Genomic DNA, 144,179 nt, shown 5'->3' with positions numbered 1-144,179 from the left:
TGCTGAGGCTGGCCACGAACCTGTGATCCTCCTGTCTCAGCCTCCCAAGTATTGGGATTATAAGCATGTGCCACCACCCCCAGCTTTTATTTTTTATTTTGAAACAGGGTCTAAGTTGTTGAGGGTCTTGCTAAGTTGTTGAGGCTAGCCTCAAACCTGTGATCTTCTCATCTCAACCTCCCAAGTATGAGGATTACAGGCATGAACCTGTGCACCAGGCACTAATTACAAGAAAATTGAGAACACTACAGTTCTCACCCCAAGAGGGGGAGACTTGTCAAACAAAAACAAAACCCTTGAACTGCTCTACCAAAATCCACTAAAAGCTTCCTCCAAGGCATCTTCCCTGTATCTGCCAGCATTCTTACGGCTATAATCAAAAAGAGTGACCATGTAACTTAGAGGAAAGAATATTTATTTTCTTACAGTTTTGGATTCACTCTATGTGAGGCTGGGGACCACTAATCTCAGGACATGGGGGTAGAAGGCGGGGGGTGGGGGAGAAAACATTGGCTGTTCTCTTCACATCATGGAGGCCCAGAGCAATCCATTACAATGGACTCGTCCACTGCTGAGACTACAACCCTCATGACTCGGTGACACCAATTCTAAACACTAACTTGGGAGCTCTTCAAGAGGCCATTCTATTTCCAACTATAACATAACTCCTTACCTTTGGCGACACACGTCATCTTCAGCCTGGTGGGCTGGTGACAGCAGTGTGGTATCTGAGTGACAAAGCTTTGAATTCTCACTCTGTGACCTTATGCCCATATGGAAGGAGCCTGGGTTCCCTCATCTGTAAAGGGGTATGAGTATTTCTCTTAGAAATAAACATTATAGGAGCCAGAAGTGGTGGCACATGCTTGTAATTCCAGCATTTGGGAGGTGGAGACAGGAGGATCACGGTTCAAGGACAGCCTCAACTACTTAGGCCCTTTGCAACTCAGTGAGACCCTGTTTCAAAACAACAGGAAGCATAAATGGAGGGAAATAAGCTTTATTTAGGGAAGTGGGGACACAGTAATAAAAGAAGACCATGACAAAAGGGTTACATTCCAGAGAAGGGGTTAGGTTCTGAGAGAGAGAGAGAGAGAGAGAGAGAGAGAGAGAGAGAGAGAGAGAGAGAGAGAGAGAGATTGAAAAGAGCCTCCACATCCCCAGGGCGAGAAGCCATAGAGAGTGAAGTTACCTCCAGGGTAGGGTCGGTCGAAGCGCCCATCCTGGGAGTGGGAAGCGGCTTCCACGTGGTTCCCCTGGGCCTGGAGGCCTCCCCCTAACGCAGTGATGTGGGGCGCTCAGTACCTCTGTTCCCCCCGCAGCCCAGTGGGTCTGTCTGCGCTGTCTTCTTCCTCTTGGAGATGGTCTCGCGGGATCCCGAGGCCCTGCAGGGGTTCGCCCTTCTCAAAGCCCTGCTGTTTTCTAACTGCAGCTCTTTGCGTTTAAAAAGTCCTGTTGAACCTTTTCCCAGGTGCTCCGGGTGGGTCCCAATCCAGCCCAGCTGCTCTGTCAACCCTCTAACTCGGGGGCCCTCCAGCTCCCCGCTTTAATAGATTTTTTAAAAATGGGTTTAAAAATGTAAAAACCAGCCGGGCATAGTGACGCACGCTTGTAATCCCAGCATTTGGGAGGCTGAGACCGGAGGATCGTGGTTCATGGACAGCCTCAACTACTTAGTGAGGCCCTTTGCAACTCAGTGAGACCCTGTTTCAAAATAAAGACTATAAAATAGGGCTGAGGGTGTAGCTCAGAGGTAGAATGCCCCTGGGTCCCATCCCCAGTAACACACACACACACACACACACACACACAAGTAAGTTCATCTTGTCCATCTTGTCTGGGGAGGCAGGACATCAGAATTCTGGTCCTGGCTGGTCAGTCTTGTGAAGGTTTCCCCCTTCTCGCTGCTCAAACCATGCTGGGCCCGCAGCCTCGGCATGTCCTGGGAACTGGCTGGAATCCAAGCTTTCCAGGCACAACCCCGGTCTGTTGAGCTGGAGCCTAAACTCAACAAGATCTCCAGGTGATTGTGTATTTGAGATGTGAGAAGCGTTGGCGTCACACCTTTGAGCCTTTATCTCCTAAATCAGGAGCCAGAGCGGCTTTTTTTTTTTTTTTTTGCTTTTATTGGTACATTATAGTCTCACATCATAATGTAAACCATGTTGGCAATGACACGTGCACATGCTCTTGAAGTGCCCCCGCCTCCCCATTTCCCTCCCTCCCAATACCAAGTGCCCAGGTTAACAATATTATATTCACATGTATAGGCATAAACTCGTGGCATTTCCATTAATGAGCCTCAGCCTTCTTCCTCCACTCCCCTTCCTCCCTGACTCCACTGAAGATCTCCTCCATATCTAGAATCTCTCTGGTATCCCAAATAATCCCTAGCTCAAGCATATTAGAATAAAAAAATATGACCCTTCACTTTCTCTGCTTGGCTACTCTCACACAATGATCTCCAGGTCCGTCTTCTTGCAAATGATGTAATTTTGTTCTTCTTTATTGCTCAGTAGAATTCCATTGTGTGTATTTCCCATAATTTTGTAATCCATTCATCTGTTAATGGACACTTAGGTTGGTTTCATAATTTGGCTATTGTGAATTGTGCAGCTATGAACATGGGTATGCATATAGTACTATAGTTCTCTGGTTTCAACCCCTTTGGGAAAATACGCTGTAGTGGGATAATGGGTGAATAAGACTTAGAACAAAATCCTTCTTTCTGTCTCTAAGCTATCAGCCAAAAGCTACAGCCAGGGTTGACCTGGTCAGCTAAGAACTGGCTGTTAGCCCAGCTGAATAACTGTTAAAACCCCCAAACCTGCACTTAAAAAGTTTAAGCTGATGTGATCAGTATAGACCAAACCACTTGTGCCAGACCAACCTTGCTCAGATGTAGCTAGCTCCTCCACCCCTACCCTAACCACCATAAAAGCTTCGTCTCTACTGCTGAAGGGACTCTCGGTATGGATCTGCTGTGTCGGCAAAGTCTGAGTCTGAGCTTAAGCCGGACTAAAGTCTCTTTGTTTTTGCATATGGTGTTGGTCTCCTGGTGGTCTTTGGGGACTCTTCCAACTGGGTGTAACAATGGGATCACATAGTGGACCCAAACTTAAAAGACGTTACACTAGAAAAACAAATAACCCAATTAAGAAATGGGCAACTGAATAGAAGAGACACTTCACAAAAGAAGAGATACAAATGGCCAATAAATACATGAAAGAAATGTTCAACATCATTAGCCATCAGGGAGATGCAAATCAAAACTATGCTGAGATTCCATCTAACTCTGATCAGAATGGCAAGCATAAGTCAAATAGCAACAGATGTTGATGAAGATGTGAGAAAATAGGAACACTTCTCCACTGTTGGTGGGAGTGTTGGTAGGATGCAAACTAGTTCAGCCACTATGAAGATCAGTGTGGAGATTCCAAGTGGCTTAAAGGGGAGGGGGGATACTAGAGTTTAAAGCAAAGAGTTTTCTTTTTTCTTTTTTCTTTTCTTTTTGGTGGTACTGAGGATGGAATCCAGGGGCCTTCTACTTCTAGGCTATACTCTCAGACCTATTTTATATTTTATTTGGAAACAGGATCTCTTAAGCCAACTGAGGCTGGCTTTGAACCTGTGTGATCTTTCTGTCTCAGTCTCCCAATCTTTTCTTTTTTTGTGTGTTACTAGGGATGGAACTCAGGGAATTCTACCTCCGAGCTATAGCCCCAACCCTATTTTTTTGTTGTTGTTCTTTATTTTGAAACAGGGTCTCACTGAGTTGCAAAGGGCTTCACTAAGTAGCTGAAGTTGTTCGTGAACCTGGATCCTCCTGTTTCAGCCTCCCAAATGCTGGGATTATAAGTGTGCAACTATGAACAAGAGTTTTCTATCTCTGAACTATTTTATTTTATTTTTGGTACTGGGGATTGAACTCAATGGCATTCTACCTCTGAACTATACCTTCAGCCCCTCCCTTCTTTATTTTTTATGTTGAAACAGTCTCCCTAAATTGCTGAGGCTGACCTCAAACCTGCATCCTCCTGCCTCAACCTTCCGAGTTCTGGGATTGCAGGCATGTACTACCACAACCAGCTTCTGAGCCCTTTATAAAATTAAAAAAATATTTTTTTTGAAATGAAGTGTCATTAAATTTATTAAGGGTCTCACTAAATTGCTGAGGCTGGCCTTGAACCTGCAATCCTGTCTCAGCTTTCCAAATATTGAGATTACAGGTATGTGTCATCACTCCCAGCTTTAAAGTGTTCTTTTTTTTTTTTTTTTTTGGTGGTACTGGGGTTCCTGGAAGCCCTTCTTCCTCCGGGCTACACTCCCAGACCTATTTTATATTTTTGAAACAGGGTCTCTTACGCCAGCGCGGCTGGCTTCGAACCTGCGCAATCCTCCTGTCTCCACCTCCCAAGCGCGGGGATTAGAAGCGTGCGCCACTACAGCCGGCCTAAAGTGGCTTTTTAAAAAAATTGAATATATTTAAACCAGATGCAATGGTACCTAAAACCCCAGTATTTGGGAGGCTGAGATCGGAAGATCCAGGTTTGTGGCCAGTCTCAGCTACTTAGGCTCCCTGCAACTTAGTGAGACCCTGTTTCAAAATAAAAAGAATAAAAAGTAGGGCAGGGGGTAAAATGGGGCAGCGGGTGTAGCTTGGAGGTTGAATGCCCCTGAGTTTCATCCCCAGACCCACAAAGAAAAAAAAAGAATTAAAAAGTCAGCTTGGGGGTGTAGCTCAGAGGTAGAAGACCCCTGGGTTCAATCCCCAGTATATCACACACACACACACACACACACACACACACACACACACATCAGATGTGGTGATATATGACTGTAATCCTAGTACTTGAGAGGCTGAGACAGGAGGATCCCAGGTTTGAGGCCACTTTCAGCAATTTATATGTGTATATTATATGTATATGTGTATATATATATATATGTGTGTGTGTGTGTTATACGTGTATTATTTATATGTGTATTATTATATGTATATGTGTGTGTGTGTGTGTGTGCATTATTCTTTTTTTTTTTTGTGGTACTGGGGTTCCTGGAAGCCCTTCTACCTCCGGGCTACACTCCCAGACCTATTTTTTACATTTTCATTTTGGAAACAGGGTCTCCTAAGCCAGCGCACGCGGCTGGCTTCGAACCTGCGCGATCCTCCTGTCTCCGCCTCCCAAGCGCGGGGATTACAAGCGTGCGCCACCACGCCCGGCCAGTGTGTGTATTATTCTGAGATGAGTCAATCTGAGAAAGTCAATGGCCCTATGCATTTTCTCATATGTGAGAAGCTGGAGAGTACATGAGCAACAGGAGGGCCTTAGATGAGGGACTTTAGATGTGGAGAGAGAAAGTAGGAAGGGATTGGGGAGGGAGGCGAGGAAGGGAAAAGGAGGTTGAAGAAGGGAACAGTTCAAACCTGCCCCGTCCACATCTGAAGGTGTCACCACTGATCTCAGTAACGTGCACAGGGATCCGGAGGACACGTGTGCGGTGGGGGTGCGCACGCGTTCTCTCGCTTTGAACCTCGCCATGAGGTGTAATTACAAGGCACCAATAAGGGCATAAACATAAACAAGGGCACTCCATACCCGTTCCCAAACCATCTCCTAGGAGCCACTTTTTGAGAACGTATCAAGAGCCCTGGTGAACTGGTCGGACTGGTTTCTCTTGATAAAACTGAACGGTAACTCTCACTTCAAAATACTTCAGAGTTTTTGTTTCCATGAACACAACAAAGCCTCATTTGAAGACCAATCTAGCGCTCCATTCTGTGAAAAGTTAATGCGGATATCGCAGGATCACTCACTGCAAGAGTAATACAAAGATCACTTCTAGGATTAATGTGACTCTGAACTCTGTTCTATAATGCATGAAGAGATTAAACCCAAAGAATATGTCCGAAGAAGACGGAATGGGTGAAAGAGAATCCTAAGCAAGTGCAAAGGAGAAAAAAAAAATTGTGTGTGTGTGTGTGTGTGTGTGTGTGTGTGTGTGTGTATTGGAAATTGAACTCAGGGGCCCTATTTTACTTTAGTTACTTTATCTATTTTTATTAAAAATGTTATGTGGTACTGGAGGTTGAATCCAGAGGCATTCTATCTTGAGCTATCCCCAACAGCCTTTTTTATTTTTTATTTTTTGGTTTGAAACAGGGTCTTCTTAAGGTTTCTGAGAGTCTCACTAAGTTACCAAGGCCGAACAAAAACTTGCAATCCATCATACCTGGCTTACCTTTTATTTTGTAACAGGGTCTCACTAAATTGTGGAGGGCCTCACTAAGTTGCTGAGGTTGGTAGCAAACCTACAATCTTCCTATCTCAGCTTCCCATGGACTGGCCTGCCACACTCAGCCTGTTATTTTTAGTAGTTAAGTAAACCAGCCCTCCACAAATTTCTAGTACATATCCATGCCTATTTGAATTTACTTTGTCATATTATGTGTTTCATACCATTTATATAATTTACATGTTAATGGAGTTACTGAACAAAGATGTACCTTTAAACACTGATTGTATATTATGATTATATATTCCAAATATGAATTATAAACATAAAAAAGAAAACCAAATATACCCTCAAGACCTTGGGTGTTTCTCATGGTTTTTTTGTTTTGTTGAATCAAGACACAGGGGAGTCTTATGCTATTTAGTTATATAACTTATACTTAAAATGCAAAATTAGAGTGATCAGAGAAGAACAATTATTAGATGTTATTTTGGTCTCTAAAACAAATTTCATACTGGGCATGGTGGCACATGCTTGTAGTCTCAGTATTTGGGAGGCTGAGACAGGAGGACTGCAGGTTTCAGAACCGTCTCAGCAAGTAGTGAGACTCTCATCAACTTAGCGAGACCCTGTTTCCAAATAAAAATAAAATAAGGCTGGGAGGGGGTGTAGCTCAGTGGTAGAATGTCCCTGGGTTCAATCCCCAGTGCTACAAAATAAAAATTAAAAAATTCCATGATGTCGTTGGAGACATTCTGGCCTCAAATTCAGGAAACCTTGGGGTCACGTCTGGCCATTGCTGTTTCTAGGCTGTGATCATCGGCCTGGGTCTATAAAATACCGAGTTTATAAATGGAGATAACAGGTGCTGGTGATTACAAAATGATACGAGAAGTGTGAGAGCAGTTCATAGACTTTGACTCTTGGTGCAAGAAAAAGTCTTGCACATGAAGGAGGAGCTTGTAGCCGAAAGGAGACAATTCGGCAAGAGGCCGGCAGGTGCAGCGGGTAGCAAGGTGTGAAATGCTGCCCTCTCTGGCAAAGCAACAGGAGAGACCTCTGCCCAGGTATGAGGTTTTTGCTCCTGGCATTGCCTGGACCTTGCCAATTGTATGTTGAGATTTTTGGGGGGTTTTGTTTGTTTGTTTGTTTGTTTTGGTACTGAAACGGTCTCACTAGGTTGCTGAGAGTGTCACTACTTGCTGAGGCTGTCCTCGAACCTGTGATCCTCTTGCCTCAGTTTCTCAAATACTGGGATTACAGGTGTGCACCAACGTGCCTGGCTTACATTCAGTATCTTAATCTACTGCCCTGAACTTTTGTGTGGTTTCCACTTCAGTTTATCTTATTAAAGTATTCAGGGAAAAAAAGAATGATTTTTTGTTTGTTTGTTTGTTTTCCTTTACTTTGTGCATCTGTTGGGATGCTTGAACAAGCAAGTAAAGAAAGCCCATCTCAAAATGGCTTAACTATCCAGGGTGTGGTGGCCTGTGTCTGTGATCCCAGCTACTTGGGAGGTTGAGGCAGGAGGGTTTCGAGTTTGAGGTCAACCTAGGCAACTTAGTAAGATCCCTATCTCAGAGAAAGAGTTACCTTAACCCATGTTGAGGTGTGTTATCTCTCACAGATGAAATCCACAGAGAGGGAGAGTTTATATTTGTTAATTATTGGTTCTACCATCCTTGACTTATTTTATTTAGTTTAGTTCCCATTATGTCTATAAGAGGGCTGCTATAGAGCATCAGGGGAAGAAGCCAGTCATATATATATATATATATATATATATATATATATATATATATATATATATAATATTTTTTTGTACTGGGAAATTAATCCTGGGGGCATTCTACCTTCAAGCTACACTCTCATCTCTTTTCTAGTTTGGAACAGGGTCTTCCTAAGTTGCTAAGGGTCTCATTAAGTTGCTGAGGCTGGCCTCAAACCTGCAATCTTCCTATAACAGCCTCTCAAGTCTTGAGATTACAGCTATGTGCTTCACAGCCTGGCTTGCTTGTGCTTGTGCTATAGGGGTGACCTCAGAGAAGACCACTCAGATTTAGGCTGAATAGAAAGTCTATATTAGCCGGGCGTGGTGGCGCACGCTTGTAATCCCAGCACTTGGGAGGCTGAGACAGGAGGATCGCACAGGTTCGAAGCCAGCCTCAGCTACTTAGTGAGGCTCTCAGCAACTTAGTGAGACCCTGTTTCCAAATAAAACATAAAATAGGTCTGGGAGTATAGCCTGGGGGTAGAAAAGACCCTGGGTTCTATCTCCAGTACCACTAAAAAAAAAAAAAAAAATGTCTATACTAGCTGGCCAGCAACTACACTACAGTGTTTAGTCTTGAGTGTACCCTGAGCTTTATACATCAGAACCACAGAGTCAGGAGTAAAGGGTTTAGGTCCCACAGAATGGACAATCAACCGTTTCTTTCAGTGGGTGTGCAAGTCAAGCGGAAAGTACAGAAACCAGGAGCAGCATGTGCAGAAGCTCAACAACCCATATCGGTCCCTTTTACTGTCCACCTTTTAATCGGTTTAAGGATAGAAAGTTCCCAACGGCCTTTGTTTCCCTGCAGGTGCGAGCTAAGCAGGCGGTGCAGGAGCCAAGCAGGCAGCTCTGCGTGACTAGCACGGTACCTGTGATAGACGAACCTTGCCTTGGGTCACCTAGGGTAAACACCACATTCCCCACTGGCTCTATGGGCGTGTGTCAACTCGTGGGCTCACTGCGCGAGAGGAGATTGTACTGACCCCTTAGCTTGACAGAATTAATTTCTAGAGTACCTATCTCATGAGGCAGTTGGTTAGGCAGGGTTCTGCTGTTATAACTAGAAGCAGAAGATTAAGTGAGCCTGCAAAGGGTTCTGATTAAAGTAGTTGACCATGGGGACCAGGAGAACAGAGACTGATACCAATGGGCGGAAGCCAGCCTGGCTTTTTTCTCTCTCTTTTAGATTGTTTTTAACCAAGTCCAAACTCTATTCCCAACTGGTTGACAAAGAAATAGTAAGTTTTTCCTAGGGCCATACATAAGCCCCCATTTTATAAATAGGAGATACGGGCCTCTCTGGCTCTGGAGTACGGCCTCTGCCAAGGAATCTAGTTGCATGTATAGTCTACAGATGGACATTTCTAAGTGTCCGAGGTCAATGTCAATTTGAGCACTGAGTTTCTGGAAGTTTGTGTTTTCTATTATTCAGCTGAGATTACAATAGCCACTGACTCAGCTATTTCAGCACTAAGATTGGGATGGCCCCAGCTCCACCCCCCCCCTTTTTTTTTTTTTGCCTGTCTTGGATCCAGGTTGAGATGGATCCATTCTTTTTTTTTTTTTTTTTTTTTTTTGGTGGTACTGGGGTTCCTGGAAGCCCTTCTTCCTCCGGGCTACACTCCCAGACCTATTTTATATTTTTGAAACAGGGTCTCTTATGCCAGCACGGCTGGCTTCGAACCTGCGCGATCCTCCTGTCTCCGCCTCCCAAGCGCGGGGATTACAAGCGTGCGCCACCACGCCCGGCAAGATGGATCCATTCTTTACCCCCATTACATACATATACCTGGGTTGTGATACAGACCAGGATGCACAGGGTACCATCTGGCCCTTGTTCTATCATGTCAGAAGTTATACATTTGGTCAAGCCATTTGCACAAGCCAACCAGGTTGTTTTTGGAGCCTAAAAGTAAACTATCTTCATTATATACTACTGTTACAGTTACTGTAAATTAGTTTTTTTTAATCCCCCATCTTTCTTAATTTCCAAAACCATGTTGGAGGGCGGTGGGAGAATCCCTGTTCTTCCTGGAAGAGAAGCATCCCAGAGAAAATGAGGAGGAGGACAGGGTACCCAGCGCAGTCTTATCTTTAGCAGGTTTGGGGTATGGGAGACAATCTATTGTTTACTGTCTTTCTTGTGAGTGATGTATCCAGGAGGTGATGCTGGCTACCTTTACTGTTGTTGGGAGAGGTGAGGATTACAGGGTATGGACCTTTCCAAGTAGGCTCCAGTGTCTGCACAGGAATCCTCTTAATCCACACCAGGTCCCCAGGCTGAAAATGGTGGACTGATTCAGAGAAGCGTGGGGAGGTGTTCAGCTTAACTTGCTGAGTCTGATGTAGAGTTTGTAGAAACTTGATGAGAATGTGATTAGTTATCTCAGCTGCCGAGTGTCCCTAATCTTGGGAAGGAGCAGTGGAGGTCTCCCAAACATTATTTCATAAGCAGTGAACTCTTTCCGATATGGGGTGTACCTTGTCCAGGGGAGGGCAAAGAGAAAAGATTGACCCAACTCTTGCCAATTTTGATGACTAATTTAGTCAAGGCTTTTTTAAGAGTCCTATTTATTTGCTCTACCTGTTTTGAACTTTGGGGCCTGTAAGCACAATGTAATTTTTAACCAATAATGCCTTTGCCAAATTTGGACAGATGGTAGCCGTGAAGATGGGACCATTGTTGGAACCCAAAGTGAGGGCAACCCAGACCTAGGAATTTTCTCCTGAACTACCTTTTTGGTAACAATGGCAGTGGTATACCAGTAAAGTCCATTTCCCAATGTTAATCAGGTGCTTTTTCCAGGCACAGACTCCATCAGGCACATTTCCATAGGCCTAATGCCCCCCCTCTTTGGATCACATGCACGAGTGGGACATCTGGAGACCAGGTCTTTTACCAACAAGTCCAGGTTAAGGATATAGTACCTGGGTCTGAGAAGTTCACTGGTGTTTGTTGCCCCTTGGTAAGATGTCTGGTGGAGGCGGGCTATTAGCTCTCTTCCCAAGGCAGCAGGGAGGACGGGTCTTCCATCAGGGAGGATCCATCCCTCCTCTCTGTTTCTGGTTGCCCCTTCCTGCTGTGCCCATGCGCCTTCCTCAGGGGCATACACAGGGTTTAAGGGCAGGCTTGATATCAGAACCAAGGACCCCACTGGTTCTAGGGCACCTCGAGAACTGCTTGGTTAGCTGCCTGGCTGTCTCTTGCCTCTGGGGTGATGGCTTTTGCAATGCACAATGGCTACCTCCCAGGGGAGCCAAACTGCCTCTAAAGGAGCCAGAATTTTACCTTTTTAAAAAAATTTTTTTTCCCCTGGAGATGTGAGGAATCCTCTCTCCTGGTATAGAGCCCCATATACATGGGCCACTGCAAAGGCATACTGGCGGTCGGTGCAGGCAGTGATAGCCTTTCCTTTCCCCAGTGGAGCGCCTCTGAGTTCAGCTTTCTGTGTGGATGTTCCCTGGCTGAGGGACTGGGCTCAGATGGTTTTCTTTCCAGTAACCATACCTGCCCCCGCATACCTGGTTCCTGGACAAAGCTGCTTCCGCCCGTGTACCATACCTCATCTGCATCAGCCAAGGGGACATCAGTTAGGTCCGATGCGAGGGACTGGATCAAATCGTTGCCTCTGTGCAGAGTTTCCCGTGGCTCCCTGGATCTGCCTCTGCTGCTGGGTGACGGGTCCAAAAGGTTTCTTGAGCCCCAAGACAGCTGCTCTTGTGTCAGTCAGGAAATGAACAGCCCCCAACATTTACTTCTACCATGTGCTTCTGGGAGATTAAGGGGATGGAGCCCCACCCCCATCACTCCTTTTTGAAATTGAGGGCAGCACATTTGTCCTCCTTTTTGTGCCTCTGAGGGCATTTCAGTGGCTGGCTGGTGAATACTTTTCCGATCTTTCTGATGGTGGCTGCCACTGTCCTAACCAATCTCTTTCTCTGTTGAATTCCTATTATTTAATGCCTTTAGGGCTATCTCAACAACTGGGACCTGTTTATAGCCTCAAACCCTTCTAACTTTTGTAATTTATTTCCTAATGTCTGGAGCTGAGTTACAAAGGCAATATTAATAGCTCGCTGGTTTTCTGGAGCATCTGGGTCTATATCAGAGTGAAAACACAATAAGACTCCCAGAGGCGCTCCAGGAACCCAGCGGGAGCCTCCTGGGGATCGTGTGTGTGTGTGTGTGTGTGTGTGTGTGTGTGTGTGTGTGTGTGTGTGTGTTACTGGGGATGGAACCCAGGGGCATTCTACCTCTGAGCTACACCCCTAGACTGATTTTTTATTCTTTATTTTGAAACAAGGGTCTCACTGAGTTGCAAAAGGCCTCACTAAGTAGTTAAGGCTGTCCTCGAACTGTGATCCTCCTGTCTCAGCCTCCCAAATGCTGGGATTACAAGTGTGTGCCACCATGCCCTGCTATTATTTATTTTGAAACAGGGTCTCACAAAGTTTCAGGGGGCTTCACTAAATTACAGAGGCTACCCTTGAATCTGAGATCCTCCTGTCTTAGCCTTGCATGTACTGGGATTACAAGCGTGCACAATACCTGGAATCGTGGTTCGCGGACAGCCTCAGCTACTTAGTGAGGCCCTCTGCAACTCTATGAGACCCGGTTTCAAAATAAAGAATAAAAAATAGGGCAGGGGCTGTAGCTCGGAGATCGAATGCCCCTGGGTTCCATCCCCAGACCTGAAAAAAAAAAAAAAAAAAAAAAAAAACAAACCTGGCTCCCCTGCCCAGGCCTTTTTAAAAAGAAATTTGTCTTGAAACAGGGTCTTGCTAGATTGCTGAGTCTCGATAAGTTGCTAGTCTTGAACCTTTGATCCTCCTGTCTCAGCCTACCAAGGAGTGGAATTACAGGTGTGTACCACCACACTCAATATATTGCATCTAAATCGATATATCTATATCTATCTATCTATATAATCTATATCTATATATAATCTATATATATAATCTATATATAATCTATATATATTAAAATATATATATATGGTACTCGGGTTCGTGGAAGCCCTTCTACCTCCAGGCTACATTCCCAGACCTATTTTATATTTTTTTGGTGGTACTGGGGGTGGAACCCAGAGGATTTCTACCTCCGGGCTATACTCCCAGACCTTTTTTTAATTTGGAAACAGGGTCTCACTAAGTTGCTGAGAGCCTCACTAAGTAGCTGAGGATGGCTTCGAACCCGTGCGATCCTCCTGTCTCAGCCTCCCAAACGCAGGGATTACAAGCGTGCACCACCACACCCGGCTTAAATCAATATATTTTTAACCAATGTATTTCTTTATAAATAGAAAGGAATCACAACCATACTATTACCTGCTAAACCTCCTTCAGAGGCCTCTTATCTCTGTCAGTAAGAAATTGCCTTTGAGCCGGGCGTGGTGGTGCATGCTTGTAATCCCAGCATTTGGGAGGCTGAGCTAAGAGGATCACCGTTTGCAACAGCCTCAGCTCCTTAATGAGGCCCTTTGTAGTTCAGTGAGACCCCGTTTCAAAATAATGAATAAAAAAGAGTGTAGCTTGGAGGTAGAATGCCCCTGGGTTCAATACCCAGTACTGGAAAGAAGAGAGAAGAAAGAAAGAAAGAAAGAAAGAAAGAAAGAAAGAAAGAAAGAAAGAAAGAAAGAAAGAAAGAAAGGAATTGCTTTTGGTCACACATAATAGAAATCTACTTATACTTGTTTCAAAATTAATAAGAAAAAATAGGGCTGGGGGTATAGGAGGTGGAATGCCCCGGGTTCAATCCCTAGTACCACAAACAAAATAAAACAAAACAGGGTCTCAATAAATTGCAGAGGACCTCACTAAGTTGCTGAGGCTGGCTGAGAACCTGTGATCCTCCTTTCTCAGCCTTCCCAGGGCTGGGATTCCAGGCGTGTGCCACCACGCCTGACTGAAGCAGGGTCTTTTTAAAAATCTCTTTGGTGCTGAGGATTGAACCCAAGGCCTCTCTCAGGCTGAGCATATATTCTACCATGGAACCTCACACCAGCCGGTGAGGGCGTCTTGCGACAGGAAGGATATGATTACAGAATACAGTAGCATCTCCCCAGAACCCTTATTGTAGTTTTGCTTCCCACGGTTCTAGTTAAGTTACACTTAATCAACTGTGGTCCAAAAATACTAAAGGGAAAATAAACAACCCACAAGTATGGAATTGTAGATTCTGGGTGGTCTGAGGAAATCTCCTGCTGTCTTGCCTGGGGCATGAATCATAGCTTTAACTGGCACACGCCTGCATCTCTGTGCCATTAGTCACTCTGTAACCGTGGCTGTCAACAAATTGACTCTCAAGACATCATAGCACTTGAGTTTAATTTCACCTGCCCCCCGGGTGCAAAAGCATCCATGCTGGTAATCTGGATGTGCCAAAGAGAAGCCTTCAAATGCTTTTACTAAGTCAAAAGGTGAAAGTACAACCGCAGGTGTGATGGCGCACCTGTAACCCTAGCACTTGGGAGGCTGAGACAGGAGGATCACAGGTCCAAGGCCAGCTTCAGCAACTTAGTGAGACCCCTGTTTCAAAAGAAAAAAAAAAAAAAAGCCAGGCGTGGTGGCCCACGCTTGTAATCCCCGCGCTTGGGAGGCGGAGACAGGAGGATTCCGCAGGTTCGAAGCCAGCCGTGCTGGCTTAAGAGACCCTGTTTCCAAATATAAAAAAGTAAAAAATAGGTCTGGGAGTGTGTCCCGGAGGCAGAAGGGCTTCCAGGAACACCAGTACCACAAAAAAAAAAAAAAAAAAAAGAAAGAAAAGAAAAGAAAAAAGAAAAAAAATGGGCAGGGAGTGGAGCTCAGAGGCAGAATGCCCATGTGTTCAATTCTCAGTAACACACACACACACACACACACACACACACGCACACAAGTACAATAAGATATTTTGAGAGAAAGCTTGCAGTCACTTAACTACCATTAGAGTATATTGTAATTATTCTATTTTATTATTAGTCAATGTTGTTAATCTCTCCTCGTGCCTAATTTAGAAATTCAACTTTATCATAAATATGTATAGGAAAAAAGTTTATATAGAGCTTGGACTATCCACAGTTTCAGACGTCCACTTGGAGTCCTGGAACGTACCCAAGTGTATAAGGGGGGGGTCTACTATACTTAGGTGAAAAATATGTGACTCAATCCACCTTCAGGACACTTAATGATCCTTCCAAAAAATACGTTATTATATCCTTTGCCTCAACTTAATATTAATTTTCACAGGATATGCAATCCTCCAGTGACGAGTCATTTCACACAACAGCACCCGCGAGCCTCACCGCCCATGAGGCCTGTAAGCCTTCATTTCTCCTTTTCTCTGTTGCTGCCCTCGTATCTGCTCTTCTCGTGGACAGCGCTGCGATTAACACACGAGCACAGCTCTCTCTCCAAGGCGCTGATTTCCTTTCCCGAGTATAGACCCAGCAGTGGGATTGTTGGGTGGAACGATGATTGTACTGAGGAACCTCTGCACTATTTGCAGTAATAGCTGCATGGATTTAGGTCTGCAAGGCCTCCCACTTCCCAGAGCCTTGCAAACACTTGTTACCTCTTAGCTTTCCAAGACTAGCCAGCCTAACGCCTGTGAGATAATATTGTGATTTTTTTAATTTATTTTTTGCGGGTCTGGGGATGGAACTCAGGGGCATCCTACCTCTGAGCTACGCCGCCAGCCCTATTTTTTTTATTCTTTATGTTGAAACGGGGTCTCATTGAGTTGCAGAGGGCCTCCCTAAGTAGCTGAGGCTGTCTGCGAACCGTGATCCTCCTGTCTCAGCCTCCCGGATGCTGGGACTACAAGTGTGCGCCACAGCGCCCGGCTCTCATTGTGATTTTTTTTTAAAATTTTATTTTATTGGTGCACTGTATTCATACATCATAGTGGGATACAAACTTTTGTAGACATACATGCACACATCGCCCAGTCAGCCCCCACCCGATCCCCACCCCATTCTCTCCCCATCCCTCCCTCCCATGCTTGGCTTAGTGGTTGACATCTAGTATTATAGCAATTTATCCAAAATTAAAAATGATAATCTCACATAACAGTTTCATTTGTCTGATACCAAGCTTTTGATGACTTAAAGATAACATTTCAATATTTCTTTTTGCTTTCTTTCTTACTAGAGCATATTTTTTTCTTTTTTTTAGGTGAAACTATCATATATTTATTTTTCAGAAAAAAATCTATCCTGATATGGAATATGGACTCTAGATACCCAAAACAATCTCAAAGCAAAAACAAAGCTAGAAGATGTATATTTTCTGATTTCAAACCATATAAAGCTACAATAATTGAAACAGTGTAGTACTGTTCTAAAGGCAGATATATAGACCATTGGAGTTAAATACAAGCCTAGAGCTAACTTCTTCCCTATATTGTCAAGTTATTTTTGACAAGGTTTCCACGAAGATTTGGTGGTGGAAATAATAATCTTTTAACTAAATATTGTTGAAAAATAATAATTACATGGAAAAGAATAAAATTGGACCCTTACCTAATCCCACATACAAGTATTAACTCAAACTAGATAAAAGACCTAAATATAAATCTTAAGACTATAAACTTTTAGGAGAAAATCTGGGTCATAAAACCTCACAACATTGAAATTGGCAGTGATTTCTTGGATATGATTTCAATGGCACAGGCAACAGAAGAATATACAAACTCCCTAAAAAATAAAAGAAAATATTGTATATCCAAAGACAATGTAAACAGAGTTAAGTTACTAATAGAATTGGATAAAATATTTCCAAATGCTATATCTGAAGGTATATTAATATTCCAACTAGAAATCCTAAAAATTAACAACAATAAAGGCAAACAATACAATTTAGAGATAGGTAAAAGACTAACATAAATAATGAATCTCCACAGATAACCAATCTTAGTTGTCTGTTGGATGGAAACTCTTGTTTCTCTGGTTCTGGTGAGTGTTACCTATTTCTTCTTTGTAGTTAATCTCTTTGAGTATTTTCTCTAGCGCTGGTTTTGAAGACATAAATTCCTTCAGTTTCTGTTTGTCATGGAAGTTTCTTATTTCTCCATCTAATTTGATAGAAAGTTTTGCTGGATAGGAAATTTTTGGCTGGAAGTTGTTTTCTTTCAGAGTTTGGAATATGTTACTCCAAGCCCTTCTGGCTCTCATGACTTGGTTTGGGAAGTCTGGAGCGCCAAGCAGAGAATCTTAAAGGCAACAAAAACAAAGGGCCAAGTGACATTCAGAGGCAAACCAATTAGAATCACTCCAGACTTCTCATTGTGATTTTGATGTGGGTTTCCAGGATGGTTCTTGACGCTGAGCAAGTAAATTGTGTGTTAGCGAGCCTCCCAGCTGGATTCTTATGTATTCTAAAGTCTGAATCACTCCTCTGATGAGACTTTAAACCACGCACACTTAGGTAAAGTCACTGGCAAGTCCAAGTGTTATCTGGCTCCTACCCACTGGGTATGGTACAGGATCTTAAAGAAAACCCCATCCCGTCAGGGGGCAGAAGCCGCGCTCTCTTTGCAAATCCCTTTAACAGGCCTGTTAAGTTTAAGAGAGAGAGCCCAGATTTAGGAGCCACCCTGAGACTCAGACCCGCATCCAAGTGGGCTCTTCCAGCGTGGCCCTCTGGGTCCTAAAGTAAGCCTTTATCCCTAAACCTGCTTTTCTCGGTAAATGGCACCTCCAGACCCCCAGTCCTTACGCCAGAAACTTGGGAGGTGCCTGGCCTTCCCTCTTCCTCGCCCTGTGCATCTGGGGAATTGCTGGAGTTGAGGCTGTATTTCCACTCTCTCTCCCTCTTCTTCTAGTTACGGCCTTGAACTGGAGGCCCCTTGATCCAGAGCCTCCCACAGCGCCTCTGCCCTGCCGCCATTATATCCAGCCTTTCCCCGTCCCCCCACTCGCCCCTGGAGTGGCCGCTCTTACAGGTGACCACGATCGCGCGCTCCCTGCAAAATGCCCTTGGTGGCTTCTCACCAAGTAATAAATTGCTTTCACATGTGATAGAAATCCAGTTGTCTTTGTTTAACCAAATAAAGGCTTGCGTTTATTTATTTATTTATTTATTTATTTATTTATTTATTTAGTGGTGCTGGAGATTGAACCCAGTGGCATTTTACCTCTGAGCTACACCCCCAGACCCATTTCTTTCTTTCTTCTTTTTTTTTTTTTTTTTTTTTTTTTGGTGGTACTGGGTTTCCTGGAAGCCCTTCTACCTCCGGGCTACACTCCCAGACCTATTTTTACATTTTCATTTGGAAACAGGGTCTCCTAAGCCAGCGCGCTCGGCTGGCTTTGAACCTGCGCGATCCTCCTGTCTCCGCCTCCCAAGCGCGGGGATGACAAGCGTGCGCCGCCGCGCCCGGCCGATTTCTTAATTTATTTATTTTTGTGGTACTGGGGTGGAACCCAGGGGCATTCTACCTTGAGCTACACCCCCAGCCCTATTTTTTACTCTTTATTTTGAAACAGGGTCTCGCTGAGTTGCGGAGGGCCTAAGTACCTGAGGCTGCCCATCAACCCTGACCCTCCTGTCCCAGCCTCCCAAATGCTGGGATAAAAGCGTGTTCCACCATGCTCGGCTCCTCCCAGACCCATTTATATTGAAACAGGGTCTTGCTAGGTTGCTGAGAGTCGTCTCATTACTTGCTGAGGCTGTCCTCGAACCTGGGATCCTCCTGTCTCAGCCTCTCAAGTACTGGGATTATTGGCGTGTGCCATCATGCCCAGCTTTTATTTTTTTATGTGTTGAAAAGTACCAACATTAGCAGCCTACTTCCATTGACAACTATTGGTAATTTCTTATGTGTCTTGTTGCAGTATGCTGTACATTTTTTTTTTTTTTGGGACAGTTGCTAAAGATTTAAAGAAGTTTATTAGAAAGATAGAAATACAGAAAATAGAAATACAGCTCCATACCGGACTGGCATGGAGGGGTGACTCGAAATGAATACACCCTACACTGTACATTTATAATATAAATATAGATAAGCTTTGATGATAATGATTTAGTACTGGGGATTGAATCCAGGATCATTCTATCTCCAAGTTACACTACAAACCCTTTTAATTTTTTGCTTTGAAACTAGATCTCACTAGGTTGCTGATAGTCTTGTTATCCCTGGGGCTGGCCTCAAACCTGTGATCCTCCCGTCTCAACCTCCCAAGTACTGAGATTGCAGGCATGCACGATGACACCCGGCCAATTTTAAGATTTTAATATAGTGGGGCCTAGCTGGGCATGGTGGCTCATGCATGTACTTGGGAGGTGAGACAGGAGGATTGCAGGTTTGAGACCAGCCTCAGCAGCTCAGTGAAACCCTCAACAATTTAGTGAGATCTTGCTTAAAAATATAAACTAAAAAGGCCTGGGGTGTAGCTGGAAGGTAGAATGCCTATGAGTTCAATGCCCACTACTAAACACCAAACCAAACAAAAACCTCAAAAAACATAGTATATTGGGTCCTATATTCAGTGATTTTTTTTTAAGCTCCCCAGGTGACTTTTTTTTGTGTGTGTGTGTGTGGTACTGGGGCATTCTACCTTCAAGTTATACTCCCATCCCTTTTTATTTTTTGTTTGGAAACGGTATCTCACTAGGTTGCTAAGATTGGCCTTGAACCTGCAATCCTCCTGTCTTAGCTTCCCATGTACTGGGATTATTGGTATGTGCCAACTTGCCAGCTTCTTCAAGTGATTTTTTTTTGTGTGTGTGTGTGGTACTGAGGATGGAACCCAGGGGCATTCTACCTCTGAGCTATACCCCCAGCACTATTTTTTATCCTTTATTTTAAAACAGGTTCTCACTGAGTTGCAAAGGGCCTAAGTAGCTGAGGCTGTCCGTGAATTGCGATCCTCCTGTCTCAGCCTCCCAAATGTTGGGATTACAAGCGTGCACTACCAAGTGATTCTAATATGCAAACAGGGCTGACAAGCACTGCACCTCACCAAGAGGCCTTTGCTTTACAGCTGAGGGCTAGAGACAATGATCCAAGATGATACAGTGGGCTCCAGGTGGCTTAGACACCACATACATCATTGCCAAGATACTTAGATATGCAGTTAACTCTCAGTTGCAAACTTCTAATCCTTGCCCCTGCTTACTAACAACCTAAATTAATTTTTATATATTTTTTCAACTTTCAGAAATGCCTCTGATTCCCTAGTATAATCTTATTTAATTCTTTTTGTTATTTACTTACATTAAATGTAGGCAGGTGGGACTAGCTAATGCTTTTTTTTTGTGTGTTTTTTTTTTTGGTGCTGGGGTTGAACTCAAGGGCATTCCACCTCCAAGCTGCAGTCCCAGCCCTATTTTGTTTTTTAGTTTGAAACAGGATCTTACTAGGTTGCTGAGAATCTCGCTATATTATTGAAGCTGGCACTGAACTGACAATCCTCCTGTCTCAGCCTCCCAAGTACTGGGATTACAATCGTGGGCCACCGTGCCCGGTTTAATATGACTTTTAAATCTTTCTAATATTATCCCTAGTTACTAGTGTATTTGTTTCTTTTGTTTGTTTGTTTTTGGTAATGGTGGTTGAACCCAGAGGCATTCTATCTCTGAGCTACACTCCCAGCCCCATTTTATATTTTATTTTGAAACAGGGTCTTGTTAAGTTGATAAAGCTGGGTTTGAACCTGTGATCCTCCTGCCTCTGCCTCCCAAGTGCTGATATTACAAGTATACCACATCATGCCTAGCATTGTATTTGTTTCTTAGCATTAAAAAATGACTCTTTGAGCTGGGCTTGGTGGCGCACGCTTGTAATCCCCGCGCTTGGGAGGCTGAGACAGGAGGATCGCGCAGGTTCGAAGCCAGCCTCAGCTACTTAGTGAGGTTCTCAGCAACTTAGTGAGACCCTGTTTCCAAATAAAGTAAAAATAGGTCTGGGAGCGTAGACTGGAGGTAGAAAGCCTCTGGGTTCCATTCCCAATACTACAAAAAAAAAAATCTTATACAAAAATTCTCATATCAAATGAGATTATCAATGTTAATATTGGATAAATTGCTATAACACTAGATGTCAACCATTAAGCCAAGCATGGGAAGAAGGGATGGGGAGGGAACGGGGTGGGGATTGGGTAGGGGTTAACTGGGTGATGTGTGCATGTATGTCTACAAAAGTATTATTTTTATCCCATTATGATGTATGAATATAGTGCACCAATAAAGAACTTAAAAAAAATTCTCATATCAAAACCACATTTTGAGAGGACCCTAAGAGCAAAGGCCCGGGTGACAGTCCCTGTGTGATGTGTGAAACGCAGATTTCCAGAAGATTACATATTTACTGAGAATGATGAAGATATAAAAGGGAATCGCTTTGAGTGATAAACAGAAGAAAAAAGAAGTTAGGGAAAGAGACAGATGAGATAGAGATAAAGGGAAATAGAGGGTGGACTCCTCAGAAAGAATCTGGAGAGAAACGGAAATGCAAGGCAGAATTTCTGGTCTACCTTCTCGTTCACCTCCTAACCACAGAGATTCCCAAGCACAGAGCTTCCTTCTCAGGACTGCAGGAGCACAGGGCAAAAACTGCTTAGGCATCCACACACGCAGCCATCGGAGCTGGGCACCTGTCCCTCCCCCTCTTCCCTACTCAGTGGTCTCTGGATTGCAAGGGTCACATCCTGCCAGATTCAAGCCACATTCTGGGGTCAGGAAGACCCCAGGCTACTTAGGATTCTGTTGACCTCCAGACGTGATGACTCTGTGCCAGTTCTGGGAAATGGCTTCCAAATGTATTTGAAAATAGCTTTGGTATTAATGTGCCGGTATTGGAAAATGACTTTGGTATTAATGTATTGGAACATGAATTTGGAAAATGAATTTGGTATTAATGTATCAAAAATTGGTTTCAAAATGTAAAAAGCAGTCAGGGCCTGGTTACTGCCAGGCACACAGGCAGCTGTTATAATGCAGAGTTCCCTCACCAAAAGTATTTAGCAAGTAGACAGAAGAGTTGGGACCTTCATATTCTAAAAACAGGTTTATGTAATAAATAACGCCTAGCAGATAGGCTAGAATTTCCCAAGAATGTGGGAGGAGGCTACAGGCCTCTGTCCAGAGGGGCAGATACCACGTGACCCCTTTGTTAATCATTCTGCCCTTACAAAAAAACCTAGGCCTGCACCTGCATGGAGGCAGGAAGGCTTTTGGGTCGAGCAAAATCCCCATAATCATAATCCCCATAATCATACAAAAGGGTCTGCACGGAGCTAATGGGTGGGCTCATACCTAGGTCAGAAGATGATTGGTTGCGCAAGAGGAAGGATAAGGTATCTTTATAAAAACTGTTCTGTATCCCAAACTCCAGTAATTTATTTTCAAGTTATTCCTCTGCATTTATTCCTTTAATGCAGTGCTTTAACTCTGTCCTATCTTTCTAATAATAAAATTGCTTAAGCTTGTAGCGAAAGAGAGTTGTGGCTATTTTTTTTTTTTTTTTTTTTTTTGGTGGTCCTGGGGTTCCTGGAAGCCCTTCTACCTCCGGGCTACACTCCCAGACCTATTTTTACATTTTCATTTTTGGAAACAGGGTCTCCTAAGCCAGCGCGCGCGCGGCTGGCTTCGAACCTGCGCGATCCTCCTGTCTCCGCCTCCCAAGCGCGCGGGGATTACAAGCGTGCGCCACCACGCCCGGCACGGCTGTTCTTTTTCTAAAATCGCTCAGAACAAGAACCCACGGCTACATCTCACACTGTTACAGTCTCGGGGCCCATCAGGGGCGCCATAACAGTTTTTCGCCATGACACTCTCCAGATAAACTGGCCTGGAGTGCGCTTTTCAAATTTACATGTCTGAGTCCTCCAGGCATACCCCACTTTGAAATGCATGGACTCTGTAAGTAGATTATGAAACTGGAGCACCCTGAAACTATGGGATCACGGAATCATCAAGGCTTGAATGAATAGGCTTGCCCGAACATTTGCAGGGCTGAGATGAAAAACAGTGGTCTGCAGAGGATATGGTTAAGTATTTAGAGGTCATCAATCAAAATAACAGCTAAATAACATATATCCTTAAGAAATATACTTACCTGGGCATATGGCGTATGATTGTAATTCTGGTATTACAGAGGATGAGGCAGGCGGATTGCAGGTTGGAGGCCAGCCTCAGTAAATTAGTGAGGCTCTCAGCAACTTAGTGAGACTCTATTTAAAATATAAAAAATAAGCCGGGGGTGGTGACACATGCTTGTAATCCCAGTATTCGGGAGGCTGAGACAGGAGGACTGTGGTTCAAGGACAGACTCAGCTACTTAATGAGGTGCTTTGCAACCCAGTGAGAGACCCTGTTTCAAAAATAAAGAATAAAAAATAGGTCAAGGGAGCCGGGCGTGGTGGGGCACGCTTGTAATCCCAGCATTCGGGAGGCTGAGACCTGGAGGATCGCGGTTCGCGGACAGCCTCAGCTACTTAGTGAGGCCCTCTGCAACTCAGTGAGACCTGGTTTCAAAATAGAATGAAAAATAGGGCAGGGGGTATAGCACGGAGGTCAAATGCCCCTGGGTTCCATCCCCAGTACCGCAAAAAAAAAAAAAAAAAAAAAATAGGGCAAGGGGTGTAGCTCGGAGGTAGAATGCCCCTGGGTTCCATCTCCAGTACTGAAAAAAAAAAAAAGGAGAAAAAAATATATAAAATAAAAAGTGCTTGGCTGTAGCTCAGAGGTAGAATGCCCCTGGTTCAATCGCCAGAACAATAACAACAACAAAATATGCCTTTATAAGAACCTGTAAGGCAGGTTCAAATTTGGAATTGTTGGACTTTGTGCTCTGTGTAGAGAGGTGTCCGTGGAGATCCTGCCTCGGGCCTTTCTTCCTTTTCTGTCCCGGGCTTCTAGTTGCATCAGGAGGGGCCTTGGTCAAGCCTAGTTGTGTACTCATGGTGGCATATCTCTCTTTGGCCTGTTCAGGCTCTAGAAACAAAATCAAGGCTATTTGGAGAGAGAATTCCAGGCTCTTGGGTACACGATGAGTGTTCTAGAACAGGGGCTGCCAACTAGGTTTGACTTGGCAAAGTCTGGAGAAATTCTGGGCTGTCACGGCCGGGGTGGGAAGAGGATGTGCTAATGGTGTCTCTTGAGTCGAAACCAGGGCGGCTGCTAAGCGTTCTACAAGGCACGGGAGCTTGTGTAAGAAGGAAGTATGGGCCTAAAATGTCAACAGTGTCCAGGTTAGATAACCCGCCATAGGAGGACATGGATACTGTTAAATATCACAGAGCTACAGTTCCTTAACCCTGTTGTAAGGGAGAGGAGGATCGGGGGTAAGGGCACCTTCTTGGCTTCTCAGATTCTTGGGGAGCTGTTGTATGAGGAGAGAGAGCAGAGGTGTGAGCCTGGGCCAGAGACCCCATCGCCCAGGTGTCAGGATTCTAGGAACCTCGGAATTTCTCCCCGCCTGAAGAATACAAAGCCCTTCCGTGGATCTACACAAGGGGCTGCCCAGGCTTCATCTGAATATCTCCGGAGCGTCGTCTCTCTCATGCCAAAGCGGCTCTGTGTATCCCTGGACTGTTTTCTTGGCAAGTTTCCAATGAACTGAAATCTGCCCCTCACTTCCTGGAACCCAAAGAAACTCTGGCCTTGGGCAAAGGCCCTTTGGCCGGCGTTTGCATTTATGTAATTACTTAGCATATGCAAGTTCTCCTGAGAACACCAGTCAGTACAATAAGCAAAATCACAAGTATTTACACTTACCAGAGGATGTCACACTTGTGAACAGAGCATCTCTGGAGGGGATGCATCAGAGTCCAAGGGTATAAACAAACATATAAACAAATACAAGCGTATTCCAGATGTGGCCAGAACAGCTTCTGTTCTTGTCTCCTGCTGGGTTTGGACTAGACGTCTGTATTCTGCCATCCTCCAAACCACACCTTGTTTGCTGAGCTTTAGGGAGTAAATGCAAATCGTGTGAATGAGTTTTTGGTGAATGAGGATTCAGACCCTACAGAGCAAATCCCAAGTGGGCACAGCAAATGTCTCTCGGGACATTCCTTCTTGCACATCTGGGTCTCCTTGTCTCCTTATTTTTCCTTTTAGGACGCCAACACCAACACCATCATCATATCCTCCTCTTGCTCCTCCTTCTCCTTTCCTTCTTCATTTTATTTTTTTGCACTGGGGATTGAATCCAGGGGCATTCTACCTCCAACCTACACCCCTAGCCCCACATTTATTTATTTATTATTTATTTTGCAACAGGTTCTCACTGAGTTGCTGAGGCTGGCCTTGCACCTGCGATCCTCCTGTCTCAGCCTCCCAAGTACTGGATTACAGGTGTGCACCCATAATCCACGTTCTCTTTTGAGTCCCATAGTTGCGACTTTTGTCCTGCACCTTCATTAGGCATGAGAGATACCAGCAGGTAGAAGTGCTCACCAGTGAGTAAGTCCATAAATGCAAAATTCTGGGTTGCCACCCCAGACCCTCTGAGTCACAAACGCAGCCATCTGAGGTCTAACACACCCTTCTTGGGGTGAACCAGTGTGGTTTCCAGGGTAAGGGAACCTCAACTTTCTCCCACCTCTGTTGTCATTAGGAGGACCACATGGAGGATGGGCACTCTTTATCTTTCTATGTGTTAACAAACTCCTCTCCCAACAAAAGTACTTGTTGAGGTGGGAAGATGGAGAAAATTCTTATTCTAAGAAAACTTGAGCAATAGTATTACAGACAGATTCAGATTCACTGAAAAACTTTTTTTTATAGTGGTACTGAAGATTAAACTCTGGGGCATTCTACTTTGGAGCTACAAACCAGTTCTTTGAGTTTTTTTTTTTTTTTTTTAAAGGGTCTAAGTTGCTGTGAGCCTATCTAAATTACTAAAGCTGGCCTCAAATCTGTGCTCCTCCTGTCTTAGCCTTCTAAGAACTGGGATTATAGGCATGTATTACTGTGCCAAGCACTGTAAAAACAATTGTAGGAGAACATCAATAAAAGTTTATCTCACACTCCTGAGAGGTACCCACAGTCTCATATATCTTTCTAGACATTTCTGAGTACACAAACGCATGTTGGTCCTTAAAAACAAAAAACAAGCCCAAACAAAACAAAACAAAAAAATCCCACAAAAGCGGGATTCAATAATGTTTTTGAAATATTTTTTCCTTGGAAGATTAAGTAATATTTTTCTTTACTGTTGTATGGAGGTTTCATAAATCGTTTACTCATTCTAACCTCCTTTGAGCGTGAGGCCTTGGAGGGTAGAGAAAAACACAGATCAACAGAAGCCAATCAGTTGCCATTTTATCTGTAGGACTGTGACTTTGTCAAACACACAAAAATATGGCAAGAATACAGAATTCTATTAACCCAACAAGTAACACTGTAGGCCAAGAACTAAGAAACTGCAGAGAAATAAAGACAAGGCCAGGGATTGAGGTGTATCGGCCTTATACACGATCAGAAAACCGAATGCACAGCCGATACAAATGAAAACTACAAAAGGCATCCATCTTGGTGCGTCCCAGTTTCTAAACAGCAAATGAGACACTCGGATCAAAATCGGTCACAACTAAAGGCATTTGTAGACAATGTGGCTCCCCATCTCCTCGGCGGATCCCGTGGATCTCTTTTTCTCAATTTCCGACCAGCGATCCACGGATCCCGCCCTCGGGAGGAGCAGGGCGGCTTTCCCCCGGGGCTCGGGTTTCTGTTCTTTTCACAGCCGGGGGAGGACAGACGCGGCGCCGGGGGCGGGTTCCCACGCGTCCCTCGCCCCGCCCCCGGGCCTTCCCGGCCACTCACGACTCGAGGCCGCCGGAGGGGGCGGGCCGAGCCGGCGGGAAGCGATTGGTTCCGGGCCACGGTGGGCGTGGCCAGGAGATCCGCTCTATAAAGCAGCGGAGGCGCCGCGGCCTCGGTTTGCGCCGGCGTCTTCTGGCGGCCTGGGTCGCGTCCGTGCGTTGCAGTCCGCAGAGCCCGGCCGGCGTGCGTCCTCCCGCGAATCATGGCGACGAAGGCCGTGTGCGTGCTGAAGGGCGACGGCCCGGTGCAGGGCGTCATCAACTTCGAGCAGAAGGCAAGGCCCGGGGCGGAGGCCCGCGCCATCCCGCGCACCTGCGCGGGGAGCGGGCCGGGCGGGGCTGCCCTCGCCGCCGCCCGGGGCCTTGGCGCCCGCACCGGCTCCCGCGTGCGCCCCCTAAGTGCTGAGTCACGGCGCGGGCGGCCTGGGCGGCGCGGGCCGGGAGAGGGAGGCGGGCGCCTTCGAAGCGGCGATGGGCCTCGTTTGCGCGGTGTCCTTCGTGCTCGCGAGGATCCCGTCGACCCTTGAGTGGCGCGGTCCGATTTCCCGGGGGCGGCAGGGCGGGTCTGGAGCACGGGCGCGTCCGTTATCCCTTTGGGGCTGCTTTTCCGACGTCGGCGCCCTAGGGTGGGGAGTCCGCGAATTAAGTTTAGCTCTCGACCTAAGAATGGTTTCGGTATCTTTTAATAGTTGCGAAGAACAGGGATTCGCCATCATGTTAATGGTACTTCACAGAAAGCGCTGAGCCCCCTTTTCTAGGCCATGGTCAGGCCGCAAGGGCAAAGAAGATGGCCTTGGACAGTGATCCTTCCCCTCCTTGAAGGCGCGTGAAGCCGGAGATCTGACACTGGGGATTTTCTCAGTGTTCCGATGATCCAAGTCTGGGTGCACAATAAACTCATTTGGGAGAGCTTTGGGAAAATAGAGACTGCAGGGCCCAAACCCCTCCCAGTTATATCCAAATTTGCAGCCTGTTCTGGTGCATTGCTGTTTTTTTAAAATGTAACTTTCCAGAGTGCTCTTAATGCGCACCTAGGCTTGAGAACTTTTGTTTCAGGGCAGTGGGTGGGGTTTGAGATGAGGGCATTAGGCGATCTGGAGTTTCCATTGCATTGGACTGTTCTTGGACATTCCTTCCAACCAAATTGTCTTGTCAAGTAGCCTTAAAATTGCTCAGCAGGCAGGTAGGTAAAACGGCAAAGACAAAAATTTTGGAAAGGTGCTGGGGATCGAATCCAGGGCCTGGTGCATGTCCTCTACCACTAAGCTATATTACCCCCAGTCCTCAAAGATAACTTTATTAACATATCTTGTGGAATAAAATATACAGAAATATTTTCAGTAGTTATTATCAATAATGTTGCAAAACATGTGTTGAAAAGAAGGCACTTGTGATAAGACTGTTGCCAGAACCTTTGGTTACCAACTGGAGGAAAATTTTGTTGTGCTGGGCTTAATCTTGGAGGAATATTTAATACATGAATGAGATGTAGGCCTTATTACAGTCGTTTACAGACATGGGAGAGGATAGGAATAGTGTATGCAAGTGTCTATGATTTAAGTGGGGCAGAACTAATTTTTTGGGGGGTTTTTTGGTGCTGGAGAATGAATCCAGGGGCATTTAAGTTACAAGCTACATACTCAGCCCTTTTTATTATTTTTATTTTGAAACAGGATTTCTCATAAATTGCTGAGGCTGGCCTTAAGCCTGTGATCCTACTGTTTCAGCCTTTCATGTACTGGAATTACAGGTGTGTGCCACCACACCAGGCTCAAGTTTTTGTTTTGTGTTTTTCTTTAATTGGTCTCCCATGTTTTCTGGAAAAGATTGACATTTGACTACTTTTACTCTGTTTCATTTCTCAGACTTCCCCCTCCATTTCTTTTTCCTCCCCACATAATCCACTACTGCTAGAGAATCCTAGGAATCTCTGAAGGATTCCTTTTCCCCAGGCTGCAAAGAAATGTGAAGACAGTCCTGAATCCATATTCATACCTGGTTCTTGCCCATTTCCCACCTACCCTGAGCAGCTTGCACAGTTCTTGAATTAAGCTCCTAACTTTATGTTGGTGAAGGCCCTTTGTACCTGATAAGAGGCCATTGGGTAAATTGGGCATTACAGTTCCACAGATTCACAGAGGTAGTAAAATTTAACCTATTTAGTGTTTGAAAGTTTGGACTAGTAGCCAACTTGTAAAAATCAGAACTTTTCTCCAGCTTCCCAATGGATTTTGAAAAATAATGGATATATATGTACTTGCACTGATCCTTCATTAATCTAAGACAACACTGTGCTGGGCAGTTTATATTCATTTTGCACCCGAGGCAAGCTCCTCAAAAACTAAGCTAAAAACAAAGATTCTAGAATGTTTCTCACTGTGTGGTACGGTTGCTATATATATTTGATCAGAATTCTTCTGATTATAAGTTTGTGATTTCTTGTCTTTTTGTGGTACTGGGGGTTGAACCCAGGGGAATTCTACCTCCAGGCTACACTCCCAGTCCTTTTTGTTTTAAAACAGGGCCTTGCAAGGTTGCTGACAGTCTTGCTACAATGCTGAGGCTGTCCTTGAACCTGTGAACCCTCTGTCTCAGCCTCCCAAGTACTTGGATTACACATATGGGCCACCATGGCCTGCTCAGTTTTGTGATTTCTAGAGGCCGCCATGTAGTGCCATTACCTGTTGCTGCCTGAATGGCCTGTCAGACAGCTTTGGTTTTTTCATATGCTTTACTGTTGTTCTTGTCCCTTTTTTGGAGGTTCTCTAGATTTTAGTTTCTCAAAAATCAGTGCCTTTGCCGGGCGTGGTGGCGCACACTTGTAATCCCAGCATTCGGGAGGCTGAGACCTGGAGGATCGTGGTTCGCGGACAGCCTCAGCTACTTAGTGAGGCCCTCTGCAACTCAGTGAGACCCGGTTTCAAAATAAAGAATAAAAAAACAAAAATAGGGCAGGGGGTGTAGCTCGGAGGTCAAATGCCCCTGGGTTCCATCCCCAGACCCGCAAAAAAAAAAAAAAAAAACAAACCAGTGCCTTTGATTAGACCAGAGTCAATTTCTTCAGGGCCAATGGGCTAAAATATTTTCTAGCTACTAAGTAAAAATATCTATGGTGGAAACTGATAAATGCCCACTGAGTGGAGAGTAGAGAACAAGAGTCCTAGGGTAGAGAGTTAGAGAGTTGGGCATTTCTAGATGCCTTTCTCTCTTTCTCTTTTCCTTTTTGTAAAAAGGCAAGATTGTGTTTGCTCCACGGAAGAGTGTCTGCATGATGAAAGCTGAAAGAGCAAAGGGCTAATGCCAGGTACTCTGTGTTAAAAAGTTTGATAAGGGCTGGGGTAGTTCTTTTTGTACAGTGTATGTATCTGACATTTAGGTGGTCACTATGGGCTTGCTGCTTTATTAGGTGCTTTTTATTTAATATTTATTCCAGGAGACCTGGGCAGCAAGTGTTAGAAAAAGGTCACCACCTCCCTGTTGATGGGGACTTTAAAGGCCACTTGCCTGGGGGGTCACTGGTTGGAAAGTAGCGGGTCTGGAATTTGAACACATTTTTTTCAACTCCTAAATCTGCTTTTTTTTACTTTACTGTGAGTGATAAAGGTAAGTCCATTGTTTTCTTTGTTCAGAAGCAACTCTGCACTCAAACTTACTGCACTTTTCTTTGAATAAAGGCAAATGGGCCAGTTCTTGTATCGGGACGCATTACAGGATTGGCTGAAGGCCAGCATGGATTCCACGTCCATCAGTTTGGAGATAATACACAAGGTGGGTATTGTATTGGTCTAATGATTGTCCATACCAGTTTAACCTAGTAAGAATAGGACTGAATTAAGGACCCCCTAACCATTAAAAATCCCTCAACCTTTTTTGTAAAGGTCAACCTTAAGGAAATTACTCACAAACCTTTTTTTGTGTGTGTGGTACTAGGGATGAAACCCAGTGTCATTCTACCTCCGAGCTATACCCCTCAGCCTTATTTTTATTCTTTACTTTGAAACAGGGTCTAAGTTGCCAAGGGCCTTACTAATTCCTTAAGTTTGGGAAAGAGATGGAAGGGAGTCAATGATTTTTATTGTGATTATTTCTAGTGTTTTTTTAAGAATACAAGAGAAAAGTAGAAACAAACAAAAAAAAAATTACTTTGGGTAATGATCCAAAGTTTTTGTGAGCTGGTTGGATGCTTGCAACTCTGACTTGTTTGTTACATTATGCTCCACACCCAACACGAGACTCGAGCCCCCTCACACAAAAGTGTGATACAAGTGAGAACTAGTGTTAGACTGTGTTTTGCAGCAAGTTCCATTTCTTATTTTGGGATTAGAAGCAAATTAGTGAAAGATTGTGGGTTAAATTGCATTTAGTAATCTCTTGCCATATTTGAGTAATAGTCTGCAATTTGCACTAATAGATTTAGGATGAGAACTTGATTCCTTTTGCTAGAACATGTACCATGGTTCTGCTCCAAATTGTTTAGTGACCAGATTTAATTCATTTCAGTTTTTCCCCCAAATGCAGCAAGTTGCTTCTGCCTCTGGTTTGGGAGATTGCTCTGTAGTTTCGATTTGCTAAACTGCTTTCTATGGCCTGTCTCTCTCCCTATTTGTGATGTCCTGGGGGCTGGGTAGAAGATATAAACACTGGAAACTTCACTGAGGTGCTGCATGAAGACTGCCCAGCTTAGAAAGTGCCTCCTGCACTGCCTTGCTGGCACTGAATGAATGACGTCCCCGGAACACATGGATGCCACCCTGGGAGTGGCACAAGGCAGCAGCCTCTGCCCTTGGCAATAAGGTTCTGTTTAATATTTTGCCTGCACCAAGTAAAGGCCAGACAGGAGAGCTGCTTGGTGGCTTGTGCCTGAGATGAGTGTTTTTGTAGTTAGGACATGCTACTTTAAGTTTTTTGTAGTTACCACATGCTACCGTCTTAAAAACTAGGACCATAATTGTGGGATCTTAACTCTACAAAGAGCCTCTGAAGATGAAGTCTGCCTCTGTTTTACAGTGAAGAAGCCAAAGCCCAGAGAAGGATAACTTGACTAGTGTCAGACAGTCGTTAGAACCTACCTCTACACCCAGCCCATTAAGTTTATACCAAAGTGTGGCTTCCTGTTCTTCTTATCCCAGAAATCATGATACAGATCATTGCTTTCTCAGTGGGAAGCCACTTTCTTTTTAGAATTTATTTTGAATTTTTGATTCATAATGTTAACTGCTGTTTTTGCTTATAAATAGGCTGTACCAGCGCAGGTCCTCACTTTAATCCTCACTCTAAAAAACATGGTGGGCCATCAGATCAAGAGAGGTGAGCGGCAAGATGCTTAACTCTTACACAATAGTGGTGATGGTTTTGTGGGGATGATAAAGGTGTAGAAATTATTGTGCTTGCAAAACCAAGCACAGTAATTTTTTGAGTGTTATCTCGCACATAACTTCCCTGTTCCCAAGGGGAATGGCTTAGTGCCTGGGCCAAAGAGTTGACAAATGGGAACACTTAAAACAATTTGGTTTTGTAGCATTTATTGAATATAGAATACAAGTGCCAAAGGGAACTAATACAGGAAATGTCATGAATAACAGTACTGCCAGCCACTAGCAAAATAAATCATCATTGTAAAATGTAGGAAGTTTCTGTAGACAAAAATATGATACTCAAAATGAGTTGAGACTCCATTTGTATGCATATGTTTTCTGAAAGCCTTTCAGGAGAATATTAAATTTAAGGACAAGATTAATTTTTTAACAAGAGACCTAGGGGGATAACTTTCTTTATTCCAGTAAATAACAGGAATAACTCAGTAGCTTAGAGTTTACCCTGTGGTTACTTTACCTCTGAAATTAGAGGAGTGCCCCCATCCCAAGACTCTTCTCAGAGCATTACTTTGTAGACTGAAGGGAGATGTCTTCAGTATCTAGCTACTTGTTCTTAGGTGTATATTACCAAAATTTTGTCAGTCTGGAAAAGTTAAGTCTTATTTGGTATATGCTATGTATATAACAGCCTGTCTTGTATTAGTCTCAGTCACATTTTATTTAGCTCATGAAATCTCATGTTAGGTGAAAATCAGTCCTAACTCATCTGATGCTTTTTTCATGTTAGGCATGTTGGAGACCTGGGCAATGTGACTGCTGGCAAAGACGGTGTGGCCAATGTGTCCATTGAAGATTCTCTGATCTCACTTTCAGGAGAGCATTCCATCATTGGCCGCACAATGGTGGTAAGTTTTCATAAGATTTCTTTTAACACACATTCATGTATCATCTCACAACTTCACAGTGGTTAGTCCTGGTTTCTAACATCTATATAAACTGTAATTTTAGTTCAGATTAGGAAAAGTAGTTATTTTGTTGGGTAATTATAGCAGATGATTTAATTTATTTAGGTTAGTTAATAACACTTCTGCCAAGATGTAGTAAAAAGTGGGTTACAACTGATTGTATTGGATCCGAATTGGGGAAACTTAGTCTTTAATTTTAAAATGGCCAAGTATTCTAGGCATGATTGTTTCCCCTTTGTAGTTAAACAGAACATTCTGTTGAATCTGAAATCTGGGATGGACTTTGTTATTAATATTCATTCAAGTCTGTAGTTTACCATGTAGAATGATCCTCCCAGTTTACCCTGGGGAGCTGCACCTGGTTCATGCAAAACACCAAGCAGTAAGGCTCTCCTGACCTCTCAGGGCAGTTACCATTCAGTAGGCACTTCCTTTCAGTTGACCCTTTATCCTTAGAATTTTCTTCAGCCCTATTGGTGAAGCAGAAAAATCATTTTTAAATGTTTGATGAACAAAAGTTAAAATACTATTGCTAAGTGTTAAGATATTTTTAGGGTTGCTTATTTTATAGGCTTATAGTTCATTAGGTATGACATTTTGATAGTTTACTCTAGGACTAAGGTTACTCTTATTTTTCATGGGAAGACTAAGACTACCAGCATGTAGAGGTTGAGTGTTTAGTATTTTAGATAGCAACACTTAGCTAGTGTTTAAAGGTAACATGTCTTTTTGCACCAGTAAGGAAGCTTTGAGTAGTAGCTTCCATTTTTAAACTACCAGCATATTTGGTAATTACTTGATAGCTCTAAGTTTAAGGTTCTGACTTTTTTTTTTAAAGGTCCATGAAAAACCAGATGACTTGGGCAAAGGTGGAAATGAAGAAAGTACAAAGACGGGAAATGCTGGAAGTCGTTTGGCATGTGGTGTAATTGGGATTGCCCAGTAACATTCCTTTCAGTGTGGTCTGAGTCTCAGTAACTCATCTGTTATCCTGCTAGCTGTAGAAACTTAACTTGATAAACATTAAACACTGTAATCTTAAAAAGTGTAATTGCGTGACTTTTTTTCAAATTGCTTTGTGTACTTGTAATGAGAACTGATTTATCATTTGGAAGATTGTATAGTTTTATAAAACTCATTCAATTAAAATGTTTCAGTGATCTCTGTATTTTTCCAGACTTATTCACATTTGGATATTAAAACTTAACTGTATTAATTTCTTCAATTCTCATTCAAGCTTGTGAATAAACATCCTGTGTATGGTTGGCACTTGACCCTATTTAAGTGCCCAAATCAAAATTATGATTTCATTTATACATACAGCATGAGTGGTGGAACAGATATAGTAATACTATTTCATAGCACTCTTTACTTCTGAGATGTTTTGAGGCCATCAGAATGTGTAAATTTTTAGCAGCTGTTCTTTTTAGCTATGACACCCAAACAGGTCCGGGGCAAATAGGCTACCCGTTGTCAGCTTGAGTTGTTTACCTTAGTCACAGCAGTTTGAGTCCCAAGTTTATTTTTAAAAATACATTTTCTGGTTGAAGAAAGCCCTTTAATAACTTTAAGTGAACTTACCAACACACACACACACACACACACACACACACACACACACACACACACACACACACACACACACACAGCAAGCAGTAGCCTCAATAACTACTTTCCAAAATGGCAGGTACTCAACTTTTCAAAGTGGAAATTGGCACAATCTGATTTCAGATTGGCTCTCTAAAGAAATACACTGTAGCATTGGAAGGTTAACCCAAGGAAAGGTATGGATGTAGGTTCTGGCTGTTTATAAGGATTTATATACCCAGTTAGAAAAATCACATTTTTTTGATACTGGAGCTTGAACCCGGAGGCATTCTACCTCTGAGCTATACCCCCAGTCCTATTTTGAGAACAGGGTCTCATTGTGGAGGCTCTTGCTAAGTTGCTAAGGCTGACCTAGAACCTGTGACCCTCCTGTCTCAGCTTCCTAAGAACTGGGATTACAAGTGTATGCCACCACACACACCCGGCTCTCAATATGTATGTGCCTGTTAAGAAATGTTTACAAATCAGGTTTGAGACTCTGGATCACAGTTGTTTAAATATTGTGTATTCTGATGGAGAAACCAGGAATATGCCACGATTCTGTTCATAAGTACCGTCAAGTCATTTAGGAGAAAAATTGGAAAGACAAGTTGTACTCCCAGTCTTAAATTTGTGATGATTATTGGAGAACATTCTCATGGTAAGTAGTTAAAAAGGCCACTCAGAATCTTAAGACAAAAATGATACTTCATTAATGTACAAATTGTGTATTAATTGTTTCAAATATATGGACTAATTTTTGAATCCTCACATGTAATTACATGTAATAGCTATTTTTTCTCACAAGTGCAAATAGGGTGGCTCAATACTTTCAATTGGAAATACAAGCTAGAAGTCTTAACACTCTGCACATTGGATAATTAAATGTTTCCAGAAACAGTTAAGTCCACAAGGTTCTTCACAGCAAAGCTCTTGCTGCAGAATATCAAAACCAAAGTAATAAAGTGGCTTCACCTGGGATGAGGGCAAAGAAACTGCTCAGCACACCAAAACTAGGACACTTTAACAATGTAATTTAAGGAAGGAAGCTTCAACAAGGGCACTTGGATGGCGTTACAGTAGGTCTGCACCGGGTAAAGCAGTTTATGTGACTGCTCTTCTGTGCCATTTCATAGAAAGGCTTTGGATGTTTTCACATACTTGCTGGATAACCTAAAACTATTTCTAGTTAATCGAACAATTTTAAGCAAGAGATGAGTACTTCATATGCTCAGTCAACCTCTGCTCAGTGGGGAAATTTGAAAAAATGGTAAAGAAAGGCAACAGGAAAGGTTTACAGGAAACAATAGGCTGCATTTAAGTCCTACTTAAAATAAAACCAAAAAGCTTTCAGGTTGCAAATGTTAACCTTGATTTCATTTTGCCCTTCTGAGAAACTTAATGGGATGGTTAAAAAACAAAAAACACTCTAAGCAATACCGAGGCAACCAGATAATCTATAGTACAAGGTACAATGTCAGGAATCCAATATCCCCTCAGTAAAATCTCTTTACAAATTTTTTAGGACATTACTACAAAGCCAATGAAGGTGGGACTTTAACTGAACTGTAAACAACTTTTAAATTAACATTAGATAACCTTTACCCTAAAGTTGAAGTTCTAAAAGTCAAAATAATGACAATGACAGTGTTTGAGTATTTGTGAAATAAGTCTAATTTAGACTCCAGTACATTAACAGCTCAAACTTTGATGGTGAACAATCCTTTTCTACCTTAATGCAGTGTAGGAAGAATAGCACACGTTAAAGTTTGTTACGAAAATAGAGTTTATTAAAAACATCCCTATTGTTTTGAGGAGCTTTCACCGTTACCTTGTCTTAAATTAAAAAAAAAATAGAGAGCACTTCTAATTACGATTTTGTAAACTTTTTAAAGTCAAAACTTTTAAAAAGTTACAGCAAAAAGGGTTTTATTCATATTTTCAGTATTTTTGTTATTTTGTAGCTATTTTTAAATAGAAGGGAAGCAATCAAATTGCTTACAACTCCCCACCAACTACTGCGGGGCTGTGAGATAGCAGGAGCAAATATAATACAGCATCTGTACACCTCAAGCTCTACACTCCACAAGCGTCACTGTCACATTTGACAAATTCCAGTCTCTAGCGAGGAGCCTCTGCTGCTGAGCCAGAATCCTTCTCAGGGTCAACGGATGAGGTAGACTCAGCAGGCAACTCTTCAGAAGGTTTTACCACTGCGGCCTCGGCCTCCCCCTTAGCAAGTTCTGAAACAGCTTCTACGTTTCCCACTTGGCTACTGGGAGGTTCCATGGTTTTGTTACCACCTGACCTGTCAGTCACCTCAGGCTTTTCCTTTCCTCGGCTTTCTTCCTTCTCTCTACGAGACTCTCTATCTCTAGAATCTCTTTCTCTGTCTCGATGCCCACTAGAGCGTCTATTTCTCTCTTCCAAGTCTCTGTGCCTGTCCCGGTCAGGGCTCCTTCTTCCCCACTCTCTCCTTTCACGATTACTACTATCTCTATCATCATTACGGCTCCCATACCGTTCCCGGTCATTTTCCACCCTATTTCCAAAAGATCTTCTTCCAAACCTTTCTTGGTCTCTACCTGAATTGAACTGCTGCCTGTTATCATTTCTAAACTGCTGCTGCTGCTGTTGAGCTGGCGGCTGCTGCTGTGATGGTGGTTGCTGCTGCTGCTGCTGCTGCTGTTGCTGCTGTGGTGGCGGTGGCTGCTGCTGCTGCTGCTGCTGTTGTTGCTGCGGCTGCGATTGTTGCTGCCTTGCGTCTCTGTCTTCAGGGCCCCCAGGGCCTGGCCCTGGGCCCCCAAGCCCTGGCATCCCTCCGGGCCTAACAAAGGGGCCGTGCGGTGGGAAGGGCCCTTTCATTCCATGCGGTGGAGGCATTGGGAAGCCCCCTGGTCCTGGTGGCGGCCCTCTGTGCATCATGTGTGGTGGCATGGGGCGGGGGGGCATCAGAGGGAATCGCTGTAGGTGAGGCGGAGGCATTCCTGGTGGGCGCTGGAGAGGGATGAGGCCAGGTCGGGCACCAAGAAGACCAGTAGATGGTGCCTGGAGACCAATGACAGGACCAGGTGCAACACCCTGAGTGCCTGAAAGACAGCAAAAACAAACATGTCAATAACAGAAGAGACCACTCTATTTTCAGGTGTATCCTGTGAGGTTTATTGAAAAATAAAATTCAATCCACAATCTTAAATTTCATGCCAGGTGCCAGTCTGTCCAGAGTGAGGGCCCATTAGAATGGAAAGTTATCAATCTTAAGACTCAGCTTTTAAGCATTCAGTATAGGTAGAGGCCAAAATATGCTGGAAAAGATAACTGTAATATGCATTTCAGAAGAGTATTTTATCATATTCTGTAGTCTTCATTAGAAACTCGTTTACCACTCCTACTACTTAAAACTTGAGAAAGTGTGCTAAGAAATAAAGAAAAGCATTCACTATAATTAGTGAACCAATTGGAAAAATTTCAGGTGTACCTTTTTTTGGTACTGCGGATTGAACCCAGAAACGTTTTACCTCCAAGCTACATACAACCAAGAACTTTTAATTTTGAACAGGGTCTAAGTCGCTGAGGCTGGCCTCAAGCATCTTATTTCACCTACACTTATACCACCATGCCTGGCTTAGGTGTAAAAATTTGCAAACTGTGCCAAGTCACTGATCTAGAAAATCCAGTAAGAAAGAACCGATTTCATGTCAATTTATTTATTTATTTTTTGGTGGTACTGGGGTTCCTGGAAGCCCTTCTACCTCCGGGCTACACTCCCAGACCTATATTTACATTTTTATTTGGAAACAGGGTCTCCTAAGCCAGCGCGTGCGGCTGGCTTCGAACCTGTGTGATCCTCCTGTCTCTGCCTCCCAAGCGTGGGGATTACAAGCGTGCGCCACCATGCCTGGCTTCATGTCAATTTAGTATTGCTAATATGCCTCCCGCAGTAGCCACGCCACATACATTTTTTTCTTGTGGTACTGGGGGCTAAACCCTGAGGCATTCTCCCTCCAAGGCACAACCCCAATTGATTTTACTTATTTGGAAAGGGTCTTGCTAGGTTGATGAGTCTCACTATTCACTGATGCTGTCCTGGAATCTGCAATCCTCTTTCAGCTTCCCAAGTACACGGATTATAGACGTGGGCCTGGCTCACACGCACCATCTAAGCACTAAAGTTTATAAAAGAAAGATCCATATACAAGTGTATAAAGTTCACTTTTACAGTTTCTTCTTAAAGTGTGTAGCTTGCTAGACATGATAGTGAAAAATGCTGAATGTTCAGCTACTCTCTGCTCATTCTTCCGAAGATAGTGCTGTTTGAAGTAAGGACCTACTAGTCTTATTTAACCATTTTATGCGAGGGGCTTGCTCATTGCAGTGTAAGAATCTTACAAACTCAACAGCCCATCATTTTTAATCATATGGGACATAAGGATTTGTTTGGGGTCTCCACTTACATAACAAAAAGGGATCAGGTGTCTTTCTTTGCAAATATAAGTATCATAAGGCAAATATTATGATCCAAAGGAGTCACATGGACTATGGGAAATGATCCAGATATTATCAAAATATACTACTTATCCATGTAACGCAGAAAGGTCTTTGAGCAAGTTATGGGTTTTGATCACCACTTGGCAATGGTAACAGAAATGCCTGTGACACTTACAGAAAAACCCAGTACTTTACTATGAAGTAATTTCATCTCTTTCCCAACATGTTATTTTAGGTTTATAACTTGATTCAACTAGTCCTGCATGTCTCTACATTTTCCACATAAATAATACTAATTTAAGAATTTCTATAAAGTCTTTGCCATTGTAAACCAATATTGTCAGACGGGACACCGAGGTGGATCTGAAAACTATGTGTATATTTTAGAGTTATTTCACATCTCTTTTAATGTGAGTTCTCACCAGTTTTGTATTAAACAAAATCCTTCTAAATGCTGAGAGATGTTTTGGTGAAATATAATCTGACCCATGATTGACCTGACACATGCCTCAGTATTTGGTTTATAAAATGGGCAGTAATAATATCTGCCACTTGCTGAGATCAAATAAAATAAAATAGAGTGGGTTCACCGACTGCTTGTCAACTGCTGAAAGTTATTGTTCCACACATACATCTATTTAGAAAGCTTTGAGAAGAACCCTAACACTAAATATTTGATTTTGAAAACCCCACAAAAACATTTTTCATTTCTGATAACTAGAAACTGCTCATTCTTCTGAAGCTGGTGCTGTTTAAAGTAAGGACTTACTAGTTTTATTTAACCATTTATGTGAGGGCTTGCTCATTCTGGTATAAGAATCTTACAAACTCATCAGCCCATCATTCATAACCAATAACTTATGTCTGGATATGGTGGTGCATGGCTGGTCCAAGGACAGCCTCAGCAAAACTCTCAGTAACCTAGTGAAAAACTGTTTCAAAACAAAAGATGAAAGAGTTGTAGAATGCTGCTGATTTCAAACTCTAATAACTACTACCTTCCACCCCCCCCAAAAAAAAAGATAATTAGGATCTTAATTCCTCCTGTTCTCTTAACATCCATCACATTTTGAAATCAACCTAAATATAACTAGCTTACAGTTTTCAGGCCTAAAGTTGAGAAATACTAATTATAAAGGCAAAAACCCAGATACTTTTTGAAACAGATAAGACGATTCCAGTTCCTCAGACTCTTCGGACTGTTCTTAGGACAGTTCCAGACAATGCACACACACACAGGATGACGACGTAGACCATATTTTAGAACCAAAGGAAACCCAGCAGCAATCTAAAACACTCTTCACAGCACTTTGATATTGTCAGTTAGATTTTAATTCTAAAAATCTAGCAGCAGCGATAAAGGGCTAAATAAAGAATGGTTAGCATGGAGTATATACTTTAAAACAAAAGCACTTAAGACACTTTTTTTTTTTTTTTTTTTTTTTTGCGGTACTGTGGATGGAACCCAGGGGAATTCTACCTTTGAGCTACATCCCCAGCCCTATGTATTTATTCTTTATTTTGAAACAGGGTCTCACTGAGTTGCAAAGAGCCTCACTAACGGAGGCTGCACTCAAACCACCTTGTCTCAGACTCCCAAATGCTAGGATTACAAGCATGCACCACCATGCCCGTTTTCATTTTTTTTTTTTAAAGGAGTCTCATTATCTGTCAACTTAACTTAGAACAAAGAATATAAAGTATACAATAACCAGGTTCAGTCTCAATTTAAGAGAAGTCTCATTATATAAAAGTATATAAAAAAACTTCAAGTCAACCAAACTACTTTTCTATCAGCTTTTAATGGACAAGATTTGTTTTCAGACTAAAAGGACCAATGTTCATTGCTGGGGGGTGGGGTCAGTGTGACACATTCCAATGCCTATCTACAAATGGCCGAAGGAGCCAAAGCCAAATTTCTAAATGCTAAAAAAACAGGAGTGGGTTGCAAAAAGTCTATTAAAGAGGATCAGACTTCCTCAATACCAATCTGACAGTGGCCAAAGAATACAAATCCACCTCAACCTTGCTCAGAAAACAGGCAACTTTTTTTTTTTTGTGTGTGTGTGTTGTGTTACTGGGGATTGAACCCAGGGGCATTCTATCTCCAAGCTACACCATGAGTCTGATTTTTACTTTGTAAGCAGGGTCTCCTAGGTTGCCAAGTCTGACTATTTGCTGAAGCTGTCCTTGAACCTGCAACCCTCTGGGTCTCAGCCTCCTAAGTACTGAGATTACAGGTGTATACCACTGCATTGGGCTGCAACACTTGTTTATGAAATAGTTTACTAATTCTTAAAATAGACTCATCGGTGGTTCCTTGTCATTTGCAGAGATTATGCCTTACTTTATATTACGTGTAAACCAGTAGAAATGTATGTGCGTAAACCAGTAGAATGTATAGTATATTTTCAAGGTCAAAAGGGCACATAAAGCAATAACTAATTTTATCTGGAAGTAGCCTGTGCTCTATCCCTGGCAAGTCCTTAAGAGTTACAAAGCTTAAATTTATTTACACATATTAAACATCTGAGCTTCACACCAACTCATATAATAGGCTAGGAACGAGTGAAATCTTCCTTTCCTTCAAAGGGAGCAAAGTCTAGCAGAAACAAATTTCAATAGCTACAGGGGGCACAAGCTAGTACAAAGCACGGTGAAACTGGGGGCCAGCTGGGATCCGGGTGGTCACAGGGACATCTGGCACGGATCTCAGAGCAAGGCCAGAATCTGTAAGGTCAGTGTGAAAAAGGGCACAGCTAGTCAAAAAAGGAACAGTGTTTCAAGGGCCTGGCAGCTGGTGCACTGGAATGTAGTGGAACGTAATGCAACATAACTTTTGATAAAAGCAAAGCAAAAAAAAAAAAAAAGCACAGAAGTTGAGGCCTCTAAGGCCGATCAGGTGGGCCAAGAAAATCCGGAGGCCTCATATATCACAAGAAATCTGGACATATTACCTAAGTGATGGAGGGAAGCAGAAGAGAAATTATGAGCAGGGAGGAACGATCCTTCTGGCAAGTAGCATAAAGGAATGTAGAAGGGGAAGACATGGCACTTAAGTGTTCATTCTAAGAACACAACAGCAGAGATGAAGGGCTAAATGGACAGAAGTGTTGGGGCTGAGACAAGACAGTTAGTGGGAGGACCGAGAATGAGAGATGGACCACAGCTTTTTGCTGTGAATGACTGAGTGGATGGAGGCGTTAATGTGAGATAGGGTCTCTAGGAAGAGAAACAACGTTTAGATACGAGTGACAAATTTCCTACGGTAACACCAATACAATGGAAATGGACAACTTCAATGGAAATGTCCTTAGGAAGCTGAGTATGTGTACCCCTAGAAGTGAGAAAGGTGCGGATAAAGGCAAAACATCACATTACATAAATTGTGGTTTCTAATATAGCAAGATTTTATGGCAGACCAAAAAAAATCCCTAAATGTCTGAATTCAGTTTTGGCAAGAAATATATTGAAATTTAACTCAAAATAGCCAAACTCTGGACATTTCCTATGATGATCCCCCAAGTGGCTCTCACAGCTAAAAAATGAGGGAAAGACACCATTGCTATCATGTGAAATGAAGAACAAGTTCATTACAGGGGAGGTGGGAGACTGCATGGTTGGAGACCAATGCAGACCATCTCAGGACAGCGTAGAGATGCAAAAGCACATACAAGAACAGGGTGACTTCCTGCCAAGAACTGCACTGTATACCATTAAGAGACACAAACATTTAATAAAGAATTGACACTGTGGGAAATGTGAAATTTAAGTGCAATATTAAGCAGCAGAGACCCGGGTGGAAAGGTGAGGTGGTGGCTATGGGTGGGTGGAGTGAGCAAGCTGGGGAGCTGTCCTCTCCACATCCTTTGTCCAGCAATTGCAACTCCCATCTGCCACTGCCACCTCTCCCAGAAAGCAGTGCATTTCACTTCAGCATCAGCAACCTCAGTGTCCCCCAATTCTCTTTCCAGGCATCCCACTCTCTGCTCTCTAGGTCACTTTCTGGGAGCCCCTTCCCGGCCTTCCATCAAACCAGGCTCTAGACCCCAGGATCCTTTTCCCCATTGCTCTTACCTGCCTCCAGCGCACACCTGCCTGGTGAAACCCTAACAATGACTTTAATTCCAACTCTTCTACCTAATCTGCACTTAAATATGGTCAAACTTTGGCATGCTGACTGGTCTCATTTACAAGTTTTTATTCTACAACCTCAAGTGCACCCTTAACTCTGCCCAATAATCCCAACATTTTTTTAGGTCAATTCATGTTCATGTCCCTGTCCTATTTTACACATTTAATCTTTCCTCTACTTAGTTTTTAAAAAGTTGTCCTACAACTTCACCCAAGATAAAATTCAGACTACAACTTACACACAAAAGTACACAATTCAAAGGTTTTTTGGTATGCTCATAGTATCAGGCAACCACCAAAAGCAACCTTAGGACATTTTCATTATCCTCAAATGAAACCCTGCATCCTTAATCATCACTCATTTTTTCCTTTACCCCTGAGCACCAGGCAACTAACTACATTATCCTATTTCTCTATGAACTTGCCTAGTCTCATACACATGGAATCATAGAATATGTGGTCTTTCGTGGCTGGCTTCTTTCACCCGACACCTTTCCAAAGCCATTCACGTTGTGAAGCATGTGTAGCACTTCATTTTTTTAAATTACCAAGTAATATCCCATTATATGGACATAACAATTTTTTAACTTTATCCTGGCTGGTTTATTGGTTTTTTAAAGGCCTTTTGCAAAAGACCTTTTCTTCCACCTGCCATCAGAATTCACATTACTCCTGGCTGTGACCATCTGTGTTCCAAAGATCTTGGTCCTCACCCATCTATCAATCTAGCACGTAGCTCTTATTTATCAGACCAAAGATTTCACCTCCACTGAGTTTCCCAATAATTAGAATGCTATAGTTTTGTCAATTTTTAGAAAAACAACTCACCTTGCATCTTCTTTCAGCTACTACCCATCTTACTGTTCCCCTATACAGTCAATCTCAGGATGTTCAGTCACAATTACATTCATTTCTTCATCTTTTTTTTTTAAAACCCTGACCTTACATATTGGGTTTTCAAACACATTATTTCAACGAAACCACTTTTCTCAATGTCGTTGGGAGCCTTCATTTTGTTAAATCCAGTTCGGCAAGCTGCCAACACTTTATCAGTGTCACCGGGCAGTTTGTCTTTCCCTCCTTCCTAAGAACTCTCCACAAGGGCCTCCAGAATATCACCCTCTATTTACACTTCTTAGCTTACCAGCAGCACCTTCTCAGTGTCCTCTGCCAGACAAAACAGCACAGGGTCCGAGCAAGGCTCCTGGAGTTCTGGCTCACCCACCACTTGTAGCTGCATTCTTGGAGGGTCACTTCATCGCAAGGAGCTCGGCATGCCCATTACAGTGAGGCTTGCCTCAGACCCGCAGGGCTTCGAGCTAAGCGGAATGATGTATGCCTCCAACTCTCAAGTGTTGTATTCTCAAAAGTTAAATGTTGAAGACTTCTTCAGCTCTGCCCTCTGGATACCTCTATATATCTTCTCCTTAAATTATCTTATAGGCTCCTTTGGCTTTAAATATTACCATTACCTGATATCACCTGAATTTACATTTCTAGATTTTATCTAGTTGATTTGACACTTGCACCTGGGTATCAAAGTTAAAACATTCAACATGTAAATTTGATACTGCCTATTCCAAGCCACTCCTCTGACATCTGTGCATCTTAGAAATGACAGTCACACTTGTGAGCAGCTCTCGATGAAAATCTTTATTCTCGAGTCTTCATATTCCATATTTAAGTAATGAGGCAATTCTAAAGGTTCTCTATTAAAAATAAATCCATACTGAAAACACACTGCACCAGTACAATGGCTCCCATGTCTCTCCTCTGCTAACTCCTACGTCTATTTCCTATTGGTCAGCCACAGCAATCCCTTAAACAAGTAAAGGTACACTCACTGCACTTGTACCTACCCTGGCCACCTTCTCTTGCTGCTCCTCCCGCATCGCTCACTCTGCTCCACTTGTACTGGCAACACCCCACCCTGCTGTGGTTTCTCAAAACACCAGGTTCCCTCTTAATTCAGACATATATCTTTCATTCCTTTTACCTGGTTTGATTTTCCTCTGCATGTATATAACTTACTCTCTCTTCTATTTGGGTTTCTTTCCATGCTTCCTCATCCTATTAAAAATGGCATGTCCCTGTGATTCCTTCAAATACCCATAGAAATATATCCATATGAAACGTCATTACCCAAGCTCCCACTAGGCTATGAACTTGTAAGTTTCCTTTAGCTCATCTCATCCTGGTGTGTTCAGCACCTAGAAGGGCGCCCGGCACACAGCGGGCCTTGAGGAGACGTGCAGTACTGCAGGAGAACGGTGAGGATGTGTGGGGGCCCCAGAGGCGATGCCCGGCCTCCTCAAGAAAATACCTCTTGGGACAAGAACAGAGGCTACAGGGTCCAGGTCTCTCCACTGGTGAAAATTTTTTTTCAGCACAAACCTAGGAAGACCTAAACTTTGAAAAAGAATGCACTTTTCTTTGAGCATTCCTTTCTGTTTCTAGTTGCAGTTTTTTTAAATTCAGCCCCAACAAGAAACTGTCACTGTAGCATTTTGCATAAAGTTAAAATGGAATTTCCCTTACATAAGGAAAAGAGTGATCAACCACTCACCTCTTATAAATGCCTGAAGATGTCTAGGCACATGCGCGCACACACATGTGCATTACACACACTTTTCAGCAAAAGGTGTTTTCTTGTATTTATTTCAAACTTTCAGTAAACTGAAAAAACAGTACCTTAATACATGTATTTTCTTACCTAGATTCACCAATTGATAACACCAAGGTATATTTGTTTTCAAAACACTCCCAGGTATCCAAGTAAAATATAAAAAATCAGGCTGGGGGTGACTCTGAGGTAGAATGGCCCTGGGTTCAATATCCAGTGCTCCCTCGCTCTCACTCACTCTCACACACACAACACCAGCACCAGCAACAAAGGAAAAAGAACCACTGCTATTATGTAATACTAGTGGAATAGCATAATGCAACATTCAGAGTACAAAAGCTTTCAAAGAACACTTTCATTGGATAGTCATTAGGCTTCTTGGCACCAAATCAAACATTTGGATATTCTTTTTGTTTATAATTTAATGTAATATTATACTAAAGTTCAAATAAAAATGTTAACATAACTAAAAAATTGTGTCCATTCTTAAAAACTAATTTCTATAATCTCCAGTTTTTCTTTCAATGCCAACGACTAATAAACTACTAGTACACTTCAAATGTTAAAAATTACTAGCTGTGTATGTTAAAAACAAAAACAAAAACCACCCATAATATTCTAGACAGAGACCAGGAAAAAAAACTCAAAATTAAGTGAATCACCGTAAGTCAAATATGGAAATTGCTGATAAATTCTTCACATTCCAGGTAAGTTTAACTATTGCATAAAAGCAAGCATACCTGTTTAAATATAGTTAACTCACAAACCAATTGTCTCCACTATTTTTTTGACATGTCCAAGTTTAGCATCATCAATTCAATGTCCACTGAAATTATTCAGAAACCGAAGTATGTATCACAATACTGTCTAGCAACTGAACTTGATAGGCCCAAAACATGTGACTCTTTAATACTCAATCCTTATTTATAAATTTTGCCATCATCTGAAGTAGTGTTAACAAAAATTGAGGAGAATCTCTCTTCATATTAATTATTAGTGAATAAATGTATTTGGTCAAGAGGTCTTAAGTTTTCACAATAGAAATAAATTCAATATAGAGTAGTTTTTGACTGAAAACATATCTTGGATATCCTGGTAACACAATAGAGATAGGTAACACAAACAAACATTTTTTTTGTGTATTCTTTTTATTTTTTGGAACACCAAGTAACCCAAACTTCACATTTACAATGAACTTTTTAATAAAAATATGCTGTACACATTAAAGATACATGTTATACAAAGCTTCTGGAGAGTAAACACAGACACTTATACAGTCAAGAGATGGTCTGAATTGCCAATGCCTTTAATACTCTTCTTCTGCTAGATGACTGTACTAGCTACTCTGGCCCCTGAGGTACTAAGTACAGATTTTTTAAAATCCAAATAATAATGGTTATTGCATATCTAGTAGTTTATTTCCAGATGATTATTATTAGTAAAAGAATCAAAATCTCTACACAATGGGAGTTGAGTTCTCTCCGCATTCAGTAGCAGGGGCTACCTCAGCTCAGCTCCAGAAGCTGGCAGATCCTCCCACACTAACATACATATTCAAGTCTGAAGATACAGAAAACTCTTTACACCAAATCATCCTTAAAGTACCTCAATACCCTTTGCCCTTATGGTCAGGCCTCAATACAGACTTTTTGGAGATAGGTTGAAAGTTTGTTTGCCACTGATAGTCTAAAAATATTGGCACATTTCCAAAATCATGATCCAAGAACTCAGTTAAGTCTCAACGACACATTTACTTCCCATTATAAGAATCTATTAGCTGTCATTAACAGAAAAGAATTAAGATATCAAGTTGTGCTAATTAAATGAAACACTACTATGACTTAAAACATTTTCTATTTTCTCAGTAAGAAAAATGATGTAATATGTGTGCATTTATGATTTGGTTTGATCTACTTTAAAAGTACTCTAGGCACTATGCTAAAATATACTTTTCCCCGAAAAGATTGTTTCCTGTTTGCCATCAAAGCAGAATTTACAACGAATCACAGCTGAAGTAATTTAAACTTTACAAGTGCAAAGTACAAGCAATCTGGGTGTTCTCAGCATCATCTGACTGCTCTTACCTGTGACGGCACCCACTACTCACTGCTGCCTACCCTGTGGCAGGTGATTTATGTGTTAGCCCACTAAACCAGGCCATGTGGTGTGTCGGCACCATTTTTATTCCCCTCTACAGATGAGAGAATAAGAGTCCAGTATCAACTTCTGGGCTGAAAGTTTTCTGACTGGTGTAGTATTTCCTTTTATTAACTTAAAGGAAAACCTCAGAGCACCAAGAGGAAACCAGAAGATCGCAGTCCCCGTACTCCACACACCTGGATCACAACAGTCAACCCAATCACTGATCCTTTAGTGCTACAAAATGTAATCACTGTGTTCCTTCGTCAAATGAGGAATTATGGTTAGTCTTTTGAGCCAGTTCTCCTTTACTTGCGAATATATTAAAAAAAAATCTTATTTTGAAAAAGTAGCTCTGAACCTGCCAAGTGGACACCACACGTTGAAAAAGTTTACAAAGGAAATGTTACCACTGGAATTAAATGGTGACAGACATGCCCAAGAAATGCTGCAGGGACTGGATCCCCATATGAATTTTAGGACAGACGATCATGGGAGGATGGCAACTAGAGGGCAAAAGAATGATCCTGGAACACTGGTGATGTAAGAAAAACGGGATCATGTCAATGGTGCTGGACTGAGTGGAAATAATGGCCGTTGAGCAGAGAAATACAAGTCCCTTCTCCAAAGGGCTGGTTTTGCCATGATGTAAAAGTCAGTTCAAGGAGACTTTTATATTAAACTTTTTGTTAAACTTTAGGAGTTTTAAGAAACTCATTTCTCTTTTAAAATGTTAAAATTTATGTGATACTCTTTACAAAATTTCTGACTGAAGACTTTCTAGCAACTAGAACTAATGAATTCTAGTTCAAAGTACTTAGTGTAATAAACAGTTTGCATTTTGTTTTGTTTCAAATTTTAGACCATCCAGGATTAAAAACAGATTTTATATTTTAAACTGTTTTAAAAGCAACAGACAAGATAGAGGTGCGAAGCACTGATAGCCCTGTAGTGAAAACTGCTCCTCTCTACGCCATGTCTTCCTTCACGAACCTTCCATTCACTGGAGCAGGAGGGGACAGACACCCAGCCGGAGATACCAGGTAGGAGAAATGTGAAGGAGATGTGGAGTCTAATTATTTTCCTAGTAGTACTAAGACTACTAAATTTACTTTTCAAGCTTACCAACTTCTGAGCTGTGTTACTTTGTTTCATATGTTGGATATAAAGGTGAAATTGCCTGTTCAGTAGCAGTAAGAAATAAGAGGCAGGTACTTACTCTTTAGTGTTGCTTGAAAGCAGTGGTTATTAAACTCTTGGAGATCACCAAATATTTTCATTCATTCAATGAATTTACTAGGCCCAGAGAAAAACACAAATGCGCATAATTTTGTAAACAGTTTCAGCTGGCCTCTTATTTATGGACCTAGACAGGGAGACTTTATCTCAAATGAATTCATAGTTGAGAGTGTATGTGAGTAGAGAGGATGTGGAAGAAAGGGATATGGTTCTTGTGTAACCACCTTATCATAAGTATGAGAAAAAAAAACAAGCCTAAGAAACTGAAACCTGAGACATAAGGTTCCTTAAGGGGTTCCCAGTCCGGAGTTGTTTCTACTGTATTATTCCCATTACTGTATAGACCTCTTCAGCAACTTCCTCATTAAACAAATAATTTTCTATCATTATAAAGACTGCTTCATTACTTGTGATAAATTTAATCCCAAATCCCCTTTTATCATTACCCAATTATGTGTACTAAGGGAAATGAAAAGATTTAAGTTTACTCTGGGCCTCAGCTCAGTTTGAGAGGGCAGAATACAGCATGCTATTTACAAGCAAATTAGTTTTTATTAAAAATGTGGCACATACATAAGATATTTCCAATAATACTGAAAGGTAAAAAAATAAGCCCTCTATCCATCACGAATGTCCCACAGTCCTACATCTCAGAGATAACCAATGGAGAAAGCAAATGTATATACACAGTACCTCTGAAAATTATCATGGGCCCCTAGGGCCAGAATGCTGTAAAACACTCAGCAAGTATTAACTCCCTACTAGGAGAATCAAATGTTAATTATACTTGGCAATACCACTTCAAATTTAACAACTTACTAATTTAAAGATGGTTTATTCTAACAGTTATGTGATATAGTTATAATTTAAGCAAGCTAGTAAACCCTCTTGAAGATGTAAACAATCTTAAGTCATACCTCCCTTGATCACAGTGATGATGTGGGTTAAGAGTCTAAAAGATAAGCTTCAACAGTAGAAAACTGAGGAGTCACCAGGAGAGATTTTCAGAATGTGCAACTATTACTCAGAAATCAGAGTCATGTTATTGCAATGTATAAAAGATGCTTTCTTTGCCAGCCTACAATAAAAAGCTACCAAAGCCCTTAAAAGTTTCAAATAAATAAAAACTGGTTCAGACAGAAAAACACTTATTTTTATCAAAGAAATACCTCTTCTAAAGCTAGAAGGATCTGAGATTATGTCAATCATGAATCTTGAACCAATTCCTATGCATAGAGATTACTTTAATCATTTCTTATACCAAATCAAGACATACAAATCTGACCTTTTATTTCAAGACAAATATGATTTCACCCCCAAGGTTGTTTCTTGGTAAAGACCAAGTGTAAACATTCGATTTATAAAATCTTCCTCAAAGAAAACTAGCTCTAGGTTTAGTTTGGCTTTTTACCAAAATTTACATTATTAAAAAAAGACCCAACTTAAGGGGGGAAAGAACTAAAGATAAAAAAACAAACTTACCAAGAAGTGCAACGGGCTGGGTTACAGGAGGGGTAGGCAGGTTTGTGGGTGCAGCAGGTGGCACAGCAGAACCATACATTTTCACACTGTCACCAGACTCGGCATTTCCTCTAGCCCCAGACACCACTGTTGGAATGGGATTTCCAATAGATAAGTCTTTTGTAGTGTCTTCATTTATACCAGCGATAGTAGCTAAGGAATATAATTACATCAACATGTGAAGCTGAGTAATTACTTATTTTCCTGGTCAACATTCTTCTGCCATACTACAGATCCTAATTACTGGTTCACTCTCCCTCCTACCCCAGCTCCAAGAGGTCAAGTGAACACAAAGGAGAAACATGCTTACAATTTGGGATGCTTATTGGTGGAGTGTGAGGAGGAGGAATGGATACTGGTGGAGTTATAGGAGGTGGGGGTCCAGGAGGAAGAAACCCTAGAGTAAGAAAAATAATGTCAATTTATGCAATATAATTTTCATTTCAAGTTCTAAAAAAAGCACTCTCACACAACTTATCGACTTACCTGGCGGTAAATGCATTGGATTGAACCCTGGACGCAAAAATGGTGGTGGCGGTGGTGGAGGAGGAACACCAGGACCAAACCCTGGAGGAGGAATTCCTAGAGGAGGCGTGAAAGCAGGTGGCTGAAGGGCACCCACCACAGGAGGACCAGGCTGATGCGGTGGGACCTAGAGAGGAAAGGCGAAATTACACATTCATCTGCAATCCACACAGCATGTACAGACAAAGAAAATATTCTGTTAAAACTAGATGCTTCACTGGGCATGGTGGTGCGCACTTGTAATCCTAGCATTCGGGAGGCCGAGACCGGAGGATCGTGGTTCACAAACAGCCTCAGCTACTTAGGCCATTTGCAACTTAGTGAGACCCTGTTTCAAAATAAAGAATAAAAAATAGGGCTGGAGGTGAAGCTCGGAGGTATAATGCCTCTGGGTTCCATCTCCAGTACCGCAAAAAACCACCACCACAACCAACAACAAAAAAACAAAACAAAACAAACAAACAAACAAAAAACCCTAGATGCTTCTATATCTGTACGTACTATATCCAAGAAATTTATTCTATAAAAGATGGTAGGTAAACTGAAGACATAAATCAAATGATATAAAATCAAAGTTTAGCTCTTTTAGGACAGCAAACTAACACTATATTTCATCAATAACCACCGATGCTCTGATAACACCTTACATTTAAGAATGTTTCAAGGTCTAGTCAAAGAATTTTGAGAAATAAAGCTCTAAGAAGGGTTACCCAGCAATTTATACAAGGCTAAGATTCTGGAGCTGAATTGAATGTACCATCTTTTTAACTAGCTGTATGGGGAATAAGCCATTTTAACTTTCTAAAAATGGCCCCTCTGTCTTTCTTTCTGCAGTACTGAGGATGAAACCCAGGCACAGTCTACCTCTAAGCTAGTACACCCCTATTTTTTTTTTTTTTTTTTGGTGGTGGTACTGGGGGTGGAACCCAGAGGCTTTCTACCTCCAGGCTATACTCCCAGACCTTTTTCTTTTTATATTTTATTTGGAAACAGGGTCTCACTAAGTTGCTGAAAGTCTCACCAAGTAGCTGAAGCTGGCTTCAAACCCTTGCTATCCTCCTGTCTCGGCCCCCCAAGAGTGGGGGATTACAAGTGTGCACCACCAAACCCAGCTATTTTTTTTTATCCTTTATTTTGAAACAGTGTCTCACTAGGTTGCAGAAGGCCTCACAAAATAGCTGAGGCTGTCTGCAAACTGCTATCCTGTCTCAGCCTCCCAAATGCTGGGATTATAAATGTGTGCCACCATGCCTGGCTAAAATGGTTATGTGAATTCTTTGAAATGGTGCCTAGCACTTATTAATGTTAGCTATTAAACAACAAGTGTTAGCTATTAAAAAACATCATGTCAGGCATGGTGGTGCATGCTTGTAATCCCAGTACTTGGGAGGCTGAGAGAGGAGGACCGTGCAGGTTTGTGGCCAGCTTCAGCTACTAGTGAGGCCCTCCACAACTCAGTGAGACCCTGTTTCAAAGTAAAAAAAAAGGGCTTGGAGTGTAGCTAAGATGTAGAATGTCCCTGGGTGCAATCTGCATTATCATATACACACACAAAAAAAAGATCAATTTTAACGGATTAGCCAGGTTTCTTTAATTGAGGGCTGACACAAAGTAACATTTGCTTAAAACCAGCACTGAAATGACATCCATAAAAAGTGCCAATTTGGGAAGTACACTTAAAAAAAATTATAGTTAAGTATGTATCAAAACATATAATGCACCGGGTGTGGTGGCGCATGCTTGTAATCCCCAGGCTTGGGAGGCAGACAGCAGGAGGATTGTGCAGGTTCAAAGCCAGCCTTGCTGGCCTAAGAGACCCTGTTTCCAAATAAAATATAAAATAGGTCTGGGACTGTAGCCTGGAGATAGAAAGGTTTCCAGGAACCTCAGAACCACCAACCAACCAACAAACAAAACCATATAATGCTCTCCGTACACTGAGATAATCAAGAAAAATCTAGATCACATAAAAGTATGGGTCAAATTATTTATAAATTTTGTCAAAATGTCTTTCATTATTCAGCTCTTATTAATGACAGGAAACATATTGAATACTTAATACACATTATTTCACATAAGTCTCAGAAAACTGATACAGGAAGAATACCAGAGCCAAGGCCAGGAAAGAAAACTCCTGCATTTTACAGATAGAAAAGTAAAGCTCAGTGGTTAAGACACTTGCACAAAAACACACTGCTACTGAGTACAAACAGTGGAGTTGGGATTAGAACCTGGTATACCAGAATGTGGATTCCTCCTTTTGAAGTAAAAGTTTGGTTAGTTAAGACTGCAAATACTTTATGTAAGAATATGCCTTTGTATTTGCATTAAATAGCTTTTCATCATCTATTAAAAATATCCTGGTGACACCACCGAAACTGAAGATTAGAAAGCTCTTTCCCTCAAAGCAGCAGTGTGAAGATGCACCCAAGTACCTTCAGAATAAAGGCCCAATAAAAATAGAGTAAAACATGACATACTAATTCATTAAAATTTTATGCCTAGGACATTGGAAAGTAAGATATTGGAAAACTAGACCTATGTAAAGCAATATAAATTTATTCTGGTTTTAACATTTATAAAAAAGGGTTATAGTCTATAAATAGATATACCAAAATATGAATAACAGGCACATTTATGTGCTCAATGTTTTGCAGTTAAGATTTACAAAGGAGTCTCCCAGACACCTGGAGGTTATGCTCACCTGTGGCGGGGGCACTGTGATGGGTGCAGGAACAGGAATAGGAGGGACAGGCACAGGCAAGGGTTTAGGGATGGGCGACACGGGCTCTGTGTGTGAGGTTTCTGCACCTCCGTTTTGAGCAACTTCATTTTCAGGCTTCTTGGGAATTCCTTTCCAATCTAGAAGAGTTATAAGAACATCAGTGTATGGTTAACATCTAGAAATAAAACTTTGGCCATTAAAGAAACTCTTATGCTAAATTCACAAACGATATTTAAATTAATGAATAGAAAACATATAAAAGATATCACGAGCAAGGCTCTGTCCAAAGCACTTTATGTATGCTAACTTTTAAAAACCTCATAACCTGTAAGTAGACACTATTATTCCATTTTACAAATGAGAAAAGCATAGACAACTCGCCCAAAGTCACATTTAGTAAACAGAGGGGATGGATCCAACCCAGACACATCTTGTTCTAGAATCTATATTCTTAACTACAAGATGTATTGAAAAACCTTTCCCTAATACCTAAGAACAACTCAGCATTCTCTCACCTATTTCTACTTATCTTCTAGTCAAGTCAGGAAGCCTCCACTGTACTAGGAGCTCTGGGACTCCATTGCCTCCCTGTTATTTTGGCTCAAAGCCTCCAGATGCCTGGCAAACAGCAGGCCCATCTGCCTAAACAGAAACCCAGCCCTAACCCTGCCCAAAGGCATGCGTTATGGAAGGAGGCAGAGTGTGAGAATACCACAGCGCTGACTTCACATCCTAGCTCTCAAATCCTAGCTTCACATCCTAGCCCTCATGCCTACATTTAGTTCTCTAAATGGTCACACTGTTTTTCCATAGTATACTCCTTGTTCTTATCAATCTCTGCCAACCTGGCATTTATAGTATCAATATCCACAAGTAATCTCATCTTACACAATTTCTCTGATTGCTCGTTTGGAAATTTAAAAATTTCCAAATAAATTATCACAAAGCAGTGAACTTAAAACACAATAGTGGTTTAATATCCCTTATCCAAACTGTTTAAGATCAAAAGTGTTTCAGATTTTGGAATACTTGCAATAGACTTCACAGCAGGGCAATCCTAATCCAAAAATTTTTAATATGACAAAGTCCAAAGTTTTTTGAGTATCACGATGGTGCTCAAAAAGTTTCAGCTCGTGAGGTTTTAAAATTCAGGATGCTACACTTGTTTCTCTAATATTGACTCCCACAGTCAGAAGAACTGATTTCACCTGTTTGTGTCTTTCCCAGGAGACACATTACATTACAAATTAAAAAACACATACTTAGCTTATTCACTACTGTATAGTCAGTTTATAATGGAGATTGGGATGATTAAGTGGGTACATTAAAAAAATTCCGAAAATTTCTTCCTAGTGCAAGAATAAACAAGATTATTTCAACTTTAATATGTACCACTGAGCAAATAAGTGAATTGTTAAGAAAAATTAAATGCTACTTTACCTGGGTTAAGCGTATCACTGTCCAACATTCCTCCTTCACAAAAACTCTCCAGTTCCTCAGGCTTGACTTTGTCCCATGGGATATAGGTAACGCCAAGTTCTACATCCCAATACTGTTTATAATCTGCCTTTATTCCTTTGTTTAAGGCCCAGGCAATCTATTTCACCATTAGTAAAAAATAAATAAATAAGAGGGAAAGGGAAAGGAGACTGTAAGTCTGGAGAATTCACTATTCCCTACCATTTTACTCTGTGGGACTTGGGTGGCAAAGGCGCAATCCAGACCAGTTATCTCTGGATCTCAATCAGACTTATCCTCACCATCCAACTAGTTACACCTCTTATTTTCATTCTGTCCTAGGATGAAAATTTCTGGTACTTGCTCTTTACCACCTCCACCTGCCACAGCCCAGCTAGCATAAAACTTCAAAGAATAAGTTCATGAGAGAGGGGTGAAATTCCTTCTATAGCCCAGCTTGCTGGGCAACACTTTTTTCCCCCTTGTAGTACTGGAGATTGAACCCAAGGGCTTTCTACCCCTAAGTTCTACCTCTAATCTAATTTCTTGTCTCAGCCTCTCAAGTACTGGGACTATAGGTATGCACCAACATGTCCAGCGTTGGCACCACTTTTGAAAGTCTACAGCAAACTGATAGTTTCTAGTGTTAATACACTAGACAAAGTGTGTGTGTGTGTGTGTGTGTGTGTGTGTGTGTGTGTGTGTGTGTGTGGTATAACTGAAAGGTAAAATAGAGTATTAGGCTACTGAGAAAACAATGACTTTGGTTTCTCAGGGGATAAACATCTATGTACATTTATCATTTCCCCTATAACTGGTGATTAATTTTTCATAGTTAATTCTAACATGAGATCGCACATATTTTTGAATAATGCAAAACTTATTAATAAGGGACTATTTAAGGCACCAAATGATGAGCCATCTACATTAGAAAAGAGGAGGCCTAAGGCTGTAGTTCAGAGATGGAACCCGGGCCTAGTAAGTGTGAGGGATGGTTCTATTATCTATTATCAGGAGCCCCACCCCTAAACCTCACCATGTACTGAACGTTTATAAATTTTGTGTTAAAGCTGGGCGTAGTGGCGCATGCTCATAATCCCAGTACTTGAGAGGCCGAGACAGGAGGATTGTAGATTCACAGCCAGCCTCAGCTACTTGTGGGCTGGGGGTGTAGCTCAGAGGTAGAATGCCCCTGGGTTCAATGCCCAGTATTAGGGGAAAAACAAAAAAAAAACAAAAACAAACAAAACAACAAAGTTGTATTAAACAGCATTTTTTTTTAAAGGAGGCAACTTACAAAAATGCACATGAAATGCTTAGCCATAACGAAATCCAAAATTAGTTTTTAAAAAGCCACATACTAATTTCATCTTAAATTTTTAAAGAATGAATTATTAAACTGTACCTTTATGGATTTCTGGTTTACTTTATAGTTTCCTCGGCTCAGTTTCTGCAGGGCACGATAAGCATCTTGCCTATGAACCATAACAATATAGGCACAGCCTCTGGGAGGAATCATCTGCTCCAAAACAATTTAGTATTGTAAAAGATAGTAAGAAAGCAATAAGATATAAGAACTGACTCCAGCAGCCATTGCTCTATAATTCAAGGTTAAAGTAATATAAGTTAGCAATTCAAGTTTGGACTTGACTGAGCGCTCCAAACTTTGTTAAATACTTTTCTAAAAAGGGTTTAAACTTTCATCATTAAATGCAGAGACTGCTAAATACAAACTCAGAACTAAACTTGTAGCTACATCTTCTATAAATCTGGGCAAATTGTAACTCAGATCAAGTCCTTAATTTAATAAAATGGCACGAAGCACATCTGTCACTGCTATTAAATAATCAAGTAGACACTCACATTGATTGATTCAATTGGACCAAACTCTTCCAAGAGACTGGCAACATCCTGTTGAGTAGTCCTTTTGTCCAGCTGTCCCACCCAAAGTGTAGTACTGCAAACTTAAGATAAATTTATAATAAAAAATTCATATGTGATAAATAAGCATCATACCTTACTTAAAATCTTTACTCAAAATAAATGAGTTACAATAGCAAAAATTAAATAAAAAATCATGTATCAACTTTTAAAATTTTCAGAAATTGTGTTAGTATTTGCAGAAATGGAAACAGAGTTAAAGGCATACATAAGAGTTGGAAAAAACTGGTCTTTTTGTGGCTATATCTAAAGATATCTATGAAAACTAAGGTCAAAGAAGCACCAAATTGGCCCTGATTGCCTTAAAGTGAACAGCACGATCAGGATTCAAGGCCAAGTCTCTTAATTACTGGAATATAGCACTTTGTTCACTATATGCAACCATTCTTTTCTGAGTGTTTAGTTTTAATTTTTACACTGTCATAAGTAATAAGCTTTATATAGTCAGAAATTTTACATATGCCCTAGTCATTATTAGGAATTAAACTCTTTAATTAGTTAACTGATTGACATTTGGAATACATCTAGCATACTTTACTAAACATAGTCTAAAGATATTATCTGAGATTTAGGAGATAAAAGAAAGCTGATATATTCTGTAAATGGTTAAATATTTTTAAAGGTACTAGTTATTTTTTAAAAAAAGTACTTCTTTCCACTGTATATAGAACTAATCAAAGACTTTATGGTAAATAAATTGAAACACATACTAGAAATCAGTATTTGAAACAAAACAATAGTGATATCACTTTATTTATGGCTTTCTAAGTTACATAACATTTTAAACTGATGAGAAACAAAACCCAGAAGTTTGAATATGAAGGCTTATTTACCACTTGCAGTTTCTCCTTTGATGGGAGGAAGCCCTTTCTGTCTACGCTCTCTCTCTTTTTCTCGATCACGTCTTTCTTGGGATCGAGACCGAGGAGAATGCCGGCGCCTATCCCTGGAGCGAGATCGGGAGCGCCGGTGACGAGACCTTCGAGATCTAGAACCAGACCTAGAGCGTCTCCTTTTTGGTGACCTAGTAGTTACATTGGGAATTGGACAGCACATGGATAAGAAATAGAAAATATATGCACATTAAGTTGAAAAAAAGAAAAAACAGTTATAATATTTGGATATTTAAGAACTTGATAGTAGGAAGCTCATTTTAAAGACTTTAAATGTCTGAAATTAGAAAGCAAGCATTTAATTTAAATGAAGTTTGCCAGCTTATAAAGGTAGCTCTTATCTTCAGTACCCCCAGTAGTAAATTATATACTTGCAGTGTAAGAAGAGAATTTTCATGGTTGAGATACACTGATACTACCATTACCTATTTCCTCAGGAAAGTCTTTTCTGAAGCAATTAAAATGTAATCTGGTCATGGCATTTCTACAATCTTTCTACTTTTGTTGGTAGATAAAGTTGCAAAGGAACTTTGTAAATCTCTCCAGTATTTTGTATGCCTATAGGCACAGGCACCAGATCCACTCAAAGAAAACAAACCTGGGCAAGGCAACGGACCCTAGATTTTTCTTTGTAAATTCGGCATTTCTTTTTCCCCTCCTTTCCCACAGAGACATAATATATAACAGATGTTTTTTTTATTAGCACTCCCGATGTGTACAAATAATCCAATTTGATTTTCCTCTATATGTCTCCTAAGACATAGAGGTTTGGGAAAACATTTTCTACAAATTACCTGGATGCTGACCTAGATCTTGACTTTCTGTTATCAGATATATGCCGCTTAACCTCTGGAATACAAGGTTGTTCTACTTCCATTTCCTTAAAAACAAAAATCATAAGAAATGTGGAAATTATGAAGAGGCCAAAATCTAAACAAATACTAAAGAAAAAAAAAAATCCCCCAAAGATCATTTTATGTTCTTTTGGTTACTTGGGATGAATTAATAGTTTAATAATGACTGGCAATCCCTTAAAACACACACACACACACACACACACACACACACACACACACACACACAGAGAGAGAGAGAGAGAGAGAGAGAGAGAGAGAGAGAGAGAGATTGAGATTGTGTGTTGTGTGTATGTGTGTGTGTGTGTGTCTGTGTGTTAGGGAGGAAGTACTGAATTGACCCCAGGGACATTCTACCTCCAAGCTATACCACCAGCCCTTTCTTTATTTTTTGGCTTTGAAATAGGGCCTTGCTAAGTTGCTTACTACTTGCTGAGGCTGTTCTTGAATCTGTGATCCTTCTGTCTTAGTCTCAAAAGTGCACCAACACTTATGGTTTTATTACATACAGTTTATGGGATTAGCAGTGATGCTAAGCTGCGCACTACTGTAAAAACCATCATCTCAGCTGGTAAACCAGGTATTGGGTAAGTCTCCTACTCTGTCTCCGGCCTCCCAGAACCCTGAAGGCTGCCTGTATTATTGTACTAGCTTCTCAAGTAAAGGTAGAGCCAAGAGGGGTCAACACATGCCTAAGATTTTTCTTCACATTAAAACAATGAAGACAGTAGTTGGGCGTGTTGGTGCATACCTGTAATGCCGCTATCTTGGGGACAAAGACAAGATCTTGGGTTTAAGGCCAGCCCCTGCAACTTAGTGAAATCCTATTTCAAAATAAAAGGCCAGGGGTACAGAAAACAGGTCATTGCCCCTGGGTTCAATCCCTAGTATCCCCTCTTCACAAAAAAGATAGCAAGCAAATAGGCAGGAATCTGCATAAAAACCAAGGGAACAGCAAAAAAGATAATTAACAGTCTTCTAAGAATCCAATTTTACCTGCTGATGTTGCTTCTGTGTAAGTGGTTCACTTTGTGCCTGAAAAGGAGGTTGGAAAGCCTGCTGCACTGGCGGAGCTGGAGGAATCACAGGCTGAGCCATGGGCGGAAACGGAGGTGTGGGGAGAAGTGCAAACCCTGGCATCTGTCCATTAGGAGGAAGTGGAACCTTTCATTTGGGGGGGGGGGGCAAAGCACATGATCAGAGAGCAGATACCAAAATAATCTGGAAAGCCCTTACTTTATATAAAATTAAAATATGTTCACTAAAGTTTGATCAAGGAAAATCCATAATGACATTCAATATCGTTTAACAATTTCTACAGTACAATCTTTCTCTGTAGCTACATTTTCAAGTATTGTATCGAGATTAAAATATTCCATTAACACATTTCAAAATGTTAAACTACTTATTTGGTTTTATATATTTAAGGACATAGCTTATTTAAGAAGGCATCATGACAGGCTAAACTTAAAGTCAAAGATATTCTGCAAAAGGTCTTCTTTCAACTTTTATAGCAATTAAGCCTTTTGGGAGAAAGAGTGACCAGAAAAAGTGACTTCTAGGTTTACTTTTTTTTTTTTTAATTTACCAAAGGAAGAGCTTCAACATACTGAACTTTTAGTTTCAAATATAAGTATAATAATGATGAGAATAAGCCACAATCTATTTTTGCATGTACAATTCAAGCACCAATAAAATTAATTTATTCAGAACAAGTATCTTTCTACATTATTTAAGGGTGGGCATGGTGGTGCATGCTTGTAATCTCAGTACTTGGGAGCCTGAAACAGGAGGATCGCAGGTTTATAACCAACCCCAGCAACTTTGAGAAGCCTGCCCTTAGTGAAAATCTGTTTCAAAATAAAATAGGGCTGGGGGTAGAGCCCACAAGTAGAATACTCCTGGGTTTAATCCCCAGTGCCACACACATACAAAAAGGAATAACCTGAAAACAACATGGAAAAGCAAATGAATATGAATGGAAAGAGATGTCTTGGAGCTGGGTATGATGGTGCACACATGTAATCCTAGTACTTGGGAGGCGGAGACAGAAGAACCACAGTTTGAAGGACAGCCTCTGCAGTACAGTGAGACTCTCAGCAACCTAGTGAGACCTTATTTCAAAATAAAAAAAATAAACAGTTTTGGGGGTATAGACTGGAGGTAGAATGCCCGTGTATTCAATCATGAGGACACACAAAAAAGATGTCCTAGAAAAACAGAGCAGTATTTCCCAAGGCTGGCTGTATAGGCACATCACTGCAGAATTAAACAAAAACAAAACCAGATTCTCTAAAATTGGAGGGCCAGGGTCTGTAATTTTTTTGTGTGCAGCACTGGGGAGGTAACCCAGGGGGATTCTACTCTGAGCTACATCCCCAGCCCTATTTTTTATTCTTTCGTTTGAAACAGAGCCTAAGTTGTTGAGGCTGGCTGTGAACTTGCAATCTTCCTGTCTCAGTCTTCCCAGTACTGGGACTGCAAGCGTGAGCCACCATACCGGCTGGGCTCCGTATTTTTAAAGTGTTCTTCCCTCTCCCTACAATTCATACACACAGTTAAGTTTAAGAAAATCTAAATTAGAGGACTTACTACAACAAATTCAATGAACACATCTCTACTAACTTCCTGCTAATCTCCAGTGTGCTATGTACAGTCCTTTAATTGTATATTTCAAACTACATTTCTGAAAGTTGAGAGCTGAAGGCTCTAAATGTAATCACACAGAGAAAAAAAGCCGTGGAACTGAGTGGGTTTCTTTAAATAGAAGTAATGTTTCAACAATTTTACCTAAAATACCTATTATCAAAATACAAGCACACTATGCCTAGCACCCTGGTTTTAATTAAAATAAAAAGCAACTCAAAACGGTTTTGTGCTCAATCGTTTTTATCAAAGCTGGAGTGTTACTTCAATCCCACAACCAAGTGAAGTGCCAGACATATTCTCTAAGAACAGATCCCAAAAGTGATTAGGTCTAAGCTGCAAGAAAAGTGTCAGTACCTGATGGTGCATGGGATCTTGCTGTATTCCCAACATGCGAGGTTGAAATGGATCCATATTTTGATGCTGTGTGTATGCTGGCTGCTGCATGCTATCTCCAGGAAATCCACTAAAATAGGCAAGCAATCTTTTCATTCCTTCAAAGCACTTAAGTTTTTCGGCCACATTTATATTAGAGGAACATAAAGAATGTTCAGCAGTCAATGCTAATCAACATTTTACTAATCATGTATTAATCCATAGGGTAATCTATGTGCTCCTTATTGTGTTCAACACAAAAGCCATTTTTAAAATTCTGAATTGGACAGAATACCCTCTCAGTTCAGGAGAAAACCTATAATATCACAATTTCACAAAATAATAAAACTGTTTTTGCTAAATGGTACTTAGATCATGCTTTATACCTATCAAGGTTCTACTTGTCCAGGAACCACAAAGTGGAAACTCACAACGGTGCCTGTGGAGGCGGGGGAGATGTGGCAGCAGGCGCCACTGAGGCGGCGGCGGCAGCAGCAGCAGCAGCGGCAGCGGCGGCAGCAGCAGCAGCAACAGTGCTGGCGGCAGGTGTGGCCGTGACAGACACTGGAGGCGGGGCAGGTGCTGCCGTGGTGATTGCAGCAACATCCTCTTTCTTAGATTCTTCCACAGCTTCCGGCTCATCATCATAATCAAATCTATCAAGTAGCTTCTAGAACAGGGACACCAATATTCCATTTTAAAATTTGGACTGTGATTCACTAAATAAGAAACTACAGAAACAACCAAACAAGATGTTTGCCAATACCAATAACCCCACTCCAATGTCAGTGCAATCACATTTTGCCATAGGTTCCAGAGGTTCTTGGTTCAAAGACAATTTTTAACAAGTCCCATTTTGGACAAGACAGAACTTTTAAAAAATTCTGCTTTCCCTTTCCAGTTGTAAGCACAGTATTTTCTTTTTGACCATTTTCTACCTGCTTATTTCATAACTAATTTAGCAATATACTTATTTTTCTAAAATATTCACTGACTTAGATTAAAAAGTTATAGAATTTTATGCACATTAAAGTGTGTAAAAAATTTTAGTTTGAGCCAGGTGTGGTGGCACATACTTGTAATCCCTGTGCTTGGGAGGCTGCGACAGGAGGATCGCACGGGTTCGAAGCCAGCCTCAGCTACTTAGTGAGGTTTTCAGCAACTTGGTGAGACCCTGTTTCCAAATAAAATATAAAAAAAGGTCTGGGAGTATAGCCCAGACGTAGAAACCCTCTGGGTTCCACCCCAAATACCAAAAAAAAAAAAAAAAAAAAAAAATTAGTTTGAATGTTGTCTGTTAAAGTATTAATAGAAAAAAGCAAAGAGAATGGCATATGACAGGAGCACAAAGAAATCTCAGCGCCTGTTCACTAGCTTAAGGCTTCACAACTTACCTCGGATCACCAGAAACTTGCATAGAAAAGTATACTGCATAAGGTCACGTATTTACAAGAAAAGCAAATTTTAAATAAACCTCTCAGAAGGGAAAGCAACAAATTGAACACCTACTAATATGTTTCCAAGAATTGCAAAGTATTTCATCATCCTAAGAACTCTGCAACGTAGACAAGAAAACTAAATCTAAGGTGATTAGGAAATAAACCAAGATTGTACAGTCAGTAAACGGCAGGACTGGGATGGGACACTGGTCTGTTTTACCTCAAAGCTCTCAATCTCTGGCCTCCAACAGGCAAACCTTTCCCCAAGCTGTGCCCATTTTGCTCATGAATTAAACCTCAAGTTTCTAAAGTTGTGTGTTCCGTAATGGCTCTGCCTCAAGATTCTGCAGTAGTAGGTGTGGCTTGGCGGGCACAGGAGGCTGGTTCTACCTCACTGAGCGACAGATTTCCAAAGTAAGAGAGGAAAGCCCCTCCCTGGACAACACAGTATATAGGACCAAGCCAGGTGTAAAGAATGTTTTGGGATAGAGCTAACTAGTGTTTCATTCTTTGATTCTAGAGCAGGTAATTGGAAGGGCTTATTATTTACTATTTTCTAAACAAAAGCTAGAGTCCAGGTTCCTTGCAATTTTACACATATTAATTTACCAAACTTTCATGGCAGGAATAAAATACATCTGCTGCTATTGATATATTAGAGTAGTGAATACTGAACATTTAAAGTAACTTAATATCAGAATAGTTAGCAAGAGACAGGAGACAAATTAAAACTCCATTTTTAACAGTGTCTCACTAGGTTGCTGAGGCTGTGCTCACACCTGTGATCCTCTTGTCTCAGCTTTCCAGTGTGCAGCACTGTGCCTGGCTTGTTGTTTAAAGTGTTAAGACCTATACCTATTGCTTTGGAAAAAAACTTGAAGGAATTTAAAAAAAAAACTAAGACCAATCAACAAAATAAATTTTCAGTGCTTTTAAGGAAATTAAAGCACAATTAAGCTGAAACAGACAAATTAATCAATGACTAGCTTAAGTTAGACCTTTTTAAATGAAAAAAAAAAAAAAAACAAACTAGAGGAATAATAATTCAAATTAACAGGATAAGGGTATCATTAACAGGGCTGGAATTCCTAGCAACTAGTACAGCAACAAAAGAAAAAGAAACAGTAACAAATATTAAAGAGAGATTAGTAGCTGAAAATGTGAGAACCAACTAGGAAATTAGCATTTAATAATGTGACCATTTTTGCAAGATAAAAATTGGCAGTTTTTCTCTATGGCATTATTAACCAAATTAAAACTTATGAAATATTAAACATTAAAAATAAAAGAAAAAAGTTTATAATACCCAAAGAAAGAAAATCTTAAAAAGAGCCCAGTAAATATAGATTCTGTAGGAGCTCTCCGTACTTTTCACATTAACTTTCAAAATCAAAGGCACCCTAAAGGTCACCTGGAAAGGTATGCCTAAGGATTAATTTTATGTATCAACTTGCCCAAGTTTTAGTGGAACAATTGTTGGGTTAAACTCTAACCCAGGTATCAGAGCTAAATTATTTTTTTAGATGAGATTACCACTTAAATCAGTAGGTTTTGAGTACAAACGATTATGCTTTTTATGAACAGGCCTCACTAAATAGGTGAATATCTTAAGAACAAAAATTGAGCTTTCCAGAAGGGATTCTTAAGTCTGCAACATCAAAACCCTACCCGATTTTCCAGCCTGATGCTCTGTGGAATTCAGACTAAGGACAGCAACATAACTCACTTCAATTTCCAGCCTGCTCATTTGTCTGACAAATTTCAAATTTGCTAATATATGAGCCAATTCCTTAACACTTTTTCCCATCCATCCATCCATCTGTTGATAAAATTGTTTTTCTGAAGAATACTAATACATTTGACTATGAAAAGCCAAAGAAAGTTTGAAAAAGGAGTAACTAGGTGGAGTATCTGGAAATTAATATAGTACAGATGTGCTGGGGGTGTAGCTCTGTGATAGAGGTGTGCCTGGCACACAGAAGACCTGGGATCACACATACATATATAAAATGCAACTTACTACAGCTGTTATGAGCAAAAGCAAATACATTAGTGGGAGAGAACAGTACCCAGAGATTTACAGAAGAGACATGGGCATTTTAGTGCATGAAAAAGTACTGTTTTAAAAAATAAAGATTTAACTATCTTGAACCATACACTAAAATAGATTCCAGAGCAATTGAAGAGACAACATCATAAAACTACTAGGATAATAAACTAGGACACTTTTTAAATGCAGGTGTGGATAGTTTTTCCAAATTAAAAACTAAACACAAAACCACCTATGTAAGAATTTAGGTTCATCTGTGCTTTGAAAGAGGTGTAAACGGATATATATCTCAAGCAAGTTTGTTCAAAGTACTGTGAAACTGCTCTTTCTCTGTAGTACGCCCCCCCCATGTATTTTTTTACTCAAAAAAAAAAAATGTATCTAACCTTTTAATCAGTAGTCACTCATGAATCACAGGAATATGGTGAAAACCAGTCCTTTACTATGCGTATTTGAAATCCAAACTACAAGCAATAAAGTTCTTTTATTTTGTTGTTTTGGTACTGGGGATTGAACCCAGGGGTATTCTACCTCCAAGCTACACCCATAGCTCTCTTGATTTTTTTTACTTTAAAACAGGGTCTTGCTAAGTTGCTAATGCTGCCCTCAAACCTGGTACTCCTGTCTCAGCCTCCCAAATACTAGGATTACAGAAATGCGCCACTGCACCTAGTTAAATTCTTTTCTAATGAAAATGTTGGAAAGAATCAGAAAGTCCAGAGATGATGAAACAAAGATATCACTTAGTTCTATGATTTTCAAACTTGTGCCTTTTGCAGTGAAACCTGAAAAATAAAACTAAATGTTATATAGCTAAAAACCCAATTAAAAAGCCAGGTGTGGTGGCACAAGCTTGTAATCCCAGCACTTGGGAGGCTGAGACAGGAGGATCGCACAGGTTCGAAGCCAACCTCTGCTACTTAGTGAGGCTCTCATCAACTTGGTGAGACCCTGTTTCCAAATAAAGTATAAAAAAGGTCTGTGAGTATAGCCTGGGAGGCTATACTGGGAGACAGAAAAGCCTCTGGGTTCCACCCCCCAGTAACCAAAAAAAAAAAAAAAAAAAAAAGTATTTAAAAAAAAATATGTATTTAAAGAGTGGAACTCTCTGAATTAAAATTTCACAGGAAGCCCTGGGCTGTGTATGTTCAGCATGCCCACACCCCTAAAGACAGCTTTTTAGATGTGCCTAAGGAAACAGAGTGATGAAAATGAAGCAACTCAAGCAACCTTTTATCACAAAGGTGTATGTGGAATCCCAGTACTCGGAAGGCTGAGATGGGAAGAGTGCAGATTTGTGGGATTACAAGCATGTGCCACCATACCTGGCTCCCCCAAAATTTTTGAAATGAGCATATCATATTTACAACCAGAAAAACCAATCTGTTTTGATGATAAGTGGGGATAAAGGCCCTCAAACCACAAACTAAATGACCAGCCTGCAGAGTAACTCTAAGAGAGAACTCCTCCAGTCCAAGCTGGGTGATTCGCAGCGGGGTGGTGACGTGCAAGAAGCATACCTTGTCAAATGCAGTTTTTTGTTCAGGTGGGGGGAAAGCAGCTTTTTGTTCAGGCGGTTGCGCAGGAGCAGTCTTTAACTGAGCAGTGATAGCCTGAACCTGAGCCATGACAGCATTGTCAAGGGCGGGAGACTGTGGTTTTGGAGGTTGCTGAAAAGTCTGAAGGATCTGCTGAAGCTTAAAGAACAGAAAAACTGATAAGCCACACAACAAAGTATAAGCATAATTTAATAAGTTAATTTACTAATAGAAAATCTTAAAGGTGACTCAAAATAGCAGGCATTGAAGTGGAAAACAAAACCCATTTTTTACTAATAGTTAAGTTTGTGAATGAATATATTAGGTTCAGCGTTTATCATTTAAGGTTAAAAATATATGCTTACAACCCAAAGACGTAAAAGGATGGTCAAAGAGAAAATAAAATAAAACGAATTGTGAATAAGACAGAGTTTTTGAGAAATATGGAAAAAAATTCTCTCCAGTCCAAATAATTGAGAAATCTGTGAGCAACAACCCCGGGCACTTAGCAGTTTCTAAACATCTCTTCAAAGAAGTATTATCCTTGTTTTTCACTTTCGAATTTTCCTTTCTACCTTGTGTGATCACTTCCCTAAAGTGGTGGCTCTTCTAGTTAAAAAGCAGACATTTTCTTCCTTTAGTATGCTTATGAATGAGGAATGGAAAACAAGAATTGATGACAACACCTAACCCTGTAAACAGGCGAATCTGTGTGTAAGTGGCTCACCTGTTGGCCTTGAGTTGTCTGAAAGAGCTGAGCCACAGCAGCAAAAGCATCAGAGCTCGGCAACGGTGCTACAGCAGATATGGAGTTTGGAGTGACTTGTGGAGGTTCACAAGAAACTTTTGCTGGAGGTGGAGGCGAGCCTAAAAAAAAGAAAAGGGATTAGGACCTAAGAAATGTCAACTGACAGATTGTCCTTTTAAATGCCTTTAAGCTTCCTTGCTAAAATAATATTCCATCCAGATTAACATCCAATAAAATATATAGCTTATATTACTAAAGTTTATACCATAACAAGTAAAAAAGAACATATTTTCATTAGAAATAAGAATTATGGGGAAAAGAGCTACTTCCCAAGATTTAAATTCAAGCTTTCTTCTTATGGAAAAATCCCACAAGAAAGAAGCAAACATCATCATGTACAAAAGTTTCATCATAATCTAAGCTCACAGATACACTCAACAGTACCTTCATTATTGGTGACATTTTCTGCTAGTGGGACAGCATTACTGGTTCCTGCTGCCATGTCTAAAAGAGGTTGAATAATTTCAATTTTGAACACTCCATTTTTTTGCCAAAGGTTTAGCACACGAACTATTTTACTCTGCATGTGTGAGAAAACATGAATATACAATAATTATTTGTATACATATTTAAAGAGAACCCCACCCCTGCTAATATTTCTATACTAAATCTGTTTCATAAACAGAAAAAAAATCCATCAGATTATAACCCAGTTTTAACTTCTTTAATCCTTCTTTGGTGGGTTTAATTTAGTAGGAGACAGATACAAAGCTAGGAAACAAAAATGTTATTTGATGTTTTCATTTTATTTATGGATAAAAAGAAAATCCATCATGAACAACAAAAAAAGCCAAAGTAAGTTTCTTTAGAATACCAACAATTGAAATATTTAATAAATGGCCTCTAATTGAAAGGTTGCTTTGTGGCTTTAAGTAAACAGAACAGGATGGTGATTTAAATGTGTTGTTCATGTTATAACCTTTATCTCCTACTCAAGGAATCATTTTTTTTTTTTTTTTGGTAGTACTGAGGATAGAACCCAGGGGCATTCTACCTCTGAGCTACACCCCTGGCCCTATTTTTAGTCTTTATATTTTTTTGAAACAGGGTCTCACTGAGTTATGAAGGGCCTCGTTAAGTAGCTGAGGCTGTCAGCGAACCATGATCCTCCGTTATTCGCCTCCTGAATGCTGGGATTACAAGTGCGCACCACCATGCCCGGTGAATTATCTGTTTTTTTTTAAAAAAAAATTTTCCCACAAGAGCAGACCTCTAGAACTATAAACATAGAATTTAACACCTGCTTTCTACATCATTTATTATAAATGTCTCCATTCAGCCAGGCATGGTGGCACAGGCTTGTAATCCTAGTACTTTGAAGGCTGAGAGACTGAAGGATCAAAGGATTAAGGACAGCCTCAGCAATTGAGGCTCTCAGCATCCTAGTAAGACTTTGTTTCCGAATAAGAAATAATATCAATCTGGGGATGTAGCTCAGGAGGCTACATCCAGGTTCAATTCCCAGTATATAAATAAATAACTAAACAAACAAATGTCTCCATTCTATATTTTGTTTCTGTATTATATGTTTATGTATGTTCTATGTATTCTGTGTTTACCAGCATAATTTCTTCCTTTTTAAAGTCCACTGACAGCTGGGCATGGTGGTGCATGCTTGTAATCCCAACATTTGGGAGGCTGAGACAGGAGGATCGCAGTTCAAGATCTGCCTCACCTACTTAGTGAGGCCCTTTGAAACTCAGTGAGACCCTGTTTCAAAATAAAGAAGAAAAAAAATAGGGCTGGAGGTGTCACTGAGGTAGAATACCCCTGGGTTTCATCCCCAGTACAGGAAAAAAAAGTCCACGTAGGTCTATAATGATTTTCCACTTTTCATTGTAAAATCAGTTGTGTAGGTACATGTACACACGTACACACACACACACACACACACACACACATCTTATCCTTATTTTATTTTGAAACAGTCTTGCTAAATTGCTGAGGCTTGGTCTTCAAGCTGTAATCCTCCTGTCCAGCCTCCAAAGTGCTAAGATTATAGGCATATGTCATCATGCTTGGCTCTTAAAAAAAATTTTTTTTTGGTGGTACTGGGGTTCCTGGAAGCCCTTCTACCTCCGGGCTACACTCCCAGACCTATTTTTACATTTTTATTTGGAAACAGGGCCTCCTAAGCCAGCGTGCACGGCTGGCTTTGAACCTGCGTGATCCTCCTGTCTCTGCCTCCCAAGCATGGGGATTACAGGCGTGCACCACCACGCCTGGCATGGCTCTTTAATCTTTTAAGTTTATTTTATTGGGGGGGGGGGGAAACATTAAAGATCTAACTTCTTAAAAAAAAGTTTTAACTGTATACCATTTATTAACTATAGGTACACTGTAATTCAGATCTCTAGAGGTTATTCATTTTGCTTAACTGAAACTTGAGACCTGTTGATTAGCAAGTTTCCACTTTCCTCTCTCCCCTAGAAATCAACATTCTACCTTATTTTGTCATTTTTGGTACTGATCCCAGGGGTATTCTACCTCTGGGTTATACTCCCAGACCTTTTAAAATATTTAATCATTAATTAATTAATTTTGTGGTACTGGGGATTGAATCTAGGGGTATTCTATCTCTAAGCCATACCTTCAGCCCTATTTTTTTATTCTTTATTTTAAAACAGGGTCTCAGTAAGTAAGCAGCTGAGCCTGGCCAAGAACCTGCAATCCTCCTGTCTCAGCCTTAACTTATACCGACATGCCTAGCTTTTTTTTGTTTTTATGTTGACACAGGGTCTTACTAATTCTTAACTTGCAATTTAAGTAGACTCTGAATATCTAACATACTCCCATTAAAAATAATAACAAGCCAGGTGTGGTGGTGGCCACTTGTAATCCCAGTAATTGGGAGACTGAGACAGCAGGACTACAGATTCAAAGCCAGCCTCAGCAACTTAGTAAGACTCTCAGCAACCTAGTGAGACCTTGTTCCCAAATAAGAAATGAAATTGGGCTGGGAGTACAGCTTGGAGGTAGAATGCCTCTGGGTTTAATCTCCAGTACCAAACCCCCCATCCAAGTTTTAAATTTAAATATTAGTAATATACCTTATCTTCAGATGGACAAAGATATAAATATTGGAATGTGGCGGTTATATTTTTAGAGAATCTTGGCCCAAAGACATCTTTATCAGTTCCAAATTGATGACGAGACTGTCGAACAATTGAGTCAATTACATATAATCCCGGAACCTTGTATTCTGGTTTACACTACAAGGATAAGATGTAAAGTTAGTATAGAAAAAAAACAAAATCACAATTTGATACCCATTCATCTCATATTTATATGACTATATACAGTTCTATCCAATTACTATACAGAAACCACTTAAATGTCTTACCTATATAATTGTCTAATTGTCAAGTTTCTCGCACGTCTACAGAGAACTGCTACTCTCCGATACTTTAATCTCTTAAGATTTATTTATTTATTTATTTTTGGTGGTACTGGGGGTGAACCCAGAGGCTTTCTATCTCCGGGCTATACTCCCAGACCTTTTTTTATATTTTATTTGAAAACAGGATCTCACTAAGTTGCTGAGAGCCTCACTAAGTAGCTGAGGCTGGCTTCGAAACCCTGTGATCCTCCTGTCTCAGCCTCCCAAGCACGGGGCTTACAAGAGTGCGCCACCACGCCCGGCCTAATATCTTAAGATTTAAGTTGTCTCTAATTCTGCTTCCTTCCCAATTTCCTACAACTGACAACACTCCAATCCTTAAAGCCACTTTCATATAAATTTATTATCATCTCTACAAATCCAAAAATTTACATTTTAAGATTATCAAAATATTTTACATATATCAATTTAATTTTATTAAAGCAGCATAGAAATAAAAATTAAAAGGTCATCTTGGATGTATCAAATTAACAAAGAAAAAATATAGCAGAGAAAATAGGCACCTACACACATTTCTGGAGGCAGCACAAAAGGTACAAACCTTTATGGAAGATTATTAGCATAAAAGCAAAGTCTTATTTGATCCAATAATTCTGGTAACTAGAAATGTATACTATGCAAGACAGTTAAGATACATATACTTTCCCCATAAGATAAGGTACTAATGTGCACTCCATAAAAAGTAAAAAGGCAGAAATCTCTAAATATCCAGATATAAGGACCTAAGTAAATCATGGTAGTCATTATGAAAAGAAAATCTGGCAGATGTTGAGGTTCAACTCAGTGGGAAGCAAGTTAACAACCAATATGGCCTCCATTTCCTTACAGTTGTGTATGTGTATGTACACAATAGAGCATAAAGAGATTCAAATGTAAATGCTATGGCAGTTTAGAGGCAGTGGCATAATTTAAAATTTTCCCCATTTGACTTATTTGTATTTTGATTTGCTATTATAAAGCTTCCACGGACACAAACAATTGTTAGTATATACTAAATGGCACAGGTCTAGGTCAGGGGGATAGAATGATGATGTTTTAAGACTACGTGTTCTAACAGACGCATGCTAATCAAGTTACAAGACAATATACAACTGTATATTTTATACTAGAAAGGCTTAATTCTGAGGGGAACAAGAAAAATTTGGAAAAACATCACAAAAGAATTTTATTTGAAATACTCAGGAGGTGAGTTCAGTGTCAAAAGAACAGATGGGCAAACAGAGCAGGCCCCTCAGGTTTATGGTAAAGAGGGTCCTGGCTCAAAGATAAGAAATTTTGTTACGAGGCATTACATAAAAGTTGAATGCCCAGTTCATAGTAATGCTTAATCACTGATACTTCTATCACCTGTTAAAAAACTTTTAGTGAAAAAGTCAAGTGTGGTGGTACGTGCCTGTAGTGCCAGTACTTGGGAGTCTGAGACAGCTACACCAACTTAGGAAGACCCTCAGTAATTTAGTTAGGCCCTGTTTCAAAATAAAAATCCTAGCACATAGGAGGCCGAAAGGCTAAGACAGGAGGATTGTAGGCTCATTACCAGCCTCAGCAACTTAATGAGACCCCATTTCAAAATTAAAAGTAAAAATGGCCAGGAGTGGTGGTGCACGCTTATGAGGTGGAGACAGGAGGATCGTGCAGGTTCAAAGCCAGCCTTGCTGGCTTGAGACCCTGTTTCCAAATAAAATAGAAAAAATAGGTCTGGGAGTGTAGCCTGGAGGCAGAAGGGTTTACAGGAACCTGAGCACCACCAAAATAAATAAATTAATTAATTAAAAAATAAAAAAAATAAAAAATAAAGGAAAATAAGGCAGGAGGTTGTAGCTTGGTGGTACATTGCCCCTGGGTTCAATCCCCAGTAAAACACGCACGCATGCACGCGGCGGGGGAATTGGGGGTTCAGCTTAGAGGTAGAATGCCCTGGGTTCAATCTCAGTATCAAAAACACAAAAACCTTCTAGTGAATAAAAATAACATCTAGTAATGACTTTGTTTCCAGTGAATTTAGAAGCATTCAAATTATAATTTATAAAGTAAATTAGAAATACTAATAAATATGACAAGTTAGTAATTAAAAAAAGCAGTTACCTTTTTGATGAATTTTTCTACTATTTGAACTACATGCTTATAAAGCTGAAAAGAATTAAAAAAATTACCAGTTAGTTTAGTATTTCTATATTTCTTATAAATAGAAAATACATAAAACTTGAAATTTTTACAATTTAAATAATATGAAGATAATACTCAATGAACCACAGGAAATGATCCAAAAGCAGCTAATGAAAAAAATCATAAATAACCAATCAGAAAGGAATTCACTAACAAACTTGTCTCCCAAACAGAAGGTCCCTTTCTTAGATTTTCAATCAATAAAACTTCATAAAGCAGGCTATCAGGCGAACTTATGTAAGGGACAAGAACAATGGAAGGAGAAATAAATAACAGTTTCTACAATGAATAACTTAACTGTGCTCTTGAGTATGACATTAAGTTTCATGCAGCCTGAATATTTTAATTCAAAAGACGATATAGTCAGCTGGTTTCTAACAAGAATTATATGAAATTAAAAATAAAAACTGTTTTGAAACATCTTATAATGCAAATGCAGTTTTATTATGACTTTTTAGCTAACCAGTACTCTGATTAGACCTGAACTAATTCACAAGATGAATCTTCATGTTTAATAACGTTTTTAAAAAACATTTCTATATTAAATATGACTTATTTTATTCTTACCTTAATAGCTTTAATAGCAGCTTTAGTGATGAGAATCATCTTGGCTCTAGAGATGGGAGGTTTCATATCCATAAGTGAAAAGAGCTTAAAAAAGAAAAGAAAAATACTTAAAAGGTAAATCTAGAGGTACCTCACCTCGTTCCACAAAAGTACTTGCAAACTATTAGCTAAGAGAATAACAAACTCTTGGAACTAAAAGCACAACAACCTGGCTAACAATTAAAAATCATTTATTTTCCTACATATCTATATCAGCACTTAGAAAACATAAGATATTAAAAATAGCAAAAAAAATAATATCAAAGAAAAAAGATTTGAATGGTAACAAACATGTTCCTGGAGTGAAGGTAGCAACAGTGTATCTGTCAATATTTATGTAACTTTAATTCCAATTTCAACGAGGCTTTAGAAAACTTCAATTAATTCTAAGGTTCATCTAGGCATGGTGGTGCATGCCTGTAATCCTAGTACCTGAGAGACTCAGACAGGAGAATCCCAGGTTCAAGGACAGCCTCTGCAAGTAGTGAGACTCATCAACCCAGTGAGACCGTTTTTCCTAATAAAATAAGATTCGGCTGAAAGTATAGCTCAAAGATAGAAGCTAGGCTCTGGGTTCAAATGCCAGTAACCAGAAAAAAGGAAAAAAAAAAAATTAAACAAACATCACAATCATATCAGTGCTCCCATCATACTTTAATAGTCCTTCCCCCCAAAGTTTAAATCCCACCAAGATACAATGAAGAGTCTACAGAGGGTCGTAAAGATAAAATCCGGACATTGAGAAGCTTGTATTTAGATTCTTAAAATCTTGATTTTTTTTTTTTTTTTTTTTTTTTGGGTGGTACTGGGGTTCCTGGAAGCCCTTCTACCTCCGGGCTACACTCCCAGACCTATTTTTACATTTTTATTTGGAAACAGGGTCTCCTAAGCCAGCATGTGCGGCTGGCTTCGAACCTGCGCGATCCTCCTGTCTCTGCCTCCCAAGTGCGGGGATTACAAGCGTGCGCCACCACGCCCAGCTGATTTTTTTTTTTTTAAATATACTATGAGGCACACACTCACCTGGGACTTCTAAAAAGATGTGCCAGAGATTTCTGAGCATCATCAACCATTTAAGCCACATTTTCATTTTTCCCCCCAACTCATGTCAATATTTCAAAATGGACCCACAGGACAGTAACTAGACACTATTAAGAAGCTAGCTTAAAGAACAAGGGTCTCGCCGGGCGTGGTGGCGCACTCTTGTAATCCCCGCGCTTAGGAGGCTGAGACAGGAGTATCGCACAGGTTGGAAGTCAGACTCAGCTACTTAGTGAGGTTCTCAGCAACTTAGTGAGACCCTGTTTCCAAATAAAATATGAAATAGGTCTGGGAGTATAGCCAGGAAGTAGAAAGCCTCTGGGTTCCACCCCCAGTACCACCAAAAAAACCCACAAAAAACCACCACCAACAACAACAAAAAACAAGGGTCTCTTTTCTCAAAGTAAATAGCCCTATCTGGCAGGTATCCTAAAACCTCAATTTTCTCAACTTTCCAAAACTATAGAAGTTAGTAGGACTACATACCAGTGATAATAATTTTAGAAAAGGTACAAAATGCTGGATATAATCAATATGAAGACCTGATTCTAAGCAGATGAAGTTTGAAATTTTCTATAAATCACACAAATATTTAACTATTTGACAAACACAAAAATTTAAAATTAGCAATACTGCATGATTTACAAATTTTAGCATAAATGGAATATTCTGACTACAAGTCATATAAATTATTAAGGCAGTTAATGTGTTTTATTTTCTTAATTATCTTAATTGTTATTTATTGTCTTATTTTCTTAAAATAAAAAAGGGAAGCCGGGTGTGAAAAGCTTGGACTATATTTTAAAGCAGCCTAAGCCAGAGCTATTATTCACTTTATGCCCCAAACCACTTTATCAGCAACTAGCTGTATTAAAAACCAAAATAAACCAAACAAAATCAGTCAGATGAACACATGACTAATGTGGCTTGAGAAAAAGCTCTGTAGTCTATATTTAAATTACCAAAATTCACTTAAAAATTAAAGAGCAATAAACCATCATTCAGGCAAGCCCAACAAGAGAATCTTCAGAATCTAACCAGACAGTCGAAGTTACATTACCTTAGGAAAAGAGGTGGTACAAGAGGCGGAACCAACATTTGCATACCTACTATGTATCAGGCAGCAGTGAGTTTGGTGGTGGTGACTTTATCATATTAACTAAGGTAGATTTGTTAGAAGCGTTTTGATGATACTCAAACAGGTTACATCTATTGTAGATAATACCCAGGCAATGGATCTGAACTAAATTTTAATTATAAAGCTCATGTTCCTTAAAAGCACACCCATACCCTTACCCAATGTTGCTTACTGACTAAATCTGTGCAGTAACATAGGGAACTTGGGGGGGGGGAGGGGGTGTCAGGCAACCACCTGATCCTGCACAAAGGTTAACACAATCAAAGTGATGAGGATGGGCAAGAAGCCTTAGGCAAGTAGGAAGGGAGCCTAGAGCTCGTTTGTAGCTAGGGTATACTCACCAACAAACAGCCCTCCAATGTACCAAAGAAGGGAGCTGCACAATTAACACCAGGACAAAGCAAAATCCTAGAAATCCATGTCAAATGCTACAAGAGGTCAATCAGGATGCAAGCTAAACCTTGTTCCTTCACTTTGGCAATTAAGTGGATGCAAATGACTTAAGTTTTTGAAAGCAATTCCAATTCTATCTGGTTAAGGACTTCATGGTAAGGAAGCAGAAATACATTTTTGGCTAATTTTTCATTAATTTGACAAATAGCTGAGGACTTAATAAGTGGCAATCTCAATGTGTGGCACATAAAGATGAGAGACTGTTTCAAAAGCTTCATAATACATGATCACCCTTAAGCTGCTTACCTATTAGGCAATTTCCATTATATTTAAGTTTTTTTTAAAATGCCCTATACTCTCCTTTATCAATGCTTTTCTCAAATCTTAAACCTGTGAACATGTACTGGGTATGACTTGTGAGGAAAAACACTAGAAGCAAATATACAGCAGTTTAAAAATGAAGTTTAAGCCGGGCTTGGTTGTGCACGCTTCTAATCCCGGCGCTTGGGAGGCTGACACAGGAGCATCACACACGTTCGAAGCCAGCCTCAGCTACTTAGTGAGGCTCTCAGAAACTTAGTGAGACCCTGTTTCCAAATAAAATATAAAATAGGTCTGGAACTATAGCCTGGCGGTAGAAAGCCTCTGGGTTCCACCCGCAGTACCACCAAAAAGAAAAAAAAAAAAGTTTAAAAATTAGCTTTAAAAGATTAATACATTTTTATATTATATTGACTTAAAACTCCTGGAGATGGAACCCAGGGCCCCTCTGCCATGGAGATGCATCCCCACCCCTTTTAAGTTTTTTCCTAAAAAGAGCATCTAAGTTGCTGAGGTTGGCTTCAAGCTTTGCAATTCTCCTTTCTCAGTCTCCAAGAACTGGGACTATAGGCATGCACTACCACCCCAGCCTTTTACTGACTTCTTTAAAATCAAGTAGTATCTACTTTTTTAAGGCAAAAAGATCAACTGATATCTAGACCAATATCTTCAATGGATACAGGCACCCAGAAATGATGCAGATATACTTAATATAAAGTGATATATTTTCCTGGTAATAATCACGTATGTTGACACTATTTGGGCAGACATAACAACAGCCTTTTTGGTGAGGTAGATGTTATAATTCGATTTTACAGATGGGTGCACAGAGGTTGAAGAATCTGTCCAAGTCATGAAGCTAAGTAAGTGGCAGAATTCAATCTGTAAATACCATTTCCCAAAACTTAAGTTATTCCCAATAAGTACCTTAAAATAAGAAAATTACTTAAGAATATTTTAGCACAGAAGAATGGTGCAGAGAAATTAAAGACAATAAAGAATAAATAGTTATGTCAAGTGAGGGAAAAAATACAATGCAGACCTAAACTAGAAGGTACTATTACTAACATATAATTGGTCTGGGGATGGAACCCAGGGGTTTCTGAGCTACATCCCCTGCCGTATTTTTTATTCTTTATTTTGAAACAGGGTCTCACTAAGTTGCTTAAGGCCTCATTAAGTAGCTGAAGCCGTCCTCAAACCGCGATCCTCTGGCCTTAGCCTCCCAAAATGTTGGGATTACAAGCGTGCACCACCAAGCCCGGACATTTTAATAACAGAAAATGAGTGGCACAGAGGTAAAGTGATATTGTAAACCCAAACAACAAGTTGGAGGCAATAAGTTACTACAATATTTAATGCCAACTTTTTTATTCTTTTTTTTTTTTTTTTTTGTGGTACTGGGGGTGGAACTCAGAGGCTTTCCACCTCCGGGCTATACTCCCAGACCTTTTTTATATTTTATTTGGAAACAGGGTCTCACTAAGTTGCTGAGAGCCTCACTAAGTAGCTGAGGCTGGCTTCGAACCTGTGCGATCCTCCTGTCTCAGCCTCCCAAGCGCGGGGATTACAAGCGTGCGCCACCACACCCGGCTTAACTTTTTTATTCTTAAAAGGTCTTGTGACTTAATGAATGTGCAACTTGGGGAAAAAACGACCAGTAGAGTTTAGGTGATCAGAATATTGAGTTACATACAAAAGCAATTAACTCTTAATTTCTCAAGTCTTAAAGCTTTAACTAGCCAGCATTGTGTTCTGTGCAAGTCTACCTTCTGAATGCTGACTTCAATTTTTCCAGAGAGGATAGGGTCCTACTGCAACTAGTTCTGAGTTTCATTTGCAGACCCTTAAAATGAATAGTTTGCCACCTTTATGAATTGTTAAATAAAAGCATCTAATAGAGCCTTTTTCTTTTTTTGCGGTACTGGGGATGGAACTCAGGGGCTTTCTATCTCTGAGGTACACAACCAGCCCTGTTTTACCCTTTATTTTGAAACAAGGTCTCACTAAGTAGCTGAGGCTGGTTGCAACCCTGCAACCCTCCTGTCTCAGCATCCTGGGATGGATTACTACAAGTGTGCACCACCACACCTGGCTCTAACATAGTGGGTTGTGTGTGTGTGTGTGTGTGTGTGTGTGTGTGTGTGTGTGTACTGGGGATGGAATCCAGGGGGCATTCTACTTCAGAGCTATATCCCCAGCCCTATTTTTTATTCTTTTATTTCGAAATAGGGTCTCACTGAGTTGCAAATGGCCTCACTAAATAACCGAGGCTGTCCATGAACTGGGGATGGAACCCAGGGGCATTCTACCTGTCTACAGGCGATCCTCCAGTCTCAGCCTCCCAAATGCTGGGGTTACAAAAGTACTTCACCACGCCCGGCTTCCAGCAGTTTTTTAAACACGTTACTTCTGTCCTCCCTCACATTTACCAACCCAACCTTTTTTTTTAAAATTAAAAATGTTCAGTTACATTTATTATTCATTTTCTACTTATGTGGTTTATTTTTCTCATTTTAAAGCAAAGTGAACTTGTTATGATTTTTTTTTTTTACTGAGTCTTCCTCTACCAATTGAGCAAAGTTTCAATTTAATGTTTAATAAAGAAGAATTCTTATGGTCATCAATATTGGCTACAATTCTTACAAGCATAAAATCCAATCTTGTCAAAGATTTCAATCAGATACTAAGTTTTCATCATAAATTTGTTAAGTCATGTCCAGGACATAGGCTGGATAATCAAATGCCTAGGAAATCTTGGCTCTACCACTTGCCAGTTACGAAATTTATTTTTAATCTATAAACAGAAAATAATAAGTCAGGTGTGGTGGTGCCTGTAATCCCAGTACTTGGGAGCTAAGACAGGAAGATAGCATGTTAGAAGCCAGTTTTAGCAAATTAGTGAGAACCTGTTTCCAAATAAAAAATAAAATAGAGCCAAGTGTGTAGCTCAGAGGTAGAATTCTCCTGAGTTCCATCCCCAGCAGCCCCACCCACCCCAGAGAATAATAGTCTCTACTTTTTAAAGAAATTTAAGAATATAAAAACATATCAAAGAACTTGGTATGGCATCTTGCACAGAACCACACAATAGATGTTAACTATTATTACCACTATACCTGTTGAAAAAAAGCACATTTCAGAGCAGTGCTTTTCAAGCTACAGGCTGAAATATATTAGTGCACTGTGAAAATAAGCTCAACTGGTAGGGACATAACTTTTTCTTTTAGTGGAATAAAGTAAAAAAAAAAAAAAATTGCACAGCATATAGTAAGGTTAAGTACTACATGTGGGAACTCAATCTTAGCTGGGCGTAGTGGTGCATGCCTGCAATCCCAGTACTTTGAAAGGTTGAGATAGGAGGATCACAAGGTTTGAGGACAGCCTCAGCAACCTAGCAGAACCTTGTTTCAAAACAGGGGGACAACAAGAAGGTAGGGTTGGGCATAGTTTGAAGTGTCCCTTGGTTCAATCCCCAGTACCTCAATCAATCAATAAATCAATCAATAATGGGCCTGTTATCTGCAGATGACCTACACAATATCTTCTATACACTTCTGATCTACAATATAAATGCCATCTGAATAGGTGTTATACTATATTGTTTAGAGAATAATGAGCAGAGTCTGCACATGTCCAGATGCATTACTGGCTCAAAACTACATAGCACACAAATGACACATAAGGTGAATAATTCCAACAGGACTGCTGGTGAGACACTGAGAATGGACAAAGGAAGGTACAGCAAGGGCTTGCCTGCACATCACCTTTCTTATGTGGATCAATGTAGTGCTTAAGGAATCGTATCCTTTGTAACTTTCTGGAATTCCCCACTCCCCAATATTTTAAATCAAGACTGTAAATCTGTGGGCACAGAAGGCCAACTATACTGTGTCACAACACAGCTCAGTTTTGTTTGTAATTAAATATGCACAAGCACCTGAGTCTGAATATTCTTACTTTAAGGATTTTGATCAAAAAATATGAAAACCAATGGTCTGCTAAAAATTCTTCTGTTTTAAGAAAGAAGGAAAATAAGCAGGTGTGGTTATAATCCCAGTACTTGGGAGGCTGGAACAGGAGAATCATAGGTGTGAGGACAGCCTCAACAAGTAGTGAGACTCTCATCAACCTAGTGAGATTGTTTCAAAGTAAAAAACTGGGCTGGAGGTATAGCTAGAAGGTAGAATGCTCCTGGATTCAATTCCCAGTAACTAAGACAGACAGACAGACAGACAGACAGACACACACACACACACACACACACACACACACACACACACACACACAGACACACACACACACGGAAAATAAAACCCAAAGTAACTGATGGTCAATTTTCAATAATGTATAGATTCCTGCAAACCACCAATACATTCCTTATAGATTAAAAAAACAGGCAGTGTCACCAAGTTAGAAAGTCTTAGTCAGAATGCACATATTATACAGAGTAGATAAGAGATGAAAAGATAATTCAGACTCTAGCTATTTCTGACCAACATCTAATCTCAGCTAACAAACTTCAAGGGGAAAAAAAACATCAGCTTTATTGACAAGCCCGAAACCCATACACACAAAAAAATTAATTCCAAGAAAATCTACTAGCGAAAAAAACACAATACATTGTGACATTCTAGAGAGGGTCAGAAAGACCTGGTTTGAATCTGGGCCTTGCTGTAGCAATTCTGAGCAAATTACTTAACCTCTCTAGGCCACTGAGCCACTGACTAAGTCCTCATTTGTAAAAAGGATGTATCAACATCTACTTGATATGTATCAATTTCAGTGAGAACTAAATGAGGTTTGGATATGGAATGACTAGCAATATAAACTATTTATATATATATATATATCACCTGGAACAGGTCAAGTGTTCATTAGGCGTAGCACTTCCCTCACCATTATAGCACATGAATTCACAATTCATCTGTCAATGGAAAAAAAATTTGTCAAAGCAGCCAGAAAACAGGAGCAGCCACCCCCAAAAGGTACATGACCCCCTTATAAGGCATAAGTATACTATGAAAAACATGAAACCTGCCAGCAGCAAATCTGAATTTGGCCCTTTGTTCTGTCACTTAGGAGAAAGTCTAAACATGACCACTGACCTGCTGCATAACATACTGAAGTTTAAGACACCAAGTACTCTAAACACGAAGAACCATTCATTCTCACCTCTTATTTTGAGGGATCAGAATACAGCAGTTTCTAGAGAAGATAGGAATGAAGATATGTGGCTTGTGACACTTGTAGAATTAACAGTGGCTGGGGATTAGTCAAAGCAGTATGGTACTACTCTGCTATATGGTAATGGTATAAAGGATCTTAGGCTGTTCTATGGATACCAAGACTAGGTAATATATGTTTAGTGGTACTGGGGACTGAACCCAGGGGCATGTCACCTTGGAGCTACCCCTCGCCCCAGCCCTTTAAAAACTGGTGAAATGGCATAAGTTTACAATTTCTATAAATATGCCTTTTCCTGCCTTTTTTTTTTTTTCAATACTGGGAATATTCCCAAGATAAAGGTGAAATGGCATAAGTTTACAATTTCTACAAATTGGCCTTTTCCTACTTTTTTTTTTTTGCATTACTGGGGAATATTCCCCTATGTATTATATATTTTATTTGGAAACAGGGTCTAAGTAGCTGACGGCGCTGGCTTCGAAACTGCACAATCCTCCTGTCTCAGTTTCCCAAATACTGGGATTAAAAGCCTGTGTCACCACGCCCGGCTTTCTCTTTCTACTTTTTGAAATTGAGCTGTCACAGTAATGAAAAGAATCAGAAGGCCACATATTAGTCTAAATACTTTTTTAAACCTTAACTCGCTCAAGCAACATTTCCTTTCTGAATGTCAATGAATACTTACCCTTCTTTTCCCAACTTTAAAAAAATTTCCTTAAATTTACTTTGTAATGAATTGATTATATCTAGCAGCTTTTGCTATTACAACCCCAAGATGACAAAGCATTTTTCCTTAAGCTTCTGTTATTAATATATAAGGGCAAGTTTTTATTTACAGAAAAAAACAAGAATGCTTCCCAAAAGACACATATCCGTGGTGGGCAGAGACTTAGATCTCCCTCCCATCTGGTATGGATTTTCAAAGCATTTGATTCTACAGTCTCTGCTTTGTTTTCTTTCATTTGACTCAATATGCCAGATATACTGACTTAAACCAAACTGAGTTTAGACCAACATAACTTTAATGCTTATTAGTAACATGTAACTTTATAAAGTGCACACTAAACTTCTTAAAAAAGGATAGTCATCTTTTCTGAAGAAATGCGTTCTTAGAGCCTGAAGACAATGCCACAAAACACTTATTCCTAGAACAATTACACAAGAAATAGTTTATAGTCTCTTTCAACCCAGTATTTCATTTTTCCTTTAACGTGTAATTTACCAAAGGCATGCTTGAGTATATACTTTTTCAATACTGGGCAAAACAATGTGAAGTAGACGAAACACCAACTACATGTTAAGCATTACCGTGCCATTCCACGTGATAGCAGAAGGCTGTGTACTAGTTAACCAACAGCACGTAGGCAGGGAGATAACAGTAAAACTGGAAAATGCAGAGAAAACTCAATAAAGGAAATTTCAAATAAGTTTAACTTTGCCAATCAGTACAAATCTAAGCAATGAGATAATTATTCATTTTGTCCTCTTGCATCAATTAGCATAAAATAAAAAGGGTATTCTACTAAGACCAAATGGGCAAATTTTAATTCCAGACAAAAATACTATATACCTATATACTGTAGAATATAACAAGAACTTTAAAAGATCTAAAATATTCTAGAGCGCAAACTGCAAAATTTTGGGATGTGTGGTACTGGAGATTGAACCTGAGAGCATTCTACCTCTGAGCTAGGCCCCCAGCCCTATTTTTCTCCAGTATTTCCCCCCCCCCCCCGCCCAAAAGATCTTTGTGCCTAGAACACAAAAACACATTTTTCTCTAACTTTTTTTGGTGTGTGGTACACAGGATGGAACCGGGGGGGGGGGGGGGGGGCATTCTACCTCCGGGCTACACCGCCAGCCCTATTTTTTATTCTTTATTTTGAAATAGGGTCTCACTAAATAGTAGCTGAGGCTGAACAGACTCTTGTTTCAGCCTCCCAAATGCTGGGATTACGAGCCTGCGCCACCTCATCCGGCTCTCTTAACTTTTCATTATAAATGTAATTAAGTGGTAAGTGTGTGGTTATATAATGCCCTTATCACATATGGTTTGTCCAGGGAATAAACAATGTGTGATGCTTAGTAGTTACTATGCTACTTGCAAATCTTTAACAAAACTTTAAAAAATAAAAATTCCTCTATTCTTATAATTACTGAAACTTTTATGGATATAAAATCCAAAACTAGGAAATCCCTGTTTTAAATATATTTTTGGTTGACATCTGCACAGTAAAGAATGCATCTTTTTTTTTTTTTTTTGGTGGTACTGGGGTTCCTGGAAACCCTTCTACCTCCGGGCTACACTCACAGACCTATTTTATACTTTTTTATTTGGAAACAGGGTCTCTTACCTGTGGGATCCTCCTGTCTCCGCTTCCCAAGTGGGGATTACAAGCATGTGCCAGCCAGGCAAAAAGCATCCTCTTAATTACAAATACCTAACTTACTCCCATGTAAATTGTATTTACTTTTCAGAGTCAATGCCCCTGAAATCTGAATGTTTAACCGTATGCTTAAAAGAAGGCCTAAGACAGATCTAGTATCAACACAAAACATTTCTAAAGTAGAGCAAATTTACAAAAGCTTTCTAAAATAGGAGGAAAAGGATATTGCAGGGTTTCTTCTCGCTGACCAAGGTCTTTAGTTTGACACAAACACAACAAAATAGTTTCATCTATTTCCCCAGGATTACTACTCTTTAGAATTTCTAAAGATTCCAAACCAGATACAGCAACAAAGATGCAGGTAATATGCTCTATTTCAAACAGGTCAAGAATTCTTCAGGCTTCCTTTTCCCTAAATTTCCTTTTCCATCCTTTCCACATCCCCCCATAAATGTACCACAACTTTTCTGCTATTTCAGAATTTAGAAAAATGTTTTACAAAATAAAAATATGCAAATGCAAAGTTAGTTAATATTAAACTCAAAAACACTTTTAGGTTAACTCCATGTTTCTATGTGCATCAATAGGGTATAGTTATATAGCAGCCTTCATCTATCTGCATTATTTCAGACTCTGTATGTATGTAGAGATATAACCAAGCCTTAATTCTGTCAACATTTACTGCAGTCAGAAGTAATTTTCTAAGTAATTAATTTCTGATGATTTACTCTACCAAGTATGCTCTAATTAATTTTTCATTTTATTTTATTTTATTTATTTTTTTTGGTGGTACTGGGGTTCCTGGAAGCCCTTGTACCTCCGGGCTACACTCCCAGACCTATTTTTACATTTTTTTTATTTGGAAACAGGGTCTCCTAAGCCAGCACGCGGGGCTGGCTTCGAACCTGCGCGATCCTCCTGTTTCTGCCTCCCAAGCGCGGGGATTACAAGCGTGCGCCACCACGCCCGGCTAATTTTTCATTTTAGGCCACCATTCCTGCCACTTCCAAGGGTCTACTCTTCACTTACAGGACCACACTGTGGTCCCTTACTGGTGCTTTAGTCATTCAGCTCCAGCTCACAGTAGGTCATTTCTATTCCTTCCCTCCACTCTGGCTCACTGAACTGCAATCACTCCTTTACACTTGCTCAAGAAATGCCAGGAGGTGATTTTAGAAAATGTCAGTATCATACCCTTACCAGTTTTTTTTTTTTTTTTTTTTTTGTGGTGTGTGTGGTACTGGAGATGGAACCCACAGGCTTTCTACCTCCAGGCTACACTCTCAGACCTATTTTATACTTTATTTGGAAACAGGGTCTCACTAAGTAGCTGATGCTGGCTTCAAACCTGCGCAATCTCCGTCTCAGCCTCCCAAGCGCTAGGATTACAAGCGCGCGCCACCACGCCTGGCTTCCAGTTCTGTATTTCACTAGTACAGATGTCAAAAAAAAAAAAAAAAATTTTGTTCTGGGAATTAATTAATTAATTAATTGGTGGTACTGGGGGTGGAACCCAGAGGCTTTCTACCTCCGGGTTATACTCCCAGACCTGTTTTATATTTTATTTGGAAACAGGGTCTCACTAACTTGCTGAGAGCCTCACTAAGTAGCTGAGGCTGGCTTCGAGCCTGTGCGATCCCAGCCTCCCAAGCGCGGGGATTACAAGAGTGCGCCACCATGCCCGGCTGTTCTGGGAATTTAAACAAAGAGTTTTCTACCACTGAACTATACTTCCAGTCTTATTTTATGTCATTATTTTGAAACAGGTTTCACTAAATTGTAGAGGCTGGCCTTGAATCTGGTATTTTCCTGTCTTAGTCTACCAAATACTGAGATTATAGGCATATGCCACTGTACCCAGCTTCAAGACCACTTTTACTGTGCATCAACAGTGAATTTTATGTCCCCTCTAAGTGGGGGTATAAAACATTTCTGTGAAATAAGTATTTCCTCTTGGAAATGAGTAGGAGAAATAAAAAATGATTCCAGAATATAAAGTCACTTGATTTTAAGAAATAAAAGCTAGCCGTGCGCATGTGCACATGCGTGTGTTAGTTACTGGGGGTTGAATGCAGAGGCATTCTACCTCTGGAGTACATCCTAGCTCTATTATTTTCTTTACTTTGAAACAGGGTCTTATTAAGTTGCTGAGGCTGGCCTTGAACCTATAATCCTGAAAGTACTAGGATTACACACCTGGCAAATGTTTGCATGTATAAAGTCCCTAAACAAAAATTTTGAGTATAAGTTAGAATACAAACAAATCTCAAGTCTTTAAGTGCGAGTTGTATATATTAATTATTGTGGATGACTTACAAACTTAACCTTAGACAAATTCTTCCAAAAGTATGTATTATTCTGATTGCATCACTTGCTCCCATGCTTCAAATATACAAAAGATGTTCACTTAGCTCTCTACCCGTAACTATCACAGTAGACAAACACTAACAGTTTCAAAGAACTTCAGAGCACCCAAGTGTGGCTGTGGATGGGCTCAGATAAGACTACAGGGATTTGAGCCAAATTTCTGAACTGCCACTTCTACACTGTGACTTGGGACTACTCAAACCACTTTTCTTATTTCCTTACCTTCAAAATAGAAAGAACGCAGAAGTCTTGTATAAAATACTGAAATCTAAACTGGGCATGGCGATGCATGCCTGAAATCCTAATATGTGAGAGGCTGAGACAGGAGGACCACAGGTTTGAAATCAACCCAGCAACTTAGTGAGACCGGTTCCATCTAAAAACAAATAGGGCTGGAGATGTGACTCAGAGGTAGAATGCCCAGCACCACAAACAAACAAACAAACAAACAAACAAACAAACAAACAAACATTTACTGGCTAACACATAATTGTTTAATGAACAAATCCAAGATTCTTTTGTTTTTCCTTTAACCTGTCCCCACTGGATTACTTCTTAACATAGCAATGTGAAAACTAAAGCTATCTTTTGAACAAATTTAGAATTTAGGACCAACAAATTAACTTACAGAGCCACAGTTACTGGATATGTTTTCAAACTGATAGAAAATCAGATCAAGCAAAATAAATAAATAAATAAATAAATAAATAAATAAATAAAAATGGTATCTTACAGACTAACATTTTGTGTTTTTAATGGCTTTAAAATAGAATTCAATCGCTGGGCGTGGTGGCGCATGCTTTAGTCCCTGTGCTTGGGAGGCGGAGACAGGAGGATAGCACAGGTTCGAAGCCGATTCGAAGCCAGCATCGTTGGCTTAAGAGACCCTGTTTCCAAATAAAAATATAAATTAGGTCTGTGAGTGTAGCCTGGAGGTAGAAGGGTTTCCAGTAACCCCAGTACCACCACCACACACACACACACACACACACACACACACACACACACACACACACATCATACACCATAAAATTCAACATTCAAAAATATATACAATTCAGTAGTTTTTACTATGTATAGAGTTGGGCAACTATTAACATGATTTATTCCACTCAATATAAAGCTAGACCTCAAGGGGCTGCCAGGAGATTTTACAAATTCTCTGAGTCAAGAAAAAGCAGAAGAAAAGTAGGATTAACATTTGGTATCCAAAAATTCCTGGAATAACAGCACAATATGGTCAAATGTAGTTAGATAAACCACACACTAAAGAATTTGCTTGTACCCTTTGTTCATTTCTTTATATAGACCTCTCAGAGAAGGAGTGATCAAAAACAAGATTAACACTACAGGCTAAAATATTGAATCATCCTTAGATTATCTAAATTCTCTAAGACAATTAAGACCCACAGCCAAACTGAATGTTTCAAAATCAATTCTTAAGTGTTCACAAAGCTTAATTTATCCCAGTGTAAAGATAAAAACAAATATTAACTTATATTTTCTTCCTATACTACAAAGAAGCATTATTTATACATCAGCTCAATGCTATGGTTTTCAAAATATAAGGACCCTGGGGTTTCTGTGTTCTTCTCAGTGGTCTATGAGATCAAAACTGTTTTCAATATTAGCATTAAAATATTTTATGCCCTTTTCATTAATTTTCTTACAAGTAGACAGCAGTGTTTTCCAGAGGCTAACAGATGTGAGTTGCAAGAAACTGAAAAAGTAGGTATGAGGACCTAGGTTTTATTAAGCCAAAGGTTAAATAAAACTTATACAAAAAAGCCCCAAAATAAATCCACTATTTTTTTTTTTGGGGGGGGAGATTATTTTTCATTAAAAAGGTCACTCATGCAAATATATAATGATGAGTTTATTACTGGTATGTGTGTGTGGTACAACTAGGGAGCCTTATTTTTATTTCGAAGCAGGATCTTAAGGAAGGTATAGCTTAGAGGTAGAATACCCCCTGGGTTCAATTCCCAGGACAAAAAAAAAAGTTTGAGGACAGCTGTCCTGGAGAGTGTGCACAAGGACAAACACATGTTTGAGAAGTTCAGCACTGTTTGCTAGCGAAAAATGCACTAAATCTTTACAGCATATAATATGTTTGAGCAAAACAGGACTTGCAAATATGTACAATAATAAACTACTCCTATATCAAATAATACAGGCTGCATATTATTTATAGACCAGAGATTAATACCAAATTATTTGATTGCCTCTGACTAGGAGTCAGGAAAAAAAGACTTTATACAAATTTTTTTTTTTTTTTTTTGCAGAAATGGGGCTCAAACCCACAGGCATTCTACCTTCGAACTATACCTCCAGCCCTATTTTTTATTCTGAAACAGGGTCTCACTAAGTTGCGAAGGACCTCACAAGTTGCGGAGGCTGGCCACAATCCCATGATCCTGTCTCAGCTTCCAAGTGATTACAAGCATGTGCCACCATGCCTGGCCCATACATTTTTTTTTAAAACTAAAAAGGAAGAAAAAAATCACTTAAAATAGTAAACAACTGTCCATTGTTTCATTTTCTCTGAATTACTTTTTCTTGTACTGTAATTAAATGTCTTAAAAAGAAAGTTGTAGATAATTTTAAAAAGTGGGAGAAGATTTAGGGAGTTGCCGGGTGTGGTGGCACGCCTCAGCTAGTAAGGCGCTCAGCAACTCGGTGAGACCCTGTTTCCAAATAAAATATAAAATAGGTCTGGAAGTATAGCCCCACCCCCAGGACCACCAAAAAAAAAAAAAAAAAGGGGGGGGGAAGTTTGGGATTTAGAAAAGATTGATTAAAGCTAAAAATATAATCAGTGAAGCCTGGCATGGTGACGGGCCTGTGATATCATTAATTGGGAGGCTGAGAAAGGAGGATCTTGGGTTACAGAACAGCCCTAGCAACAATAGTCAGATTCTCAGCAACCTAGGAAGACCAAGTGAAAAATGAAAAGGAGGGGGCGACATTTTGGGGTTATCTCACTATGTCACTCTGTGGCGCAGTGCTTTACTCTAAGCTCTAGCTTTCCCTCTTTCTAATGGTGCCGTAACAGTTACAACCTATATTCTAATAAACTCTTTTAAGTCTTCAAAAAAAAAGAAAGAAAGGAAGGAAGAAAGAAAGGAAGGAAAAGAAAAGAAAAGGAGGGCTGGGGATGTAGTAGCTTGGAGGTAAAACACCCCTGGGTTCAATCCTTAGTAACACCACCACAATGGGTGGGGGCTAACAAAATCTAACCTGTAAAGCTTTTATTTATCCCCAAACTTCAATAAAACGCCACACTCTTCACATTAGAATGTCTAAATAACACAACATAATGTAATTTTTATTGGCCATAATTAAGATTCTTTATCACTCATCTTTTCATCTTTCATACTTTTGTCCCTGCCATAAAAATTCTCCAAATACCCTATTAAATGGGATCTTTAAAAACTTCACTTTTCTCATCTTTCCTTCTATATCAGAGACTTCTTTAGATTTTGCTTCCAATTTGTTCTTTTGTTGTTGTTCACCATTTTGCTCCAAGCTAACCACTGCCTCTTGTTGATTTTTTGTTTTTTTGGTGGCACTGGGGATGAAACCCAGGGGCATTCTACCTCCAAGCTACACACCCAGATCCTATTTTTTTTTTTTTAATTCTTTATTTTGAAACCAGGTCCGCAATCCTCTAGACTCAGCCTCCCAAATGCTGGGATTACAAGCGTATGCCACTACCCCCACCCCCAAACCAAACTTTTAAGACTACATTTGCTACTTATTTCCTTATCCACCATCACCATTCAACCCCAAGCTTCCAGTCATATTACCTTCAAAAATTTCAAGGGCTTTTCAAGTCTTTAACCTAGACCATTCTCCTGGCATTATACAAAATATTATCCTCAGGCAGCAGTTAAGCTGGAGATCTGCATTCAAACCCCAGCCCTGCCATTAGTTAGCAGTATGCCCTTGGGTAAATTATTATTTAACTTCTTTGAAAACTGGCTTCCTCATCTATAATTGGATATCTATGCAAAGTTGTAGAATACTTATCTATTAAATTAGACATGTATGTGTGCAGTCAGTACTCGACATGGCAAAGATTCATGTTCTATCTCCCTCTGAACTTTCCCCAAAGCACATCTGAGAGTAATTCCTGATATTTTCCCCTCTATCTCTTGGTTGCTTCCAAGTTTGAGTCCTATATGCTCAAGTGCTTGCCAAAAATGTCCATGTGACTGTTCCACACATAATTCAAACTCAACCTGTTCCAAAATCAAACACATTTTCTTATCCACTGCTTGACTTGTGTCAATGGTATCATCACTGTCTCAACATTTAAAGTGTGGGGGCAGTAGTGCTTATAAACCTATCACAAGCCACAGTTCATGGATTCTTGGCCCATATCTGTCCCATACTCTCCTAGACTTGCCAAGAGCAGGTTTTGGTTATATTATCCCAGTATTTAAAACTTCCAATGCTTACCCATAGCATAAAGATGAAATTCAAATACAATAGACAGACCTGAAACATACCAATCTTGTTACCAATAGCTTCCAGAGTCCACCTTTGATCACTTTCCTAAACTTTTTAAAATCTTAAAAACTGATCATACTTCCTTCACTTCCCAAGCCTTCACTGATCTCCCCAGGTCACCCCACAGTACACAGAAGGGTCCCAAAGAAGTTGTTCCACCACAGACTAGCCATTTGCCCAAGTCTTGTGTCTTCTATTAGAGTCAGACTCCTAGGTGACAAAGACAGAAACTCAAATGTTTGTTAAATGAAGATCAGGTTCAGGATATTTAAAGTTACTGGGAAGTAATTAAAAAGTCTCATGAATGAGAGAGCCACTACAAATCAAACAGGCACAAGGATATAGATTTCTAAACTCACTAGAACTGCACTTAGAAGAAAGTCACAATTTAGCTAAAGTTTTTTTTTTTTTTTTTTTTTTTTTTTTGTCTTTTGGTGCTTGTACTGGGGATTGAATCCAGGGGCATTCTACCTCTGAGCCATACCCCCCCCCCACCACCCTATTTCTTAGTTTTATTTTAAAACAGAGTCTAGATAGGTTCATGAAAGTCTCACTACTTGCTGAGGCTGTCCCTGAATCTGTGATCCTCGGGTCTCAGCCTCACCACACCCGGTTTTAGAAGACAGTTTTAACACAAGCAATACACACCTAACATAAATGCAACCTGCAGTTCATAAAGCCTAGGAACGGAAATGAACAATGATAATCAAATGCTCATATTCTACCATCTTCCCCTTCTAAGGAGTCAATATCATTCCTTTTTTTAACTAAAAAGTCTTAAACTCAGATTTTTAAGGTTAATAATAGTTTCAGTGATGTGCTTAATCCCAACTTCTAAAAAACCTAAAATTAAGCTGGGGGTGGTGGTGCACCCTTGTAATCCCCCCCCCCCCTTGGGAGGCTGAGACAGGAGGATCCCATAGGTTCAAAGACAGCCCCAGCTACTTAGTGAGGCTCTCAGCAACTTAGTGAGACCCTGTTTCCAAATAAAATATTAAAAAATTGGCCTGGGAGTATAGCCCAGAGGTAGAAAGCCTCTGGGTTCCACCCCAGTACCACCACCAAAAAAACCAAACCAAACCAAAAACCCCTAAAATTATAATACTTTTTTGGGGGCTGTACTGGGGATGGAACCCAGAGGCATCCTACCTCCAAGTTCCACCCCCCCAGCCCTATTTTTTATTCTTTTTTCTTTTGAAACAGGCTCTCACTGAGTTGCAAAGGGCCTCACTAAGTAGCTGAGGCTGTCCATGAACTGCGATACTTCTGATCTTAAGAACAGACTAAAAATCCTGCTCCTGTTCATTAAAAACATCCAATAGTTAAGTTTTTACCTTGGAAGAAAAGTGGGTTTGAAATCTTTTTAATAATTGTGCCATTTGTGTAAGTTTTCATTCACTGAAGAAGCATTTACCAGGCACCTGGCACGGGGGGGGGGGGGGGCAGGGAAAAAAACGAAACTCCCTGCCCTCAAGGAGCCAATATTCCAGTGAACCTCACCATCAGGAAACATGAGTCAGTGCAACCCTGAAATATCTGGAGCATTATCAGAAATTTTCTGGCAACCCCAAAGTAGAAAATATATTACTTATCTTAAAAATTATCCCTTTTAAACCTTTTCGACACTGCCCAATATTAGTTACAAAAAAAAAAACATTTTATGTACCCATCAGTTGAAGAAAAATAATTGTTAGAATAATTTGTATGGCAATAAACTGATCTCAAATCAGTGCGTTGATCGGAGAGTCCCATATTACAGCACTACAAACAGGAAGGGAAGTTACTGCACCCGTAATTCTGTTCCAAGTGCACTACAAAATCTCATTGTGAGATGCAGCAAGTTCTAAACGCCACATCTCGACCTACTACATCTGATTTCTTCGAAGTTCTCTTATCTGTAGTGTTTGAAAAAGATAATCCGACTCCCACGATAATAGTTTCCATTCAGAAGCTGCGTTTCACACCCTCACTGGTCAAGTCCCCTCCTCCCAAATCGACAGAGATAACTCCACTCTCCAAAAGAGCACCTGGAAGGATTAGAGATACAACCAAAGAGCTTTAGGGGAGGCAGGCAGCTTTGTTCCCAGTTTTGGAAGGTTTTCACATGTAAATGTTCCCGTCCGAGGGAGCCAAGGATTAATTACCTTGGGAGCGGGTGGCCCGGCGGTCGCCGGCTTTCTAGCGGACGAAGGCGGAGCAAAGTACTCCCCGTCCCATTCAACTTTTTAGGTGTCACGTTGGGGCCTTGGAGCCTAGGGGAGGGTTACGTCCACGACCCCGAAAGGGCAGTAAGGAGCCGCCTGCCCGCGGCTTTCTGACCCCCGGCCCCCCGAGTGAGTGAATCCGGGAGGAGGGGGGCGAACACCCCCTCCAAAGTCCTCGGGACCGGGGATCAGAGTCCAGGGGCGGCCGGCCCGAGCAACAGGAGGGCCGCGGCCGCCGCCGCGACGCCCCGGCCGCCCGCCCGCGCGTCCCTCTCAGCCCGCGGAGCCGGTAACGGGGCCCGCAGCCCGGGCGCCCGAGCCAGGCCGCCGGGGGCGCCGCCGGGCGGGCGCGGGGTCGGCCGGGTGGGCGGTGGGGGAGGGGAGCGGCCAGCGCCGGCGGCCGGCCTCCCCCGGGCCGCAGCGCGCAGGCCCCGCCGCTCCGGAACCCGGGCAGGAAGCGTCCCCACCCCGACCCGAGCTTTAAACGCGGGCGGCGGGAGCGGCGGCCGCGGCCCGGCCCGAGCTCCTCACCTCCTGGTTGAAGGCGTTGACGGCGTCCATGTTCGCGCGGCGGCGGCGGCTGCCCGGGCCCGCCGGTCACATAGACGTCGCGCCGCGGCGGAGCGGGCGGGGGAGCGACGCGCGGCGGAGCCCGAGGCCGGGCGGGAAGGCGCTGCGGCCGCGGCGGCGAGGCGGGCGGCGGGCCCGGCTCAGTCCCGCTCGGAGGCGGAGGAAGGCGCGGCGGCGCGGGGCTCCAACATGTCCGTTCGGGGGTGGCGGCTGCGCTCTGCGTCTCGCTGACACGGCCCCCGCGCCCTCACGCTCCGGCCCACACTGGCCCGGCCGGCGAGCGGGCGGGCCTCTCTCTGCCTCTCGCCAGCGGGATGGCGGCAGCGGCCCGAGTCCACGCCGCGCGGGGCACCCTGGGACGGCTCGGGCCTCCCGGCGCTTCCTGTGCCGGCGCCGGCCCCGCCCCGCCCCGCCCGCGCGCAGGCCCCGCCCCCGCAGGCCCCGCCCCCGCGCCGGCCGCTGGCGCGTGACGCCGGGACGCCGGGCGCTTTCCCGCCGGCGGTGGCGGCCGCGGCGCGGAGGGGGCGCTGCGCCCCGGCCGGGCGAGGGCGCTGGAGAGCGCGGGATTCGGGCGGCGAGGCGGGCGCCGCGAGGACGCGGGCGCCCCCGCCCGACGCGCGCCTTTGTACCCAGGCCGGCCCGGCTCGCTCCACAAAGGGCTCGGCTGGGCCTGGGCCGCCCGGGGTGGAGGGGCGCCGCTTCCGAGGCGGCTCTGCGTCTGCCCCGACTGTGCACGACGTTGGCTGGAGCGGAGACCCACTGGACGGCATAAAGGAGCCTCCCCCGTGCCGCGGGAAGACTGGGTTTCCGAAACCTTGGCGCTCGTTTCCCCAGACCAAGTTGTTGCCTTTTCGGCGGAAATAGCGCTCTGCTTCACTTTCCTTGAATACCCGGTCTCTGCCCGGCTCGGTGCCGCTGGTTGGGTATATGGAAATGAAAGTTTAGTGCGCGCGCGTGTGTGTGTGTGCGCGTGCAGACGCGGCAGTTTACTGGAGAGGACGGGCAAGTGAGCAAATTATTATAAAAGCATAAGTGTCAGCCGGGCGTGGCGGCGCATGCTTTTAATCCCTGCATTCAGGAGGCTGAGACCCGAGGATCATGGTTCACAGACAGCCTCAGCTACTTAGGCCGTCTGCAACTCAGTGAGACCCTGTTTCAAAATAAGGAATAAAAAATAGGGCTGGGGGTGTGGCTTGGAGGTAGAAAGACCCCGGGTTCCATCCCTAGTACAAAAAAAAAAAAAAATTATAAGTGTCAGGACAGAGGCCCCGGGGAACAAAGGTGATGTTCATCTAAGGAGTCCAGGAAGGCTTCCCAGAGGAAGTGGCGCCCAGAATGAAAGGAGGGAGAGTGGGGAGAGAATTCCCTCTGAGCCCACGGAGCCTGATGAGGACTGTGCTATCGCCTTGAAAGAGAACCAGCTTGTGCTTAGGAAGTGAAGTGTGGCGGAGACCAGGTCCCAAGGAGCCTTTGCTCTTCCAGAGTTTCGGGTTTGTCCCCTTGGCAGTGGGAAGCCATTGAGAGATTGGACGGGACACTGGAGCCGTGCTGGGTGCTCTCTTGAAAGCGTGGTGTTTCGAGCATGGGGTTAAGGAATGCCTAACTCCATTCCCAGGGGATGGCGCGAGCTGCAGGTGACAGAGGAGAGACTAGATACTTAGAAGTGGGAGGGAAGACCCAGGAAAGAATGACGGAGGTGAAGAAAGAAAAGAAAGAAAGGTGTAAAGGAGGAGGGCCAGGGTTCTGGCTTGATGTGGCATGGGTGATGGCTTTTATGAGTCGACCAGGGAGTTTATAGGAAAGGAGTAGGCCTCGGGGAATAATGGTGAACCCTTGTAGGTGGCTTAGCATGGGCCAGATGTGCAGTTCTGCGGTGTTTCTTTCATTGAACCTCCGAAACAGGCTTCTGGGCCCGGTGGCTGTTATTAATGCCATGGTTTTATAGCTGAGGGAGCGGGGTTAACCAGTTCGCTTAACTAACATGCCCAAGGTCGTGCACAGCTGTGTGATTTCCTTTTGGGGCCTGGGCCGTTTGAACTGCCCCCTGGGACGAATAAGCCAGGATGTCTAGGAGGCAGTTGGGTAAACACACGTGGAGCCTGGAGAAATGGCGGGAGGAGATAGAGATCTGGGAGTTATTACGCTCAGCTCCTGTGGAGGAGCTGAAGGGCGGGGGTCAGCACCGCAGGTGTTAGAGGAAGAAGAAGTTGAAAGTGAGAAAAGATGGAGAAAGCATTCTGGAGAAATGATTAGCCCTGTCCAGTGCTGAAGGTAAAAGTCCAGCAAGAAAGTGCCTCGGAATAACTATGGCTGACAGTGATTAACTGTACATTTCAAAAGGACTCGTAGAGGAGATTTTTTATTACTGGAGATTGAACCTAGTGGTATTTTATCTCAGCTAAACCCCATCCCTGTTTTTATTTATTTTATTTTATTTTTCTGGGGATTGAGTCCAAGGGTATTCTACCTCTGAGCTACACCCCCAGCTGGATTTATTTTTATTTTTTATTTTTTGTGGTACTGGGGTGGAACCCAGGGGCTTTTCTACCTCTTGGTTATACTCCCAGACCTATTTTATACTTTATTTGGAAACAGGGTCTCACTAAATTGCTGAGAGCCTCACTAAGTAGCTGAGGCTGGCTTCGAACCTCTGCGATCCTCCTGTCTCAGCCTCCCAAGTGCTGGGATTACAAGTGTACATCACCACGCCCGGCTTTTTATTCTTTATTTTGAAACAGGGTCTCACCGAGTTGGGGAGTCCTCACGAAGTAACTGAGGCTGTCTGCGGTCTCCCAAGTACTAGGATTACAAGCATGTGCCACCACACACAGCTCTTTATTTATTCTTTTTTTTTTTTTTTTTTTTTGCCATACTGGAAATTGAATCCAAGGATCCAGGGGCATTCTACCTCCAGGCTACTACCCAGCCCTAATTTTTATTCTTTATTTTGGGCCGGGCATGGTGGCGCACGCTTGTAATCCCCACGCTTGGGAGGCGGAGACAGGAGGATTGCACAGGTTCGAAGCCAGCCACGCTGGCTTAAGAGACCCTGTTAAAAAAAAAAAAAAAAAGTATAAAATAGATCTGGGAGTGTAGCCCGGAGGTAGAAGGGCTTCCAGGAACCCCAGTACCACACACACACACACACACACACACACACACACACACACACACAAAGCACATTTGTTATTCTTTATTTTGAAACAGAGTCTAAGTGGTGGAGGGCCTAAGTAGCTGAGGCTGTCCTCGAACCACGATCCTCCTGTCTCAGCCTCACAAGTACTGGGATTACAAGTGTGCACAACCATGCCCAGCTTTATTTTTTATTTTGAAACAGGATCTTACTAAGTTGCTGAGTTGCTCTCTCACTCAGTTGCTAAGGCTAGCCTTAAACCTGCAATCCTCCTGCCTCAGCCTCCCAAGTACTGAGCTTACCCTGTACCTGGCTAAAGAGGGTTTTGAATGTTCCCAACTCAAAGAGATGATAAACGTCTGCAGCAGTGGATGTGCCAGTTATCCTGATATCACCATTATCCGTCATATAAATGTTGGGGTGCCACACTGTTCCTCATAAACATGCCCAATAGTATACGTCAATTAAAAATAAAGTTATTTAGCTGGGCATGGTGGTGCATGCCTGTAATTCCAGTACTCAGGAGGCTGAGACAGGAGGATCAAAGCTTTGAGGCCAGCCTCAGCTACTTAGGGAGACTCAGCAACCCAGTGAGACTGTTTCAAAAAACAAAAAATAAGGGCTGGGAGTATAGCTTGGAGGTAGAGTGTCCCTGGGTTCAATCGGCAATACCACAAAAACAAAGCAAAGCACCTAATGGATGTGGCATCTAGAAGCTCACCCTGCACCTTTGCTAAGGTGAAGAAGACTAATTGGTGTGCATTGCAGGGATAGGCAGGCAGGAGAAATTTTAGAGACAAGTTGTGAGGACACCAAGAAAAGACTGCAGGATGAAGGAAAAGTTTTCCTTCTCTCTTTAGAATTTTATCTATTTGTTTGTTTGTTTTTGCAGTGCTGGATCAAACCTAGGGCCTGCGCACCATGCATGCTAGGTGAGTGCTCCTCCACTGAGCTATATCCCTAATCCTTTTTTAAAATTTCTTTCTTTTTAAATTTTTTTATTTTTTGGTGATACTGGGGTTCCTGGAAACCCTTCTACTTCCGGGCTATACTCCCAAGACCTATTTTATCTTTTTTTTTATTTGGAAACAGGGTCTCCTAAGCCAGCACGCGCGGCTGGCTTCGAACCTGCGCGATCCTCCTGTCTCTGCCGCCTAAGCGCGGGGATTGCAAGCGTGCGCCACCACGCCCGGCGTCCTTTTTTAAATTTCAAAACAGGTTCTTGCTACATTGCCCAGACTGGCCTTGAACTTGCCATCTTCCTACCTCAGCCTCCCAGGTAGCTGGGATTACTGGCATGCACCAGCATTCCCAGCTTTTGCTTATTTCTTTTTAAGATGAGAGAAATGTACCCAATTATTTGTTAAAGGAACAAACAAAACAGGCCCCAAGTTTTATTTTTAGTCCAGCTGTCATCTACTTTATATTGCTGCATGTTTCTCCCTTTTTATCTCTTCGCTGAACTACTAGCATATTTTCTAAATTCATTTTGCTTCTGCAAGAGCTGTCATTTACAGGAACACCAACATTGCATTAAAAAGTGTGGTCACACCTGGTGTGGTGGTGCACGCTTGTAATCCCTGCGCTTGGGAGGCAGAGACAGGAGGATCGCGCAGGTTTGAAGCCAGCCGCGCTGGCTTAAGAGACCCTATTTCCAAATAAAAATATAAAAAATAGGTCTGGGAATGTAGCCCAGAGGTAGAAGGACTCCCAGGAACCCCAGTACCACACACACACACACACACACACACACACACACACACACAATTAAAAAGTGTGGGCATTAATAGTTGTTCTATCTCCTCCTGGCTTCCTATTTGGCCTTTCTGACTATCTACCATCTGCCAAATACTTTTCAAGAGCACCATACCATGTTTCCAGGACACAACCATGTTTTGTTATTCCTAGAACACATCTGGGACTTGGCAAAACAGGGCCTCTGCTCTCACATAAAACCCCTCTCTGAAGCCAAGCGTAATCCCAACATTCAGGAGGCTGAGACAGGAGGATCATGCTTCGTGGACAGTCTCAGCTACTTAGGCCCTCCACAACTCAGTAAGACCCTATTTCAAAATAAAGAACAAAAAATAGGAGCCGGGCGTGGTGGTGCACGCTTGTAATCCTAGCATTTGGGAGGCTAAAACAGGAGGATCACAGTTTGCGGACAGCCCTAGCTACTTAGTGAGGCCCTTTGCAACTTAGTGAGATCCTATTTCAAAATAAAGAATTTTAAAAAAATGGGGCAGAGGGTGTAGCTTGGAGGTTGAATGCCCCTGGGTTCCATCCCCAGACCCGCAAAAGAAAAAGAAAAAAAAGAATAAAAAACAGGGATGTGGATGTAGCTCAGAGATAGAATGCCCCTGGGTTCCATCCCTAGTACCCCCCCCCAAAAAAAAAAACCAAAAAACCCCTCTCTGCTCCCCCATGTAGACAGGCCTGTTTATCATCTAGTTGATGTTCAGGAGTCACTTCCTTTCACCCATTAGTCATGTATTGAGCCCCTCCTTGGTGCCAGGCACTGTGCTGAGATGCTTCCCTGCCCTCCCAGCCGGCCCCAAATCCACCACCCTATGCTTCCTTGACTCTGCTATAGCGTGTGTCACTTCATATGGCTGTTACCTGGAAAGGTCTGCATTATTCCAGATGTTCTGTGCCCTACCTTTCCTCCCCCTCTTTCTGTGAAAAGTGGAAGACCTTAAAAATGGACCTACAAGCAAATAGGAACTCTTCTGTACTGTGGGTGGGATTGAAAGTTAGTATACCTGCTGTAGAGATCAGTGTGGAGATTTCTTAGAAAACTGGGAATGGATCTACTGTATGATCCACTCCTGAATATCTTTACAAAGGGACTGAAGTCAGAATGTTATAATAATACAGGCATATCCTTGTTTATAGCAGCACAATTCACAATAGTCAAATAATGGAACCAACCCAAGCGTCCATTAACAGATGAATGGATGACAAAATTATGGGATATGCACAAAATGGAATTTTACTCAGAAATGAAGAACAAAATAATGTCAATTGCAGGAAAATGGAAGGCCTAGAGAACATTATATTAAGGGAGATTCGCCAGTCACAGAAAGTGAAGGGTTACATATTTTCTTTCATATGCAGGAGCTAGGGAGTAATTGGGATACCAGAGGGACTCCAGATAATGGAGGAGAAAACTCCAGTGGAACCAGGGAGGAGGTCCAGGAGAAGGGGGTGTTGGGAGAGGGACGATCAATGAAGGAATCACTTCCATCGACATGTACATTTGTGAGTATACCAGTGTCAGTCTCAGTATCATGTATGGGGAAGGGGAAAGAGCCAGCGAAAGACCACCAAATGCTCTGTGCATGTACGTCACGATCGCTGTGAACTACATTATGAGGTGAGACTCTACTGCACCAAGAAAAGTATAAAAATAAAATGGGCCCACAAGAGCTGGGTGTGGTGGTACACACCTGTAATCCTAGTCCTTGGGAGGCTGAGACTGGCCGATCTCAGCAAGTAGGGAGACTCTCATCAACCTGGGAGATACTATTTAAAAATAAAAATAAAGATAGGACTGATGGTGTAGCTCAGAGATAGAATGCTCCTGGGTTCACTCCCCAATAACACATACACACACAAAATGGACCTACAAAATTGAAAGGGATTCTCCCTCTCCAATTTACATGAACACTTAATTGTCTTCCATCATGTGCTTTAGGAAAGTGGTTTTGGCTGAGGAAGCATGAGGTCTTGAGCAGGAGTCAGAAAAAGGGCTTTGAGGGAAGGTGACACATTCAGCTTTGGATTATGCCTGGGGTTATGCAGTGAGGGAATAAATGGTAAAAAGGAGAATCCTTTCTGTGTGCACCATCCTATTGAGGTTTGAATGCATGAGGAACAAGATTTGGCTTCAAATATCCATGTGTTTGAGGTAGATGAATTTGATGCAGGAGGTTCTTTTCTGGAAATAGTTGTTTGGTCTTTATGTTGACCGGGTTTGGGAGATCTTTAAACAAGGACTTGAGAAATGTGTGTTATCAGATCAACTTTGGGTGGAGCATTTTTTTCAGTTTGGAAGACAGTAGCACCTTGCTCTGCTCCAGGACACCTGCAGCCACTTGCATAGCAAAGACTTCCACCTTTGTCTGTCCAGGTAGACGACTCAAATCTTCCATTTAGAAATTTTTTGCCAGCCAGGCCGTGGTGGCGCATACTTGTAATCCCCGCGCTTGGGAGGCAGAGACAGGAGGATCGCGCAGGTTCGAAGCCAGCCTCGCTGGCTTAAGAGACCCTGTTTCCAAATAAAAATATAAAATAGGTCTGGGAGTGTATCCCGGAGGTAGAAAGGTTTCCAGAAACCCCAGTACCACAAAAGAAGAAGGAGGAGGAGGAGGAGGAGGAGGAGGAGGAGGAGGAGGAGGAGGAGAGAAATTTTTGCCACGTGTAGTGGTGCACTCCTGTAGTTCAATATTTGGGAAGCTGAGAAAGGAGGATCACAGGTTTTAGGCCAGCGTCAATAACTAAGCAAGACTCTGTTTCAAAATAAAAAGAGGCTAGGGGTGTAGCTCAGCACCCCTGGGTTTAATCCCCAGTACTAGAAAGAAAGAAAGAAAGAAAGAAAGAAAGAAAGAAAGAAAGAAAGAAAGAAAGAAAAAGAAGGGAAAATTGGGGGCTGAAATGAGGCAGTTTCAGAAAGTGGAAGCTACAGAGAAAACAGGAAACAAAGGAGACTTCAGATAAGAGGAGAGAGACCAATAAGAGGAGAAGAGGAGTTGAAGGGGATGGTGTGAGGGACAAGGGTGAGGGTAAAAGAAGGCTTGAGGAAGGAAACATCAAATAATTTTATGCTCATCAATGGAGGCACCACTCCCAATCTCACTAACATGTACGGGGTGGAGTCCAGAAAGAAACACACCAAGTGATGTGTGCATATATAAGTGTATCACGTGAATCGCAGTATATTGTATAATTACAATGTGCCAATAAAATTATTAAAAAATATAATGCTAAAAAAGAATTTTTTGAAGCTGGGCATGGTGGCGCACACTTGTAATCCCAGTCCTTGGGAGGCTGAGACAGGAGGATCTGGGTTTGCACACAGCCTCAGCTACTTAGTAAGGCCCTTGGCAACTTAGTGAGACCCTGTTTCAAATGAAAGAATAAAAAGAAAATCAGGCTAGGGGTGTAGCTTGGAGGTAGAATGCCCCTGGGTTCCATTCCTAGTACTGTAAAAAAAAAAAAAATTTTTTTTTTGGCAAATGATAAAAACTCAAAAGGGCTGTCTCTTATGAACAGACCTAGACCTAGAGGCAGTAAGAATGCAGCCTATTAAGAAAGGTGGCCAGGAGCCAGGCTCAGCGGTGCACACTTATAATCCCATTACTTGAGTGGCTGAGACAGGAGGATCATAAATAAGAGGCCAATCTCAGCAACATAGCCAGACCCTCAGCAATTTAGTGAGCCCGTGTTTCAAAATAAAAGATTTTAAAAATAGGGGTGGGGATATAAATTGAAAATAGAGTACTCCTGGGTTCAGTCCCCAGTACAACAACAACAAAGTGACCAGATGATCATAAATAGCCGAGAATAGTGAAAATCGGCAAGACATTTCATCCATTTGGAAGCTTGCCTTCTCTCAAAGAGCACAGCCTGAGACAGGTTCATTTGCCCGTAATGTGGGTGGGAAAATAGTTCTGAAAGCCATTCCAAATAAACTTGCATTTTTGAAAAGTATGATGAAATCATTTTTCAGCAGACAGGAAAGATGTCATTTCGGGAAGTTTATTCTGGTGAATTCTGTGTCTTTTGCATGTCAACTCGCTTTCCTGGAAGGAATGTTGGCCACAATCCACAGGTATAGAGAATGAGGAAAGCATATCTCTCCTGAAGGCCCCAGGAAAATATTTACACAAAAGGATTCAGGAGAAAATGGGTTCTTTCGACTTCCGGGAAGATGGCGACCAAGAAAAGCGGGGCTTAAGAGCCCCGCTAACAACTAATCTCCATTACCATAAAATCAGCGCCTTTCATAGCCAGAAAACACCATCACCAGAGAAACAAAAAAAATCACCAGGCTCCAGAGAGAAAGCAGACTGAGAACAGAGCTCAGAGCCACAGAGGAGATACACCGGCCTCATGCCCGAGGCTGCGGCAGCAGCCATACTGTCGGCAGCAGCGGCGACTTCACTGGACGGCTACAGCAAGCCGAGGTGAGCTGCTGCGGAACAGCCAGGCGGGATTTCTCGCCGCAGGTAAAATCTAAAGCTCCCAGTGGCTGAGCTCAGCACACGCTGCAGGGATTCAGAGTGGAACTCAAAACCAAGAAGAAATACACCAGCCTCACGGCCAAGGGCATAGCAGCGGCGCCATATTGCCACCGGCAGCAACAGCAGCGAATTCACCGAGTCCAGTACAGCTACATCTGCGTACTCAAGAACAGTGAGTCAAATTGCGGGCCACAGAGGAGAAATCCCAGTACTGTACTCCCTGGGACTTGACCCAGTGGGGGAAGGGCGGTGGCAGAGATATCACACCATAGGAGAACTTGCAACCTGGCACCCCCCACAGTCTAAAGCAGCCTCTATCGACTCTCTGGGTCGGAGACTCTGTGATACAACCCAGTAAAGGAGTAGTGGGGTCTGAGATACTACAGACTCGATATCCAGAACACCTTAAGCGAAGTCATAGTGACCCAAGAGAAGAACCCAGAGAAGGCACAAACTTCCTAAATCATGGGAAAGAGGAATAATACTGGAGCAATGAATGCCCACAACCCCACAACATCAGAACCCGATAAAACAGAAAATAAGAGATTTCTAGAAGATCAAATCAGGAAAATAACTGTAGAAATAATAGAGGTGCTTTGAAAAGAACTCAGAGAGAGCCAAAAAGAGATAAAGGATGCAATTAATGAAGTAAAGGCCTCAATTCAAAGCACAAACAACCGATTAGACCACATGGAGAACAGAATCTTGCTCTTAGAAGATGATAATTCCAAAAATGAACACATAGTTTCTAATCTAGGAAAAAATATCCAACAGCAGGAATCTGATATTGAAGAAATATGGGCCCATTTTAAGAGAGCTAACCTAAGAATAATTGGAATAGAGGAGGGAAAAGAAAGTGAAACCAAAGGGATCAACAATCTCTTCAAGGAAGTAATAGCAGAAAATTTTCCAAACATAGAGCAAGAGGTCGATACACAGGTCCAGGAAACTTATAGAACGCCCTTTAGACAGGATCGGAGAAGAGGATCTCCACGCCACATAATTGTCAAAATGACCAATGTGGAAGCCAAGCAGAGAATCTTAAAGGCAACAAAAACAAAGGGCCAAGTGACATTCAGAGGCAAACCAATTAGAATCACTCCAGACTTCCCAAACCAAGTCATGAGAGCCAGAAGGGCTTGGAGTAACATATTCCAAACTCTGAAAGAAAACAACTTCCAGCCAAAAATTTCCTACCCAGCAAAACTTTCTATCAAATTAGATGGAGAAATAAGAAGCTTCCATGACAAACAGAAACTGAAGGAATTTATGTCTTCAAAACCAGCACTAGAGAAAATACTCAAAGAGATTAACTACAAAGAAGAAATAGGTAACACACACCAGAACCAGAGAAACAAGAGTTTCCATCCAACAGTCAACTAAGATTGTTTATCTGTGGAGATTCATTATTTATGTTAGTCTTTTACCTATCTCTAAATGGTATTGTTTGCCTTTATTGTTGTTAATTTTTAGGATTTCTAGTTGGAATATTAATATACCTTCAGATATAGCATTTGGAAATATTTTATCCAATTCTATTAGTAACTTTTAACTCTGTTTACATTGTCTTTGGATATACAATATTTTTTTATTTTTTAGGGAGTTTGTATACTCTTCTGTTGCCTGTGCCATTGAAATCATATCCAAGAAATCACTGCCAATTTCAATGTTGTGAGGTTTTATGACCCAGATTTTCTCCTAAAAGTTTATAGTCTTAAGATTTATATTTAGGTCTTTTATCTATTTTGAGTTAATATTTGTATATGGGATTAGGTAAGGGTCCAACTCTATTCTTTTCCATGTAATTATTATGTTTCAACAATATTTAGTTAAAAGATTATTATTTCCACCACCAAATCTTCGTGGAAACCTTGTCAAAAATAACTTGACAATATAGGGAAGAATTTAGCTCTAGGCTTTTATTTAACTCTAATGGTTTATATATCTGCCTTTAGAATAGTACTATACTGTTTCAATTATTGTAGCTTTATATGGTTTGAAATCAGAAAATATATATCTTCTAGCTTTGTTCTTTTTCAAGATTGTTTTGGGTATCTAGAGTCCATTTTCCATATTAGGATAGCTTTTTTTTCCTGAAAAATAAATATATAAATATATGATAGTTTCACCTAAAAAAATAGAAAAAAAATATTCTCTGGTAAGAAAGAAAGTAAAAAGAAATATTGAAATGTTATCTTTAAGTCATCAAAAGCTTGGTATCAGACAAATGAAACTGTTATGTGAGATTATCATTTTTAATTTTGGATAAATTGCTATAATACTAGATGTCAACCACTAAGCCAAGCATGGGAGGGAGAGATGGGGAGAGAATGGGGTGGGGATCGGGTGGGGGCTGACTGGGCGATGTGTGCATGTATGTCTACAAAAGTTTGTATCCCACTATGATGTATGAATACAGTGCACCAATAAAAAAATAAATAAATACAAATTAAAAAAAAAGAAAAGAAAATGGGTTCTTTCTAATGTTTTGTCCAGGTGGGTCCCACCTGAGCCCTTTTTGCACCAGCCTTTGTCTTTATGACTTTAATTCTATTGGTGCTAAAGTAGTGGAACTGACTATGAAGAAAACAGGAATTCCAAGAAGGAAGAGCTCCGTAGGCAATGGGATTTTAGGGAATTTTCCATAATGTTTTCCATAACCCTTCAGTTGGACCTAGTTTTTTGGTGTCAGGAATTGAATCCAGGACCTTCTGCTAACTAAGCATGTGTCCTGCTACAGAGCTACACCTGAACCCAACATATATTACTTTTATAGTTCAAAAGAGTGAGCTCTTTAAAAAGGGAAATACTGTAGGCAAGTGTGCAGCTAATCTAAAATGTTCTGGATTGATACTCTGTGTGTGTGTGGGGGGGGGTACTGGGGTTCCTGGAAGCCCTTCTACCTCCGGGCTACACTCCCAGACCTATTTTATAGGTTTTATTTCGAAACAGGGTCTCCTAAGCCAGGGCGCGGCTGGCTTCGAACCTGCGTGATCCTCCTGTCTCCTCCTCCCAAGCGTGGGGATTACAAGCGTCCCCCGGCTGGATTGATACACTTAACTTTGATTATAACAGATAGCATAAGAATAACTAAGAAGGGAAACTATTTGTCTTGGCTATTTCTTTTCTTAGTTATGAATAAGGACCTAATATTCTTTTTCCAGAATTAAAAGCATGTCCCAGTTGAATCTTTCAGGTTCCCTTTTATTTATTCACAAAATAGAATATGCCCTATAGACAGGCACCATGCTGATGTGTAGGATAATGGTAAGCAAAAACAGGTAAGCTCCTTCCTCGTGGGACTATCTGACTCCCCACCCCAGAGTCCAACACCTTGCCCTGATTTTGCATCATTTGTCTTCTTATTTAGTTGTATTGGTTCTTTACATATTTTAGATTTAAGTCCTTTTTCAGTTAAGTGTATTATGACGGGTGTCTCCCAATCTGTGGTGTGTCTTCTAGTGTCTTTTGAAAAACAGGTGTTTCCCATTTTAATACAATGGATCGACTTTTTGCTTTTATGGTCTGTGCTTTTTATCTGTTGTGTTGAAAAACTTTTCTTTATTCCCAGGGCACTAACCTGTTGTATATTTTCTTCCTGAGTCCTTGTAATAGTTTAGCATTTGTGTTTAAGTCTTCAGTACACTTTGAGTTAATGCGTAACGTGTGAGGTAAATGTCAAACTTCATCTTTTCTTCAGTGAGATATTCAGCACTATTTCTGGATTACAGTTTCTGCACATAATTACTTTGGCTCCTTTGTTGAAAATCAGTTGCCCATGTAAGTGTGAATCTATTTTTGTACTTTGTTCCAGTCATCTATATGTATGTCTAGCTTGCATATTAACACCACACTTTTTTTTTTTTTTTTTGGGTGGGTCTGGGCATGGAACCCAGGGGTATTTGACCTCTGAGCTACAACCCCCGTCCCTATTTTTTATTCTTGTGTGTGTGTGTGTGTGTGTGTGTGTGTGTGTGCAGGGCTGGGGATGGAACCCAGGGGCATTCTACCTCCGAGCTACAGCCCCTGCCCTATTTTTTATTCTTTATTTTGAAACCGGGTCTCACTGAGTTGTAGAGGGCCTCACTAAGTAGCTTAGGCTCTCTGTGAACCGCGATCCTCCGGTCTCAGCCTCCCGAATGCTGGGATTACAAGCATGCACCACCACACTCGGCTCTAGAGGCATTCTACCTCTGAGATATACCTCCAGCCCTTTTAATTAATTAATTAATTAATTTCCCTCTAGCCCTTTTTAAATTTTTTGTTTGGAAACAAGATCTTGCTAGGTTGCTGAGAGTTTCACTGTGTTTGCTCAGGCTGGTCTCGAACCTGTGATATTCCTGTCTCAGCCTCCCAAGTAGTGGGGTTACAGGGGTGCATTGCCATGCCCTCCTATTATGCGTTTAGTGTCTGTGGTGATACTTGGTATTAGTAATTTCTATCTACTTTTTATGTTCAGTCTAGTTAGATATTCATCTATTTTGTTGCTTTTGTTAAAGAAACAGCTTTGGTTTAATTGATTTGTTTGTGTATTTTGTAGTTCATTGATTTTTTACTTCTTATTCTTTTTTCTGTTTGATTCTTAATTTGCTTTGTCCTATTTTCTTAAGATGGAATCTTAGATCATTGATTTAAGACCATTTTTATAATATAAGCATTTAAAACTTCAATTTTTCAATTTTCGATATATTGTGCTTTGTTTTTATTTAGTTCAAAATATTTTGTAAATTTTTGTGTGTGTGAACTCATCTTTTACCCATGATTTACTTAGAGAATTGTATGTTTTCTTTTAGTGGTGGTGTTGGGGATTGTACCTAGGGGCATTCTACCTCTGAGCTATATTCATAGCCCTTTTTTTATTTTTTATTTTGAGACAGGGTCTCACTAAGTTGTTGAGGCTAGCCTTGAACCTGAGCTCCTCCTGTTTTAGCCTTCCAAGTACTGAGATTACAGATGTGCGTCACCATGCCCAACTGAGATATGTTATCGTTATTATTTTTTATTTTTTGCAGTACTGGGGATGGAACCCAGAGGCATTCAACTTCCGAGCTATGCCCCCAGCCCTACTTTTTATTCTTTATTTTGAAACAGGGTCTCCCTGAGTTGCAGAGGACATCACTAAGTAGCTGAGGCTGGCCACGAACCACAATCTTCCTGTCTCAGCCTCCCAAATGCTGGGATTACAAGCGTGTGCCACCACGCCTGGCTTGGCTGAGATATGTTATTTAAATTCTTTTTTTTTGGTAGTACTGGGGTTCCTGGAAGCCCTTCTACCTCCGGGCTACACTCCCAGACCTATTTTTACATTTTTATTTGGAAACAGGGTCCCCTAAATCAGGGCGCGGCTGACTTTGAACCTGTGTGATCCTCCTGTCTCTGCCTCCCAAGTGCTGGGATTACAAGCATGTGCCACCACGCCCGGCATGTTATTTAAATTCTAAGTATATGAAAATTCTCAGATATAATTTGGTGGTTGATTATTAGTGGAATTTCCCTGTGGTCTGAGATCAGACTTTGTGTGTTTTTAATTATTTTAAATCTATTAAGGCTTGTTTTATGGGTCAGTCTATGTAGATGACCAATCCTTGTGTACTTTAAAACATGAGTGTGCTGTTAGTTAGACTGGTCTGTTAATGTTCCTTAGCTCAGGTTGGTTAATAGTATTAGTTGAGTCTTCTCTACTTATTCTCTGCCTATTTTTTCTATCTGTCAGTTACTCGGAGAGATTTGGCATCTTCTGATGTGATTGTGTATTTGCTTGTTTTTGCTATGAAATCAGTCAGTGATTTGAAGCCTTTTCATTAGGTATAGAAAAATTTAGGATGATTATTTATCCTTGATGAATGAATCTCTCTGACATTCTGGAAGTTTCCCCTTTTTCTCTGTCAGTATTCCTTGTCCTGAAGTTTATTGTGTTTGATATGGTTGTAGACTTGCTGGCTTTCTTATGCTCACTCACCATTTGAATAAGTGTATTGTTTTCAATTATTATTACTATTGTTATTTTGTGGTACTGGTGATGGAACCTAGGCACTTTCTACCTCTGGGCTGCACTAGCAGACTTCTTTTATATTTTATTTGGAAACAGGGTCTCACTAAGTTGCTGAGAGCCTCACTAAGTAGCTGAGACTGGCTTCGAACCTGTGCGATCCTCCTGTCTCAGCCTCCCAAGTACTGGGATTACAAGCGTGCGCCACCACGCCAGGCTCAGTTATTTTACTCTTATCCTAGCTGTGTCTTTAAATTTGACTTTTTGCGGATGGCGTATAGTTGGGACTCACCCTTTACTCCAGTTTGACAATTGCAACTGCTAATTGAATTGTTTAGACCACTCACACTTGTAGTTCTTAATACATTTGGACTTAACTCTACCATCTTGCTACTTGTTTTCTATTTGTCCCACCTGTTATTTTTCTATTTTTCTTCTTGTTTGGTTTCTTTGGCAGAGTTAGACATTTTTTAATATTTCATTTGATCTGTAGGAGATGCACTTGTTTTTTTACTGGTTGATCTAAAATTTATAAAATGCATCTTTTTTTTACAGTCCACTTGCAAATAAATGTATGCTACTTCACATGGAATTTATAATCCTCATAATATGCCTCTCTTTCCTTTCCAAACTTTATGCTTATTGTTGTCCTATATTTTACTTCTACATTGGTGTTTTATATGCTTTTGCATTAGGCAATCATTCTCTTAAAGACATTTTTCAAAACAAGAAAATGCTTCTGTTTCCCCACATATTTAATATTTTCAGTATTCTTCATGACTTTATATAGATCCAAGTGTCTGTCTGCCAAGGAGAAATTCACTTACTATTTCTTGGAGCGCATCTATATCGGTGAAATCTCTTTGCTTTTTGTTCATCTGGAAAAGCATACATTTCACCTTAATTGTAGAAAGATATTTTTAGTGGATATAGAATTCTATGTTTATAGGGTTTGGCCCCCTAGCACTTTATTTTTTATTTATTTATTTATTTTTTTGGTGGTACTGGGGTTCCTGGAAGCCCTTCTACCTCCAGGCTACACTCCCAGACCTATTTTTACATTTCTATTTGGAAACAGGGTCTCCTAAGCCAGCGCGCGTGGCTGGCTTTGAACCTGCGCGATACTCCTGTCTCTGCCTCCCAAGCGTGGGGATGACAAGCGTGCCCACCACGCCCGGCGACCCCCTAGCACTTTAAATGTGTCATTCTCTTGTCTTTTGGCTTGCACAGTTTTTCATAAGAATTCTGACAATTTTTATAATTCTCAGTAATTTGCCTTTAGTACAATGTCTGAGCATTGTTTACTGTATGTTTTCCAATTATCCAGTTTTCCCCCATGGTGTAAGGATAATTCTGGATCCTGTTGCTACCTCATGAATAGAAGAAGTTCCCAAGCCGGGTGTGGTGGCGCATGCTTGTGGTTCGCGGATAGCCTCAGCTACTTATGCCCTTTGCAACTCAGTGAGACCCTTTTTCAAAATAAAGAATAAAAAATTGGGCAGGGTTTGTAGCTCAGAGGTCAAATGCCTCTGGGTTCCATACCAAACCTGCAAAAAAAAAAAAAAGTTCCCAGCTGTTTTTAGTTATTATGGAGTAATATTTATGTTTCTTTTATAGTTAGAGAGTTTTGTGGTCTAAAAGTCATTGTCTATACTGAGCTCATGGAGATACCCCTCCACATTTCTTCTAGAAGGTTTACAGTTTAGTGCTTATATTTATGTCTATGGTCCATCTCAAATAAATTTATTGTGTATATGAGACATAGATATCAAAGCTGTTTTTTGGTTTGTTTGTTTCTGGGGATTGAACCCAGGAATGTTCTACCTCTGAACCACATCCCAGATCCGTTTATGTTTTGAACTTGCTAAGTCAATGAAGCTGGCCTCAAACTTGTGATCCTCCTGTCTCAGCCTCCGAGGTACTAGGATCATGGGCAGGTGCCACATCACCCAGCTCAAGGTTCATTTTTTTAAGCCTCTTCTCCCTCCTTTATTGAAAAGCTCTCTTCTCTCACTGAATTGCATTGGTACCTTTGTCAAAGATTAAGAGACTGCATAGATTTCTGAACTCATTATTCTGTTCCCTTGATCACAAATTCCACAGTCTTTTTTTTGGGGGGTGGTGGTACTGGGGTTCCTGGAAACCCTTCGACCTCGGGGTACACTCCCAGACAAACATATATATATATATATATATATATATATATATATATATATATATATATATATATATTTAAAATTTGGAAACAGGGTCTCTTAAGCCAGCGCGGCTGGCTTTGAACCTGCATGATCCTCCTGTCTCTGCCTTCCAAGTGTGGGGATTACAAGCGTGCGCCACCACGCCCGGCTTATTCCACAGTCTTGATTGCTATAATTTTGTAGAAAGTTTTGAAATTGAGAAGGGTAAGACCTCCAACTTTGTTCTTCAAGATTACTATGGTTATTCTAGTTCTTTTGCATTTCCTTATAGATTTTGGTGCTAGCCTATCAATTTTGGAGAGAAAAAAATGCACACTCTATTGCTATTTTGATTGAGATTTCTGATTCTCAGTATTCATGACCCTGAATCACAAGGGGCCCATCAGGAAACCCAGCATCATACATTTTCCACTGTTTATGTAGTCTTCCTTTCTCCGACAACTATTTCATGTCTTTTCTTCTTCTCCTCATACTCCCAACACCTCCTCTGTTCTCATTTTTAAAGGATGACTTTGCTTTCCTGTCACTGAGAACTGGAGCCACTCAGAGAACTTCAGACTCACGACCCACGTCCACCTATTCACCAGGCGCTGTATGGAGCCTCCGCTTCCTCTCCTATGGCCATAAATGAACTCTCTGCATTCCTTTCTGAGGCTTTATCCCTCTACTTGCTCACTAAATTCCAACCTTTCCTTCCTCTTCAGGAGCTCTTCTTTTTCTTTTGCATCATTAATTTTTTCTTTCTCTATTAGATCGCATCTAATATTATACAAAGCTCTTATTTCTCCCTTCTTAAAAAAAAAATCTCTATCAAGGCCAGGAGTGGTGGCGCACACTTGTAATCCCAGTACTTGGGAGGCTGAGACAGGAGGATCGCAGGTTCTTGGTTAGCCTCAGCCACTTTGTGAGGCCCTCTGCAACTTAGTGAGACCTTGTGTCAAAATAAAGAATAAAAATTATGGCTGGGGGTGTAGCTCAGAGGTAGAATGCCCTGGGTTCAATCCCCAGTACTGGGGGAAAAAAAATCTCTCTGTCGAACTCACTTCAACTACCAGTTACCTCCCCACTCCGGTGTTCACAGGGACACAGCTCTTAACAACAGACACAGTTCCTAGATATGTCGGCTTGGTGCCCTGAACGTACACCGTTTCCAAGTTCACATGTGCTTCCTTGTGATCTGATGACAGACCTAAAAGATAAGTGACCTGCTCCCCTAAACCCTGGAAAATGAGAGAAAAGGGACTAAATCAGTATGTTACAAATTCCCATTTCAGAAATGGAAACTGGGAAAACCCAGCGGTCAGTGATCCATAGCGTACATCTAACCTGCTGAACAGGAAAGGTGAGGATTCCCGGCCCTGGTATGGGGCTTATTTTCATCTTAGCTGATCTGGAAGCCTCTAGTCCTACTCTTGGGAGATTCTCCTCGGTCCATCCTCCTCCCTGCACTTATTATGAAAAATATATTTACGGTAGAATACAGAGCTTTAGTAGTTCTCTTTTTGTTTATGCAATTTTGAGGCTGAGGAGTTGTCTGGAGATAGTGGTTCGCCAACTCAGCTGCACATAAGAATTACAAAGTATGAAACTCGCTCACACCTCGATCCTATTAAATTAGAATCTAAAGGAAACTGCTATCAGTAATTTTTAAAGCTCCCCCGGTGATTGTGAAGCCACGGTTGAGAATTACTGCCACAGGAGCCGAAGGGGTCCTAGGATCATCCCGCTGAGCTCCTGGCTCTGCTTCTCAACACATTTCCCTCAAAACTGTAGGTGTTGAGTGTATTTTCTAGTATAAACATTTCATGTATGAGTCATGATGCCCAATGATTTTGTAGAGAAATGACCTCTAAGCCCAAGAGTTCTTACTTCTCAGCTTCTTGCTATTGTGCATGCGCTATCAGGTCCCCCTGTCCTTAGCCCAGTGGCCATTGCATGAGATGATTTGACAGACAGATGTACAAGTTAAAAGGTGCAACTAAGGGTCCCTGAGCCTGTGACTACCCCGAGTCCTATATTTTGTGCCGCAGTGCCCAGTATGTTCTGTCCAGGCAATTGCTTTTCTGTTTCCTCTCGCATTTGCTTCAGCTGAAGTTGGGAGGAAAACTGTCCCTATTAACCGAATAAGGCTGCAAATTAATGAAACACTCCACTGACTTAGGTTGGAGAAGAATTATACAACTTAGAAAAGCTGATTCCCGTCCCCCCCGCTCAAATGTTAAGCCAGGTATCTCTAAGTCAAGCTCTCCTCTCTTGATAAGGCAGAGTATAGGCTAAGTTGCTTTGACAGAGATCCTCCCTTACCCCCAGCCAAATATGGTGTTCTTCCATATTCAACCTGGGAATCCAGGGCGACTGTTCTGCCTGCCATGACCTCCTAGCTGGTGGGACGGGGGAAGAGAGAGTAGGGCATGTAGGTTCCTCTTTAGGATGTGGTCAGATGTTGCAAACTTCACTTTGCCCATATCTCAGTCAGAACCCGATCATGTGACCACCCCAAGCTGCAGGGAGCCTAGGAGATATATTTTCTGACTGAGTTGGCCATGTATCCCACTGGCCCTCAGCAAATTTCGTTATTATTAAAGGAAGTAAAGCCCCGATAGGTATGGGAAGAAATGCATTAATCTTCATCATAACTCTCTTGTGAGAGATGAAATCGGCTGAGATCCATAACAACTAAAGCATGAGCATTCTGAAATTTTCTACCATTTCTTCTTATAGCATAGAATGTCTATTGGGTCACCAGTAGTGCGGTCACATTTTTGTGTATTCTGCCATCACCAAATGACTACCTGGAATAGCTTATTCTCACTGCCTTTTGTTCTACCTTTTCAACAGAGCCAGGTATTTTAGAGGTTGTTTCCCACAGCAATCCACTTCAAAACATCAAACTCTCTGTCAAGAAGGAATGCAGCTGGGCACAATGACCTGTAATCCCAGTATTTGGGAGGCTGAGACAGGAGGATTGCAGGTTTGAGGACAGCTTCAGCAAATAGTGAGACTCTCATCAACTGAGTGAGACCCTGTTTAAAAATAAAAATAAAAATAAAGATAAAAATAAAAATAGGAGCTGGGTGTGGTGGAGCACACTTGTAATCCCAGTACTTAGTAGGCTGAGAGGGCAGGATAGCAGGTTCCTGGCCAACCTCAGCTACTTAGTGAGGCCGTCTGCAACTTAATGAGACCTTGTTTCAAAAAACAAAGAATAAAAAATAAGGTTTGGGATGTAGCTTGAAAGTAGAATGCCCCTGGGTTGGATCCCCAGTACACACACACACAAAAATTCATAAAAAAGTAGATAGATCAGCACTAATTGTCTGTTTCATATGTAAAGAAAAGCAACTATTTGAGAAATGTCTCTACATAGTTCTCCTTACCTCTTATTGACCAGAATAATCATAATTATCTCTAAACCAATTAAAGGAAAAATGGGATTGATTATATAAAACTAATCATAGCCAGTCGTGGTGGCTCATGTTTGTAATCCCAGTACTTGGGAGGCTGAGACGGGTGGATTGCAGGTTTGCAGCCAGCCTCAGCTACTTAGTGAGGCCCTCTGCAACTTAGTGAGACCCTGTTTCAAAATAAAGAATAAAAAATAGGTCTGGGTATGTAGCTTGGATATAGAAGGCCCCTGGGTCCATCCCCTAATATAAAAAGAAAAAAAAATCAGGATTCATCCATTAGGGATAGAATATGGATGATCCCCTTCAGGCTAGGAAGAGGGATCTTTGCCTAGTGTGCAAATAAGAAAAAGGGAGTGGAAGGGAGTGAAGGTATGGCCGTTGAATGAACAAAAAAGGCCAGAAATGGGCCACTGAACTGAATAGACACTTCACAAAAGAGGAGATACAAATGACCAGTAGATACATGAAAAGATGTTCAACATCATTAGCCATCAGGGAGATGAAGATCAAAACTGCACTGAGATTCCTTCTAACCCCAATCAGAGTGGCAAACATAAAGATAAAGAAGTCAAATAACAATAACTGTTGGCAAGGCTATGGGGAAATCCCACTCTTCTACACTTTTGGGGGACTGCAGACTAGTCCAGCCACTGCGGAGATAAGTGTGGAGATTCCTTAGAAAACTGGGAATTGATCCACCATATGATCCAGCCATATCACCACAGGCTATCTTTCCAAAGGGGTTGAAACCATAGAATGACAGTAATATATAATACTCATATTCATAGCAGCACAATTTACAATAGCCAAACTATGGGACCAACCTAGGAGTCCATCAACAAATGAATGGATTACAAAATTATGGGAAATACACACATTGGAATTCTACTCAGCAATTAAAAAAAACTACATCATTTGCAAGAAAATGCAAGGACTTGGAGAACATCATGTTGAAATTAGCCAATCACAGAGAGTGAAGGGTCATATGTCTTCTTTAATATGTATAGGATAGAGAGTAATTGGGATACAAGAGGGACTCCAGGTGATGAGAAACCTCAGGGGAGCCAGGGAGGAGATATAAGGGTAGGTGTGGAGGAAGACTTGGGTCCATTTATAGTAATACCACAGTAGACTATGTGCACACATGTGATTATATATCAGTGTCAATCTGGGTACTCCGTATTGGGAGGGAGGAAAATGGGGAGGGGGCACCAGGAGTGTGTGCATGTATGTCATTGTCAACATGATTTATATTATGATGTGAGACTATAATATACCAATAAAAGTACAAAAAATAATAAAGGTCATATAGACAAAGACCCTCTACATATATGTGTGGATGTGTGTATTGTATAACTGAATACGCATGCAGCACGTATGAAAAGATATATTTTCAGTTGTTAACACGTGCTACATCACATGGGGGGAAGGGCACTAGTGCAGGTGAAGTCAGGAGGAGAGGAAAGCAAAACTGTAAAAAATGTGTTCTAAAAATGTGCATCATGTTTATGTATTTATAAGCATGCATGCATTTCGTACATTTCTAAGTATCCAAGTAAACTAGAAGGTAAAAAGTGACCATGCAAAGTAAAGGTCATTTTGGGCACGGCCTCAGCACCATGGCTGAGCTCCTGCATGCAAGCAAAGCAAAGCTAAACAAAAAAGTAAATAAATAGCTCTGCAAGCAGCCACAGCAGAAATCTCATTAAAACAAGTGCACACAGCCCCCTTGGCATCTGCAGAGTGTTGATGCCAGTAGCTGCCGAGGGTACCCAGATCCGAGGATGCTCAAGTTCCTTATACAAAACGGTGTATAACATTCGCATATAGCCTATGTACATCCGCTTTCCCGTATACTTTAAATCACCTCTAGATTACTGGTAATACCTAATACAAAGTCAATACAACATAGTTACTTTACTGTGTTTTTTTTTTTAGGTACTGGCGATGGAACCCAGGGGTATTCTACCTCCAAGCTATACCCCCAGCCATATTCTTTATTCTTTATTTTGAAACAGGGTTTCACTGAGTTGCAAAGGGCCTCACCAAGTAGCTGAGGCTGGCTGTGAACCGTGATCCTCCTGTCTCAGCCTCTCATGCTTGTAATGCTGGAATTACAAGCATGCAGCACCACACCCGGTTTGCTCCACTGTTTTGTTTATGGAATACTAAGGAAAAAGATCTGTACATGTTTAGCAGAGATATGAATTTTGGGAATTTTTTTTTTTTTGGTGGTACTGGGGTTCCTGGAAGCCTTCTACCTCCGGGCTACACTCCCAGACCTATTTTCACATTTTTATTTGGAAACAGGGTCTCCTAAGCCAGCGTGCGCAGCTGGCTTTGAACCTGCGCGATCCTCCTGTCTCTGCCTCCCAAGCGCAGGGATTACAAGCGTGCGCCACCACGCCTGGCTAGGAATATTTTTTAATGCATGGTTGGTTGAATTTTTGGCTACGGAGACCCAACTGTAAAAAACTCCATAAACAACCAAAATGAATGTCTTTAATGTGTCCACACATTAAAACCATGCCTGCTACCCACTGGTCAGCCACTCAGCACTTACTCCTAGGATAATTATCTGACAATTCAAATACTTTGAGTGTTGTTGTTTAAGTCTTAAGCACATTAAAAATAGCAAAATAGTGGAGAATAGTTTGCTACTAGCGAAGGCAAACAGACAGCAACAGGAGGTTACTGCTGACAGGCTGACTCTGCATAAGGAGACACAAAAATCTACAGGAAGCAGATACGAAACTCACAGAGGCCAAGTTGTCAGGGCCATTAGTTTGAAGAGCACTAGTTCTGGGCATCTCTGAACCCCCAGTGGCACAAATTTCCTGCAAGTCGCAGCACAGCTGCTGTAATGTCAGATTCCAGTTGACAAGGGACATGAAACTATGCGCCACATTCTTTAAGAAAGCAATGTAATGCCAGGCACCCAGGCGCGTGAATATAATTCCAGTACTTGGGAGGCTGAGACAGGAGGAGTGTAGGTTCAAGGCCAACAGCACATGGTAACTTAGTGAGACCCTGTTTCAAAAGAAATAAATAAATAAACTGTGCACGGTGGTACACACTTGTAATCCCAAGTATTGGGGAGGCTGAGACAGGAGGGTCATGGGTTAACAGCCAGCCTCAGCTGCTTCATGAGGCCCTCCACAACTTAGTGAGACCCTGTTTCAAAATAAAAGTTTTAAAAAAATAGAGCTGAGGGTATAGCTCACAAGTAGAATCCCTCTGTTTTCAATCCCTAGTACTGCAAAAAATAAAAATATAAGTAAATAAATAAATAAAAATAAAACAGGGCTGGGGATGTAGCTCAGAGGCAGAATGCCCCTGGGATTAATCTCCAGTACTTATTTATTATTTAAATAAATAACTAAATATAAAGAAAGCAAGGCAGCGTGTGATGGAATCGAGGACAACGTCCACTCTTTTGTGAGAAAGGAACTATGTTCAGTGACATGTGCACCCATGTGACTTTAAGGCAAAGCTGTCATCTTTCTGCAAGATGCTCCTTTGGACTCATGAACTTCCTGCCTCATGTTTGAGTAAGGATGCCAAGTTTTCAGTGGCTACAAAAATGTGTGCACGGCAAACCATCGAGCTTTTCAAGAGGAATGGCTGAGAAGGTGTTTCACAGCTCTTCCCGACTGCAAGATAATAAAAGTAGCTAGAATACCAAGGCAGAGAGTCTTGGGTGTCAGGCAATGGATAACAAGAGAGGTATGGGGAAAGTCACCATGGGTCCTGGCTCCCAGTCCTTCTCCATTTAGGGAGGGAGACGAAGGTGTTGATGACCTCCAACACAGGGTCAACAAGGTTGGGCTAAATGTGGTCATAGCTGGCTTCTAGAAATAAGGTTTTATTGGCATCCAGCCGCGCCAACTCATTTGTATATTGTCGGTGGTTGTGTCTAAGCTGCAATAGCTGGGTTGAGTAGTTACATCCAAGCCCCAGAGCCCACAAAGCGTAAAATATTAACTTCTTGATTATTTTTTTAAAAAGGTTAACTGAGGCTGTTCACAAACCTGCATCCTCCTGTCTCAGCCTCCTAGGTACTGGGATTTCAAGCGTGCACCGTAACACCTGGCTTATTTTCTTGGGGGGGGGGGATGGAGAAGATTTAACATGGTCAAGTTCAGCTTCTCACATTCTTTTTTGTACTGAAGATTGAACCCAGAGATAGTCTACCTCCAAGCAACACTCCAAGACTTATATATTTATTTATTTACTCATTTTTCTGAAACAAGGTCTCACTAAATTACTGAGGCTGGCCTTGAAACCTGTGATCCTCCTGTCTCTACTTCCCATGCATGGAATTACAAGCCTGCACCACCACGCCTGGCTCTAACCACTAAACTAAAACTGTGACTTAACAGCTCCTTTCTTCCCTAAGCATGAATAGAAAAGCATTGGGAGATGCTGGGGTATCATCCAGGCTCTTGAGAAGACTGTCCACTGAAGAGAGCTTCAGAGGGTACGGGGAAACCCATAGAAGTCAGATTTGATTTGTGACACAATTCATGCTTTTCATCCTGCTGCATCCAATAGCTGATATTTATTAAGCATTCCAGTGTGCCAGACACCACACCACCAAGTGCTTTCCATGCATGAGCGCGTCAAGCCTTCTAGCAAGCCCTTAGTAAGCTAGTTTTACATGGGGAAAGTGAGGCAAAGGAAAGCTAGGCAGTGGTCCAGAGCCCCACAGCTAGTAAGTGGTGGAGATGAGAGCCAACCCCAGAGCCTGAGCTCTCAATCAGGAATCCCTCAGTATTTGAAGGGGACAAGCTCCAGGAGGCCCTGGAGACCCAACTCTGTGGCTGTTCAAGTCCCTTATATAAAAGAGCATGGTATGTGCATATAGCCTGTGTCTGCAGATTGCTTATCATATCTAGTATGATGTAAATGCTATGAAAATAGGGGTTATACTATACTGTTTAAGGAACAAAGATGAAGAAAAAAGTGAACATGTTCAGTACAGATGCTGTTGATTGATGGATGGATGGATTGAGTGATTAATTTTTGATACTGGGGATTGAACTCAGGGGCATTCTGCCTCCAAGCTACACTCCCAGGCCTCTTTTATTTTTAACTAATTAGGTGGTACTGGGGTTCCTGGATTCCCTTTTACCTCCAGGCTACACTCCCAGACCTATTTTATATATATTTTTATTTGGAAACAGGGTCTCAAGCCAGTGACGCTGGCTTCAAACCTGCGTGATCCTCCTGTCTCTGCCTCCCAAGTGTGGGGATTACAAGAGTGCGCCACCACGCCCGGCTATTTTTCTTATTTAGAAACAGGGCCTTATTAAGTTGCTGAGAGCCTCACTAAGTTGTTGGGGTTGGCTTTGAACCTGTGATCCTCCTGTCTCAGCATCCAAATTACTGGGATTACAGGAATGTGTCACCATACCTGGCCAGATACATTTTAAAAAATTTTTTTGTACTGGATGGAACCCAGGGCCTTCTACCTCCAAGCTACAACCCCAGACCTATTTCATTTTTTATTTGGAAACAGGGTCTCACTAAGTTGCTGAGAGCCTCACTAAATTGTTGAGGTTGGCTTTGAACCTGTGATCCTCCTGTCTCAGCCTCCCAAATTCTGGGATTAAAAGCGTGCGCCACCACACCTGGTTCAGATGCAATATATTTTTCTCTATGGGTGTGTGTGTGTGTGTGTGTGTGTGTGTGTGTGTGTGTGTGTATGTGTTACTGAGAATTGAGCCCATAGGTATTCTACTTTTGAGTTACATCCCCAGACCAATTTTATTTCTTATTTGGAGACAGGGTCTCACTAGGTTGCTGAGAATTTCACTAAATTTCTAAGGTTTGTCTTCAAACCTTCAATCTTCCTGTCTCAGTCTTTCACGTACTGGGATTACAAGTGTGTGCCATCTCGCTGGGCCAGAAGCAATTTTTGAAAAATTATTTTTGATCAGTTGTTGGTTGAATCTATGTATGTGGAACTCACAGACGCAAACAGCCAACTACATGTCATGTTTCGTATGGCACAGTGACCCGAGGGCAGGTTCTCCAAGGGTTTGTTATCCACTGAGAAGTTCCGAATTCCCCTAGAACTACAGGCTGCTGGCTTTGTTGCTCCTGTCAGGGCCTGCCACAGACTTCTTATCACATCCCAGCTGGCTGGACACCCTGCAGGTTTCATTGGACCAGCCAGATCACAAGTCTTGGGGGAGAGTTGCTTCTACTGCCGCTGGGTCCAGCTCTGGACGTCTCGTTCTCCAAGCCGAGGGTCTGGCGAGTCACTGGCTGAGCCACACAGTACACTCAAATGTATTACACACTTCTCAAATCTGGTATAGGGCCACATGCTTTGCACCCAGTTCATGGTGATAGGGCCTGCTAGGTGAACCAATTTGCTTGTCATTTTTTGAAGAGAACTTCACCTGCCGCAGATCATTGGACACCCTCCCCTGTCTCTGCCCCAAATCTGCTGTAGGTTCATGAGATGTATCTTCTCCCCTTTGGTGTGAATTGTCTTACCCTGACATCCTGGGTGCCTGCCACGCCCTGAAATCTATCAGCTTGACATCTGTGAGATGTTCAGAGCATCAGAGCATCCATAGACCAAACGAGCACAGCACCAGAGAGGAAACTTATTACTGAGGTAAGAAAAAACGAATCACTGTCCTAGCCAGTTAAAACAGACAAAGCCAGACATGGTGGCACAGCATTGTAGTCCCAGCACTTGGGAGGCTGCACAGGTTCAAAGCCAGCCTCAGCTACTTAGTGAGGCTCTCAGCAACTTAGTGAGACCCTGTTTCTAAATAAAATATAAAATAGGTTTGGAAGTATGGCCCAGAGGTAGAAAAGTCCCTGGGTTCCACCTCCAGTACCACAAATAAATAAATAAAAAATAAAAATAAAATTGGGCTGGGAGGTGTAGCTCAGAGGTGGAATGCCTTTGGGCTCAGTCCCCAGTATCATGCACACACACACAAACAGGTAGACGGGTGGGGGAGGGGAGTGGGGATGCTCTGAGGATTGAACCAGGGGCATTCTACCTCCAAGCTACACCTGTAGCCCTATTTTATTTTATTTTTTTTTTTTATTTTGAAACAGGGTCTTGCTAAGTTTCTGAGGCTGTCCTTAAACTTGCGATCCTCCTGTTTCAGTCTCCCAAGTACTGGAATTAGAGTATCCTTTATTAGTTGGAATAGAGAAAACAAGCCTTTGGAAAATTCCACAGATACATTCCTGGTACCAGGCCCTCTATATATTTGTTCCTGTCAGGTGAAGCCACCTGGAACAGCAGAGGGGACTGGCTGAATTTATGAGGACACGCTGTCATTCCTCCACACGCGTTTGGTTTTCTTCTCTAGCCAAACCAGAGGGTTCAACGGGAACATGATGGCCGTCGTCACCTCAGGATCTCCCTGGTCCGCTGTCTCAGATGGTCTCTTGGGGATGGATGTGGTATCAACGGGTGAAGTGTCATTTTATATATGAAGAGCTCCTTGAGTTTACACTTGGCCATTCCTATCACTGTGACCCTCACCCAATGGGGAGCCAACATGGGGATTTGCTGTCTATTGTGTATATGTGTTGCACTTATAGGAATTGGAGAAGAAATCACAGATATGGGGGACTCTTCAAGCTTAGTGAAGACAAACTTAAGTCAAAAGTCGATTTATGGTCAGGGGAAGTGGTACATGCTTGTAATCCCAGTACTTGAGAGACCAGGACTGTTGGATCACAGGTTCAAGGACAGTCTCATCAGGTAGACTCTTTGCAACCTAACCAGACCCTGTTTCAAAACAAAGACTGTATAGGGTTGGGGGTGTAGTCTGGAGGTTAGAATGACTCTAGGCTCAATCCCCAGTACCACACACATGCAAACTCTATTTCCTTACTTGTTATAAATCCCTTCTCTGGTTAAAACTGATATTAGGAGTCCAGGAATTAGCATAAGTAATGTCCCCAATTTCTAATAATCCTCCAACGATCTAGGTATTTTTCTCTCTCTAATAAACATTCACTCTGTTTGATGGAGATGACTATTTTGGGAGAAGAACGATATGAGGATTTACAATATCTTTTTCTCAGGGCATTCTACCTCTGAGCTATGTCCATAGCCCTGGCTTATTTTTTATTTTGAAAGAGGGTCTCACTAAGTTGCTGCGGGTCTTGATAGGTGCTAAGTTGCTAGGCTGACTCTTGAACCTGTGATCCTCCTGTCTCAGTTTCTCACGTACTGGGATTACAGGTGTGTGCTACTATGCTTGGCTTCTCTTTGTGATTTTACTGTAGCATTTTCACTCAGGAAGCTGAGTTTGGATCTCACTACGGTTGGGAACTGAGAATCTCTCTCTATCTCTGGAACTGAATCTGCTGGATTAAACCAACCCTAAAGCCTTAATTATTTGTGGATTTGTGGTTATGAGAGCCAATGCATTTACTTATTACTTAAGCCAATATATAACTTGGGTTTTCTGGTGTTTGTCTTTGAGAATATCCTAATTGATCCAATACAGAATTGTTTTCTGTGTTTTAGCTCCTAATGGCACTCTTCAGAAGTGATTTTTTTTTTCTGTACTGGAGATGGAACCCAGTGAGTGTATTCTACCTCTGAGCGATACCCCAGCCCTATATTTTATTCTTTATTCTGAAACAGGGTCTCACTGAGTTGCAGAGGGCCTCACTAAGTAGCTGAGGCTGTTTGCAATCACGATCCTCTGGTCTCAGCCTCCCAAATGCTGGGATTACAAGCGTGCACCACCACGCCCGGCTCAGATGGGCTCTTTGAAGTGCTCCTGTTCCCAGGTCCTCTGCCCCGCCTCAGGAGCGCGTGGTGGAGCAAAGCCACTCACTTCATGCCTGGGAAGTGCAAGAGAGAGGAAGGGGTTGAGGTCCCACTATCCGCTTTGAAAGAGAGAGAGCTCTCCTCCAATTACCTATAGACCTCTCACTAGACTTTACTATTTATGTGCATGTGTGGTATTGAACCCAGGGACATTCTACCTCTGAGTTACAACCCCAGATCTTTTTTTTTTCTTTTTTACTTTGAAACAGGGTCTCTTTAGGTTGTTGAGAGTCTCAGTTGATGGTGTTGGTCTTCAAGCTGGGATCCTCCTGTCTCAGCCTTCCAAGTTCTGGGATTATAGGAACATGCAATACACCTGGCTGGTCCACCTCTTAAGGGTTCCACTATCTCTGAATAGTTCTACCCTAGACCCTAAGCCTTTACTAGATGGCCTTTGGGGGATCCTTAAAATCCAAGCCATAGCCAGGCGTGGTGGCACACGCTTGTAATCCCAGCATTCGGGAGGCATCACGCAGGTTCGAAGCCAGCCGCGCGCGCTGGCTTAGGAGACCCTGTTTCCAAATAAAAATATAAAATAGGTCTTGGAGTGTAGCCTGGAGGTAGAAGGGCTTCCAGGAACCCCAGTACCACACACACACACACACACACACACACACACACACACACACACCCCAAGCCATAGCAGTGTGAACTCAGGGGTCGAGATGGCACACCAGTCGTTAATGAATTTTTAGTTCTAGTATAAACGCTTCATTTTCTATATTGGTTACTCATTTTCATATTTTAAAAAGTAGCAAATCAGTTGGCGTGCTTCTTCACGCCCCGCTGCTGTATAATTGGTGTCCTTCATACACGTAATAGATCACTGAGTGTTCGGAATAACTGACATTTGTGAGGGTGAGCAGGAGTAACAGCACCTCCGAATGCAGAGTCGCCTCTGAGGTGTGCAGGAACTCTGCCTCGACAGGGCAGCGTTAGGGTCCAGCTCTGTGCCTGCTGCCTGGCTAGTCAGTAGTAGAAGGAGAATTGTGATATTATTTCTATGAGAGTCTAACTTGGGATTTTTGTCTGCCCCTGACTCTTGGCATTGTGAGCAGGGGTAAGTTTCTTGGCCTCTTTATACCTCCCATTTCTTATTAGTAATCTGGGAATATAGCGTATTTGTTTTGAGAGTCAAATGAAGTGATACTTATAAAGTATTTGGACTAGGGCCAGGTACTTAATAAGCAACGTATGTTATAAAATAATAAATAAATATGATCTTTCCCCTGCTACTCTGCCATTCTCACCCTCACGACTTCCAAGCATTTTCTCCTGTCATCTTGAGTTAGTTTGTCTCTGCCTGCTTTGCATGAACAGATATTTTATGGTAGAGTGTATTGTTGTTCTTTGTAAAGGATTTTAAATCAGAAGTTGACCAAACTGTGGCCAAATTCAGCCTTCGTTCCTCTTGTTTTAAATAAATCGGTACTGGGAGTTAAATCCAGGGGCATTCTACCTTGAGCTAAATGCCCAGCTCTTTATTTCTTATTTAGAAACAGTCTTGCTAAGTTGCTGAGGCTGGGATCTTAGAATCTGTATTGCTTCTGTGTCAGCCTCCCAAGCACTGGGATTACAAGTGTGGGCTGCCATGTCCGGCATCCTCTTTTACAAATAAAGTTTTTTTTGTGTGGTACTGGGGTTCCTGGAAGCCCTTCTACCTCCGGGCTATACTCCCAGACCTATTTTTATATTTTTTATTTGGAAACAGGGTCTCTTAAGCCAGCGTGGCTGGCTTCGAACCTGCGCGATCCTCCTGTCTCCGCCTCCCAAGCGCAGGGATTACAAGCGTGCGCCACCACGCCCGGCTACAAATAAAGTTTTATTGGAACCTGGCCCTTCTTCATTTACATAGTTTTCCATAAGCTGGGCGTGGTGGCGTACACTTGCAATTCCAGTACTTGGGAGGCTGAGACAGGAGGACCGCACATGTTGGAAGCCAGCCTCAGCTACTTAATGAGGCTCTCAGCAACTTAGTGAGACCCTGTTTTCAAATAAAATATAAAACAGGTCTGGGAGTGTAGCTTGGAGGTAGAAGGCCCTTGGTTTTCATCCCAAGTTAACACACACAAACACACGCACACAAACACACACACACACACACACACACACAGCTTTCAATGTTCTGATGGCAGAGTTGTGTGATTACAGAGAGGACATATAGCATGTACAGCCTTGTAAGGTAGTTAGAGATGATCAGATGGACAGGGTAGATTGGGAAGGACCCAAAAGCACCGTAACAAGAGGCTAAACAGGCCTTTGTGTGTGTCTATGTGTGTGGGTGGGTGGAGTACTGGGGATTGAACTCAGGGGCATGCTACCTCCGCGCTAAATATCCAGCCCTGTTTTTATTTTTAGTTTGAAACAGGACCTTTCTAGGATGATGAGAATCTCACTACTAGCTGAGGCTGCCCTCTAACCTGTAATCCTCCTGTCTCAGCCTCTCAAGTACTGAGATTTCAAGCGTGTGCCACCACACCTGTCTAAATAGGCCTTTTTAACTGAAAATAGCTGCGGTTAGCAGGGTCTCACTCAGACTCCCTCCCATGGGAAGGGGTGAAGACAATGCAGATTCCATAAGGTGTGGCAGAGAGAGAGAGAGAGAGAGAGAGAGAGAGAGAGAGAGAGAGAAAGAGAATGAATAACTGACCACCCCAAATAAATATGTAAAACATGTATGAGGAAAAGGTTCTAGAGAGTGGCTTTATACCTGACATTTTTCTCTGGAATTTAACTCCTCCCCCCCCCCACCGCAGCCTTCTTTATACTGGGCCTTTACTTCCCTAATTAAACCTCTTATAAACTGGAGGCGGTGGTACATGCCTGCAATCCCAGTACATGAAAACCTGAGACAGGAGGATCACAGGTTCAAGGCCAGCCTCAGCTATTTAGCGAGACTCTTAGCAACCTAGTGAGACCCCATTTCAAAATAAAAGATAAAATAGGGCTGGGGGTGTAACTCAGAGGTAGAACTCTCTGGGTTCAACCCCTAGTACCACAAACAACAACAACAACAAAACAGCTTGGTGGCATATGCTATAATTCCAGTACTTGGGAGGCTGAGACAGGATGATTGCAGGTCAAGACCAGACTCAGCAATTTAACAAGACTTTAGGCAGCTAAGAAAGTCCCTGTTTCAAAACAAAAAATAAGCCGGGCGTGGTGGCGCACGCTTGTAATCCCAGCATTCGAGAGGCTAGGACTGGAGGATCGCGGTTCGCGGACAGCCTCAGCTACTTAGTGAGGCCCTTTGCAACTCAGTGAGACCCGGTTTCAAAATAAAGAATAAAAAGTAGGGCAGGGGGTGTAGCTCGGAGGTCGAATGTCCCTGGGTTCCATCCCCAGACACCCCCCAAAAAAACCCAAACAAATAAACAAAAAAATAAAATAAAAACTGGCTGGGGATATAGCACAAAGACAGGATGCTCTTGATTCAATCCTCAGTACACACATACAGACACACACACACACACACACCCCAAAGCAAAAAAAAGAAACCCCTTTATATTTCCCCATTCGTGATTTCCACATGAATTTCTTCCACTTGGAGCAGTAACAACTGATGAGAAATTATTACCCACTAACAGCCTGAAATATTTACCATTCAGTTTTTTACAGTAATAGTTTGCAGACCTCAGTTTAAGATATGTATATTTTAGTAGTATAGTTGGAGTTTTAAAGTCTTCAACAGAAAAGAAATAGTGTATTTTTTTATTTTTTATGTTTGTTTTTATTTTCAGAACTGGGAACGGAACCTAGGGGCATTCTACTGCCAAGCTACAGTCACAGGTCTATTTTTTTTTTTTTTATGATTCTTGTTTTTAAAACAGAGTCTCACTAAGTTGAAGAGGGTCTCATTAAGTAGCTGAAGCGGGCTGAAAACCTGTGATCTTCCTGTCTCAGCCTCATAAGTATTGGGATTACAAGCATGCGCTACCACACATGGCCATTGTACTTTTTAAATTATTTATTTATTTATTTATTTATTTATTTATTTGTGGTTCTGGAGATGGAACCCAGGGGCCTTTTACCTCCAAGCCACACCCTCAGCTCTATTTTTTATTCTTTATTTTGAAACAGAGTCTCATTGAGTTGCAAGGGGCCTCACTAAGTAGCTGAGGCTGGCCACAAACTGCCCTCCTGTCTTAGCCTCCCAAATGCTGGGATTACAAGCGTGCACTACAAGATAACCATTTTCTTTCTTGTTCCTGCTGAATAACAAAAGAGTCCTACAAAACCCTCCACCCATCTTAACTACCTCACACTTATGGGGCAATTATTATTGTTATTAATATATTATTATTTGATCAATTGTAGATTGTATTGCCTAGCTGGGGTCTGCCAAGAAATTGCAGATTCACCTCATTTGTATTCGAGAAGACTCATTTTCCTCCTCAAACACGACTTCAGATCTGAGGCTCTCCCTTGGCTCAAAAGGCTGCCCCTTCTGGGATCGGATTGAAGCCACAGAGTCCTAGGTCTTGTGCTGACCCACCCCTGCCTCACAGTTGCATCCTGGAGACTAGAGTCCACGTTTGAGCCTGGGTTCCACCAGGCAGCTTTTTACTCCTTCATGACTGTGGGTGACCCTCTTGTCTTGCCATTCCTCTTCTAAATCTGTGCCTGTAAGAAATGCAAAGAGAACCGGGTGTGGCGGCACCACCTGTAATCCCGGTACTTGGGAGGCTGAGTGTTATGAGTCTTACTGACGCAGTGGTGAGAATGACAGGTCACGCTTAATGTCTTTCATGAATACTAGGCTTATTTTACAATGCTCATAACACTCCCGTCCTTCTCTAACTAAGCCACTGGCCAGATAGCATTTGGTTACCTGAGCAAAACGGGTCTCCGTGGGTAACCTAGGTCCAGGATTGCAGTCACAGCCCTCGTTGAGGGTCGAGGTGCAGATGCTCGACGTCCGGGGAGTCAGACGGGGATGAACCCAACTGTCATTTAGAGGAATTGTCCAGCAGCTACCAGAGGAATGTTGCCTTCTGGCCAGGCTAACTTTCAGCCTCTTAGAGACAGTTGGGTCAGAGCTGCCCATCTAGCCACTTGCTAGGTCTCATATACCCTAAACTGATGTCACTGATTGCGTAGGCTCATTGCTTCGACCGTCATCTTGTTTTCCCAGCTGTTTCATCTTATGGATGTATGTCCGGGATGTGTGTCCACTACTTCGTCCTTATCTTGTCTTCCGGTCGTCTCATCCTGCAGATGTGTGCCGGGGAGTGTCCATTCATTAGTCTTGGGCACGCCAGTTACATGCTTCTTCTGCCTCATCTTCTTTGCATATCCGGCCAGTCCACCTGTCCCTACGCTATATCTATATCCTGACATTTATTTCATATACTCACAACATTTTTGACATGTATTTTGTATGCTCACAACACCGAGACAAGAGGACCGCAGGTTCAAGGGCAGCCTTAATAACTTAGTGAGGTCCTCTGCAAGTTAGTGAGACCCTGTTTCAAAATAAAATAATAAAATAGGGCTGGGGGTGTAGCTCAGAGGTAGAATGCCCCTGGGTTCCATCTCCAGTACCAAAAAAAAAAAAAAAAAAAAAAAGAGTCAGGAAGGATCAGGTTAAATCCATTATGATTTCTCCCCTGAAAAGATAGTTCGAGGCACATGACCAGAGCCCACTACATAAACAGAACCAGTTCAAATGCCTGGTGTGCGGCTGGATGACTCTGTATTTTAAATGCTCTGATATTTTATGTTTTAGAACGTTCTACTAGACGGTGGCTGCCCCGAGTTATGGCACATCTAGTTCTTGAAGTGAGTTGCTCTCCCCAGGGGTCCTGTCCGTACAGATCATTTTAGGCAATTCGTCTTTAAAGCTTCTTGAAATTACCCTAGAAGTCTCTGTAGTCCTTGCCACTCTAAAAATCCATCTTCCCTAGACATAATTCCTCCCATTGTACAAGGCAATGACATCTGTTCATAAATCTGTAATGTACGGTACTATTCAGATTGACAGGTTTTATACTTATTATCTCTGACATTTCCATTGACTTTTTGTGCAAAGTGACATTACTTTAAGTCATGCTCGGACATGATTTAATACCTGATAGTTCCTTTATCTACCTATCACAAGTGTTCAGAACAACCCTCTGTTCCCTCCCCTCCCCCTACACACAAAATAAACATTGAAAGATATTTCTTTTTAATTCATTTTCTTGAATATTTTTCTCTGATAATCACTTTGTTAAAGAGATATTATCACCTATAGTAGCTGTCTCAATCCCTTTCTGCATCCTAATTTATTGAGATAGTTCTTTGGGCCTTTTAGGACCAAGTTTTTAAGGAAATGTCCAAATTTATTGCTATTGAAAAAAGATAATTGTTTTATTAATTTATTATAAACGTGTATAATTTTCCAATTATAAATATTATAAATTGTTTCAAAGATATTTCTAAGGTTCAATATTTATATAACTTAAAAATTTACACTATTTGTTTAAAAGAGACTATGCTATATTTTCAATAGCTTTGAGAGCATTAATCTTCAATTTCTATGACAAATTGTTAAACTTGAAGTGTTAATTTATTTCCTAGTCCAAAGGCAGTGGTAACACAGATCTGAAGAGTAGGGCTCCCACCCTTGTGGAATTTGCAATTTTAGCTGAGAGTTCGACAAGTTCAAAAAAATTGTAGCTGAGCATGATGGGCACACCGTAATCCCAGTACTTAGGAGGCTGAGACAAGAAGATTGGATCGAAGATTAGAGGCCAGCCTAGGAAATTTAGCGAGACCGTTGTTTCTAAATAAGAAATAAAAAGGGCTGGGGGTATAGTTCAGTGATAGAGTACCCTTGGGTTCAATTCCCAATATTAGAAAAAATTACAATGTGTGGCATGCTAAGGGACTAGCTTAGGTGCTTGTGTCATCAAAGAGGGCTTCCTGGAAGAAGCAAGCAAGGTTTTAAATTCCAGTCCTTGGGAGGCTGAAATGGGAGGATAGCAGGTTTGAAGCCAGTCTCTGCAACTTAGTGAGACCTGTTTCAACATAAACAAAGGTAGAATGCCACGAGGCTCTGTCCTCAGTACTCACCCTAACCAATCAAAACAACAGCAACAAAGGCTTTAAAATCCCCGACGCTGAAAGGGAAGGTGCTTGGGACCCTGGTCAGTGGCCACTTCCAGGTTTGTCTTGAATAAACCTGTCTCTGCTGTTGAAAAAAAAAAACAAACCAAACAGCCCCAAACCAAAACAAAACAAACCCACTTTTGTAATGGCCCCTACCTTGGTTCCTAACTGGGCAACCAGAATTACCTCTGACTTTCTTTTATGGTTCTACTGACTAAGACTTGTATTTTAGTGCTCAGGTAGACTGCAGGAAGTGAGCCGAGGAGAACATCGCTTCCTTTATTTCGGTGGGTTAAGTCTAATTTTAAGAAGTAGCATAACAGATAGTTAATAAAAACAGATGGTTCTAAGCAGGGGTGTCTGTGTATATGTGTGTGTGTGCATGTATATGTGTATATGTGTATGGGTGTATATGTATGTATGCATGTGTGTACATATTGTATATGTGTGTAAGTGTATGTGTGTATGTGTATATATGTGTGTATGTGCATGTGTATATTGTATATGTGCATGTGTATATTGTGTATGTGTGTATGTGTGTATATGTGTGTATGTGCATGTGTATATGTGTGTATGTGTGTATGTGCATGCGTGTATTGTATATGTGTGTGTATGTGTGTATGCAATTGTGTGTGTATTCAAGACTTTTCTCCCTTGCTGGCCTCAAGTAAAGTTAAAAAATTACAGAGTGAGCAAATTGATGCTTTCTTCTTTCAGTATTACTATTTTTTTTATCAGGCATGCACACACGGCAGGTTGGTCCCCTCTCCACCTCCCTCCCACATCGAGGTGTTAGCCTACACACACAGTAGTGTCGTGGCCACGACCAGAGACTCTGCAGCCAGGTTGCTTGATCTGGATCCCGGCTCTACCCTCACTGGCTCTAGCACTGGGTGAGTATACTCAGCGCGCCTGTTTCAGCTGTACAGTGCGGGTAACAATAACAGTGGCAACTTCAGGAAGAGTTTTCATAAGAACTGAGTTGTCGTCTACAGTGCTTAGAATCCCTGTCCTAACACAACCTGCATGGTGGCCAGCCTCACCTCCCCAGCAGCACCGAGTCATGGGTGCTCAGAGCACAGGGAAAACACATCTCTTCAGCTGTCTTGTTCACTTGTTCTCGTGTTTGGTATTTCCACCCTAGTTGGCTTCTGGGACTCCAGCTTCACCTGTTTGGAGGGAAATTGGCCTGTGGAAGATCCGTCCTGGGAGCAGAGGGTGATGCAAGACTGTAATCTCAGTACTTGGGAGCCTGAGACAGGAGGATTCCAGATCAGTCAGCCTCAGCAAGTAGTGAGATTCTCAGCAGCCTAGTAAGACCCTAACTGGCATATCCATCAAAACTAAAACAAGACTAGGAAAAGGGCTGAGGGTGTAGCTCAGAGGTAAAATGCCCCTGAGTACAGCTCCTAGGACCAGCACCAAAAAAAAAAAAAAAAAAAAAAGAAGAAGAAAAAAAAAGAAAGAGAAAAAACCTGGGGTTAATTTCTCTATCGCTATTTACCAGCTATGTATTGTTAAGGAACTCTAGAACTCCTGCGATCCTCAGTTTCCCCGTCCTTAAAATTGAGATGATAATAGATGTCCTGTGTTTCAGTCAGCATTCTCACTGCAGTGACCCAAAATACACGATGACCACAACTGAGAGGAAGGAAGGTTTATTTGCTCACAGTTCTGGAGTTTTCAGTCAATGTTAAATCAGCGTCTACACAGGAGCGGGGGCTATAGGTCCTTACTTAGGGCATGATGGTGAGTAGCAAAGGGGAGAAGAGAGCCTGTCATCAGCTCAGAGTGGCAGAGGGGAGAGAAAGCTGAAAGCATAGCCTCCTGCCCAGGTCACACCACAGTGACCCCTTCCCAGTAACACAGTTTCCCCTTCAACATGGAGCTCAGAGTCTACTGCATGAGGTCTGGGGGACATTCTAAATCGAGAGCATAACATCCTCATCTCACCCCATCATTGTGAGGCTCATGGGAAATACTGCGTATAGAAACCTTTTGTAAATTATGGCATGGAAACAGATTTTCATTAACCCAAAGAATGACCAATAAATAGTGTCTTTTTTGGTCTTAATGTCCTTGCAGCACAATTAGGAATCTTGCCTTATTGCTGGCTTTTTTCCCCTCCTCTTAAAAAAGTTTTAACTTTTTTTCATAGTGGAAACTGAAGCCATGGGCATTCTATCTACAACCTATACAATACCCTAGCCATTTATTTATTTATTTATTTATTTATTGGTACTGGGGATTGAACCCAGAGGCATTCTACCTCTAAGCTACACACAAGGCTGATTTTATTTCTTATTTGGAATCAGGGTCTTGCTAGGTTTATGAGAATCTTATTACTTGCTGAGACTTTTCTGGAACCTGCAATCCTCCTGTCTCAGCCTCCCAAGTACTGGGATTATAGGCATACATCACCATGCCTGGCTCCCTTCTAATTTCTTATTTTTAAACAGGGTTTCACTAAGTTTCTGAGGCTGGTGTTGAACTTGCAATCCTCCTGTCTCCACCTCTCAGGTACTGGGATTACAGGCATGTGTCACCATACTTGAATGAAAAGGTTAATTTTGAAATGACACATTAGTATAAGGACCTATGGGGGATAATATGATATCCAATACGTGTCTATAGCTGATAATGATCAGATAAAGTAACTGGCATATTCATCATCTCAAACGTTTATCATTTCTTAATGCTGGAAATGCTAAAAAATTTTTCTACATTAGCAATTTTGAAATCTACAATTAATTGATTTCATCCATAGTTACCCTACCGTGATATGGAATATTTAAAATTATTCCTCCAACCCAGCTGAACCCCTGTTCCTCACTAACCAACTTCTCTCACCCCTTCCTCCCTTATTCATGATTTTTATGAGAGGAATTTATAATATTCAAACCATGAAATAATGCTTGCTTTGGTTACTAACATGTTTTATTAATTTAAGACAGTTCCTAGTTTGCTATCATAAATGGATGTCACAGTGTGTGTATGTGTGTGTGTGTGTGTGTGTGTGTGTGTGTGAGAGAGAGAGAGAGAGAGAGAGAGAGAGAGAGAGAGAGAGAGAGAGAGAGGCAAGTAGGTATTCAACTACTCAGGGAGCAGGGGCATTCTACCACTAAGCTATACCCCTAGTCTTCCTTCCTTCCTTCCTTTCTTTCTTTCTTTCTTTCTTTCTTTCTTTCTTTCTTTCTTTCTTTCTTTCTTTCTTTCTTTCATTTTTGTGGTACTGGGGATGGAACCCAGGGACATTCTACTTTCAAGCTACACCCCCAGCCCAATTTTTTATTCTTTACTTTGAAACAGGGTCTAAGTTGTAGAGGGCCTCACTAAGTAGCTGAGTCTATCCGTGAACTGAAATCCTCCTGTCTCAGCCTCCCAAATGCTGGGATTACAAGTGTATGCCACCATGCCTGGTTATTTTTGTTTTGAATCAGGGTCTTGCTAAATTATCAAGGCTGTCCTTGAAACATGAACTTGCCATCCTCCTGTCCCTGCCTCTCAAGAACTGGGATTACAGGATGTTGTATTTTAGCAAATATCCCTACAACATCTGTTAATGCAACATGTAGTTTTTCTACTTAGAACTCTTTAGTAGGTTCTTAATATTGAAACATCTTTACATTTCCACACTAATTTCTGCATATTATTTAAATATTCTGCTGGATATAAAGTTCTGCATCTTTGTGTGTATGTCTGTGTGGCATAAAAATATGGTGCATGCACATATATTGTGTGTGTGTGGGCAGATCAATAGATATAGCCAGGTATCCATTATTAGTGTTGTATTGATCCTGTGAACTGAGAAGATGAGCTAGGTGGCCTTCCCATTTTTCCTAGGATCTGAGATAGTTTATTTAGACTTACTTCTTTTCTAAATTTTGAGAAATTCCTGGAAAAGCTCTCTGGACTTGATGCCTATTATAGGGGTAGATCATTGAAAATCTCTTCATTTTTTGTTATGGTTATGATTCTATTGAACGTTCCAACTTTTCTCCGAATGACTCTTCAGAATTAATATTTTCCTAGGGAACCGGCTACTTCCTCTACTGATTTTCAAGATGCTGCCATAAAGCTCAACACTTACAGTTTCTGAGTCACAGTCCTGCCTCTGCTCTTTCTCTGTGACAGGTATGACAAAGACTTGCCTTTCCACTAGTGCTTCCCAGAACCAGCTTGGTCCCTCTACCTGTTGTCTTTTTTATTTCTATTTCTATTAATAATTACTCTTATCCTTTTTCCCTTTCTTTTTTTGATGGTATTGGGATTGGACCCAGAGGTATTCTACCTCTGAACTACACACCAGCCCTTTTTATATTTTATTTTGAAACAGGGGCTCATTGAATTGCTCATTAAAATGCTTGTAATCCCAGCATTTGGGAGGCTGAGACAGGAGGATCATGGTACAGACAGTGTCAGCAATTAGGCCCTTTGCAACTCAGTGAGACACTGTTTCAAAATGAAGAATAAAAAATAGGGCTGGGGAGTATAGCTTGGAGGTAGAATGCTCTGGGTTCAATTCCCTATACTACGAAAAACAACAACAACAAAAAACAAATACTGAGGGCCTCACTAAATTGCTAGGGCTAACCTCAAACCTGCAATCCTGTGGTCTCAGCTTCCCAGGTACTGGGATTACATACAGGCTTGTACCACCACACCTGGCTTACTCTTAACTAACCTTCCTTCCTTTCTTCCTTCCTTCCTTCCTTCCTTCCTTCCTTCCTTCCTTCTTCTTTCTTTCTTTCTTTCTTTCTTTCTTTCTTTCTTTTTTCTTTCTTTCTCAGAACTAGGGATTGAACCCAGAGGAATTCTACCTCCCAGCTACACCCCCAGCTCTATTTTTTTTTTTATTTTGAAACAGGGTCCTACTAAGTTGTAGAGGGCCTCACTAAGTAGCTGAAGCTGGCCATGAACCTGCAGTCCTCCTGTCTCGGCCTCCCAAGTACTGGGATTACAAGGTGCCACCACACCTAGCCTTTACTCTTCACTTTCTTAATTTATCCCTGCGACTTTCTTCAGAGTTATTTTGTTTCTGTCCTCCCCTAGCTTGGATGACTCATTAATTTTCAGCTGTTCTGATTTCCTGCCACATGTGCACCAGGCTGAATGCTTTCTCTCTGAACACTGCCTTTGTGTATTCCCTGTGATTTGATGTACACTTATGGCTCTTATGTGACTCAGTTCTAAGTAGCTTATAACTTGTTTTTACTTCCTTTCAAATCTAAGTTTTATTTAGTAGAGTGTTTAAAAATATCCAAGACGATAGAGTTTGTGTATCTGTCTTTTATGATTTTCTAATTGTATTCCAATAGAATTCGTAAATATGTACCGTCAGAGTTTTACTTTGGGGGGTTGGTTGTGAATTTTTTTTATCTCCTAATCCATTTGGAGAATGTCTCCTGGAGATTGAAAACAACATGCGATCTCTATTGAGAAAGAGCTTATTTTTCTCTATGTATCCCTTAGATTATACACATTAATTTTCTTACCAGGACTCCTTGAGTCTTATTCATTTTTGTAATATTTGCTCAGCCGCGTCTGAGTGATGCATTTAAACTCATTCATGAGAGAACTCGTGAGCATCCCCTTGCATCTCTATCAGGGTTTGCCTTATGTGCTTCGAGACTAAGGCTTATGACTCACTAGGTATGGTGGTACACACTTGCAATCCCAGGACTTGGGAAGCTAAGACGGAAGGGTGACAGGTTCCAGGCCAGCATTAACAATGCGGAGCTACTTAGTGAGAGTCTATTTAAAAAAAAAAAAAAACTAAAAAGGAGTGGGGTGTAGCTCAATGGTAGAATGCCCCTGCATTCAATCCCTAATAGTAACGGGGAAAAAAAAGGTATATGATTTATGTTCGGTGAATTATAATTTTAATTATGATAGTCCTCTTAGGGCTTTCCATTTTGAACGATACTTTGTGGAAAATGAATATTGTGAATATCTACCATGCATTTCCCTCTCCCACCTCCATCTAGTTCCAGGTTTCTATGTCATTTTCATTAGGTGTTATAATCAGGGCTTGGTCTTCTACAGTTGTGGCAGACATGGCCACTTGGCCACCAAACATCTGTGATCCCTCCCCCGCCCCATGGGTGGCGAGTGGCGGCTCTGCTGAGGGTCGTTTCTCCAGGCCTCACACTCCGCCCTGCCTGTGCGGTTGGTTCTCAGCAGCAGAATGTGAGCAGCGATGCTGGGGACCACTGAGGCCTTGATTGTGTTCGCTGCACACAATGGATGCCCACTTGATTGGAGATGATTTTGCCCAGAAGTGGAGGGACCAGGAGAAAGTAACCAGTGTCTATTTGTTACTGACTTCAAGCTCGCCAAGTTCCAGGGGACTAGAGACATCTGAGTCACGGTGATGGTGTCAAAGACTTGCTTGTTGTTTGTCTTCTCCATAACTGTTAGTTCCCCGGGGGAACTAACGACTGTTTTCTCCATGGTATCCCTAAAACTTGGCTTGTAATAGCCATAGATAGATAGATAGATAGATAGATAGATAGATAGATAGATGATAGATAGATAGAGTACTAGAGATTGAACCCAGGGACATTCTACCTCTGAACTACACTTGCAGCTCTATTTTATTTAAGTTTTTTCTTTTGAAACAGGGTCTCACTAAGTTGCAGAGGGCCTTGCTAAATGGCTGAGTCTGGCCATGAACCTGCAATTCTCCTATCTCAGTCTCCCAAGTACTGAGATTTCAAGTGTGTGCCACCATACCTGCCTTACTGTATTAATATTTATTGCAGGAAGAGATGAATCATTGGCTGTATTCTCCTTCCTATTTAATTTCTGATGAGCCTGAAAACTGATTCTTTTGGGTGAGCGAGTGAATCTCTACTTATACCAGGTGTCTTAGTCTGTGTTCTGTTGCTATAACAAAATTCCTGAGGCTGGGGATTTTATAAAGAAAAGAGGTTTTTCAGGCTCATCATTCTGGAAATTCCACAGCACGGTGCTGGCTCTCCTCTGCTCTGGTGAAGGCCTCATAGACATCGGCATCACAATGGTAGGAATGTGTGCAAGAGTGGCAAGGGGCGTGCATGGGAAAGGGATTCAGGGAAGGTGCCAGATGCCTTATCATACCCCATTCTCATGGGAACTAATCCAGTCCCATGAGACCTGCATCTGAGCCCAAGTTTCCTTCTACTGTACTGAATAAAGAGAAGTCGTCAGTCGAGGGGCAAAGCTCTACTGCCGGCTCTGGGAAGCCACTTACTTCTGCGGAGTCTGTCGCTTCACACGCAGGACAGGGAGAAAGCAGACACTGATTCTCAGTTCCTCGCAGGATTTTCATGAAGACCAAAAGAGAGGATTACTGTGATGGTTTGCAAACACCATCACACTCTGCAAACATCAGTTATATTTATGGTGTACGGGAAAAGCTCACATTAGACTTTAACTTCCTTCCTTCCTTTTCTTTCTTTTTTTTGTTTTTTTGTTTTTGTTTTTTTGTGATCCTGGGGATTGAACCCAGGGGTATTTTACCTCTGAACTACATTCCCAGCCCAATTTTATTTTTTATTTTATTTTAATTAATTAATTTTTTGGTACTAGGGATTGAACCCAGGAACATTCTCACCTCCAAGCTACACCCCCCAACACTATTTTATTTTTATTTTGAGACAGGATTTCACTAGGTTGACGAGAGCCTCACTATTTACTGAGGCTGTCCTTGAACCTGTGATCCTCCTGTCTCAGCCTCCCAAGTACTGGGATTACAGGCATGGACCACCACACCCAGCTTATTTTTTATTTTACAATAAGGTCTCATTAAGTTGTGGAGGGACTCATTAAGTTGCTGAGGCTGGCCTCAAACCTGAGATCCTCCTGTCATAGCCTCCCAAGTACTGGGATTATAAGCATGTGCCAGCACATCCATTTTAGGCTTTACATTTCCTTCCTTCCTTCCTTCCTTCCTTCCTTCCTTCCTTCCTTCCTTCCTTCCTTCTTTATGCTAGGGATTATTAAATCCAGGGGCATTTTACCTCCAAGCTACACTCCCAGCCCCATTATATTCTTTATTTTGAAACAGGGTCTCACTAAATTGCCAACAGCCTCACTAAGTTGCTGAGGCTGGCTTTAAATCTGTGATCCTCCTATCTCAGCCTCCCATGGGATTATAGGTGTGTGCCACTGTGCCTGGCTCAGATTTTAGATTTCCTATATTTGAGTACAAGACTTTTGACAGTCTTTCAGATTTTCAGTGGAGAAATAATGTTTGCAGTCAACATGAGAGACCCTTCCCTTCTATTTTAAGTATTCAACTTTCTCTGCAGTGTTATTCATAGGTGGGCCAACCTCAGCCCAGTTTCTGTTCCTTATATCAGCTTCTTATTCTTTCTTTTCTTTTTTTATTTTGTAGTAGTGGATATTGAACCTAGGGTTGTTCTACCTCTGAGGTACACCCCAGACCCATTTTATTTTATTTTTTTTTACTTTGAAAAAGGGTCTCAGTTGCTAAGGGTCTTGCTAAATTCCTGAGGCTGGCCTAGAAACTGTGATTCTTCTATCTCAGCCTTCTAAGTACTGAGATTACAGGCTTGTGCCCCCATGCCTGGCCTCAAATTGGATTCTTCATTTGCATTAGATAGATGTGTTGTTTAACATTATTTTATTACTGTCCAGCTTTTCATATGTCTTAGTTGAGAGGCAATATGGGATTGCTGGTTGGAAAAGACTGATTGGTTGTCATATGCCCCAGGTGGAGCCATAGCCCTGGTACTTGGTGGACAGGAAGCTTGGGTTATCCACTTCAGTTCCCTGCTTCCCCAGCTCCTGTATCTGCAAAGCAAGGAGTAGGACTCTTCCTCAAGGCCCCTTGCTGCATGACCTGAAAATGATTGCAGAGCAGGGCGTGGTGGTGCAGGCTTATAATCCCAGTAGTTGGGAGGCTGAGACAGGAGGATCACAGGTTCCCGCCAGCCTCAGCTACTTAGTGAGACCTTCTGCAACTTAGTGAGACCCTGTTTCAAAATAAAAAATAGGGCTGGGGGTATAGCTCAGAGGTATAATGCCCCTGGGTTCAATCCCCAGTAACACACACACACACACACACACACACACACACACACACACACACGATTGCAGCAAGATGTGGTGGTCCATGCCTGTAATACCAGTGCTTGGAAGGCTGAGACAAGAGGATCACAGGTTCAAAGACAACCTTAGCAATACAGGGAGACACTCACTCACCAACCTAGAGAGACCCCATTTCAAAACAAAAAATAAGACTGGGAGTGTAGAACACCCCCGATTTCAATTCCCAGTACCAGAACAAACAAAACAGATCGCAAAGGGCTGGGGATGTGGCTCTATGGTAGAGAATAGAGAATATATTTAGCACATGCAGGGGCCCTTGGTTTCATCCCCAGCACCAAAAGAAGAAGAAGAGGAGGAGGAGGAGGAGGAGAAGGAGGAGGAGGAGGAGGAGGAGGAGGAGGAGGAGGAGGAGGAGGAGGAGGAGGAGGAGGAGGAGGAGAACAACAGCAGCAACAATGCCAACAAGTGAAAAGAAAGAAGAGAAAGAAGAAAATGAGATGCAAAGAGTCTGTGCATTGTGTTAAGCAACCCTGAACACCTGCTGTCAATGGCTGCACCTCAGCAACATGACCCTCAGGGGACAGGTATCTGGCTATGTTTGGAGGATTTTTCCTCTTTTTGCTTTAACGCTTCTTACCTCCATCATTTGTTTATTGCAGCTCTCCACACCTTTTTGTTCTGTGGATATGGGTGGGATGCAGACATGCTGTTGGAGACTTTCTCTGCATTGCTTGGAGCTGGGGTGGGAGGCAGGGAGTGTGGAGTACGGGCAGCAAGTGAGTGCACTGGTGAAATGGGCAACCGCTGGAAAAGGTTGGGAAGAGGATTTGCATTCAGGCTGGGGACTGAGAGGTGGTTGGCTTTGGAGACCTCCAGACTCTGATGCTGATAGGAGAGGTTAGCCAACTGGATGTGGCTGGGCCGGTAATACCTGAAAGACAAATCCAGTCTGGATGTTCTCCTGCTCAAAACTCCTGAGTGATCGCCAGCTCACCAAAAGACACCAAAAGACACCCAAAGACTCTGGAGTTCCACCGTTGGCCCACAAAGGCGTAAGCTTTGCTCTCTCTTCTATCTATTCTCGAACTCCTTTCCTTGCACCTGTGGGCCAGCAGCACTGATATTCTTAGAGTGTTTTGTTTTGTTTTGTGGTGCTGGGAGTGGAAAGCAGGGCCTCGCACATGCCAAGGGCTCACTCTGCCCCCGAGCTCGCTCCCAGCCCTCTTAGAGTTTCTTAGCAGAGTCCTTCCTCGGGTTCTTTGCACCTGTGGTCCCCTTCTCCCTTCGTGCGAGCTCTGCTGCACTTCACCTTCTCAGGGGTCCTCCCTGACCACCAGACTAAAGGAGCCGGCCACGCTGCAGACTTCGGTCTCCTTGTCCACATTAATTTTCCCAGGGTGTGCTTTCTGCTTCTTGACCTTCTCTTACAAACAGGGCTATTAGATGTCTGTGTCCTTTGCTGGTGCAGTGTCTTACATGCTTGTGGAATGGATGGATGGATGAAGGAATGAATGAATGAATGGAAGTTTAGCCAAAAGGTGTTGGACTGAACTGGAGCTGCAAGCCTGCTTCTGGGGCCTCAGACTCTAATTTCTTGGTCTCCTGAATCTAATCTCTCCTGTTTCTGTTTTTTTTTAAACCTTTTCTGTTTCTTTTCTTCTTTCTTTTCTTCTTTCTTTCTTTCTTTCTTTCTTTTTTGGGGGGGATTACTGGGAATTGAACTCAGGGACATTCTATTTCTGGGCTATGCCCCCAGCCCTATTTTATATTTTTATTTTGAAAAAGGGTCTCACTAAGCTGGGCGTGGTGGTGCACACGTGTAATCTCAGCATTTGGGAGGTTGAGACTGGAGGACTGTAGTTCAAGACAGCCTCAGCTACTTAGGTTCTTTGCAACTCAGTGAGACCCTGTTTAAAAATAAAGAATAAAAAATAGGGCTGGAAGTGTAGCTAAGAGATAGAATGCCCCTGGGTTCCATCTCTAGTACCACAAAAAAGAAAAAAAAGGTCTCACTAAGTTGCTGAGAGTCTTCCTAAGTTGTTGAAGCTGTCTTCGAACCCGCTATCCTCCTATTTCAGCCTCCCAAGTACTGGGATTGCAGGCATGTGCCACCATGCCCAGCTTCTCTGCTTTTCTGCTTTCCTACAATCTCAGAGAAAGGTTTGAGTCTGGCAGACACACTGAGAGGGAAGAAGAGTAGCATTCAGAAGGCAGAGGCTCAGGGCCCTAGGGCAGGGTTTTCTCCAGCAGAGAAGATGCTGCAGATGAGACCAGCCCTACTCCTGCTGAATGGAGTCAGGCACCAGCGGGTGGTGCAGGGGCCTCATGGGCAGGAATTCCGGATGGCAGAGGCCAGGCAGTAACAGATGATCTCTTCACCCATTCGGTTGTGCTGGAATTGGGTGGAGGACTCTCTCATGGTGGGAGAGACAGTGAGGACCAGTGGAGAGGACAGGGGGCCAGACTAGAGCCTCAGGCAGCATCCTGGTCCACAGTTATTCCTGCAAAACTTGTGAAGGTGCCTGCCTCCCTCCCTCTTCCTTCCTTCCTTCCTTCCTTCCTTCCTTCCTTCCACAACATGTCCTACCACTGAGCTACACCCCCTAGCCTTGGTTAATTCTTTTCTGGAATACCAGAAAACTTGTAATCACCCAGCAGTAGCCTTTGTAACCCATCTTTTCTGTCTTGTATTTGCTGCAAATGTACAATGTAGGTGCTAATCTCATGACACCTCACCTTGCCAGGCCTATGCGTATAATCCAGCTACTCTGTAGGCTGAGACAGGAGAATCCCAAGTTCAAGGCCAGTCTCCCAACTTTCTGACACCCTGTCTCAAAATAGATGAAGAAACAAACAAATAAATAGGGCTGGGGATGTAGCTCAGTAGTAGAGCACCCTTGGGTTCCATTCCAAGTACTGCAAAAACAGAACAACAACAAAGCCAACCTCACCTAAATGACCCCTCCCCTCCCCCTCCCCTTGGAGGGAGGGGAAGGGAAGGGATGGAACTACTCCCTGGTGATTATGGGTACAGGTGCAGTCAAAGCCCTCCTCCCCTCACCTGCTAAATAGGAACACAGCACTCTTCCCTTCGCTGCAGTTTCTCTTCAGTTATCTGAGGTCAACTATGCTCTGAAAATATTAAGTAGAAAATTCCCAAAATAATTCATATGTTTTCAATTGTGCTGGGCATGGTGGTGGATGCTTGTAATCCCAGTACTTGGGAGGATGAGACAGGAGGATTTCAGGTTCAAGGACATCATAAGCAAGTAGTGAGACTCTCATCAACCTAGTGAGAACCTTTTTCCAAATAAGAAATAAAGTTGGGCTATGGGTGTAGGTCAAAGGCAAAATGCCTCTGGGTTCAATCCCCAATACCTCCCCCCTACACACACACACACATACACACACACACACACACACACACACACACACACACACACACAGTGTTCCATTGTGAGTGCAATCCTGCTATGCCCTGTCCAGAATGAAACCATGACTGTGTCCAGCATACCCACTCTGTATATGCGACCCACCCATTAATATCTGTCTCAGTTATGTCAACTGGTATTGCAGTGTTTATGATCAAGTAGCCCTTATTTTACTTAAATAATGGCCCCAAAGTGCAAGAATAGTAAAGCTGGCAATTTTATTACAGTATGTATTCTATTTTTAGTTATTAGTGCTAATCTTTTACTACACCTAATTTACAACGTAAACCTTATTGTAGGTGAATATGCACTGGAAAAACTACAGCATGTATAGGCTTGGGTCCTAGCCACAGTTTCAGGTATCTGCTGGAGGTCTTGAATGTATCTGTCATAGATAAGGAATGTGTTGGTCAGCTTTTCATCACTATAACAAAATACTGAGATGATTAACTTGTAGGAGAAAAGGTTTCTTCCGACTCACA

The 144,179-nt window shown here is 41.7% G+C and overlaps 2 protein-coding genes across 5 annotated transcripts; one reads left to right on the top strand and one right to left on the bottom strand.

Annotated features, from left to right (window-relative positions):
• Nucleotides 1-26,963: 26,963 nt before the first annotated feature.
• SOD1 (superoxide dismutase 1) lies at nt 26,964-33,986 on the top strand (the record flags this gene model as incomplete). 2 transcript variants are annotated; one of them, XM_080696845.1, is made up of 5 exons in its annotated part: nt 26,964-27,035; nt 30,435-30,528; nt 31,998-32,067; nt 32,863-32,980; nt 33,879-33,986. In XM_080696845.1, the coding sequence occupies 5 exons, from the start codon at nt 26,964-26,966 to the stop codon at nt 33,984-33,986; spliced, it is 462 nt and encodes a 153-aa protein (XP_080552971.1). The 2 variants fall into 2 exon arrangements, with proteins under 2 accessions (XP_080552971.1, XP_080552970.1); XM_080696844.1 differs by having other exon boundaries at nt 26,964-27,053.
• A 2,762-nt stretch (nt 33,987-36,748) lies between these two features.
• SCAF4 (SR-related CTD associated factor 4) lies at nt 36,749-94,309 on the bottom strand (the record flags this gene model as incomplete). 3 transcript variants are annotated; one of them, XM_080696681.1, is made up of 20 exons in its annotated part: nt 36,749-37,716; nt 50,733-50,924; nt 51,082-51,168; nt 51,258-51,423; nt 54,001-54,158; nt 55,462-55,618; nt 56,885-56,998; nt 57,343-57,443; nt 58,254-58,444; nt 59,108-59,193; nt 60,164-60,331; nt 62,171-62,279; nt 62,620-62,858; nt 67,198-67,374; nt 67,943-68,082; nt 68,408-68,543; nt 71,074-71,235; nt 73,509-73,553; nt 74,157-74,240; nt 94,280-94,309. In XM_080696681.1, the coding sequence occupies 20 exons, from the start codon at nt 94,307-94,309 to the stop codon at nt 36,749-36,751; spliced, it is 3,510 nt and encodes a 1,169-aa protein (XP_080552807.1). The 3 variants fall into 3 exon arrangements, with proteins under 3 accessions (XP_080552807.1, XP_080552809.1, XP_080552808.1); XM_080696683.1 differs by having other exon boundaries at nt 50,733-50,858; XM_080696682.1 differs by lacking the exon at nt 73,509-73,553.
• Between the last annotated feature and the right edge of the window lie 49,870 nt (nt 94,310-144,179).

This window comes from Muscardinus avellanarius (assembly GCF_963383645.1).
Source record: "Muscardinus avellanarius genome assembly, chromosome: 5".
In the NCBI taxonomy this organism is placed as follows: domain Eukaryota; kingdom Metazoa; phylum Chordata; class Mammalia; order Rodentia; family Gliridae; genus Muscardinus; species Muscardinus avellanarius.
The sequence above is the reverse complement of the archived record's forward strand: the minus strand, read 5'-3'. Positions and strand labels throughout refer to the sequence as shown.